Below are 127951 nucleotides of genomic sequence, written 5' to 3' on the forward strand. Positions count from 1 at the left end.
AGATGGATGGATGGATGGATGGATGGATGGATGGATGGATGGATGGATGGATGGATGGATGGATGGATGGATGGATGGATAGATTGATGGATGGATAGATGGATGGATGGATAAATGGATGGATGGATAGATGGATGGATAGATAGATTGATGGATGGATAGATAGATGGATGGATAGATAGATGGATGGATGGATAGATGGATGGATGGATGGATGGATGGATGGATGGATGGATGGATAGATTGATGGATGGATAGATGGATGGATGGATAAATGGATGGATGGATGGATGGATGGATGGATAGATTGATGGATGGATAGATGGATGGATGGATAGATGGATGGATGGATAGATGGATGGATCGATAAATGGATGGATGGATGGATGGATGGATTGATAAATGGATGGATGGATGGATGGATGGATGGATAAATGGATGGATGGATCGATGGACGGAGCCCAATCTACATTACCTCTTGGATCACAACCTATGGAAGAGAACAAATCAGACTTGAATGAGAAATGGATCACTACTATGAATGTCCCAACATTGCATTGTACTCTGTGGAATACCAAACAAATATGAACAAAATGTCATACAACATATATGAAATGTCACATGACAAATATGGAATGTTACACAACAAATATGAAATACCACATATTATATAATATACCAAAGAATGGCACATTACAGAGAGATATCACATTGAACAACTATGGACAAAACATTACACACACACATTAAAGCAGAAAAATTGCCAAAAATGTTATCATGGAACATGTTTTTAACCAGACAGCTTTTATTCAAGTATTCAGAAAGTAAAGACAAAATGCCAGAGTTTTAGGTAGTAGATTAGGCAGTAGGCGGCATTTAGGCTACCTTATACTTCAATAGCATCCTTGGGCCATTCTGGGAATTTTGCACCAAGGGGTACTCATTGACGTTTGTGCTACATATTCACTTCAATATTCATTATTATAGTACATCAATTGCCGATGACACAGTGCATGAACTCTTCAGAGATGAACCTCTTTCCTTTTTGCTTTAGACATCTTTCAACTCCCACTGGACACAAGTGCCTATATCCTAGCATTATACTACATGTGGTGCCATGGTTTGTACAGAGAAGAAAGCTTTTCAAATGTCTAATAGAGGGCGCTCTATGGTACTTCTTGACAGTTTGACCATGGTCCCGACACCAAATGTTGTCTGGCATTGAAGAAACACTGAGCAAAGTAATTTTTGCATGCAGAGTGTTTTGTGTTCTAGCTCAGTGGCTACAGAGACAATTTTAATTTTTCAGACTATTCCACATGGGAGCAGCAAACAACTCTTGCTGTCACTTTATAAAATTCTTCCCATGGATTCAGTCTAACTCAAACATCACAGTTCAAGTGAAGTGTTCCTCTGCTTTCGTCTCGCTAACAGAAGGTAAATGGAAAGTTGGGCAAGAGTACCAATAAAGAGGAAGATAGGCAACACAGTTGGTATATGGAAAGTTAGGCAAGACTCTACATGTAAGAATAAAGAAAGATGGGCAATACAGTGGGTATATGGAAAGTTAGGCAAGACTCTACATGTAAGAATAAAGAGGAAGATAGGCAATACAGTGGGTATATGGAAAGTTAGGCAAGACTCTACATGTAAGAATAAAGAAAGATGGGCAATACAGTGGGTATATGGAAAGTTAGGCAAGACACTACTAATAAAGGAATACGGGCAAGACACTACGAATAAAGGAGGATAGGCAATACAGTAGGAATAAGGGAAGTTAAGCAAGAGCATGAATCTTGGCATTAAATTTACAGACCTTTGGGTAAATTTACAAGCTACATCAAATATGTGTAATGTAATCTCTTGTATTCACAAAATGCTGGAAATTTTAAACTGTGCAAGCTCATCTTGGTATTGTCACATTGACAAAAGTTTTTTACAAACGATTCAACAATTGGTACATTTGTTTCTAATCTCTTTCTTCTTGTACATTCACACTAGGAAATTACTAAATACAGCTACTGTGGAGAAAAGTTTTACATTTGGAAAAATATCACACCAAACGAGCAATGAATCAAATTTTCAAAAGAGTAAACAGTCCTGCTGCAGATACAATTGAAGTTGTTTACAACACACATCTGAAACGGAGGGCCAAAGTAATTAAATTCTTGGTTTTGCTTCCACTCTAAATGGGAAAAGGTACGCGTCTAAGCAGCTGAAAAACACACACAAGAAAATTAACAGAATGTAATTTGATTGCAGCAAATAAAAAATTGTAACAAAATTTTAGTACAGAAAAGCTAAGCGGTCATGTCCTAAAAATTTCCTATTCAAATACACTGTGTGTGTTTTTCATGGAAACCTTAAAAACCTACGCGGGTGGGGACGCAAAACAAAGAATTTAATTACTTTGGCCTGATTTAAAAGTTGAAAAATCCAGAAATCAAGGGCTGACAGGCTCAAAGCTCACATACTGCTACAGTTTTTTGCCATGTTGACTGATCATACATGTACACACCAGTGTTTTAACCTCTCTTAGCCAACATTTCTCTTCATGTCAAAAAGACAATTTCTTGGCAAATAACATTGGCATCTAATGTTAATATTTGTATGAAAAAAAAATAAACAGTTAAAAGAGTTGAGATGCATCAACCATGGTCTGTTGCTTCAGTACAAAGACTGCATATCAAAGCTGTACAGAAACAGTTATACACTGAAGTTGTATGCCACTAGAAATCGCTATGAAGAAAGAAGCAATTACCCCAAATACTGGGTCATTGAAGGGTGTAGGTAGGTACAGCTTAAACTGCATACAGTCTGCTGCTGATACTCCTGGTGAAACCTTCAATGCTGGAATAATGCCCCTGCTTCTTCACACATGTATAAATAAAATCATAATACAGTGAAATGCACATAGAAATTGAGCTAGTAGCATGATTGTTTAGTTTCAGAAAAGACTAGACTGAAAGATCCATCGCTGTAGGATGCTCCCTATGCACCCCTCCTCTGCGTAAGAGGGGGGAGCGTAGAAAGCGCCCTCAATTGATGGATCTTCCAGTCTGAGAAAGCTGCGTCTGTAAATATATCAAAGATATATGATTTGTAAAGAAAGCAGTCTTTGCTTTTGATGAGGAATTCTGATCTGGAAGGGTGCTATCTCATTAAACACAAGACAAAGTGGCGGCAATCTTTGCAACTGGTCAATTCAGCACATTGACCCTACATAATGTACCTACCTTGCTGATATCAGTATTGTCAGAATGGCTTAGGGGGATTTCTAGCAGAAAAGGTATCAGGCTACAGTGTTCAAATTTTCCATCAGAACTTCACTGGCAATGATAAAATATGTTAGTCTACATACAGAGAATGGAAGTTAAAATGTACAATTTATTTATACAGTTGTACCCCTACACAATGCAGCTGTGTATATTCATAGGCAACGTGACCATGGAAAGTTACAGAGGGGTGAGAAAATACTGGCTGATTTCTTGAGATTTGCACACAATGATATTAAATTTGGCAGCATTCACAAGTAACTATGTTGATCTGTGTTGGAACTTTGGGACGGCATGTCCACTTTCTAAGATGTGTGATCTAATACTGTATAAACAATTTTGCACTTTGAAGGGTGGCCATGTTTTGCCTAGATTGCAGAAAGCTGCAATGAAAAGCAAGATAGGGCAAAATCAAACGCCATAATAAAACAGTATAACTTGCTAGAGACATTCAGCATTCACGCAAAAGGCCTGTATCATGTTGTATGACAGCCATATCATATAAACATGCTAATGATCCAGAATTCTCAAGTTGCCAGACACAATCTTGTTTTCAAGAACAGCTCCAGGAGGTATATCGATCCTGTCACCATGGTTAGCGATGATGATTACAGTGCCCTAGAAAGCAAACAAACAAATCATCAACATTATGTTCAGTACCCTATGAAGTCTTAAATCAAAAGTGAACACCACACTATGTGAGAAATGTGGTAGCACTGATTTCACTGTACTTTTTAAATTGGAAGGTCTGTCGCTTGAGGGTACTTCTCCCTTCATTTCTTGCCATGTAAGGGACTATCTTGAGAAACAGATTTTCCTCAAGATTTTATCTGTGTGAGGTATTACTAAAAAAGGTTTAAACATTTGCTAGTATGGACAGGCTGCAACTTTGTTAGACTAGTGTAAACTGTTTTTTTTGACTCACATGAATTGGTTGAAAATTGACAAACTTACTTTGAGAATGACTCCTCTACCAAATGTGACATCACCAGACACTGTCAGATGATCTAATTCCAGCATGTTGGGAGTGCCGTCAAATCTCTTCAGAAAGACTTGAACCTGAAATACAATCAAAATTTACATATCCATTGAGATGTTGGGGATTTCAGGACAAATGGTAGAATGTTTGATACCACAGTCGCTCCCATCACCAGTCTGGTAATGCAGATGGTTTCTCAGTGACAGAGCTCGACATGAGTAAAGAACAATTTAATGCCATAATGAATGAGTGCAAGTTATTTATACGGTATGTCATTTTTACCAGGGTAAAGTCTCGTATTTTCATGTTTCCCACGCTGCTGGTATAAAATATCACAACATTATTAAGAGCATTTGAACAGACTTTCACCCTTTGAGTACTTTGATTTTTCTCAAGAAAATTTTACTGTAACATTTTACCAATTTTTAGGAATTTTTCTGTAATTTTTGTGACAATTTTGGAGCCAATGGACATTACAGTTCATAGGCTACAGTTGTTTATCAAAATTTTGGTAAAAATTTGACTGGGGTATATTCTAAAAAGGTGAAAAAAATTGACTTTGGCACTCAAGGGGTTAAACTTTGAATTTTTTCTAGTTTTGTGTACACTGCACTTACATGTAACAAGTATAAGGGATGACAAAATTACTGCAGTGTAATCACTTTTCAAAGGATATGAAATCTGATGGGAAATGAGAGTATTCAAAGCTTTCTGTTTTAAAGCTGACATTTTTATTCAGCACATTGAAGAATACACCATTACATTTTAAAATTGTAGATCAAGTTCACTGCTCAATGATGAGAAAGAGGGTGACAAATTCCTAGATAAATCCATTATCATATCAAGACCAGTCCATGCACATTGGGGTAATTCATTCCTTACACAATTTGTGTTACAAGACTAGTAATGGAGGAACTGTGATAAAACAAATGCTTTTGTTTATCTGTAGCTATATTTCTACATTTACTGAATTTATCATCGTCCATCTTTTTTTGAGACAACAGACAAGTACTACGTTATGTCAGATATTGCTATTCTGTGAATTGACTGAATCATACCTTATCAAAGTGAGTTCCCAGTTTCACTAGAGGCGTGGTACGGAACTGGCGTTTGGGATTCATCGTTAGTGAGCCAGCCTTCATGGTGTACAAGTTTGACATAACCAGTAAAAGGTCAGAGGACTTTTTGACAGGTAAAAAGCGACTCCTTGGTACATTGATACCTGTAATGAAGAGAAAGTAGCCATTGCATTGCATGAAGATGGATGAAACTTTACTATCTATGAGAGAACAACAGTGAAATAGGGAAAGAGTGTTTGAAATGTTGTATATACCCCATTTAAATCTTTAAATTTCAATTTGAAATTAATTGACATGATACTGATAAATGTCTTTGTACACTGTTGAAGCAATGTGAGCTCAACATCTTTACCGAATTTCATTAAATTTACATCAGTATTTTCTGTCATATCACCACATTATGAAAATTCATTAAAGATGCACGTTAGCAATTAACTGACACAATACTGCCATTTGTCTTTGTGTGCTATTAGGTGTTACCAACATCTGTACAAAGTTTCATCAAATTTTGTGCAGTCTCTCTCGAAATAGAACTTTGTTTCCAAAAATCACTAATTATGCAAATTAGCACTAATTATGCAATCCATACCCAAAACAATACATGTGCATATGTATGCCATAGTGTATTATTCTTGTGTTAAGTTTGAAAGGAATCGGCTCAGAAATGTCTGGAATATCTGTGTGGATGGACAGATGGATGGATGGACAGACTGACGACGGACTGAGCCCAATCTTTAAGTCCCCTGGACTTTATCTGAGGGGACTAATAAATGATTAGGCATGTGTTGTTAATCATTTAAAATCATGTAAGAGATTTTAGGAGGTCACAAGTTGAAAGAGCTTCCAGTATCAGAAAATAGAAACCATACACTCCTGACACTCCTGAAGTGTGCAGTGTTTTTGCGACCAACAACAAACCACAGCTGTCACTGAAGAATGGGATGTTCCATACAAGGTAGTATTGTACATGAGTGCATAGATAGCTGTAGTTGGAAGACAGATCAGCAAGGAGACACAACAAAAGTATCATAAAACTATACATGTATTTTGCAGATATTTGGACTAAGCAAATCAAAAATAGTTCGTGGGCAAGGCTCCTATATAACTTACCATGGGCTCCTTCAAAGTTCTTTATGGCTGCACCAACGGCTGTTTCAAGCTGAATTACACGGAGTCCATTGTCAAGGGTCTGTTGACAAAAAATATTACAACAGTGACAAACTGACTGTGGTGATGCAATGATAAGATTTCATTTGTTTCATGCATTTCAGTCTGTTATATCTGATGTTGGCTGAGAAATAAAAATACCTGTAAGTCAAATATAACAACGTAAGTCTGATAATTTTGTGAATGAAGAATCTGTCATCTTTCCAATTCACACTGTCACTAACCTTGTACCAATCCATCTGGTATTTTTATCAATAACCCTTTGAGTGCTGTTATTTTTACCAAACAATATTTTACATGCAACATTTTACCAACTTTTATCATTTATTCTGTAATATTTTGTATAATTTTGGACCAAATTGACATAACTTTTGGCTGGCTACAATTTTTGATCAAATTTTAAGGAAAATCTGAAAAAATTTACTGGGTTATATTTTATGATGAAAAAAAAATGAATTTGGCATTTAAAGGGTTAAGTGTGCATGTAAGTAGTGTTTGCTTGTACAGTGCCTTTCCTATTAACCAGTAGAAGGTGTAAGACCACAATACTGATGCCAGGTTTTGGCAAGCAATACTCTAAGTGATAATAGTAATGGTAGAAACATTGTAAACACCATCTCATTCTAAAGTATTCAGTTCCCACATATTCTATCAATTTGATGACCAGTGTTAGAAATCAAAAGGCCCCGTCACTTTTAGATACCAATTTTGAAATAAAAATTGAACGGTTGTGTCGACTAAAGCTATATACCGGTACCTATCCTTTCATGAAACGAGTTTGCAGCATCACAACTTTAATTTTTGAGATTTTATGAAAAATACCAGTTTCAGCCAATATTAGGACATCTTTTATTATGTACAGATATGTACACCCACACTGACAGCATCATGGCAACATAACGCTTAACACTGTATAAATGTGATATAGTCTTGTCAGTAATCAAATATTCTACCTGATAAAACTTGTCATTCCCTTATGGTTTACTGAGATCTCTGGCATTGCTGATTTGACCCTGCTTTGAAGTATGTGATGTGAATAAATTGAAAATTGAGCATAGCAGACTATAATTAGATTTTTCAATTTGATTATTTTTCAGTTTTTTTACCTTTCTCGTTCAGACAAAAGTGCCAGTAATATTTACTGGCAGTCTTTTTCACTGCTTTTAGAATAATACATAAATTATTTTCTGCTCATGTATTGAATTCTGACATCTGGGTTTTTGCAGTCTGAATTCTACCTGTTATTTACTATTTGATCTCATTCACTGCTCAATTTTGCCAAACTCTGAAAGCATAATCTGACAGTCTGAGATTGCTTTCAGAACTCAATGCTGTGTTTCTGAATGGTCTTTATTTGAATGCGTCATAGATTTCCCTGTCAAATGACCAATCCTTCATGACTTTTCCATATGTTTTGTAACAAAATTTCATCCCACGGGAAAAAGAGGAACGTGTCTTGACTTTTAGTAAATATCATGTTGATATAAAATACATAAAAAACTAAATTTTATACATTATATTTCCAGGAATATATGTAGCTTGCAATCTAATCTTTAGTTTGATTAGTATGTTGACTTATCATACACCTCAGCCAAAATCTCTGCTATGTTTCTTCAATTTACCACAGTCATGTGGTGTGCATCATTTCAGTGCTTATGCATGCAAAGAGTAAGTTACTGGTTAACAGGTTTTGAAAATATGAACTACCGGTTCAGTTTGAACAACTATTCACCGGTTGAGGTCAAAAGAGTAATCTATATGTGCTCAAGAACACATAAAAGATGATGATACAGTGTTGTCTGAAGCCAAGACAAGTGATAATAGAGGAATTTCAAAACAAAAGTTCCAAAACATGGTAGAAAACGCTTATTGACTGGCCATCTTCAGGTACAAGCATATGTTTGTTCTCAAGAGGACTAGAGAGTCACCCAGAACAATGTTCTCTTGGCCTGTGGCCTTAATGAAGGATGCAAATTGCTAAGCAACTGTTGCTAAGGCCAATTTCCAAATCAATCAAAATGCAAAGTTTTGATGGTTTTCTTTGTATAATAAAGATTTACAGAATCATGCGATTCCATGACGTCCATGACGTCACACATATACAAATTTTCACAGCTCTACTAAATTTAAAACATTTCAGCTCCTACAAATTTGCACCAAATTTTCCAAAATTTCAGAATGTAACACATGAGATATCTGTTTAGAACCCCTAGCATGGATTAGGTTATCTGTTCAAGAACAAACAATTTTTGAACAGGAAAATATCTACTGTGTCATTTTGTGAAATTTTGAAGGGTTTTACGGCGATATCTCATAAACGGTCTGTAATTTTTAGAAACGCAAGCTTATCTATATTCTCACGTAAAACTTTAATAACCCTACCAAAAGTCAGCTAAATCGGTTAAAAATTGAGAGAGTTGAAAGATTTTGAGCATTTTCAAAATACCAGGAGTCGAAAACCCATAGAAAACAACGGAATGGTAAGATTTTGCACGTGCAAAAGTGCGCGTTTGGAACGTTGCCAGCGATAGCAACCAACGCACGCTTTGAATCCTTTGGTATTGCCTTAAAACAGACTGTTTGGGGACATCTCTCAGAGACACATACATATGCTGTTACCCTTATGACTAGTCAATAAGTGTATGTTGTTACCCTGATGGCCGATCAATATGTGTGTTCTAATAACTGGTACTCTAGGGAGTTATTTGAGTAAAGATAAATTATGCGCGCTCCAGAAAAAACAGGTTCACATTCAAAGACATACTTCAACAAGTCCTCACTCTCCCCAAGTAATTCAAGACCAAATTACAATACTGACAGTACTATCGGTATCACTTTTGATGTGGCTTTGCCATGGAGAGGAATAAACTAGAGAACACGTTGGCAGGATTAAAATCCAGATATGAGTAGTGATTGACAGTTCTACAGTTACACCTCTGAGATAGGCACTGTAAACCTTCTCTGTAGCCAAGGAAACCTCTTGAAATGCAAGAAACAATTACTTGTAGTGGTACTCTGAGGCATCTCTAAGTACAGACTGACATTCACAGTCTTGTATGGTTACCTCCACCAACTGAAACTCAAACCATGGTTTGGGTTGGAGATGGCACAACACTCGTACATTGACTGAATCTATCAGTCTGCAAGTAGTAGTGATAGTCATCTTGGCAGCAGAACTAGGAATGGCACTGGCATTGGGAAATACTGACTACATATTTATATATTCAGTTGTTTCGAGCATAAGTGTTAAACAACACCCTTTGATACCACAGCAAGTATTGACACACATACTGCGCACTTGTTGCTGAGCATTAACAGCTGTTCAACATAAATACCTGAATTTGCATTAATCCTCCATTTCATTCTTCTATTAAAGATATCAATATTTCACACATCATAAATTTCTGCAGTCTGTTGCTCTTGATGCCTCAATGATGAGTCTCATAATCAAGCAATTATATCTTTCACAATCTGATCAACATTGTTAACCAGTAACGCATATTAAACTTGTCAAAAACAATACATGTCACAGTCCCTCCAAGTGCATACATTTACCGTATTTTGACATCCTTTACCATTTGACATCCCCAAAATCACACCAAAAAGCTTGATTTTCACAAACTTCTCTTCTATTACAAATGTAAGCATGGTGCACTAGACTGACTTGATCTACCTGGATTATAGTGATCACTTGACACACCCCTATACAAACTACAATACACATATATACATACACCCAGATACCCACTCTCATATACACACCCATATACAGACACACCCAGACACCCGGTACAGACACACCTAGATACCCATATGTAAGACACACCCACACACAGACACTCATACAAACCCTCACACTTATACAGCTGTTGCACAAAACACAAACAATCACCAAGTCTACATCTGTCTCACCTTGTTATTGACGATGATTTCCATGTCCAATAGTTTTTCCTCCACGTTCCTTTTAACAGCTGACAGTTTGATCCATAGATTATTTGTATTGAATACTCTGTAAACATGTCAAAAAATTCGTTTAAAATGTTTTTCCAGCATCTCATGTAAATAAAATAATTGGTTTATGTCTTTTTCATACAATATTGTTGTAATATTTTTCTTGTCATTAAAAGCAATTTATTACCTCATTATAAGATATGGTAATTTTCTATATATGTTGCAATATTTATAAATTTGTATCTGAACACACATGCATGACAGATCTTTGGTGTTTGATGGTTTATACTTTGTGTGGACAAAGGATTCACATCAGTAGGAACTGATCGTAAAAGACAACGTGAAAGCAGACAAGATTAATTTGAAATCTAATGAGCAGCAAAGCTTCGCACTTACTTGAACTTGGTCACGGATTTGAATTCATCCACCTGAAATTTACAAAAACAATCATTATCATAAAAATTAGAATAACTTGTCATTACTCTGACTGACTGATTCATAATAATGCATTAGATTTGATAATGTTAATATGTCACTGGTCTTGGTACGATGTTTTCTTGATGCTTTTTCCCGGAAATGAGAATCTCAAATAATTGAACACTGCATTAACCAAGCAAAATCCTCCCTCTATTTTTCATCAAAATGATGGATAATTTACATCAATTTGGATTGGATGACCTGTCCACTCTTCATAATTTCCTGAAATTTACAATTTATCAAGCAAATTATATAGTAAATTGAACTGTAAAACAACAAAACTTCTTTACCAGGACAAGAATTTACTTTTTATTGTTTGAAGTCTACCAGAATGTTGACCCTACTAGATAACATCATATCATCAATTAAATTGACCATGGAAACAAGTATATTATAGTTGATTGCTCTTGTACCAAGCTTGAAACAGATCAGTTCAAGTTTTTCTATTCACAAATTTGACAAATTTGTATGATTTTAATACTTGGATTTTGAAAGCTGGTAGCACAAGAGAAATTTTAGTGTGATAAAAAATATGCACTAAACCGAATGAAATACGAATGATAACTCACATGCTCTTTGGGAACTTGAGCAATTCTAAAAGCCTTAGTTTGTTTTCATATTGAATGAGTGTACCACCCTGTAGGGGAGATAAATGATGACATCACAGAGTTAGACTGACCACATTGCATATATTGAAAACCATTGTGCACTGAACATACGGTGAGCTATGTTGACACAAATAACCCTTTTAAATTGATTATTTTTAACATATGGCATGTTTTTCGTTGGATCACATGAGAAACAGGCAAATGGTCTACTTGTACTCTTTCAAATAGAAGACAGGGAAATTAAAAGACTAGTGATATGGCAATATTTTGCATAAAGTGGATTATACTGTGAGAAATCTAGACAAAAGATCTACACAATGAAAACACTCTATCATGAATAGGAATATCAATAAAAAGAATCTGCACTGTCTGTGTCCTGTCATTAATTCACTGAATCAAAACACAGCAACAGCTGGACTCATTTGTATATCTACCATACTTGAATATCTGGGATTTAAATAGGATTCCACGTTGTAAATACTCATTTTTACATGAAGATAATAATACATTTGAAAAGAAATTCACAAAAAACATTGAAGCACCTAACCTTAACATCAGCTCTGGTCTTGTCTGTGACTTCCATGACAAACTCACTGCCGGTTGTTCCCTGTTTGGGATTTACTAGGAAATTCAAAATATCTAAAGAGCAGTTGATAAGGAATTTTGAATTCATGCTGTTAACATTAGCAAAAGATTATATGTATTTATAAGTTATGATTTTAATGTTGTCATGTAGATGGACATATATGAAAAGTTCCTGTTTATACTGCGCTTCCATTGTGTAGCTAGCAATCTGTGACTGTGACACTGACAAAAACACTTTACAGCTGACAAAAACTCAGATATTTGAAAGTTTCTATGTCTTGTGTTTATATGTGACACGCCAACAAATATAACCATGACAGCATATATGCAGCATAGAATATTTGACACCATCTGTCACTAGATATCATGATACATTTATCGTTTTAGTATCTATTATCCTGGAAATATTAGGTTATGACATGCCAGCGAAAGTTTTATAAATTTCTTCCAGGTCACTGATTTTAAAATTTTACACAAAACTTGTGTGAGCATGCATAAATTTATCATAAAAATATAATAGCAATTTGCAAGAGAATGTCATCTAGTCTTTTATAAGACTCATGTTTTAGTGTTGAAAAGTGATAAAAAATTCAGTTCACAATACATCACAGTTTTCACTTCATTCACATGGAGTGAGATATAGTATTCTAAAATGCACATCTCCTGAACTCAATTACAAATATTTTTTATTCTTTCTCGCAGTGGTACATTTAAGCAATAACCCCCCTGACAAAAACCGACAGTGCAAATATGGCAAAGTGCCAACAGTACAGAGAGACATTTCTTAAATGAGGATGAAAAAGTCTACACCTGTGTTTGCAAAATACTAATTATTAAATTATCTATTTATTTTATTATTTTATTTATTGACAACACCCAAAATTTCCCTGAAAGATTAATGCCCTCTCCTTTATTGGTTTCCGCATAACCCTCTCTGCTGGTTTTGGGGCCCGTTTTACCACTGCTAAAACACTAAAACAGTATTTTAGCATCGGTGGAATGAGCTCTTGTCCAATCAGAATGGCGCATGGTAGCATGATATAGTATAATTTATTATTACTATCTTTCAAAGTTATCACATGTGATCATCTACTTATATAACTGCAGAACAATCATTAATTTCTGATCATTATTCATAAGATTTGCATCAACTACATAAATTTCCCGAAATCAAAGGATACTTATATCAACAGTGGCTCCTAAATTATCTATGTTTGAGATGAACATAAATTCTTTGCCCTGTCGTATGAAGTGGTCCAATAATCCTGAGTTGTAGAATGATTCATAAATGTCACCATGGCCAGGTGGATACCATCTGTACCAAAAGAGAGAAAAATGATATGGTTTTATTCATCAAAGGTTTTATGAGATGGATACCAACCGCAGGGCAGAGGGACAAATGAAAATTATCAATGTTACCGTGGTATTGTCATTATTGATAACACAATAACATTCACTTGCAGTATTGATGTAGTTTAAAGAGAAAGGACGGTCTAAGATTTGTAAGAGTTTGATAAATAATAAATCATAAGATGTAATGTGCCAGTAATAACAGCTAAAGGTGTTTTAAAATGTTCTTGTTTTGGATGGAAAGGCAAAATTTGACTCAAAGAGACTTACAGATAGACAAATGCTCTAATCCATTTGACCTTTTCATTTGTTGTTTTAAAAAATCAAAAGAGCTATGTTAAATTTTCAATAGTGAAAAAAAGAAAAATTGCACAGAAAGCATATTCTTCAGTCTGATCAATCCTTGGTTGATTGGCAACTTAAAATTTCTACGATACACCGGTATACACTTTTGCAGCATGTGGAATTACTATCATTTGTCATTCGTTATGAAAATCTCAATGCGGTTTATGCCACGTCAATGATGGTTTTGAAATCTCACAATATAAATAAACATGTAAAATTTTGACTATTTTTACAATGATGAGAATCGTTTATCAATGGAGCAAAATATTAACATGGGGCCCGGGGGCACCGACGTCCTTTGTGCCTCCTTACTGTTTATTATTTGCCATAAATGTGAAATCTGGCAAAAAGTCAAATTGTTTGGACATAAATGAAAGTTAATGTGAAAGTGAATCAAGAATAAGAGATGGAACTCAATAGGATCAACAATATCTAAAACAGGAAACGGTGAACTTATATGATACAGAAGGGGAGAAAATTTAGCCACAAACTATTGTAATATAATGGACAATGGCTAATCTAAACCAAATTACTTAAACTGGATTGTTGGCATTGATTACACATGTATTTATTGTCCATCAAATAGAAAATAAATTTGGGCCATTGACTAAAAAACATTTGCTTGTTACACTCACCACACTTGTACTTAGTATTGGAGTGTACACCTATCTACAATACAATGATAAAAAGTTTGGACTCTGAAGGTCAACAGTGCATCTTTAATGTATGAGACTAAATAAGCTTACCCCTCAAGTATGTATAGGCCAAAAACAATATTTAATTTTGAATTACGTAGTGCAGGGAAGGACATAGAATATGGTGAAAAGCGCAAACTAAATATAAAAACTGAATATACAATTATATGGAAATGTTGTTTACAGTCATGAGTATCTAGTGTGTGCCGAGAGACATATTAAAATTGGACAGTATCATCCTGACCAGAGTTTGTCTGAGTGGTTGTTTCCTTCTGATTTTCTGACACGGTGATAGGTACAAAATATTATGTTATTCACCATAGTTAAGCAACATAGCTTGCATTTTGTTCACAGTAGAACTGAGTTTTACATGTAAGATAACTTTCTCATAAACTGTAAATTCTGGCTTGTGGCAGCTCAAACGTCGCAATACTACATTTTTTGATATGATATGGAGTGACTTGCACATATATGCAATATGCAGTGACAGTCGATATTTTCATAGTAAGAGTCTACTACATTCAAGCATAGTGATGTTGACAACTACATGCATGCCAGTGCACGAAGTAGCCAGGAGGAAATTCTAATAGTCTTTTAGTGGAAATAGGCCCTATAGGTATTAAACCACAGTGAAACAAACAACATTAGTTATCGTGACCTTGCTAAAGTGCAATCTCGGATCATGTATGATCTGATGATCATGCCAAATTACCATGTCGGATTATGCCGTGATTCTGAAGTGCGCGTAAATCAGTCAACATAAGCACACATAGACTCTCGCCAGTCGCTTGTACTGCTTGGTCTTGCGTAGCTTTCGGTATTTATACAAGCTCGTGCCTTCGGCACTCGACCTTGCGCCTTCGGCGCTCGATCGCCTACGTTGGATTACTACCGCAAGTGACTCCGGATCCGGTCAAAAGAAGGCACGAGGACTGTCGACAGTCTAAAGCACACACTGTCTTCAATAATGATGCTTCGGCGCTCGATCGCCTACGTTGGATTACTACCGCAAGTGACTCCGGATCCGGTCAAAGAAGGCACGAGGACTGTTGACAGTCTAAAGCACACACTGTCTTCAACAATGATGTCAAAATCAATGCACAACTGTCGAAATTACCCAAAGTAAGCAACAGAAAACTTAAAGTTATCGCTGTGTCGAAAGGACAGTACATCAACATAAAACGACGCTAGTTTGTTATGACATGGAGGTAGAAGGACAGAGCGAATTCTCTCGCTCTCACCCAGCTATTACTAACGGGCCGCCGGTGGGATTGCCTCGCTAAAGCAATGGATTCGCCGGTAACGAAGGAGCGTTTCGTGCCAAAAAAATACATGACAGCAACAAAAATACAATCACCGTGAACTTCATATTTACAAAACATCATCAAATAAATGCTAAAAGCTTCAAACGTCAAAATTCGCACAAGACCGAGAAACAAGACAGCGTCGGTTTGATTTTTCAAAGTCCTTGCCAGGAGCTGGTCCTTGCAAAACAACTAACGCTAACTTGTTATATGCGCATGCGCATAATAAGGGGAGACCCATTTCATTTCGGGGGGGGGGGGGTATGCAGGAAGTGGGTATGGGAACTTTTTTTGTCAGAGAGACAGCATTTTTTAATTTCAACTGTCACACCTGCATCAATTTTTTTATCAAATGGAGTAGCAGTGCAATTTTTCAAATTTAAGCCAGTGTTTCACATATCACAGGATGGTTTTATATATTCATTTTACATTCCAACGAATGAAAACAAAATGGAAAGTCTAGTATATATACAACTTTAAATTATAGAACACTTTTTTGGCAAATCAACAGTGATCAGTACTATACCTGCTTTTCTTTATAACAGTCAATTCCTTGTAAGTTCTCAGGGGAGATGTTATCTTTTGTGGTCAGAGAAACAAGGCTCACACATTGTATTTCATTATATTTGTTGTTCCTCAATTTTTCTTTGACAACTTGTAATCTTTCTAACATATTTATGTTGAGAGAATAATATATTGGTTTTTACACTAGTTTATTGACTCCTGTCTTGTGTTTTCAATTTTCACAATGTACAGAAGTCAAATAGTCCCATCTAGATATTGCCTGTACCATTGAGATATTGCAACAGAAATCCAGAAATATGATTTCTTGGGTCAGAAAAGAAGGAAAACATCGAGTGCACTGAGGTGTAAAGTAGTAAATGCTTATATCATAAGTGCTGGGAAAAAAAAACACATGAGAATTGCTTGTGGTAAAAACATTTGCGCTGCCTATGGCAGCATGCTAGCAAAGAACACATGAGAATGAATTTCCAAAATTTTGCTCGTTTCACCTGCATTATGACAATTCCTTTTTTATTTATTTCTGTCTGTTATGAGTATTTTTTTTCTCAAGCCATTACAGGCTTATTTTTTCTTTTATTTCACCTGGTGACAATTTTTTTTCTCAAAATCCTCCATAACCCCCCCCCCCCCACAAATCAAGTGGTTCTCCCCTAAGTGAGTCCCTGACCTATGCGGGCCAGTGGATTACTTCCTCAGTAGAACTGATATGCCTGCCGGTACCATCATTCTTCAGTCGATCAAAGGCGCCTTTCGTACCAAAAAATACACGACAGCCGCAAAAGTGCATCACTGTCAACGTCATAACTATAGAATATATTGAAATGCACAGTGAAACGTTCACAAAGTAAAAAATGTTCCCACACCGAGAAACAAGATGGCGTCCGATTCGATTCTCAACTCAGATTTTGTCCTAGAGTTGTGCGCATGCGCAGACGGTAGCTTTAACGAAAGCGAGTCAAAATCAAGTAAATATAAAATAAAAATGGATAAAAATATTGTTTAAAAATAATACAAGGCATGTATCACCAAATTTTGAACATTTCTGACGGCATTTCAACTATACGAACACCCATGCCAAATATCACAATAATCAAATCAGTGGTTTTGAGGAAAAATTGAAAATAGTGGTTTTCACAAAAAAGCTAAAAAAGTGACTTTAAAATGATTCAATCAAAAAAAGAAAAAGACCGTTTGAGATACATGCCAAAGTGACCACCAGACCAAATTTCAGAAAAAGTTACTGAAGCGTTTCTGAGATACCTGCGTCCACAGCATACGGCCCACTGTATGCAACAACAGAGGCCGCGTCATCACATTAGTACTTTGGGCCAAAGGCCCAAAGGACTAATAAAAACCTGTCAAATATGAGGTGTTATTTTAAAAGCACAAAGAGGTCAAATAAAAATATTTATGAGATCACAGTAAATTGCTTTCAAGGTTGAAAAAGTGTATTTGATAAAAGAACATGTAAAATGGGACAGCAACAACATATATGCTTAATCAGAGCTTGTGGTTATCACGGTTTAGCAGTTTAACACAGTGGGATATTGTTTGCTGGTTTACTTACGCCTCAAGGTCATTATTATTGACCGACTTTGCTATTGGTAGTAACGATTCCTTGTTTATTCTGGGATATCTGAAACACCAAGATAAAAAATGGTGTGTGTGAGAACACATGTTAAACACAAGAGAAAAATATTTTTCTGGAAAACAGAGAATGTGAAGGTTGCTAAAAAAAGGAACAATGAGGACATGGACCACATCCTGTGGAACTATATATATAATATCATAAAGATTATGACCTCTAGCAGTCAGTACTATTTAATTCCTGTGATAGGAACCTTCATAAGATCAGATTTCACAGAAAACACTGCATGACATCGCCTAATTGGGAATTTCATTTAACTAAAAAGTTAACAACATTGCTTGCAATCTCCCTCCTGAGAAGGTACAAAATCAAAAAGCAACTTGAGTACTTTATCAACTGCATGTACATGAATCATACCAGTAACTGTAAGTGTAATGTTCATCTTCTGTAATTCCTATGATCTCTATTATTAATAAACACCACCAATATGAACCGTTCACTTCAATGATTATACTTTTCAACTTTTTTCAGTCACATGCAGAATTACATACAAGCTATGTTTTCAAAGGCAGGGTCAGCAGGTATGAGTATGAGAGTTTGTGAGTTAATTTATGACACACTATTTATATGGCAGTGGTTTTACGGTCAAAATGCCAGTCAGTGTGACTGTGTTATGAAGGTTCATCTGACATTTCACAAGATATCTGTTTGGTTTATCACTACATGTCAACTACTCTATATTTGCACTTACAGTAGCACGGATGCTTATTGCAGTTCTAAACCCACAGGTAAAGACCTTTTTAATCCTCTTTCTCCCAAGTGGTTTTTATGTCTATGGTTTGTCTATGAAGCTTGGTAGAAAGAGGATTAATTATTTGTAAAATCACCTTTATGACATTTTTGGAGACAGATAGTAATAAAGGCCACATCATGGGTGATGTTGCAATAACGTTTTTTTAAGAAGTGATCAAAGTCCAGGGTGTAACATTCTGTATAATGATATGTGTAACAATTTGCATCACAATATGTGTAACACCTTGTGTCATGATATGTATAACACTATGCATCATGACATGTGTAACAAACTGTGTCACAACAGGTGTAACACCTCGTGTCATGATATGTTGTAACATACTATATCATCAAAGTCATAACATGCTGTGTCACGCCATGTGTACCACATACTGTCATGATATGTAAAACACACTGCCTCATGACATGTGTCACACACTACATCACGACAATCTCCATCTCCTCACTCACTGAAAAGCAAAAATTCAAAACTGAACTAACTTTTGCTTGATTTCCAACTTAATGCACATAACTACTTTATGATATTTCATACCTGCTTTGATTGAAAGTAGATATACGGACGTCAACTGCGCTGTATTTCCTGAGGATTTTCTTGGTGTCCTCATCTGTATTGAAGGAGTTCATTAATACCAGTGGAACATCACAACCATACTCTTTGTTCAGATGCTGCAAGTAACGAAGTTCATAAAAAAATTTGAAAATTTTTTTTTGATAAGTACAATTATCTTGTGGAAATGAAATCACTGAATACTGCAGAACATTATCTTCAACCAGACAAAATCTTCACTGCTGTTACAGCTAGATCACAGGTTTCACGCTCAAACAGGTCTATGGTGTCTCTTCAAGGACACTCATAGTCTTTTTGCTGAGTTTCTTGCATAACAGATCTGATGGAGGCATGAGCAATTGCATGTATCTCTCAATATTTCAAGTTTTACATTCAGGATGGAAAAGGCATGACTGGTATGGGTTGGTATTACAGCTGGTTTCATTTAACATACACTTCTGAGGGATTTTGCAAACGAGTGGAGTTTGCCGATGCTTTTTGTTACATTACTACAGTGGCCAAAACATGAAGTGAAAATGCAATGAGGCATCATGGGTATCTGGACAATTTGAACTCAATGGAAATTCTTCATTTGTAATGAGGTCTATCAAAAAATCCTACACAGGAAAAGCTCATTCTTGTAACATGCCAATGGGGCTAACTGGTGTATGATACCATGGTTTCATTATTAATATGCAAAAGTAAATTATATTGTTTCAAAAGTTTGACAAGACTTTGAAATTACTCTTACAGAAATGGTAAAGTTGCTGCTTTGTCCACAAACTGCAAAGAGAAACAATAATACACAGGGAACAAGTTTGCCAATCTTCAGTCAATAGCAGCCAATGTTATCATGGTGCACATAATGCTATGATTGCAATCAGCTCTATGCTTCCAAATGCTAGCAATTACATTTGTGTAGCAACCAATATTGGCATTCATATTTGGGAAATAACGTTTACATGCTGAATATTAGAATTGACATTGAGTAATAAACATCTGTTTGCTGAATACTGCAGCACTTTAATGTTCAGATACTAACCTCTATTTGCTGAACGGTCAAATCCAAGAAAGTAAGGTCACTACGAACACTGATTACACTCTTAGGGCCTTTGCATCCCATGCTAGTTCCCAAGCCACCATTTAACTTGACCACTACCAGTTTGTCCAACATGCCTGTGATGTTATCGGCATTGTGTTGCTGTAAATCATTGTAATTGATCACCTGGAATTGAGAAGAAAAACTGGTTTACATGGAAAGATGGTGGCCTAGTTTTATTAGAGAGAAATAAAGTTTGGATTGCTTGAAGAGGATAAGTAAGTTAGTATTTTACTATAGTGGCACACTTTCACATTGCTAAATACATATATAAAGCTAAATCCTTTACAATATATAGAAAGTAATTCATGAGAAATTCCAGCAAAGTGTTGGCTTATGATAATTAAGGGACATGTTTACACTACAGCTACCAGTGAGTTGGTACCAGAACTGTAGAATACAACATAAACATACAAACTTTTGTATGCTTGTAAACTTTGTCTTCTATGAGTTTTATTGTCATCAAATTTCACAAGGGTACTTCTCAAACTTCAGATGGAAGATAGGAAGAAGATACTATCATGCATTAATTGTTGCAGTATCTCAGGGCTCGAAATTAGCGGTAGTCCCGCGTCCACAGACTACCAACTTTTCCCTGGGGCTACCAAAGTCCACGACATGGTAGCCCACTCGGACTACCAAAGCTTGGGACATGAAATACTTGGCGTGCAATGTCCGTCACTTTCGGAAGAACTTAATACAGTCAACATGCAGTTTCATTTGTTTGAAGCAATTATCCTTTCATCTGTGAAGAGTTTTTTTCTGGTGACTATTACAATTTTCACAGCTATGTTGTTATTTTCACAAGATGCATCTGGCGTTTGATACTAGAATGTTGGGTTGCTTTTCCGTGTGCAGTCTTTGCATGCCAGTTCACACTATGCTGTTGATCGGCAGCATACCAGACGTACTTGGGTCAAGTTTTGGGGTTTTGATGCTAAAATTTCACAAAACTGTCGCTTCTATATCAACAGATTGTGTGATCAGTTTGATTTGAAATAGTAATATAAAACACTGTGTCAGTTAGCCTTGGCTGAGTTTCTTTGTCTTTTGTCTATGGTTGTCGATCAGTAAAATGTATTACGTTCTGAATAGAGAGACTCGCTGGACTCGGGTGTAACAAGGCATGCCAGTTCATAAAGATCATGAGAATTTTTTTCTGTTTTTTTTTACTCAAGTTACAATATCTTGGATGTGTAAGCCGATTTTGAAAGTGATAGAAAGTGTTAAAATGTACATAAATTAGCTTAAATTAAGCTTTCGTGACACATTACATGGGGTTTCTCGCGTTGAAGCCCCTAGTTTTACAGCTATTTTGTGTTGCTGAACCGGGGCTTACACTCGGACGAGTAAAGTAACCCTAAACTAAAATATTCATGGACTACCAGCCACTGTCACTGGGCTACCAACTTCAGAAAATGGTAGCCCAAGTGGACTACCAGGGTAAAAAGTTAATTTCGAGCCCAGTATCTGTACCTTGGGCTTTTGTTTGAGGTAACATCACAGAGGAATTTTTATGTCATTCTGGAGGGGTGTGAGTCATGTGAGGGGGTTTCAAGTTTTCTGACTTGGTAAGCCGGGTTTGTTTGATAGTTGACTATGGAACCAAAAAAGCAATGATGTAACTCAGGTTCTCTCACTGGCGTCCGCAATTTGTGTTCCTGTTTGATCAGTTATTTGCAATCCAAAAAGATTCCCAAATTTCCCTGTCCTAAAATTGATTATCTACAGGTCCCTAATGAAAGATGTAACAAAAGATGAGAATATATGACCTTGATTGATAATGGAATTGAAATCTGGCAAATGAGAAAAACTTTATTACTTGAACAAAATTTCAACCCTGTTTGAGCCACATTTCTGTGGATGGAACTTGGTACAAAGATTTCTCTTTTTGTAAACAGCAATTGACATTTGATGTTTTTTTTCACTATAATTTTTTTTTATATGCCCATTACAAGTTCTTCCTTTACTTTTACAAGCATGCTGAAACACCTAGCTGGCACAGTGTTTATATATGTGTGGAATGTAATGTTTTGTATACCAGTACATTAGAACTTCAGACCAGTCAAGAATTCATTTGTCAACAATAACAGTTTACACATATACAGGCTGAGTTGACAAGTTCTACTCTGTGTATCTCAACATATTTCTGACAGTTAAACATGAAACTGTAGTTGACATTAAATACAAAAATAGGAGGAAAAATCATCACAAGTTAGAGTTACTGACCCTTTAAGCTTATAAGACAAATCTATACAAATTTTAACCAGAATGAAACAAGTGATTTTATTTAAATAATGAATTTTGAGTGAAATGTCAGTATTTTATTCAGTTGTTGAGTTGGTACATTTAAGGACGCAATGAGGCCAGTTCTCTAAATCTGTACTTTTCTGCTGACTGTTGCATGATCATCAAATCTGTTACACACTGGAATATTTTAATACATCCGGTAATGCATCCCATTCACACCAATGAACAAAAAGCCATCAAAAGCAGGTAGCCAGATGTGACAGTGTGCGGACAAACATACTTTTCTCTGGTTTGAACAATTTCAGGATTAATTATTGACGTATTTGTAAAAACAGGAATTTACGATAATACTGCAGGCTAATTCTGAAAACTGTTTCACTTGCATTTGTGAAAGCCTTTCGTGAGCTTCAAATACTGCTAGAGTAAAGTATAAGATTTTCAAGGACACATTATTTTTGATATTTTTGAATACGCTTTGACAAAAACATACAGTATCTCATATGAAAATACTATGAACAAACAAGTTATCATCATCTTTGTTCATTGCTCCAATTGTTTCTGGTCTTTCCAATATAACAAGAATCAGAACTCTATAATGGACAATTTACAAGGTGAATGTTAATAGTCAATGCTGTTTCCAGTGTCTCTTACACAGTAAGCTAAATGTTTGGTTTACTTATAACATGACAAAATACTTCAAAAACAAACATTTTACAAAGGGCGCTTGAACAACAGTATTATTGTTCTTTTCCTGCAGTATCTATAGAATTGAAAGTAAGGTAATGATTTGATTGTTAAGAAAAATTTGAATATTTGGATTTGCTACAATGCTTCTGTGTGACATTTTAAGAAAAAGTACTTCAGCTGAAATTTAACAAAACAGTCTGAAATATTTAAACAATTGTATTTGTGTATACTTACAGCTCCAGGAGGCAATGGTTCGATGTTTTCCCATTCCACTGAGGGTCCTTTCTCTCGGAGGAAACGATGAAACAAGTTTTTAAAACCTTCAAAATTCTTCTTAGTTTCCTGTTTGATAAAACATTAAAAGGTGAGAAACCACATGAAATTGCCGAGATCTTCCATCAAAAATTTTCATTAATGAAAATTAGTGAAACCTGAGAATTCTGATAGTTTGATACTGAAATTAATTGAAAGCTGTATGATAACAACATTTTCTACAAAATGGTTGGTATGATAACAACATTTTCTACAAAATGGTTGTCAAGTATTGATTTACGAAAGTCAAATTTTGAAGTGTACATCATAGCAAAAATTCACTTGATGAAATCCAATGAATAAATTCAGAGATATCTTAGTTCAACAAAAAATCTAATATATCATGTGGTCTTGATGTTAATCATATTTGCCCTCTTTAAAGTTTCTTTAAAGGGCGTGAAGCTGTGGCAGCATTCATTGTGTAAGTGGACACCAAACAGTCAACATGCGGGTACACGCTCCAGAAAATGCCACATTTTAGTTTTTTCCGGCCGCAAAAACACTTCTAGACTGCTAAGCGGCCAGCGCGAAGCTGCTGCCGATTGAACTCTGTGGTTATATTCAAATTCTAACGTGACTGGAAGACATTTTTTTAGGAAATTTGAACGTTGGTGGTGGGGAATCAATGACCTTTGGCGATTTGAACAGACTGTCAATCAAACGCTTGTGTAAACTCTGTTTGCAGGATTTGCAAATGGTGACAAAAGGTGAAATCAGTTTGTGTAATAAATGTTATTGAAATCAAACATTGTACCGGTCAAGTCTTTGACTGGGAGGAGAACTCCATTAATGCGAGAACCTGAGATTGAAAATTGCGGCTTGAAGATGGTAGGTACATGTACATGTACCTGAACTGAATGACCTAAACTTTTGCTCAAAAATTTCCTCAAGGAAACTTAAAGCTATTCTCTTTCAAAATCAATAATGAAAATCAAGGTCACCATGCAAATTTTGTACAAAGGAAACAAAATTATCTCAAAATTTAAAGATATTTGAAAGTCACATATCTACAGGAAGATACCGTATTAAATTTTCATACAAAAGAAAAGGAAGATGGTGACAAGTTCATTTACATAGTAGGATTCAAAATGGGTCCAAAGCAGCATACATGTACCAGCAAATAATTGTAAAAACACAACAGTCTAAATACAAGATGTCCTGTCATATGCACTAGCACTTCTCTATGGCTATCACAGTTTATATTCAATGTACCATTTTCCTATTCATTGTCATCCATTTGAGCAAAATCATTGCCAACAATTTTCTTTTTAATTTGACAATTACACAAAAGTCCATTACACTAAACAACATACAACACATAATTCTCCTGAATTACCAGTTTTATTTTATAATTGTAAGGGAATGATACATTAGAAAACCCATTGCTGGGTATTTTTTGTTTCTACAATCACCAAGTAACAGTTCACATATGTTTGTAAAGGTACCAGCACATAAAATGCATTTGAATTGAACCATACGTCCACTAAGTAAAGAGACCAATATATTAGAAGTAAGTGCTCAAAAATAATGCAGACTGTGGATGCAAACTGACAAATTTTTAGATCAGAAATAAAAGTACTTGTCTTTGCCAGCCAGCCATTGATCAATTGACTGTGGAAATGGAAGCAGAATGCTCATTCATTTGCTCTAATTAATGATCAGATCGACATTAGAGTCTGTATAAAATACTTGCGATTTTACACATTCATTGTCATCAACAACAAAGACTCAAACACTTCTATGTTTTGTTAGATGTCCAACGATTGATATTTCCATTGAAAGACACACAGATGTCCACATGATTGGTCATTTGAAAGATACACAGATGTCCATTGATTGGTCATTTGAAATATACACAGATGTCCAATGATTGGTCAATTGAAAGATACACAGATGTCAAATAGTTGGTCATTTGAAAGATACACAGAAGTCTGATGATTGGTCCACAAACCTCAGTGACAACCTTTAAAGACAGTCAACTTTTTTATCAGCACTCAACATTATTAGAGAAGTATATGACTAGTACAGTTACACTTGAATTATCATAAACTCCTGTATCATTGCTTGATCTTGATGGAAAGGAAATGACTACATACATGTGAATAAAAGCAGTTTGTTTGTGTTAAATGACAATATTTGTAAAATATGGTACTGCAACGGACGCATCTTCTAATTTTTTTCAAAAGAACAAGGCAATTAAGCAGTAACTCTGCAACTCTGTGATGCATGGACCCTACATGTATGACTGTTGAATGACATTGTGAAAAATGACAATGTATGTGAAATCTTGTATGTAGGCACGGTTCCCCTGGAGGGTAGTGTAGGGAACTCCAGTCTCATAGAAATGTGTTAAAACTTTAACTCTTTTACAGAATACAAAAATCACAGGAATCTAATTTGATGCACATTGACATAATTCTGTGAAGACAATTTTTACAACCTGGTGTATTGTTTATAAATATTGCACTTTAACCTCTAGCATTTACCTGAAATATTTTTTTCAGATGATTGGAATCATTTTGATCAATATGAATACTGAATATCAAACGACAATATTTCAAAATCTGAGATAAAAATTTCTTTCATCTTGACAAGAGTTTGTATCTTGCCGTTCATACATGTTATCATGTTACAGAACCACCTACACATGGGTATATCAAAACCAACCACAGAATCACCTACACATGGGTATATCAAAACCAACCACAGAATAACATATTGTGAAACTATGCATAATTGGCGTGCTTTGACACGGTAGGTAAAATGAGACATGAAATGTGATCACCATCGTGAGAATTTCAGTTGGACTGGTATAGTACAACATATCTAACAAAATAATGGTATGGGCGCTACTTAAAATCAGATTCACATTTTTCATCAAAAAGCTCCCTTTTCCAACCTTCATGGTTACAAATCAGATGCATTTGAACTATTTTTCAGATCTAGTGAGTCTTTCATCACGGTAATTCTTAGAGTAAATATTTCATAAGGTACATTGATAGCTTCACCCAACAATGAATACCATAAGGGTAATAGCATACAATCTTCGCTTCCTGCAGGATAAGTGACTGGGAGAGTGGTTTGAATCACAGTCCGTCCATGCGACTGTGGTTAAATACAAAAGACAACCTTTACATAATCACATTGTTCAGAGGACACTCTACCCTTCAGTATGTTCACTGGTGACTTTTGTTTAGAGGATTTGTTAATTGTAACATTATAATGCGGATAGAAAATACAAAAAAAGACGGTGAATGGTTTACACGTGTTCTTTTTCACTGTGTGTATAAGTCAAGCAAAAATCCTGGCACCATTAACATTGAAAAATGTGTGGATCACACCATGCAGGTCCATGATCATACTGAGAGATACTGGAACTGTGGTGACTATGTCTTAGAAAAAGTTATTAAGACTCAATCCTTTCCCTTAAAGGAGCTGCATTCAAATTCAAAGGACACCAGCAACGTGACTTTTTTTTTCTAATTCTGAGGGTTTTTTATATATGCAGAACCCCTGTACTCAATTATTTTCAATTTTCTTTTCAAAAAGTCGCCAGGAATACTTCTTATAGTACCCTAGTAATTGTTGATAATGTAAACTGTATTGTTTCTTTTCACAGAAAATGAATTATAACATTATAAAGTTTTCTTTGAAATTCCTAGTTCTGCATAAGTCTCTAACTGGACCCTTACATCCAGAATGTACATGCCTTGCAATATCCCCTCAACTCTGTGAGATTTCTTTTGTTTTTGGGTTGCTGACCAACGTATATCTTTATGTGTCAGATTTTACTGATAACGAGTGACTCGTACCATTGCTACAGGCCACCTATGACTAAAAGCAAACAAGTTGAGTATATTGTGTGCAGTAGTACAAAGGTTGTCTCTACACAAGTTATGCAAGATGTCAAGCTCATGGAGATCTAATTTTTGATTGACTCAACTTACCTCAGTTTCATTAGCTTTTGCAGTTTCTTTCAGTTTATCCAACTCAGACTCCATTGCTCGCTCAGCATCACGCTTTGCTAAAGCTTGAAATTCCATGACGCTCTTGTTGGCCCTTAGAGTAGCGTCGGCCTGTGAGTAAGAATTGGAATTTATGTTAGACCAAATGTCCATTTTCCCTGCCGTACGTTTTCCTGTGTTGTTGTGCAGTTGTGTCTATACTACAACTCATTACGGTACGTGAAATTATACTAGTCAGAAAGTGGGAGTGTACCAGCACACAGCTGGAAACTGCCACTCTTATTTCCACTCCGTGTGGTCTTCTGCTACAGGGTCGACCTACAGGTCACACAGATGCATTGTGGGAAACCAATAATTTACATATTGTAATATCAGCTTTATCTTGTGACAAGGTCATTTCCTTGCTATCCAGGACATTATCAGCAAGAGACAAAACCAAAAGTTCCTGATTTTGCTGAAACTTCCATACAAGCTGATCAATTTATACCAATTATTCAACAGTATTTCATCCATGATGATTTATTTTGATTTGAGAGTAACAGTAGGAACGGTTAGTTTGTCCCTTTATAATTTGAATTTCAGAATACGGGTATACAGTAAATACTAAATTATCCTAGCAGATCTAAATTTTGTAATTACCATGCTAGTAAAGTGGAATAAAAAATTATTTGCAGAGATATGATACAGATTGTCAACCTTGCACTAAGGTTTTCCTCAGAGGTCACAGAAAAAACATGTACCTAGAAAATTACATTTCTGAAGTATCCTGACAACTGTCACTTTGACAACTTTTCATCATTTTTTCCCCTCTGAGTAAATAACAAGTACTTTCACATGCACTTTGAAAAACCCAGTATTCAGCTTGTCTGTGCATAATATACCGGTACATGTGTGTCTGGTGTTGTGTGCATTGTAAGATGATATGTGTATTGCATATATCTGCATTTTCATGTTAGATCTTCAGTATCACAAATACTTACAGATGTCAGTTTAAGCTTCTGAATATCTATAAGCATGAAAAGTTAGTGATACGCGTCTGTCATTCATGTTAATCTGACAACTGAACGCTGAATCTGAATACAAGCACGAATAGCCATATGATTACTTTTGGTTCAACTTTAATTTTTCCACTTTGAAACTAATGCCATTTTTGGGGGATGGAAAAAGACTGCATTAATTAAAATGCAGGTGTTTCTGAATGATTGTAAAATATTTCTCAGTACAATATTGTCTGAAAAGAAAAGATTTAAAGATAGTTCCAAAATTTCATGAAACCATAAATTACTTTTCTCAAAATTATGCAGTTTTCATAGTTCAATGTTGATTGTGGAATTTTCGTTGGAAAATAAATCATTGAAATTCACCAACTTATTTGCCTTTAAATATGTACTACCTATGGACGATAAAAAAACAAACCACCGTACAATGACAGGAACAAGCTGGCAATGGTCAATACATACCATCATAAATTAGCAAAACTGCAAACAGGAAACAATCTACTACAAATATGCATAAATTTGTTAAATACTCAGGACATCTGGTGAGTATTTTAATAACAACAGTCGAAATATTGTTTTCTCATTTGCAAATGAGACACCCAAGTTTGTGGAAGAGGAAGTCTTTGACTGAATGAAGTTCAACAACATAGCTCACAATAAAAGTTGTACATGGTCAGTGCAGTATCATAAAAAATACCGGTACGTGTTGGTGTCACGCTAAAGATTGATATAATTATGTTGAGAGTTCTCTCAAAGTATTAAATAATATTAAATGGATAACTTCATTAATTAAATAAACGATGCGTCCCCTTCAAACAACTCCTGATGATACAACAGAACCAAAGGCAAGGGTAAGATCAAAGAAGGCCCCTTATCTTACTGGGCATTAGAGTACACTATGATTGACATCATACAACAGCATCATTTGCATGATTTGTTGCAGTCCTCATCCTTCAAAGACCAAAACACAACTTTTCACCTGTGAAAACAGGAAAACAGTCAGGACTGCGGCTGATCATTTAGTAAAGGTCTTCCAATGCCTCCTAACCTGATGACAAGATGAATACATAAACATGTACATGTATGTAGTTTTTTCAGTCCAGAGCTGGGCCACACTCTTGGCACATCGTCTGTTCATCAATATGCTGAATTACATATATATTATTTACATGTATGTACTTGTGTTTTATTCTTCTTAACATAGCAATTATGCTTTGCTGTCATATCATTAGCATATCATGCAGGCCTGAATGGTGAAACTGACAGAAAACACTTGATTACCATGGTAACCTGGCATTTATAGGAGTGAGCCAGTGTTTCATAATCACGAAAAGTAAAAACCAGACAAACAACTAGATTTGGGGCTGCAAGTCTCATGCCTTAAACTTCAGAAAAAAATTATTCCATCGAACAAGCAGACGGATGACCACATCAGTGTTTTTGCTAGGTCTCTGTCATTGAAATTTGCGACTTGTCAAACTGAATGAATTGTAAAACTGACTGACCATCAAACAAATTCAATGAGGCACAGATGTTCTCTAACAATCAGTAGACTTTCCACTGACAGCTACCTACCCTATTAATGCAATGCCATGGGCTTTACATCACACATCCTATGTGCATCACTGATATTGAGACAATGAGAGTTGTACCTAATTTGACCAGATTGTGTATTTTCATAAATGATGCTAATGTCACTCTATTCAGTCCCTGAAATAACATTGTAAACATCGAACCTCCACCACAACGACATCACTCAACCATACATTGCTATATTTCAGTCTACAAATCAAAACAGCACTGTAAATTTTACAAATTATGGAATTTGACCTACGTTAGTGATTAATTCGAGTAAAGAGATGGAGGTCATCTTTGCCACATGTGTGTGTGTTGTTCCTCCTAGAAACAGTGCTGTCTTCTTCACGCTGCAGCCTTCTTGATGGAAGTGTACTCACGTCAACAATTTTCACATTTTTACTGTATAGTCCAGCGCTAATCTGTTTCAATATGACAAGCTTTAATCCTGTGACACACAGAGCTGGTGTCAGCTGCAGAACTGGCCATCAAATCACTCACCAGTGAAAGACACATATTTTAAACATGGTGGTAAAAGCTCACAGATGAACCAATAGCAGAGGAGGATGCCTGGACCCCTCCCCATTCAAACATGACATACCGGTATACAACTTTTTCTTTCAGGTGAAAGATATGTGATCAGAATGCAAGGTATTTGAAACATGAAGGAGTCTTTGACGTCAAACAGACAGGTGAGCATAATTACTATAATAATACTACGCACTTTTGCCTCATATACAGCTTGTACAGTTAAGCCAAACTCTGGCTGTTCAACAGTTGAACATATACACTGTACAAACAAGAACCCTATCTGCCATATTGTTGTATATTTTTGCAACACTATATTACTTTTCCGGTGGTGATGGTGTCCATTTTCCTTCCATACATGTAAATGCAACTGAGAAACACAATGTTAATTTAATCGTCACTTTACAAGAACTGATGGTGTTATTCCAGTAAATTATTTAATAATTGGAAAATCAAAACATTTTATAGATTATAGGTAATGATAGTCCAGTATCTTTGAGAAAGAACAAAATGTAAATTCAACATTGTAGCTCCTATGCAAAAGCTGGTATGTGAATGTTGTCAAACTTAAAGAATCTTTGAAATAGTACATTAACACTTTAGGCAGCAGCAAACTGAACTAAGGCAAATGACACTTCCCTACTTCGTTTCTTTTCAATGAAATGTTCAGAATACGGTCAGTTTATGGTTGTGTGTGACAGACTAGGTGATTTAGATAACTAGGAACACAGTGACAACACACGTACTGCATAACTGTATTTCAACATGGAAATGAAGAGAACAGTTGCAGTAAGATTGAGCCTTATCCTGCATCTCTATCCTGCCGCCAAGTTCATATTTCACTGTCAGATCATGCTGGTTAAAACTTGTGAAATACAACACGTCCAATATGGTACATTTTAACGAAAAATGAACATTTGAAGGCCCCCTGAATAAATACATACTGCAAACATGATTTTTACAGACTAAAGCTGCTGTAACAGACAAAGCCCAGTAAGTGATTATACATGTGCTTTCAACTAAATACTGCTTTGCTGAATTTGCAGATAGGGAGGTGATGTTGTCTGGCAGAAAGAGGATCATGAAATGGATAGTTTGACATGCTGCCATGTATTCTGCATTAATGGTATATTGTCTCATTTTTGTGTCCGATAGAAAGTATCTTTTGAGTTACCATTGTTGTTTCATTAAACTAAGGACTAGTCAGGGAATGTATTTTAAACCCTATGAAGACCATTGGTCACTCTTTCTTTGTACATCACCATGACTTTGACAGTCTTTTCAGAAATAAAATTGGATGAAAATCTTCTTCACGGATACCAGTATCACATTTTCATTCATACCTTTAAAAACTGCATGGAAGTTCAGAAGAATTTTTCATACTGCTATAACTTACACTTGAGCATACATTCTATGGCTTTAGAGAATTTATATGGAAATTCTCAAGTTACAGAAAATGTGCATGATTACATCATGTATGTATGTGTGTAAGTTTTCCCCTGTGATGACTCCTCCAATTATGTTCAAGAATATCAGGGGAAATCTTACCTTAACATACATTACTTTTTACTACACTTCTGAGATTTTAAAAGGTTTGGAAGGCCAATGACTCTGATATTTACTTGAGGACTCAAGACAAACTAGTAATCATGCACCATTCCACTTTTGGTCATGTTAAATTTATATTAAATTTTTTCATTCATGCACATTGTATCTACTATAATTTCTATCATGAAATTGATAGGTTGTAATAATTATGGATGTTTACATGTCATATTCTGGATAATCATGATAACATTACATTGTATGAAATCAAGACATATACTGCTCCTCTTGAAGCATAATGATAACAGTGGTTTTGCTAAGGGGTGGGGGTTGAGAAGATAGTGGGTGTGGCATCTGGGTAAATTTTACCAGGGTTCTCTGATTACTTTATCAAAGTTTGACCAGGAACATCAATGCAACCATATTAGATGACATCAAAAGTGGTACAGTTTTCCGGAACCATATACCGGTATCTTCCAAACCCCATACTAAAATGTACTGGTCATGCTACACAATTCATGCTTCATCATTGGTTGTCTATATGCTACTTAATGCATGCTACATCATTGGTTGTCTATATGCTACTCAATGCATGCTACATCATTGGTTGTCTATATGCTACTCGATGCATGCTACATCATTGGTTGTCTCGCTTGCCTAGACCGTATACATCGCTTACGGCCTTCATGCCACCGACCCCATTCCGTCTAGCCTCGAGGTCCACTTTTAGGGCGGTAGCATAAAAAACAGCTCATTTGAAAGTGAATGGTCTCCAAGAGAGACGATGATGTCACTGGTGTCCCTTTGAAAGTAAATAAGCCCAAATGTTCCTCTCACCATTGGCCAATGATTAAATGGGTGTTGCTCATAAACTAGCCAGAGAAGATTTTAAAATATCAGAATGAATATCACAACCTAAAGTTACTTTCAGACAATCACTATTTCAGGTTTTCCTGCATACAGTTCAGATGCAACACTAAATGACGCAGGCTCTTTCACAGCCTATTTTTGGCTGAGAAGCCTTTTTTATTGTGAGCCTTCAATGGCAAAGCCATGTGAAGCAAGTTTGAGAGTACACTCAGAATATGCCACCTTGTTTTGCCCTTGCACAGTCCTAGCTGTGCCACAGTCCCTCTTTCACCGTGTCCTAGCTATTGTTGTGGGTGTCAAAATCAAAAGACTTCACAGCCAACAAAGGGGCTGTGAAAGAGTCTAAACTGATTCACACATAAGAACAGTTCTACCATGGTAAATATCATAATTTCCATTCTCTGTTCTGCGTGAAAATGAAATCTTTGGAGATGTCATTGAGATATCATTTAACCATGTTCCACTTCAATTCAGGTGCCCTGTGTATACCTTACTTGACTGAGGTACAATACCTGACTTGACTGAGGTACGCATTACATGTACGACTAATCAGTTGAACTACTATCAGCTTGGTCCTCAATCAAAAGGACAAGAGTATCAAGAGTGTCTTAGGTAAGAGGGATTAATTATGAGGATCAGTTACTTCAGACAAGGGTTAGACAGCACTTATCAAGGTAAATATTGTCACAGAGGAAACAGATAACACATGACCTCAAGTTGTACTGGTTTGTCCCTTTAATCTATGACAAGGTCATGAGGTCAGACCTTATCACTAGGAGACATACCAGGATTGAATCAACATTCAATTGTCTATGGGTGCAGTGGACATGCTAGAGTACAACTTGTGTGTTACACTGGTTCTACTCTGGCTTCCATGCTTTACCATGGATATATAGACAGGTAGATGGAGTATATTCAAGTTATGATGGAAGACAGCCAAGGACAGGGAATCAAACACTCTTGACTGGAAAACTTTTAAATACATTCTTTTGTTATGGAGTTGTTCTCATCAAAGTCCCTCCATCACTGTGCTATCATCATAGTCCATCAGTCACTGTGTTATTGTCACAGTCCTTGCATCATCACGGTGTTCTCGTCACAGTCTGTCTGTCGTTGTGTTCTCACACAGACCTTGTGAAGACTGAAATCACTAATCAATAGCTAAAGCGCTCATCTCAGAATGTGCCTGTCATTGCTGGTATTTGTATATGTCATTTTACAAACTTACATTCAAACATTTTGTTTATCACTTGAGTCACTAAACAAAATTTTGTTCAATATTCCTGTTTCTTCAAGGTCCTGCACATAATATGTACGTGTCCAAGAAGATAAGTCAATTATACAACTCTACAACCACAATGTTACAGTTACTATACTTGAAAAGGACATGCTTCTTATCATCTTACATCAGCAGGTATCACAACTTCTAGATGACAGCCCAGTCATTTTGCTAAGACCATTTCACCTTGAAACTTTAAAGGGTTAACATACCTCTGGATGACACTGAAACGTATACATTCAAAAACTTGAAAGTATTTTTCTCTTACAAACCTTAGGAAAGTTGTTTGCATCTTAAATTTTACAGATTTTTGCTTAAACTTTCGAACAAATACTTTAATCATCCTTTTCAAATCAAGAATAAAAAATTAAAAATCAATGTCTGAAGGGCGAGGGCATATTCTTTACTTTTGACTGACATAAAACCCAGAAGCATGAACCTGTGACATTTGGCAAGATAATCTTAGAATCAAAACTCACAATAATTTTTTAAAACCTTGTATGAATATTAGTTGTTGGTGATAGAACCTTAAAGAAAACTGCCTTGATGACTGCATTTAAAGGGACAAAGTCGCCCATTTTTCATGAATTTTGTTTGATATCAGATAATATTTATATTGTTTGACATGTTGAAAGATACTGAATGAATGGGTGACAATGCGTATATTTGACCCCAGTTTAGACAAATGAAATGAAACCATCGCGAAAATGAATTAATGGTCATGACCACAATTCATTTTTGTGGTGGTTTCATGTATCGTACCTAAAACTGGGGTCAAATATATGCATGGTCACCCATTCATTCAGTATCTTTCAACATGTCAAACAATATAAATAGAATCTCATATCAAACAAAATTCATGAAAAAAATTGGCGACTTTGTCCCTTTAATTATAGGAATACATTTTGCATACTTTGCCATTTTATGAATATGGTTTACATCAGCTGTTAATTATATCATATTCTGCATGTAACACGTTGACCTAAAACATTGATTCATACTCTAATTACAGTGCAGTGACCTGCGACATATATAATTTTGTGTTTGTACTAAAATTTTCAAATACATGATTGAAGTATTTGTGAGTTATATCTATGCAGACTAGCCGAATTTTAGATTTCTGGCAATCAGTGAAGACACCAGTGCACCAGTAATTCTTTCAAATCCATCAGAACAAAACGAAAAACTTTTATAAAATCAAACTGATAAAGAAGAAAGAAAAATATCATAACTCTGTCCTTTATGGCAGTTGTGTATTTTGTCCTTGAAACATTTGTACAGGTTACTTCGTCAAATGATGTACACCTGCTTCGTGAGTACATATATTACAATCTCATGAAAGGTGAAAGACTAAAGGACTTTGTGACCTTTACATCTATGACTCTATCGATGCCATATGAAAGGAAAAAAGGCAACTCACAAATTAAAGATACTGACCGGAAAATGGTTCCAAAGGATATCCCTGCCGTTCATTACTAAATCCGATTGCATTTTGCTTCCCAGTCTGACGCTGATTAGCTCGCTTCAGTGTCTAAGGACGGACTGGGTTGCACACAGCATACCCCGGTACGCTCTGAGTCTCCAGGTGGCAGTTGTAGTGTGTATGCATCCCCAATACCATGTGTGGCATTTATACCATGTAAATTTTTGCCTGGCCTGATTTCGCTATTAAAGTGTGTCGCTATTGTATCTCAATTGAGGACAATGTATACCGTTATCTTGAAAAGATCAGTTATAAGCTACAAATCAATCGGTCGCTATGATACCCAGTTCAATGAGATGACGTATTAAGCAAGGTGAACTTTTAACTATATTAAAGAGATATCGTATCACAAATATGTATTTCATTTGAGAAATTAGTAAACGCGAGACACATTGGCTGACTGAGCGGTAACAAGGTGTTGACGAAACGTGCAGCTGTCTGAACCTACCTATTTTTATTTTACAGGTATTGCAATTCCCAACATTGGAATCCTTACCTCATCTTTGTCAACATTAGAAAGTTTTGCGTCCGCCATCTTCGCACTACTTCAACTCACGTCTTCCCGTGCCTCATGCACGTAGCAGTTTACGTCTTAGACTTTCACGGCAACGAGAAATATGCGACCTTCAATATAAACTTCTTTTTCTTAGTAATTAATAAAATAACACAACGATCGCTGCTTTAAGGAAATATTAGTCCCAGGTACACAAAATATTCACTCTATCAGGGTTCAGGCAGCCAACAGCATCGGTCAGGTCGTCGACAGCGTGACCTCTGATCCACAGCAAACGGCAAAAGGTCAATCAGAGACATATATCGCGCCCTCAACGACATAGCAGTAAGAACTTTCGAGGTCAGAAGATGTGTCATGTAACATGCACAGTGTACTGCAGGCATTTTGTCTAGAAGTTATGAATATGATCAATAAATGTCAAGTATTAAACATTTGTTTACAAGCCTTACCTGTATCGGGTGTGTGCCTATTACTTTACCCTCGCAATCTCTGTATAGCCTTTCAAAGAAAACGGTCCATATCTGTTAATTGCTCTCGCCCAGACCAAATAACGCCTAGGATCTCATAAGCCAAAAGATGGACTATACAAGTTGTTTGGTCTAGTTAATTTAAACGCGAGACACATTGGCTTATAATTTGCATTTCATGTATGTATCAAAACTTTGTTTCTGCAATATTGTGTTTGTCAAGAGATTGACAAAACTCGTGACAAAGTCAAAGAAGACCGAGAATATAAACAAGACAAAGAAAACAAAACTTTAATGCGGAGATTAAATTTAGATTTGGTTGAAAGATACAAAGAATATCTATCGCTTGAGTATTTTTTGACCATGACAAATGATGTTCTTGCGATAACAGATGGGTTTTGTATAGAGGCAGTCTATTTTTTTGTGACATTTTGTAGAATTTACTTTCTTTACACATTCTCCCCTTTGCAATCACCCGTACTCTATAGAACAGAAAATAGATGGGTCTCATGCTTGATCAGGAAAGTATACCATTGTTTTTATCAGGAAATACTGAAAAATTAGTCATCAAGTAATGATAGTCAATATACTTGGTATACAGATATATCGAATTGTACCATGTTTTTACAAAAATCGTATATTTTCAATTGTTTTTCAATCTTTTCTTTGATTTTTGCATCATTTTATAACTGCACTAAATGCTTCAGTATCTTTCCAAAAACTGAGTAGCCCCCAACCTTTTTCCTCTCCACAATTTGAGCAACTCCCCTTTGAGCTTTTTAATTTTTTAGAGTGAAACCCCCTCCCCCTCGACTTATGACCCCCAGGCCATAATTAATGACAACTTCCTTATATTCTATACATTGCAGCATCGATACATGTGGAGCTTGGAAAGTACACATTTGCTTTTCTTAGAGTTCTCAATTCCTCATCGCAATAATTTTTTCATTCTAGGATTTTGGTTACAAACTGAAACATGTAACATTTTTACACAGGTACTCTTCAAGTAATGTCCCTCAGGCATACATGTAGTTTGGAAAATGAGAATACCGGTAGATCAGTGTACCTAAAAGTGTGCAATTTTAAAATGAAATCAAACTGATCCAGCATAACCCTGTTTGAGGAGAGAAAAAGGTTGTAAAGTTCACAAATTCAAGTACTATAAATCTGACATAGTTCTCTTGCGCTATCTTAAATGCATTGTGAATGCTATCTATATTAATACTATGTATGCATGCCTGTATTGTCAGTGCATTATCATCAGCCATTGAGAGAAAGAATCTTAAAGTGTCACAATAAGCAACATTGAAAAATGGAGTGACCGAATCTGGCAAATAAATGTAGCTGTATATTGTGATAAAATAGCACCTAGAGTTTTAGTTTAGTCTTCTAAGGAACTCTTTCATATATAACAGAAACAGACTCAGGTGAACATCATGGTGTTGCCTTCATATGTATTTTATTTCAGTTATTATGGCAAATCTATGATACAGATATCGGCAGGAAGGTAAGATATTACAGTAGATGTATCGGTAGTATACAAGTTTGGATGGTCCTAGAATGGCTGAATTCAAGTAAGTTTACAAGGAGTCCACAAAGATCTCTTCAGGCTGCATGTTGAATTCCCGTGCAAGTAAAAAAATCTGACAAACATTCCACACCAATATTTGTTTCTAAGCCTCATATCCTAATGGTAGTCACTGTAGGGTGACAATTTTCAGTGATCTTGATCTTTTACACACTACATTAATACAACATAATAATGCATGTCGTCTGACTACCACACAGTTTTCACACAATTCATCTTTCCATTTAAAAACTAATCTGTTTTTTTTTACGTCATGATAAGTAGTGTGTTCATGTACCAACACTTGGGGCTGTGAGAGGTCATTTACAAGTTGGCATCAGCACTCAGGAAGGTCATCGCACTATCTCTTTCTTCTACCAGCTCCTTGGCTGTTGCATCCATCTTTTCCCTGGAGAAGGTGTCAATTTCGAGACCAGTAACAACTTCGTATGTGTGGTCTGGTAAAATCTTGCATGGGAAACTGTAAATCAGTCCTTCTGGAACTCCATAGGAATTGCCATCAGATATGACTCCCATTGATACATATTCATCCTAGAAGTAGATTGTACAAGTATGAGGATATATACTGAAGTACGAGCAATCAGATGTAGAACCTTGCATCTTGTGCACAAGTTTGGAAATATAACATCATATAATACATTTATACATGTAGAATATCAGTGCTAAGTGTGCTAAGATGAAGGTAGTTTGTTCATGTATGAAATAATATTTGCAATAAAACTGAACATACTTGTGTTATGTTAATATAAACAGAACAGAACACTTTCCTTCATTAGAACTGATCATTCATTGAACTTAGTTGTGATGAAAGAAAAACTGAACGAAGAATTCTTCATCAATCAAATTCTGCTGCACAGACGCATTTATACATAACAAAGGGAGGACAAATTGATATGAATTGAAAAATCTTTGTTACAAGAATGCATACCGGAGGGGTTCCACACCACAAGTCTTTAACATGGTCAACGATGCCCTTGGCAGCTGACATAGCACTTGACAGTTTACGAGCTGCAATCACAGCAGCCCCACGTTTCTGCACAGTCTGTGAGTAAAACATTGACATAATGTTATCAAATCGATCACCTTGTGTCTATTAGTGCAAGATACGGGGCAGATTAGTATTCATTTACGCAAATTATATTAATGACCATTGCTTCAGCATTGAAATTTTATGCTAATGATTTTTATCAATGTGGAATATTCATGTGCCCCAAATCCTGCATTTTATACCTTGTGTGGGTCATGAGGTTATCAAAGGTCACAACAATCAACTGCCAGTCAGTTGACATGAATATACTGACAACGTATTCAAACAACTCCCATGGAGACGTCATGAAAATTGTGTCTATGACAATCACATTATAGGCCAATCAAAGTTCACACTGTTTTCAGGGTTTTACATGACGCAAGATATTGCGTCTCTGACGCATAAAACCTCGACCCGTACACTAAAAAAATAAATATTGCGTCCCATGGGACGCAGAAAATAAATGCACACATGCACATCCATACAGTCACTGGCCGTCCCTCCATGAAATGGAATGTCCACACATTTGCAAAGATCATTGGTCTGTTCAAAATGAAACTTCCTTATTTGTAAAATCGCGGTACTATGACGCATGATAGATTTCGGCTGCTGTTTCAAATTACCAATCGAATACCTTGTAACATACATCACCAACGGTCAATGCTTATCACATGTATCATGAACGCGTTCTGATATTGGGACTGCTTTCGCTGTGAAAACCGCCCTTTGATTGGACAATTGTCCATAACAAAGAATCAGGCATGTTTTAATCATGGCGGTTGCAAAACAACCATGTCAGTCCGATCTCAGGAAATTCTTTGGCGGTAGTGCTGGTACCAGCAGAGGCCGGCTTCATAATTCAGATACGGTATCGGAGAAAGCAGCGACGCCAGGCGATTCGGATAAAACTGATGGAACCCTATCGAATTTGCCAAAAAGGGCCGTACATTCCAAAAAAGTTGGCTAGACAAGTTTAAATGGTTGCGTTATTTCCAAGATGGAAATGTAATGACGTGCGACGTATGTATGAAAGCTAATTCAAAGAACCCTTTTACAGATGGATGTTCTAATTTTCAGAACTCTACCCTTACTCGTCACCAAGATTCAAGAAATCATGTTCAGAGTATCCAGATTCTGTCATTGAAGTCTAACTTTGCCTCTGCTTGTAAAGCCGCAGATGACTTGAAGTCCCGAGGTCAGAGCGATAGTATGAAGTCGTATGTCGCCCAGTTGCATACCGTTTACCTCATAGCAAAATGCGATCTCCGGTGCGACGTGTTTACAGATTTAATGCATGTCCAAAACCTGAATGGTTTGAATATTGACTGCTATAAACGACCTCAAATAGTCATGGAATTTGAGGAGTGCATCGAACGCGTAATTTCAAAGTCTCTGATGGATAGCATCAGTGCAAGTGACTACATTGGTATAATGTTTGACGAGACATACGATATCACAATTCACAAGAAACACGCCATCTACGTAAGGTACATCGAAAATGGCGAAGCGATGGTTTCGTTTCTAGGTAATAATATCACAGACTGTACCGCTGTTGGAGGTGAAACTGCACTGATTGACTATTTGATTAGAAAGGGAATCTGCGATGAAAATATCCATAAAGTATACGGACTTGGCACTGACGGCGCCGCTGTCATGACGGGTCGTTTGAATGGACTGGGCGCTAAGTTGAAAGGCCGTAACCCGAATGCAAGTACATTGTGTTGCTCTTAGACTCAACCTCACTGCATCTCAAGCCGGCAAAGAAATAGAGTACTGCAAGGAGTACCATAACATGATTCATTCTTTGTACAAGTACTTCAGCGACTCTTCAGTCAGATATGACAAACTGAGAGAGATACAATGTATACTAAATGGTAAAGCAAAACAAATCACAGAACCAACATCGGTACGTTGGTTGTCAGTAGAATCTGCTGTAAAGATGATATTCACTGCTTTTCAGCCCATTTATCTTGCACTACAGAGTGATAAAAAGGGTGGTAAGGCTGACAGGCTCTTGAAATTTAAGTCAAACTCCCTGTTTGTGTTGTTCTCTGCACTGCTAATTGATGTTCTAACAGTTATTGGAATAATCGCAATCATACCAATCCATGGTCCAATAACACTAGGTCAGAATTTGTAAGACAATAGTTGTAAACATAGACACAAAACAGCACAGAACATACAGTAAATAGTACACAAATATTGAGTCTGACTTTTCAGAAAGACTCAGTAAACTTGTCTCATATCAGGAAAAGTGTGATTCTACCAAGGAAACTTTAAATACAATTACAATTCATCTGTCCCATGTGAAAGGTGGTTTCTCAGTGCAGAATGCCATTAAACAGAGGGCAAGGAACAGGCTGAACCCTCTACGACTTAACAGGTTGATGTTTATCAAACTAGTTGGTCCTGTAATTGACGACTTTGATTTCATGCAGGCAGCCAGGTTATTTGATGAAGGAGCTGTAGGCAGATTGTAAAGAGTTTGTAAAATGACCATTTCAGTGGTACATGTCAGTGACAAGGTGTTTTCAGCATACTAAAGTCACCAAACTTTGAAAAAACTCTGTTCAAAAATATCTTACGTCATGTAAAACACTGTGATATAATGCATATTTTATGATATACCACATTAAAATACTTCATGTTGCTGTCATGAAAACCAGTAATAAAAAGTGAACTGTATCATTACCTTTGTGTAGTGTTTTAAGGGAATTAAGGCGGTTACAAAATTGTCTTTTGATACCCCCCTCCCTTATATCTGAGGACTCCCAGATTTGTAGATGGGACCCCCTTGTTCAAACATCTTGCATCCCAGGGACTCCCAGAAAATAAAATCACTGTAAAACCCTGCTGTTTTACTAGCAAAGGTCAAATCACAGACATTGAAATTATTGACACAAAATTAAAGCCCCAGTATTTGTAACTTTTAACCTTTTTTTATGTTCGAAATTACATATTATTCTCTTACATCCATCGTGAAATGTTGTTCAGTAAAGAAATAAGCCAAATTTGTGCTCCTGTAGTGACATACAAACGCTAGATATTGCCGATCGAGTTGGATTGCCGCGCGGGTTTGTTGACAACTTGTAGGCTGTACACGTGATCGAGAACGCCGATACTGATGACATCATCGAGCCTGCAACATTCCTGGGGCCTTGCCATGCCACGCCACACTGCCTAGGCAATCGCCCATGATCGCCGGCTGAATGACCTGCGAATGGTTTTATTTTGTTCTTCTCCGTTCAAATACGTACTGGTACTGTGTTTCAGAGGATACAGAACTTTGGCAGAGGAGGCTGACATTCTATTCTGGTACCGTGTGCGTTATACACGGATCATTCAAACTGCAGTCGGCAGTGCACCGATGCGCACCCTGCAGTTGGTCACTCAGAACTCCGGGTACCGATGTAAAATCAATACGACACTATATACACTTGGCTCACTTCTGTAGGCAAATAGCTATCAAAATTGAGTAACTTGAAGTAATAAATCTCAGCTGATTGTCGCTTTAGCGTCAAGGTAATTCCGAAATCGAAGCAACATAGTTTGGCAATGTGTGGTAGGCTGTCGAATGCAGTGAACGCGATGGCCTTTGGCAGCAAGTAAGGGAACCGTAAGTATTATGACCTGGGGGTCATTCAAAAATTGAAAGTTATAAGGGGGTGCTCAAAATGTTTTTTCTTTGTCTTACTCTGTCCTCAATGATATAATGATTAGTTTATTATATATATTTTACTCTGATACATATTAAATAAAAAGAAAATAAATATAACAGTACAAATAAATATCAACTAGATGAAGCAAGGCAAAAAGTACAAGTAGCTGCTACTACTAGCAATACCTATTATGAAAGAGAAGATAGTGACGATGAGAATGATATCGTTGTTCATGTACGCAATGGCACCAGCGACATTAAAGATGAGGATCAACAGTGGTGATGATGATGTCACACAGTAGTTTTCTGCAGTCGTTACCAGGGTTGGAAGGAGAGGCTGGGTCATGGAGAAATGTTCTCGACAGATATCACTATAAGTGCAAAGGATCTAGGACAAAACTGAACTGTTGTGAATTCATCATTTATATTATCATATTAGAAATGTATATTTTATTTGACTTGAGTTCAACAACCACTTGGACATTTAACCATACCATACTGACATGCTACCCATCCAAATTTAACAATACTATATGGTCGGGGACTGGTTATTAGGTGAGCTTTTATATTGTTACATGCGCTCAGGTAAGCCAAACTTTCTGTTAGAGAGGGGGTTACTCAAAGTCATCATGGTTGGCTGGGGTGTGACTCAAAATTTCGGAGTTTCAAATGTAATTCCTCCGACCCCCAGATCGTAAATAATGACGGCTCCCTAAACAACTGTGAACGCCTGAGTCAGAACGATCGGGACCAGTATACGCACTGCTGTATCTCAGCGAAAATTTAGAAAAAACAATGGAGCTTCTGCTAAGAAATTTACAGACTCTTGGCTCTTGATGCATCAGTTACTGAACTTCTATACTGGTAAAAAGGCATTCTGAATACAGCGGTAAATTTCCTCCCAAACGAGAAAGAATAACACGCGGGCATTCTGCAATGGACGCTGTCAATTTTACCTTGCTGCAGGCCCCACACCAATCTCGGCCCGACCCCGCTGCACTTGTACAGTCTACTACCTCCATGTAGTACAGCCTTACAGGACTAGTAGCCGGCCATACACACAAAAAACAACGTCGCAGTGTAAATCCGAGGTCAGAACCGTTGATCATAAATTTTCAGAACCAGTGATGTTTAAAAGTTTTGTATTGATCTCTTCATTTAGGTTTATGTGAATGACTTTCTCATCGAGCTGCGTCTATAATTGTCCCGGGCATTGTCCATGCAAATTTGGGGCCTGCTTTAGCTCCCTCCGATCGTCTGTAGACTACAGCCAAACTCACAGTCCTGAGCAAATTGTACAGTTGTGAAAGTCAGATATGTATCATGAATTTTATACAAAAATATATAAACAACAGAATCAAACCAAGAGGTTAGTTAGGGTGCGCAGGGGACGACTTTGCAGTGAGGCCGGGATCTCTCTTGTGTTCGAACTTCTAAGCTTACAATGCCTGCAGAGCTCCATCGCATCGCAGCTAGCCGATACTTGTTGTACTACTGTAGTCCTTGTGAGGATTAGATACCCGTTACGTTCGATATTATTTTGAAATACTTTTAAATTTAACAAGTAAGACTTTTGTACTGCATTCAAATATAATTTTTCCTTTCTGAGCGTTTTCAATTACGCCGTACGGCAACGATATGTGAAGTTGATAGGCTGTGTTGCCTGCAGCGTAGCCTGGCCGTACACAAAACTTCGTTTGAGTAGACGGAGCAGAATCAGTCCCGTCATTTATTTTCAACGAAATTTTCATTATACTCCATAATGGAAGAAACGACTAGTTCAATGATTACAATGGTGAAGTGTTGAATTTTTATTCATATATGTTTTTCTCTCTCAAGTCATTCAGCAAACTTGATCTCCGTACCATCGGTCACAACGTGCAGTGCCTTGCATTGCATGAAGCTTACAATCGACTGCCTCAGTCGTTAGTTTAGCTGTTCAAGACGTTTGTTTGCACGGCTCATTATAGTCGGAACAATCTGTAAAAACTTACATATTTATATCTTTCCGGTATTTCACCCAACTTTCGCGCGTTTTTAGCTGAGTCTCCAGTTTCGATGGACCAGACCTTTTCGAAGAGCGTATGGTTTCTACGGACGCCACAGTATAACTTGCGTAGATGTGGTTGAGCATGCGCGGTGGTGTGATTACGTTTCGTTTCGTGTGTCAACAAAGCTGACTTCTGGTCCGGACAAGAAGTCATTTTTCACTCCTTTTACTGTTAATCGTGAGGCGGGCTGGGCATGCAAACCATGCGAGTCAGTATTAATTATGGTCTACTTTCACATACTGAGGATGTCATTTTAATCAAAAATATGAAAAAAATTGTTAAAAGTTACAATACTGGGGCTTTAAACTGAATGGCTTGTGGTAAAGCAATAAAGATTCACTAATTTGTACTTTTTGTGGTAATGGAAAACCTGCACAGAAAAACAATGCATCACAGATTCATTATAAACAATAAAATACCCTTTATTATTACATATGTACCACAGTTTACTTGCATCGAAGCGCGCGCATACTACCGGTATTTGCACTGCAGTGCAATACCAAAAACATTATGCCATTCCTTTATGTTAATGAGTATTTACCAATTATGACCCGGAACTATTTATGTTTGTAAACACAAAAAATGTCGTCTACAAGATTTCGTTTCACTTTGGTTCGATGCTCGTTATAGTAAAATGCACGACATTACCGATTAAAAACTACGACAAAGAAAATTGCATGTACTTATTATAGTTTGAGGATGATTTTTATTATCCGCAAGAGCAGTTTGTTTGTCAGTGAAGCCAAAACATTGACAACGGGCGACGTCCGTTTCTTACTGAAATCCAGTCATGACATGCGACATGCGAGCTGCGACTTCAAAACTGCGACCTGCGTCCTGCATAGGGTTAGTGTAAGGGTTAGGGTTAGGGTTAGGGGTAGGGTTAGGGAAGTCGGACCCCAACCAGAAGACAAGTTTTGAGCCTTGCCTCTCCCCAAAGCCGCCGGCCAGGGCAATGTTGGGCCGCCGGGAGCCGACGCATCTCTGCGGCTGAGCGCCCACTGCAACCGTACCCCGAAGTCGGACCCCCGACGAGAAGACAGGTTTTCAGGCTTGCCTCTCCCCAACGCCGCCGGCCAGGGCAACGTGTAGCTAGGGTTAGGTCGCAGATCACAGTTTAAAGACGCAGGCCGGGGACGCAGGTCGCATGTCGCAGGTCGTGACCGGTACCTGCGTCCCCGGCCTGCGTCTGTGATCTGCGACCTAACCCTAGCTACACGTTGCCCTTGCCGGTGGCGTCGGGGAGAGGCAAGGCTCAAAACTTGTCTTCTGGTTGGGGGTCCGACTTCCCTAACCCTAACTAACCCTAACCCTAAACCTACCCCTACCCCTAACCCTACCCCTACCCCTAACCCCTAACCCTAACACTAACCCTACGCAGGTCGCAGTTTGACAAACACGCAGGACGCAGGTCGAAGTTTGAAGTCGCAGGTCGAATGTCGCATGTCATGACTGGATTTCCATAGTTTCTAAAAGTTTTCTCACCGGACATTCCCTGTTTACAATAAAAAGTCACTTTTACATGCAGTTTATTCTGTGCTTGTGTGTCCTACACGCTATTGATAACAGAGACTGAGTGAGCGCTTGTGTGCCACGGTTAACACTGAAATTTGATCGTTCGACAAGTTACGTTTGCCGTATCTTACTCTTAAATTTCCCGCAAAAATCATTGAACTGTTATTTGTATCGATCATTTAGAGGAATTTCAAGCTCAAAATGTGAAATAATCAAAAGCGTTCAACGTTCAAAGTTCTCTTCGTTTGGCTATCTATGGCTACGTATGTGTGAGCGATCGCAAGCAGAGTTCAAGCCCTCCGACATTCCTCTTACATCATCCTTGATAAACAAGTAAACAATAGTTTAACCAATCAAAATGGAGGGTGTGGCGGCGTTGACCGATGAAAAGTGAAATCTGATTCGATGCCTCATTACAGTGATGTCAATATTATATAACTCTGCAGGGTCGCCCTGAAGCTTTGACAGATAAGTAGTACGCATGACTAATCGTCGATTCTCTAGATAAATGATGCAAATAACAGACAGGACATATATAATAATAACAGAACCCCATGGCCTGTGAGTGCAAGTGCGCTGTACTAGCGGTATTTGCACTCGTGCTGCAGTGTATTAGGCTGTCCTTTCACGAGCGAACTCCCGCCGAAAACACCGCAGCACTCATGCAAATACCGCTAGTACGGCGCGCTTGCACTCACAGGCCATGGGGTTCTGTCATAATATTGTTTTCTACATTTATAAGATATATATTTGGCTTTGCTAGTATGCAAGGATATATTTGGACATAAACATCCATTTTGCACTGATCAATATTCTCTGCTAACTTATGTCAACCATTTAAAAAATCAATCGCCAACATGAATTTCATCCTGTTCGAAAGTGGATCCTGCAAAAACCTAAACATTGTTGATTTGGCATTTGAAATGGCTGGAAATAGTGCTCATTCAAACACATCTACTGTAAAAACCCTATCAATTTGACCAGAAAAAAATAATTACGATTTTAAATAGAATTATCAGAATGAACAAAGCAACCAAAATATGTTCAGTGGTCGAATTATTTAATAGGGATTTAAACTTTTTTCACAGTTCACAGGTGATATACTTACCATCTCGTTATGAGAAAAAAATTGGGTGGTCGAATTAAAAGAGTGGTTGAATTAATAGGGTTTTTATGGTACATAGCAACCTTAAAACAAAAGCATTACATACTGTGATGAAGTCTCCTTTCAGCCAGGCATCATCTTTTACAGCTTCATAGATTGGGACATGTTTACCATCTATAGAAACGTCACCATGGCGTACATCAGGAAATTGGGTAGATGAGTGATTACCCCATATGATAACATTACGGACTGCATTGCTGGGAACGCCAACACGAGCAGCAACCTGGATTTGTTTTTAAGAACATTCTCAATTAAATTAAACATTGATTAATTTATGTTAAAAATGTAGACATACTAATAAACTGGTAAAAGTATTCCTTGAATGATAACTTCTACAATCATGATAGGAATACTGTCATTGCAATGAAAGATTCACTGGGGCATTTCTTTCAAAATTTTTTTTGGAGAGAAGATCAGGTTATAACTAGAAAGCATTTGCAAGCAAAAGCGAAGTTCCAGAGACCAGAGCAGCGGAAGAAACAAGAGAATGTGTGACGAAGATAGGTGCAGAATGAGTAATATGCAAGCACGTACCTATAGTTAGGGCTGATAGCAGTAACAACAGAATACAAATAAAAGCAAGGCAGTCCGGGGAATTACAGTACACAGATTACAAATGCCTACATGTACGGTAAAAATGCAACAGATACATACGGGGGCAACAACGCACGGAAACGCATATCAGACGAGAGGAGACATCGGACCTAGGCCGTTGAATGTGAAAAACCGAGGCCGCATGCATTTTCATTTGATTAAAAGCACTGACTAAAACAATTTTCATTGCTATGTCGCTGTTTTCACAAGATACTGACCGTTTGATCTTGGAAAGTTGAGTTGCTTTTACGTGCAGCCAACGCATGCGGGTGTGGTGACAGACAGTTCACTATGCTATGCCTAGCTCTGCATGGCAGGGCTGTGTGTTACCGGCGTTAAAAGGCCTTCCACTACAGCCGCGCAGACTGATATAGAAAAAACCGCTGGTGGCTCCTCAGAAATACAGCGGGCAGTTTCTCCGCCGAAAACAGCCGATTTTGAATCCAAAACTTGCATTGATCTTCGTTTTCGAGCACATCCACCTCGCCTAGGTACATGATGTGCCTAACCGCGCTTGTAAACTTACGCAAAGCCTACTTTTCTCTCTCTATGCGAGGGAAGCGTTCGTATCCGCCGCCATTGTTAATCTCATTCAACCCATGAGCACTCGGGCGAAAACCAGCGGTCTAAACCATATGGAAGGCGTATGACATAACAGTATAGCGCCACGTACGGCGAGTATTTAGAGAAAAATAAAAATCAAAAAGCAACAAAAAACAAAGCGAAAGAAAGCTAGAATTATTAATAGCTGAACGCAATATGATAGTTGTGCAATGCAAAATAAAAAATAAATAAATAAACAAACAAGAAATGCCCGTAAAACCCATCCGAGCTGAGCGATGATGTCATAAGCGTGTCGCAATGCATTCTGGGTAATTAAGGTAAAATTTGTGTATAGCATGTTCTATGGTAGTAATACCGGAAATAGAGAAAGAAAGAAAGAAAGAAAGAAAGAAAGAAGGAAAGTGAGCAAAAACTAACAGTTCCAGAGCTGGTCTCTGGAACTAATTGTGGGAAATGTGAGAACTGATGTAAATGATAAGTAAAGCGATGTCATTTTTAATGAAAGTACAGAGGATCGTGTTTCTACGAGATAATAAAAACACTACAGCATGGTAGGCACATGGAAATTAGCACCTCTCATCACCCAAAGCAAAGCAGATGACGATGACCAGCATTAATTTCTGAACATATACCTTCCATTGTTATATGGCTTACACTTGTAACTAGGACGCCAAATTGGCCAAACAGCTAGTTTTCATGCAACGTAACAACAACAATTTATTCTGAATTTCAGTGCAAGTGTGGAACGCTATCCGGGATGCGTATCTGATATACTGTGCAAGACATTCTGGCTATTGTCCAATGGGTCTTTTGAAACTCTTCAAAATATGTGAATGTGCTGAAGCAACCATAGAACACACTAGGCTTGGGGCACTCAGAATCAGTAAATTTTGTTGTGTGAGCATTCCATTGGGTTATATCAGTACATACAAAATTCTATTGTTCTCGATGGCAGATGTATAATAATTGTCATTTATGTGTTAATACCTGTGCTTGAGCTCTGTTCTGATCAAGTCTTGTCATTGCTGTGAAGTTCTCCTTTGGAATTGATGGTGCACACTTGTGTGCAATCAATGCATTTGTGTTTGCTGGATTGCCAACGACAAGAACCTGGAATCAAGTAATGAGAAAATGAAAGATAACAAAGTCAAATCAAACTTAACTGAAGGTGAAAAATCTAGGATGATAGACTGTGGACATGACAAATATCACCATTTATTTAAAAAAGTGGGAAAGTATTTCAAATGTGAAAAGTTTTTGTCAGTTTGACAGGAAAATACTGCGTCTTGCCAGATATCAATAAATGAAAGGAACTGCATTGCAAAGAGCTGAATCACATATCTTGTTCCATGTTTGTGTAAAAATTTTAGATTCAATTGAAGATCTTTAAAAGTGGGACAATTTCTGAACACAATTTCTGTAATTTGAAGAAATTTCAACCACTCACCTTAACAGTCTTTTTAGCAAACTGATCCAAAGCTTTACCCTGACTTTCAAAGATTTTTGCATTGGCTTTTAGGAGGTCTTTTCTTTCCATGCCTTCTCTGCGAGGCATGGCTCCAACAAGTATAGCAAAATCAATGTCCTTGAAGGCTACTTGAGGATCAGCTGTTGGTACAATCTCATTAACCAATGGTAGGGCACAGTCCATCATTTCCATGACGACGCCATCAAGAACACCGAGCATTGGTTGGATATCAAGTAAGAACAATGTTACTGGCTGCAATTGAAGAGGAAAAAAATTTAAAACAACCATCTCCATAATAATGTAACTCTATCACTGCAAATATACGGTGATTAAAGCTGTTTCGACTTTTCAAGATTTTTCAATGCTAAGATATTTTATAGCAAATTTCTTCCATGAATCATATTGTATATACCACATTCGATACAATATTTGTAGAAGCAGTTACTTTTTCAATGAACACTTTCCATCAGATCCTCTATGCTTAATAAAGGGAAGAAAGATCTCTACAAGCTTCCCGCCCACCTTTTGTATATGTATGGTGTTTTTGATTTATGATAATACTCCACCATCATATCCTGAACTCTTTCAGGGTCAGATTTGATCTGCTCCCTTCTACAGGATCTCCAACCATCATCTTTTATTTATAAGTTTAAGGTTCCTTGAACGTACAAAAAATAATAATAAAAAGAACACACCTGATTAGGACCAAATACTTCACCTCTTCCTAATGAGTAGAGGAGGGAATAAGCAATCTGTCCTGCAGCACCAGTGACACACACTCTCAGTGGTTCAGCCTGGAAGTCAAAGGAAAAAAGAATTAATGCAACTTGCAAATCACCAATTTTACAAACTCAAAAATTTTTAGAATTTTGTTCATAGCAAAGAGGCAAAATTAATATTGATATTATGTAAGTATCCAAAAGGAAGAAAAATATTACATTTAGCTGTAACAGATGTGCCATCTTTCAATATGATCTACATGTATAAATATAAATGAAGTGTGTAAAGAGATTAATGATGGTATGCCAATGAGCAAGCAAACACGCTGTCTATGATTTCAGCCGTGAAAGACCAGGGTTTTCAACTGGGGCAAATTATCAGTAAAAATGCACAAGGCTACATTCACAAACACCTTTGGAGGGAATGGGAATCCAAAAAAAATTTCTGAGTTTTCCAAATGCCTTCCCTAACAAAGTCAAAGCATATTTAAATGCCCTCTTCTGACTTGCTATGATTTTGAAACCCCCTTAAAATAACAACTGGCCTGAGTTTGGAATGGACAGATTTTTGGGGTGTTTGCTTCTCTTCCAGGTAAGGAGGGTGGTGTTTTGATATATTTTCTCATACAGTAAAACCTTATCTTGTAGAACAGAAAAGCACTGATCACACATAAAGGTTTGGAAATAGGATGACTTCCACCTGTCAGGAACACTGAACATAATTAACATAACTGTATATGCAAGGGACATTAACTGCACCCTTTGGCTGATTTTTCAGTAAATTTTGTTCTATGTATTAACTGCAGTTTCTTGTTATGCTTCCCATGTGCAGCATGCTAGAATAACAAATAATCTGTTTGGCAAAATACTCTGTATATGTGTAAAGACTGTAGTTGTTATTGATGACAAATGAATTCTAGTCCAGAGCTGAATTCAATTTTAATTAATGTTTCCATAGACACATGGAACAAATTTACGCATGAGCAGTTCTATGTGATCTGGGCTGATGCCTATGGGTGTCAGAAAGTACCTGTATGTTTGTGTATGTATTCTTAACAATAAATACACAACAGAGAATATTTTTTCCATACAATTTATGTTTTGTGACTTTATTTCTCATATCAATCAGGGAGTTTCATTTCAAGTCCCCTTTAAGTCCCCTCCCCCAACATACCTTTTATATTTTCAAATCCCCCTCCAGAGGTGTTTGTGAATGCAGTCTAAAATTAGAAGAGTGTGCAAGCATGTTAAAACATCACTACAATTGTGGTAAGTTATTTCACAAGGCATGGGGTCAGTCTGCATTTGTACACAAAATACAGAGATTACATTTCTATGACTTCGAGCATAGGAGGGTCTATGCTTTGTGGGTGCAATTCACGTGACTAAGGTCTCTACCATTGCACTTCAACTTACAGTTCATTGACCCTCAGTCATTAGCATATAACTGGCTGAGCCATGGTCGTCAAGTTGTCAGCACCGACTTTCGAGAAACCCGAAGGCCAGCTGTGCACTTGAAATCTTTTTTTCTTGGCATATGATATCTCAAGAGCCAAATTCATCATCTCATTTCCGCTGTATCCTCTTTTACCGTTAATTTAGACGGTAACCAGCAAAATTCACAAAGCGTATGATATGCATAAGCAAGATTGCCGGTAGTGATATGGTGATGCCCTACATGACACAGAGCATGGTGGTTATGGAGAGAGCACGCACACACGATCACGAAAGGTCATACCTATTCAGCAAACGGCCGCCGCGTCTACACTCGCACGAAAACAGAAAATTCTAGCACAATCCGTTTTTCACGGGCGTTATAGAAAATGAAAGAACCTTACCATTTTGGTACTTTTTGAAAGGTGATCTGGTCCCTTGAACTTCACGTGTTTCGTAGGGCTTCCCCGATACTTCTGTCGTCTGCCTAAGGATGACCTTAAAAAAGTACGGCGACGCACAAGCCTGACAACTATATCATCTAATTAAATAGTGGTCCGCATATCAGTCTCACCATATTTTTCACTAATGTTACACGACTTCAACATATTTAAAAATACTATTGGTATTACGAGTTATTATTTTATTGCTTTCGTTATGTTTATTGGGCGTAGATATATTTTTGTCGGTTGGAACTACCTTAACAGGAACGCGGATATATTAAAGAAAAGTGCGGTAATGCGGGGGAAGTCATGTATGTAACACGTGAATACTAATTGATTCACGGCTCTGTTACGAGGTGATCAGTGCTGTACTCCGGGCCAGGTCGCAAAATAATTGTCTTGTAAAGTCAAGATGGAGGAAACAGATATCGACGGTAGGAATGAAGAGGTAGGAACATTTTTTAAATACAGCGATCGATGATAAACCCTGTCGAAGTTTGATGCATTGTCGACAACCGAGTCAGTGCTAGTATTGAGTTATATAAAATTGCCCTGGCGCTAGCGCTAGGCAGGTTTTTTGATAGTGTACGCAGAGGGCGCAGTCCTCTTCTGATTTCTGTACAGTAAATTTCTGATTCAACACTTTGAGGTGATGTTGAGGAAGCAATGAATGGTAAGTCAGTGTTTGTTATGTACATCTAAGTAAAACTTCATGAAAATGGGATACTTCAGTGCTTCAGTAGTTTCTCTAGAAAGCTGGATATAAAAAGGAATAATCAAGTCAGTGTGTGTGGAAGGGGGTCATGCAATAATAATAATAATAATAATCTTTATTACCCTTAATCATAATAATATTACAATTCAATGATGAATGTACATCTGAGTTGTGCTGTGATAAAGGGTAAATGGAAACGGAAAATAGCAAATGCTAGTCTAGTCCGTTCCCAAAGCCATTTGATGTTAAAGCAAGGAAACGAAGAAGAAAAAAGAAACTGAAGTATATCGAGGGTAGTGTACATGAAAGTAGTGGGATTGCAAAGTAACCTAATTGTAACAAAGTAACTAAGTGAATAAAAGAACAACTACATAAATAAATATATAACTAAATAGATACATTACGAGTAAGTAGAAATGCGTAAAAAAGAAAACGATAAGAGAGAAAAAAAAAACGTATATAAATATATATATATTTAAATATGATATACATATATGTAAAGTTGAATATAACTCTTCATCACTTAAAAAAAACCCAAAAAACAATCGTCATGCAAAATTTCAAAGGTCAACCATGAAGCTATTAAATCAAATGATATTGACTATGCATGAAATGAAGTCTAGAATCTAACTAGCGGAGATTATAGGGTTGCATCTATTTGTTTTATTTGTACACATGATGTCAAATTGAAAAACAGCCCTTTACTGTAAAGCTCTATCAGCTGTAAACATGTCACATGTTTTTCATAATTGTCTAGAATATAGTTTCTTGTGCTGCTCCCTATAACTAATCAAAATGCTTAGTCTTGTACTTGTGAAGTTGTCAATGCACACTGTATATTATTACCGCTAGTCAGGACTGAACTTTATTTGTCAAAAGAAAAACATTGCATGTTGTGTACAGTGTGTTGGTCGGCAAGGCTGATTCTAGTATGATACTTTGTGTATCAGCAAACATGTGGGAGAAGAATAAAGACAAACCTGTGTGAAAGATGAAACAATAATGAAAATATTCTCAAAAGTTGCCACTATTTATGGTTTCCTAACCAATGCATAGTGCACTGCAGTATTAAATACTCCATTGGCTTGCAAGAATAAAGATATGCTGTATTAAAGGGGAACTTCACCAAAGCTGATTTTTACCAATGTGCCAGCTTTGGGATCACTTATTCTGCAAAAGCCATTTTCGCCATTTATAACTCATGTGATTTTTTACAAAAAAGGGATAAAAATAGTGGCAGAAGTTGCAGTTTAGGGCTTCATCAACTTCATGTATTTTGAATCAGGGGGAAAGTGCCAAACTTGGCGCTTTCATCACATGATATGGCAGGGACCATCTTCCGATGGGTATTGCATTGTCTTTCACCTTCACATCAGGCTGTGCATACTATTGTTTACGTCAAGCAAATATGCCAGCCTGGTGAATTCCCCTTTAATCTTGCCATTTTCTAGAAACCTAAGCAAAGACTCTAACCTAACCAAACCATATGACTTTAAAAAAAGCATCAACATTTTGACTTCCAGACATGATTGCTCGTTTTTAGCTTTGTTAAAAACCAACTTTTGTCCTTCATGATTTGAACATCATTTGCAACATCTTAAAAATCTAAACAAAAAGTGATATCAATATACAAGTATTGCATCATCTCATAATACTTTGAAGTCTGAAATTTATCCATCATAAAATAATGTGAGCAGCTATCATAAAATAATGTGAGCTGCATATGAAGTCAAAGAATAACATATATTACCAGGCAATTTTATCTCTGCTAAACAGGTTAATTTGGGCTCCAGTTTTTTCCAGCATTTTTCTTGTCAACATGTTTTTTAGGAAAACTGAAATACTTATGAATATGTATGGCTCTGATCTTACTAACCGACTTTCCTGCCTTAAACTGAAATTATGAACACAAAAATGTCTTGCAAACTTGTATGAATATATTTCTAGCATACATTTTACAGCAGGAGACAAAAATGGCACTTCCAGTCCCAGTGTGAGACAAACTGACGAGATCTTTTGCATCATCAGAGATTGAATATTTCATATTTTTACAAGGCTTGACAGTTCTAAACATTAATACATTATTCCCTGTACATTTTTCGATTTCTTAGTACAGATTTATAATATTCCTCGTTTAATATCCTTTTCCATACTTATATGACCATGCATCTACTAAATGTGTGTAACCAAATGTATGAGTAAATCAAGTGAGATAATTTGCCAATAACCAGACAATTTTCTAAATCTACTAAGTTTGATAAAATCATTGTACTTCTTTCTTCACAGGCTTTCTTTTTGTTTAGGACGCCATGTACTCGTACAGCCTTTCTGACTGGCATTGGAGGTGGTTTCACACTGGGACTTGCTCATTTTATGTTTTCTAGTAAGTGCACAAACTCACAAATTCACTCCGTTTCCTTCAACTAAAAGATTATTTTGGTAGTACTTCTCAGGCCAAAGGATTACTTCATGATACTCACACAATATTTTTTGTAAAATTGAGTATGCTTTCTTCAAAGGTAAACATGGATCTTACAGTATTCAGTATTACTGCAGTAGACTTTTTAAATGACACAGAGTCTGAAATTTTCATCAAATCACCCAGTCTTAACCTATAATGCCCTTTACATTTTAGAATAACCGATAGCTTATGATTGAATATATATACCTGAACACTTTATGGGTGTTTCAATATTAGTTTCTCTACACACCTGTGACTGAAGATTTTATGGTTTGGAGTGGGTAATACTGTGCCCCTATTTCCTTGAGCAAGAAAACCTAAAATCCATGTTATTCCTCATAGATACATATATCAAGTTTCATTAACCCATCCTATGTCTATCAACAGGAAAGGGAAAACTTTCTTTCATATCAAGTATATTTTTTGGAAATATCATAAATGTGCAGTATTTAAATTTTTTCCTTTCACAATAAAAGCAGGTGGACCTGATGTTGTCCAGTCCAACACATGAAGTTCTTCTTTGACATCAAAGAATGAAATGAAACGATCGCATTTTGCGATCGTTTCATTTATCGTGTCTAAAACTGGGGTCGAATATATGCATGGTCACCAATTCATTCATTCAGTATCTTTCAACATGTCAAACAATATAAGTAGTATCTCATATCAAACAAAATTCATGAAAAATGGCCAACTTTGTTCCTTTAATCAATATTTTCCTTACTTTCTATTCAGGTCGTGTCAAGAGGTCAACAGATCTTGCAGTATATTCGTTTGCAGCCATTACACTTGGAACATGGTAAGAGAATAGGCTTTTTATGGTAACGTGTTTACACTGCAAAGGCATTCAGTGGGCTTGTGACTTAATAATCTTAATAATGGACTTTGACACAATGTCACTGTGTAGTGTACAGACAGACAAAATGGATAGATTGGACTTAACAATGAATCACTTCTCATCCTGAACATTTCTCTCAAAAACCTGACATCCATCATCCACTAATTTTGACAGTTGCAAACAACAAAAACGACAAACAGGACAACAGAGATGGATACACAAAATACAGAGTTCCATCAGTTGTACTGTTCATTGCTATTGATAAGCTGAGAAGTATTACACTTTATTTAATACCGTCTTTTGATTCTTCAGGATGTACTGCCGGTATGATAGAGCCAAGAAAAGACTTGCCCAAAAACGAGTCAAAGATGCAGTAAGACAGGAAATTCGACTTGAAAAAGTACATCAAACAATGTCATCCTCCCCAGAAACAACAGATGCCAAGCTGGATTCAACATGACACTGAGAATTGCAGGGACTGTGTGAAGGACTTGTAAATTTGAGTGATAAAATAATTGAAAACGCGGTACAGAAACTGAATTTCAGACTTTCAAAGACATTATAAGGAGACTCTGAAATGTGGATGTACATGCTGGTCATCACATTTATCAATCTTTTTTCAACCCTCAGCAAAATTTAATGTTTTAGTGTACTGTGTGCTGTCATTAATTTTCGATAACCCTCTGATATTTTCTTCCTCTGCTGAAACACAGTCTGTATCTTATTCATTTGTGAAGTTTCTTGGATTTGTTTTTGGCCCAAACCATCATCAGCATTACCACAATAGAAAAATGTCTTACCAGGTAAAATACTAAAACTGTAAGCACAGCATATTTATCTTCGTTTTATAGACAATAGATTTGCAAGTTAACTGAGGTGGTGTTTGTACCTTTAACTGAAGAGTGTCTTGCTAAATGCTACCATTGTCAGAGTGGGAATGCCTGACATGTTCACAATGTGTGACTTCAACCAGCAGTCTCCAATATAAGTAATTGTCCAGAAACCAAGCCAAGTGTCAGATCACTAGACTGAAAGATCCATCGCTCGAGGATGCTCTCTACGCTTCTGGAGGTGCGTTAAGAGCGCCCTCGAGAGACTGATATCTCAGTCTATCAGATTACATGCTGCAATAGAACTTATTATCTGAAAACTAAGCCAAGTATCAGACAGAGATGTACAGATAGACTGATATTACCTTAAAAGTTGTTTATTTTGCCTTATTTTTGAAATAATAAAAATAAATACAGCATTGTACATAATGTGATACGGGCAGTAGTATTTACCAATACAACACAAATGATTGACAGAGTCGTCTTTCTAGTATTCCATCTTTTTCTAGTAATCCATCAATTTACATGGTTTCACGGCTTGATAAACTGCATACGTAATTGCCATAGCAGCTGGTATGGATATCTTCAGAAGAGTTCATAGGTTTGCGTGAAAGTTTCTGTGAACTATGTGCTACCTATGTGCTTCTGCATCATCACCTGGACAGTTGGCAAGGAGATCATTGCAATCTGAAAGAAATGGCACATGGAAACTTGAAAATTCAACTGACATACACTAGAAAGCCTCTACTTCAAAGTTAAAAGCCCTGACAACCTGGAGAATTTGTACAATTTTCTACAATACTCAAATTTTTATGGCGTTATGATAATGAATTATGAAGACAAAATGAATGTATACAGGTCATGTGCGATTCTGAAATAACTGAGCTCACAAAGACTGTTATGAGTTCACTCATCCAACAAACCCTGTCAATTTCTTTTTCCTAAACAAATTAATTGGTGCATGCGACATATTTGCAGAGTTTGTCTGCAGGAAACCTTACCATTGTATGCAGTACCACACCAAATACAATAGTAGTGCGTCTTTCTTAAGTAGGTGGTTAGTTCTTGTAACTTTTCTGATACCTAAGTAACAAATAAACAAAGAAGCGTGAAACTAAGCAAAAATGTTTTATTATTTTCTGAGGGAAAAGTGAAGTCTTTCACATAAGTCTTCAAATGAGTAGAATGACTCTTTTGTCATTGTACAAGATGGATATAATCTTTCAAAGAGGTGTGCACTTTCTGAGGAATCAAGTGCAAGGTACATGATACACACAGCCTTTTTCTAAGGGTACAACAAGGCAATCCCATCTATTCAACTTCATTGAGAATATTATGGTATCTTACTGTCAAGTCACTTCCTGGCTCCTCTTCCTCCTCCTCTGCATCTTCTCCTTCCTCCTCACTTTCATCACTTTTGGGGGTTTTGTAAATTGGCCAGAACCATGCTACATCTGGCTGTTCTACATCCTGGAAGACGGAACCACACCACAGGAAGAAAACATTAAAGGAATACTGATGATACCAATGTCATTGCAATATTTACTTAAAAAGTGATCAAAATCATAGTATACCCGATTAACACTGCGCCTGACAAAATAGTATCTTTTATCAGGTTACATACTAATGAGATTAACTACAAGTTTGCTAGTGAAATAAAAGTCCAAATATGTGATGTGAGTACTCTATTTGTGTGTTGTTCATTGTGGTTATAGGACACGCTCAAGCGCGAGTAGATGATAACTCCAAAGAAGATTTATATATGAATACGTGCTAGCTAAGCCAATCATAGACCTCACATAATGAACGTCATGGCTACCGATTACTAAGATTCATTATGACATATTAATGTACTTTGTGATACTTATTTGCTAAATTAAAGGAACTTATGCAATAATAACAGAACCCCATGACCTCGCGCAGCATTTAAGTTGTGATGCAGCATATCTTGCAGTTCTTTTCATGAGTGATTTAAAATATCTTTAGTTTCCCTCAAAATGCTTCTCAAGGTCATGAGATTCTGTCATAACATTACGACTTGACTGAAGTCTTCAAATCATATTGCACATGCAGTTAAAGACAGTGTTCCGATGAATGTGAAATGGTATTGACATTCGACTGAAGAGGTGTGCTTGAGAACATTTTGTAACAGTGACTACCCAAAATAGCATTAAAGAAAACTCTCTTCTAATTGATTTATTCATTACCAGCTAGATTTATTCTTGTAATGTAATGTACCTATTTAGTGCCTTGAACTGAAAATAACTCAACAAACTGAGAACAATCATGAAAGTAATAAAAAGAAGATAAACAAAACTAAGCATTTAGAGTACATGACGGTAACTTAAAAGTTAAATGTATTTTATCAATGGTCACTCTTGTGTACTTCATTTGAATAGTGTCTACGGCTATTAATATGAATATTATCCATGAGCAGTCAGGTGCATTGGCAAAGACACCATGACTGGAGATAAACTGTGGACTGAAAGTACTATTATTATGGTTATCAGGTATGTAAATAAGTATGAATATTAAGATCAGACAAACCATATATTTTGAGAGGACTTAGCAAGCAGCTTGGGGTAGAGCTTGACTTCTCTGGTCAAAAGTGTGAAAGAAACATGACTGAACCTGTCTTCCTGTACATACTACAGTACATGTAGCACAATTATGTAAATTACTGAGGACCTACATATCAGGCTCATTGACACTGAGCAATTAGTGTTTGTTCCATCGTATCATTTATACAGTGCCCAAATATGCACTCAAATTTCATAATCTGCAGAGTTTATGCAGTCGTTACTGCTGGGCCTTTAAGGTAGCGGTAAAGGCTATTTTTGCACCAATTCTTTTCTCAGAGTTAATGTAAAGTTTCAAGTGTTAGAATCAAGATATTTAGTTCAAATTTTCAGGATAACTCCCTTAGTTAATACTTTCTCCAAAGAATATAAAAATTGTATATTTGTAGCCATGATTTTGAAATATGACACCAATCAATATTAAAATTTAATTTTTCATATTTTTTTACATTAATAATAATTGGATTGTATTAATATTACCAAATTAGTTATAAATATGTTGACACTATTAATTGTAAGATTTGTACGGCAGGATTTGTAGATAAAATTTGTTTTTATGATTTTACATGGGTTTACATATCAAAAAATTATTAAAAAATTCTTTCAAATTTCAAAATGTGATTTTTCAAAAAGTACTTCAAATACAGGAAAATTGTGCCGTACAAATCTTATCTGTAACCTTGTTAATAGGCTGTAAAAATTCCATGTCCATATCTCATTTCAAAGGTTGGATTAAATTGGTATAAAATTATGTACGAAAACTGTGATTCTGTCAAAAATGTTGAAAACAAGCCATATTTGCACCCCTCTTTTGAAGTCACAGAGCAGTCTTTTTGGTTAATCTCACTTTTGACACCTCTTTGACACTCAAAGAATCTAAAAATGCATTTACAATAGCAGTCACGCATTCTGAATGCAAGCACTGCCTTGTCAAACTTTCCTGAAAAACAGTAAAAAATGACTTTCCCTTTTCAAACATTTTTTAAAAGCTAGGGGACCTCTACCATAGTTAATACACTAAGGACTCCCCAACTTCCTCTTATTTGGTCAGTTTTTCAGAAGTTTCAACGGGCTATAACTCTGCAATGCCTATGACCCCAAATGTCTAGTTTTTTTTATTCCACAGAGAATGTTGACTACTTTTATGTTTTAATAGTTTTATTGAAGTTTGTAACTGACGCTCTAGCCTTTACCGCCACCTTAAAGGCATGGTTCAGGCGTCAGATTGTCTTGCCAGGAAATTTACTTACTAGATTACAATTTCAATGGAAAACAAAAGGCTGTGACACCTTCATAATCCTCTTATGGACTAGAACAAACTCGATCCCTGGGATCGATTCCGCTACCTTTAAGGTAAAACAGATTCCAGGCTAAGCATACAGTTGCTTTAGTGCATCTTTTATTTACTGACTCAGTCTGGGAAATGAAAATCTACTAACCTTTGCTCTGTCTAGCTGTTCACATGCTTTTCTACTTTTGTGCAAGTCTTTCTCTGTTTCTCTGTCTGCAAATTTCTCACTCATCCTCTGAAGAAAGTCACCTCTGTCTAGTTCTTCTCTCTTCATTCTCTTCCTCATTAATTCTTGCTGTAATCTCTCACTGACAGCCTGTTGTCTCTTAACAGCAGTTTCTCGACCAAGTCCACCTCTGCCTTTTTAAAATGAAAACCAAAGCCATCATTGTTGCTTTTGATAAATCGTAACTGTAGCACAGAGTCATGACAATTTCACGTGCCCATCCAGGATTACACTGACATACAGTATGAATAGCTAACAGTAAAGTTCTTGTGAGAAAAGAACACCACCACACCCATACTACACATATGTACAAAATTGTCATTTTTCATGCAGCAATGGCCATTGAAACAAAACACTGTCTGATAAAAAGCAGATGTTGCATTTCAGATGCTGATGAATTTTCATGAGATAATGGGCACATTAAGTTTGTTTTATACCAAGAGAAAGGGATTTTACCACTGTGCACCAACGACAGGGGGGATATCAATGTAATGAATAACAAGTTATTTTGACGAGTGTATTTTCCCACACTTACTATTTTTCATGCCAGCACAATGGAAGAAACGACTAGTTCGATGACTACAACAGTGAAGTAGTGAATTTTTATTTATATATGTTTTCTCTCTCAAGTCATTCAGCTAACTTGATCTCCATATTGTTGGTGACAACGTGTAATTGTAATGTAGATGCAGTGCATGAATTTACAATCGACTGCCTGCATCGTTCAGCTGTTCAGGACGTTTGTTTGCACAGCTCATTACAGTCGGAACAATCTGTAAACACATATATTTATATCTTTCGGGTATTTCGCCAAACCTTTGCAGATTTCTAGCTGAGTCTCCAGTTTGGATTGACCAGACCGTTTTGAAGAGCGTTGGTTTCTATGGACGCCACGGTAAAACTTGTGTAGATGCGGTTGAGCATGCGCAGTGGTGTGATTACGTTTCGTTTCATGTGTCAACAATGCCTGACTTCTGGTCCGGACAAGAAGTCATTTTTCACTCCTTTTACTGTTAATCGAGAGGCAGGCTGGGCATTCGGACCTTGCGATTCAGTATCAATTATGGTATACTTTCACATACTAAGGATGTCATTTTAATTAAAAATATGAAAAAAATAGTTAAAAGTTAGCTTTACTGGGGCTTTAACCAACCTTAAAAAAGTATCAGACTCAGAATTTGCTATAAAACTGGCATGCTTGAATGAAAACAGTGACGTAAGTACGTTCATTACCTGTTTTGATTTCCAATGGGACTGGCTCTGACCTCCCACTTTCTATAGAAAATTAAAAGGTTAGAGAAATGTGTATCAAAACCTGAAGAATGATGAACTGACCTATGAACACAGCAAGATTTGCAAGGGCAGTATCACTACATAGATCATGGTCCTTGTACACTGTAATTACGGTACCATTTGAGTTTTAAATGCCTCTAGACAGTAAGTTGACACTAATAAATGGTAATATTATGACTAAGCTTCCTACTCTGAGAAAATCGTTTCGCAAGGAGAGTTTGGAGAAATTACCCTGCTAGAAAATGTCATACCTTCCTTTCCTAGACCCATTCCTTTCTTGTAACCCATCTTCTGTAGCAGAGCAAATCCTTTGTTGTTGGAGCTCAGTTCTTTATTCAATCCTTCCTCCAAGTGCTCTTTCTCTTTCACTTTCAGAGGCTTTGTCTTGCTTTTCAGATTTTTCTCTTTTATTGCATTTTCCTTCTTGTACTGTTTTGCTATTTTATCAGGAACCAAACCGGGTCGTACTGATTCACTGTTGAAATGAAACATTAATCATATCATATTGTTTGAGACTGAACACAACCATCTTCTGTTTTGTGACCGCATTCAAGTACAGTGTAGCAAGTGCAATTTAATTATACTTGCTATGTTCGCCTCTTTGGCAACTAGCCTTCAGCAACAGGAAACTTAGCCACACAGGGAATAGAGCACAGTTACTGTGTTATTCTCCTAGCTTTTCACTTTGCCTATGTTGTTTTTGGTTGAGGATGTACACTTGTTCACTTAAGTCAACAGTTAATACTGCTGTTGATATTGTTGTTTATCATTACAGTATGTCCAACTGGCCCTATTTACACAGTGTTTTTTGTTAAGGCCGGTACACTGGCAAATGTTACCGGGGTTCCCCAGTCATTTTACCGGGGTTCCCCTTGGTATATCAATGCAATCAGATTAGGGGACAGCAGCAATGGTACCGGGGTTCCAAATCATTTACCGATATTCCCAAACCTTAGCAAAACACTGTTACAGTGTTGTCACTTTTCCATTATCTAATACCACCATGGTTGTAAAACAATATTTTTACCTCCATGATACAACAGACATGGGCAAGGTTGAATTTTCTCATGTAACAATGTAAAATAATGAATGATAAACGATAAATATAGCCAGAAATTTCTTTAGTAGTGTACATGATGAGAAAATATAGTCTGTGAGTTGTTCATTAAAGAATTCTTGTTTTGTTAGAAGAAATATGTTTGTGTTGGTGTGTGCCATATGGCAGATTGATTTTGTTAAGAATGTTATTTTTTGGATTTCATATTTTGGACTAACAATAAGTGCAATTCATATTCTGTACTGTTGGTGTTACATTGATTGCAGTACCTGTCAGTACAGTGGGTTTTGGAATAATAGGTCATGCTTTTTCTTTTGTTAGGTCATGATACTTAAAATACAAAATTTTGTAATTATCTTTGTCACTAATAGCGCTGTTCCTGGTTACAGGTTTTTAGTAAATATAGCTACATGCGCATGACACCAGACGCCGCTGCTTGAAATGTAGACAACTTTGTCAGTGTTGCACCCATTACTGTTGTTGGGAGCTAGTACGCTGTGGTGTTCACATTTTTCGTTCAGTGTTCAATGCAATATCTGTATTTTCTTTTTCTTGCATGCATACTGTCTGAAAATGTAAATCTGCGGACAAATAGTAATTTTTGCATATTAATGATGGAAATATCAATGACATCTCTACAAACACCCTGGAAATGGAATTTTCCTGATTTTGGGATACACTCTTAATATTTTCAGATATCATTAATTATGCTTTTTATTCACGACTTCCTTTGCTTCAGTAATGTAGTGTTTTCAAAGACAAAATTCCTGCTAGTATTGTTTACAATATTTTGAAACAGTTGAACCAGGAAGCACAGTTTATTGTTTGACTCTCAGTGTAGTTTACTCTGGCGGTGTGCACGTCCACGACTGAACCATTACACCCGAGGTTTTGTATTTTTCAAAATGTGTCCAAACCACTATCCGTCAATCGACGTGAGAATGTAAACACATTGAATTCCAACGACTGACAATTCTAACAAAGTTGCTAATAATGACAGATAGCATATGACCAATGAATGGTACTATGCACTACACTTCACGCATTTGATCACTGCTTCGTGAACCATCTCTCTTCGCCGCCTAAATACGGCTTACAGCGACACTCCTTACATGAACCAGAAGGGAAAACTTAGCGCCAGCAATCTTACCACTTGAGGAGGAAGGAATCGGACATATAATCCTCTTCGTCAGACGACATTATCGGACAGGAGCGGAGACTGAAAACAACGACGACAGACGTCAGACGACGCTCTCACGTAAGGCTGAACTTATTTTCGGGTTCATGTTCGTAGTCGTATTCGAGTCACTAACGCGAACGCGACATTTCTAGCTCGAAATTTGGGGAGTCGATACTCCCAAATGCGAAAGTAAGCATTTTAAATTTTAAAATATTGTATAAATTCATGAATAATTTTATACTGAAAAAGTTCTAATCGGGAACCAACAAATAACAAGATTATTTGCCCATTACATTGTGAATAAGTTTATTACAAATATTGCTGACAGACATAGAACATACTGGGTTGCACAGAACAATATATTTTGCTCAAAATTATTTCTTTTCCAAGATTCATTCACTTTCCATCAATATGTTAACTCAATATTAACATATTGGTTGGATCCACCTTCTAGCCTGACAAACAGTCGTGAGTGGGTTGAGTCAGAAGTGTAAGTTTATGCAAATCACCAAATTTCCTGGCTTCCTTTGTCTCCGATTGCCAACATTTCAAAAACAATTGAACTCTACTCTGGCTGGGTCAAATTTCGTGAAATTTTCACATGACATTCTTTCAATGTTACATAAAAAAATACTTTTGTTTGGAAACTAAAATTCTCACATTTGGAATAAAATCACTTTAATTTTACTTGTATTGATTTTAATCATTTTTTTGATTGTGTAAAGTCTTTTAAGCTCTGTCATATAAGAATGACAATAGATAATTCAAAACAAAATTGACTTTTTGTCCTACTTAATACTCTATTTCAAACAAGATAATAAATTATATCAAGTAGTATTGACTTATACTTAAATTACTTTTTACCATTAATACCAAAATTGAGGTTTTCTGCCCAAAATACATACCCCTTCATTCTTCAAGTATACTATTGCTACCATACAGAACATTATATTCTCTGCTTTTTGAAAATATATTGTATGAGGGGTTTTCATGTCATCTTTGATAAGAAATGTTACTTTGAAAAAAAGTACATTGATTAAAGTGCAGCACTACTTATGTGAAACTGAAATGAGAATTAAACAATTGTATTCTGATGGAACTTCAATTCAATTCTTGAAATTTATCGAATACTGAAGGCCTACTGTAAATGTCATTCATCTTTCAGTTGAGCAAAAATAAGAAATGAGATAGCAATAATGCAGGTGGAAAATTCTCTTCTCAGGAGTACAACAACTTGTACGTCGCTGTATCCAATCCTACAACAACAATACAAAGATGCATGAACTTGAGATACAATTGTTCAGTTTAGTATCACCGATAGTCTAGTGATATCATAATCATACTGCAGGAGGGTGACAACATTCACACTACAAATATTTACTTTCAAAAAACTTGCATTCTTTATTAATAACAATACTGAAGTTATCTTTGAGAATCATAGATGACATCAAAAGAGGGAAGTAGTATCTAAATTTCATATTACTTCTGTGAAAAAGCATCCCATGATTTTTGCTTTTGAAAATAACTGATGACTTGCAAACACATTCAGGGAAAGGTGATGTCTTCTTTACTTTGTGTCATCACAAACACACTAACACTACACATAAACTACCATTATGTACATGAAATATGAAAATATTTATGCTGATAGCTGTTCAGCACCAGAGTGACTAAGATGGATCTCATCAATTTGGGAAGGGGGGGGTGTATTTGCTTTGCTTGATGTATATAACACAAGAATAACATCATAGCATCACTGATGTTCAAGCAGAAAACTGATGTTCCTACAAAAACATGCTGCTTTTACTATATCTTCCATTTAGAGGTCAAAACTGTGTCATTGTAATGGTGTTGAAAGTATGCAAACTAAATAGATCCCTGATTCCATTTTCTGAATCAGCTAGACACTGAGTGCAGTTGTTCAAATCACACACAGTGATTAAATATTCTATTGAGCTTCATACTTAGGTAAGTCATCACAAGTTCATATAACATTTCTGTGATGTTTTGTCTTTGAACCATGGAGACAAAACAACATACCAGTACCATGATGTGTACCTGTATGTCTTCATATCTCCTAACAAGAGACAGCCTTGGTATCGATCACAACAATTACTTCTCTCCTCCATGGATGCTGAGAATTTTGATGAAAATATTTTAAGGATGATGTAGAATATAAAGCAATGGTACAATGATGGCTTGGCGAATGGTCATGTGTGAAATTTGACAGTAAACAAATAAATACACTGAGCAAAACAGAATTCCCTGCATCTATATGTCATGATTGGATGCCCTTCATGTATATTACATCTCTTCCATTGCAAGCTGGCACCACGCATTCATTTCCTGAAACAAAAATTTATGAAAATATTGTAAGACTTTTATCAAATGTTCATTTCAGACATGTAAATATAGACTGATCATCAGATGCAAATTTTGTAAGTTTTCAGCTGACAAACAATAATTTTGCAGCACACGACAACGGTCGGAATATGATAATTTTAGGTTTCAAAAGTTCCACATTTATTTGTTCTCAGTACATTTTCTCAGATATGTCCCCATTCTGTCGGGAGCCAAAAACTTCGCTGTCTGCCACTCTCTTGTGGGCAAAAATTTCAACGTATTGCTATTCCATTTCGCTAAGTACTGTGAAAGACTACATGTCTTCTGTTTGCATAGACTATGATAGATTCCGTCTTTCTAGTTTACACTTTTAAAACAGTTTCCTATACCAACTTTCAAATATTCATAATTTCTGAAATTATAATTTTTGGTAGCCTATCAGACAGATTTTAAAATACTTCAATGTTAGTGAAATGCTTTGTCCTGCATTTCTGAAGTCATTCCACAGGTCATTGTCTTTCATATCTTTTACACAGGTCCTAACACCTTTTTAATACATTTCAAGGCGAGCTTCTACTCTCACATACTGATCATTAAATTCCTGATCATATGTCATAAAATATCATGATGAAAAAGTAATGATCATGATCAAACAACTGATTTTCATCGTTTTTTTATGAAAAGTTACTCTTTACAAATAATGATAAATCATTATGTGTAGTACCAGTTATGAGAAGTACCCAAATGCAACTAGGACTAGGCGAAGTTATGATACGCATGTGTATATGATGCAATAAAAATATACTTATATGCAATATTTACAAACAGAAATGAAATATAAGCAGGCTGTAATTATTCTGACAAGTTTCTTCATACCTTGCTCATAAATGCCCTCCTAGTTTTACTTAACACTAACATTGGTCAACAAATTAGAAAATTAAAAGCATTATGTTAAATTATATCATGCCACTATATTGATAGCGCAAATACAGTGATCTAATTGGTCGAGGCGCGAAAAGAACCGTGGTATATTTGCAATATACCACAGCTGGTATACACGCGTGCTTTCAGCTTGAGGAAAAATCCGTTTTTGACGTTCCACGCTAGAATTTCAATATACTGTTATGATATAATAGCAGTAAATCACATCCACCGACGGTATACCACTTGATTTTGACCAGTTCACGACATATACAGGTATGCACTTGCTATTGCTTGTGCCTTTACCGGTATGTCGTGAACTGGTCAAAATCTCGTGTTATACCATCGCTGGGTGTGCTTTATTACTTAATCATACTATAGCTTTGTCAATACCAGTGAGTTTTGTGACATCATACCCTCAGATTATTACTGATAATGTATCCCACTATTCAGCTTTGTGGCCCTAGATGTTTTCTCGTCTACAAATTCACTGGCATCTCCAAAACTATAAAATAATAGCAATAATTACCCCCTTCAGGCCCTTAAAGGACTCAACGAATTTTAAACTCCATAATGTACTCGGCTCCACCTTGTACATTATGTTGTGCAAAGTTTGTTTTCATCCATTATGGGCCGGGAGGGGGTTACATTTTTGCTTCAAGAATTGAAAGCAGTACACACTTACATTAATTTCCTTCATGATTACCCCCTTCCGCCCTTAAAGGACTCAAGGAATTTTAAACTCCATAATGTACTCGGCTCCACCTTGTACATTATGTTGTGCAAAGTTTGTTTTCATCCATTATGGGCCAGGAGGGGGTACATTTTTGCTTCAATGATTGAAAGCAGTACGCACTTACATTAATTCCTTCATGTCGCTAATACACTGTTCATTTCAGCATTCATCAAATCAATGGATTCTTTGCTTTCAAGCTGTAATAAATAACAGTATTGAAAAGCCAGTAACAGGTGAAGTCACTGAGTGATACATTTTCTTTGCAAATACATTAAAAACCAAAACATGATGACTACTCAGCAAATACTTTGTGTACCAAGTTATGTATCAATCTGTTGAAGATCGTTTTGAAAATAATAATATATAATAAGACGAGACTTCATTAGGAATTTATTTGAATGATACATTTTGTTACTAACCATAGAGTAATCTTGGCAGATATTTAGTGCCAAGCCATAGAAAAAACAAATAAAAAGTGACTCATCATCAGCACAATAGGCTCGTCAACCTTTCACTTATATTTCAAGCATATCAAAGTTTTACTTGTCAAACTTGACCATTGGATAAAAATGGCAACCTGTCTATTATGAACAGTATCTGAGATTTACTGCGAAATACCATAACTCTAAAATTACATATGAAAATAGAAGAGATTTTCTGAGCTGTGTCATGGTTGAGTTTGCAAAACTTCCATTGGTGACATAATTAGACATTCTTGCATTACTTACTTTGGCTGCCTCTTTTTTCACTTCAAGTTCAGCTTCTTCCTCCTGACTATAAAGTTTAGCAAGACTAACTGCAACAACAAAGATACAACAATACTGATTAAAAGACAATTAAACTGCAACAACAAAAGATACAACAATACTGATTAAAGGACTGACTGATACAACAAATTATACTGATTAGAAAACTAACTGCTACAACAAAAGATACAACATCACTCATAACAATACATTTCATTGTGTGATAAACGATAGGTGATTGCCCTAAACACGCAGTTAAATAAACTTATTTTCTAGTCCTGGTATATGTATTACTACTGGACTTGGCCTTTAAAATATAGTTGAATAACAATAAGGTATCTACATAAATAAGTTTACACTGCACGGCAAGTTTGCTATTGCAGTTTGTTAAAAGGAAGTATAAATCTGACTACTCAAAGGAGAAACCTAAATGTGGCATTCTAAGATTTGTATACCATACTGCCAACTATTGTCATCTTAATAGGAATATGTTTTGATAAGGACATATTGGTTATGGTATTACATACCTGGATCAACATGAAGAGACTGTAACACATTTCTGTAAATATCTCTGAAAATTAAAAATTTAAAAAGAGTGACATTATAGATATGCATGATGGGATGCAAACAGAACCTTGTCCAATAAACAATATTTTACATCAGCAATGCATTTTATCTTTGAATACATGATACTTTCAGATACATGAAATTGAAACTGACAGTGTACTCTTTATTTCTCACAATTACTGTCATGAATTGTGTTTGAGATATTTTAGACAATTTCTGTATGGTATACCAATGATGGCACATCAGTATTCCAATTTTTTACCAGTACTTTTTATCACGTGTAAGTACCTAGCATTGTTTGCAAAACGCATCAGAATGACTGTATTGCACTTATGTGATGAAAAAATAAGTCTTCTTAGAAAGTACTGAGAAATATACATTACATTTGCTCCACCAGTTCTTGTTTCACCTTCTCTTGAGATTCAACTGTAGATTCAACAAAATTAATGTTTAGTGATGATTGTTCCACATTATTGGACATGGAATTCACATTAAAATGTTACAAGAGGAAAGACAATCAGTTTCCCTCTAAAATGAAGAGCACAGTTGTTTCAAAATAGTACATCAACCTTTTTGCCTCCTTCAAAATGTTGAGACCTAGCATGAATATACCGGTAATACAGAAATCGTTCCACCGTTATGCTATGTTCATGCTACATACACGACAAAAGTGGTTAGATGACAACATGACCTTTGACATTTCAAAATATGACAGTTTGTAAACATGACTGTGATTGGTATATAATGTATAGCTGAAACCCATTCTATCAGTCTATTATTTTACAAATTGCAGATTTGCTAAACATGACTTGACAATGCTACATCATGCGCTGTCTCCACCACAGAAGATGATAGGATACATAGGAACTGCAGCAACAAGTATAGAGGCATTACTGATTCCTCTGTGCTGACTGTCTTACCCCAATTAAATGGTTTATTTTTAGAGTGTTGAACCAGAAATGAGTATCCTGTGCAACATAGTTTATCACTTTCTTTCTTCTTTTTTCATTTTATTGTATGTGTCAATAATTAGTATTAATTGCTGTGCTTAATTAACATGGAATATACGTTTGAACAATGTTGTTCTTCAATGAATCTTGTACAGTCTGAGTACAAACAAACATAACTCAAAAATTGACCGTGGAGTATCACAATGCCTTTTAGCAAGTATGTTTTCTGTATTATAGGAAATGGCAGTTGAACTTTCAACATATTTGCCAAAGTGTATGTACTAATATTGTGATTGTTTGCAGCATGTGCCCTTGTATGCAGATTGTAGAATATATCCATGGAGAATTTGGTCATCCCCTCACATCCTTAAATTTGGTGTGGCTTGACCCAGTGACGTGCGCTGTTGACAATTGCCCCATCCATCACAATTGTGGAGGTAAACTGCAGTATACTTGGTTTATAGAGGAATCCAGAATGTTTTACTCCATCTTTATTATACTCACTTGATTTCAGTGCAGCTGAAAATGTTCTCAAATATATTAAGAAATTATTCAAAAGACCCATGCATAGGAATATTTTTGATGACAATATGAAAATTTGACTCTTCAAAATAATGATGGAAATTACTGCAGATGATAGGCAAAGTTTGGTTATTCTGACATCCAATTTCTCTTGGATAAAATTGAACTGTTCTTTTTCGGGGAACTCATTTCTCTTTACCAAACAGAGGCAATCATCTATAGGTGTTGCATTCTTCACAATTTCAAGTAATGTAGAACTGTAAGCTGTATATTTTGAGCAAGCATGCAAGCCTCATTTGTATCTGTTAATTGTTTTATTACTAAAATGAGGACATAAAAACTGTTATTTACTTTGAGTGAAGTGATTGTAAAAATGTTATGCCTTGATGAGTATTTTGTATCTCCCAAGGATAAATGTCACACACCAGAGTCCAAGCTTACCCTGTTCAACTGTATCCCCCTCCCTCTCCCCCTCCCCCTCCCCCACTGCATTCTGATACATCTGAAGGCACAAGGATGGAATGCAGAGCGATCTCGCAGTAAAGAACAACACCAGTTGTGTGGTATCCAGCCAAGCGTGTCACTTGTGTTCCAAAATCATGGTGGAAAACACACTGAGTTACAGGTATCTGATGTGGGATGAGAGATTCACTGGTATCAACTTCAAACTGTCATTGGCCATGACTTTGCTGATTTATTTTTTACCTACCTGAACTTTCCAATTCTAATATCCTATCCTTCATGTCTTTACAGTTTTCTTTGTCTTTGTCCTTGAGAAAAAAACCCAAAATATAATGATGTTATCACACATTAAGCCCCAATAGCTGTATCTTTTAGCATTATTTTTGTGATTTTACTTTCAAAGTAAAACAAGTTCGTGGGAATGTACTCTTCGCAGAGTGTTTATACAGTAGAATAAACTGTCCACTGGGACTACATGTGCGCCCTCGTGCAAATAAAGCAAAACACTATACGTCATGATATGCATTTGAATCTTCACAGAAACAACAGAGTAGTCCAATATAATGCATGGTGCTGAATGTTTTCCACTGGGACATCATATGCTTTGTTTTCTTGTTGATATTACCAGTTTTGAAATATGGTGGGAAATCAAAATGACGGTTAAATTTACATTTACTTGTCCAATTTTTCAGTAGTACAAGACTATATCTTTTAAATTTGTAGAATTTAAAGAAAAGCAGAGAAAATAGAAAGCATTTTTCAGGTCAACAAATTTCCAAGAGTTACGGCTACAGGTGCTTTAACACTAAAAATTTGCAAACATCCACAAACAGTTACATTTAGCTTGAATTGAGTACACGTACGTTTTCATTTATGTTTTCCTTTTTTTTTTTTGTAAAATGCAACTTCTTGTTCCACTCCTAAAATAATGTTTCAATGTCTTGTACTTATCCGAACCCATATGAGACTGAGAGTGAATGCAATGTCAAATGTTATTGATGACAACATATTGGATATTTATACATTTGTCAACAACGATTTTACGTATCGTACACAATGCATCCTATTTACAAGGCTAACACTTGTATTTTAACAAATTTTTACAGTTAATTGAAAAAGTCCCTTGTTTCTAAAACTAAAATAATGAAAATATCATCATAAAATTGAAACCATTGTCTCTTATAATTTATACGAAAACAACATGTGGTGATTATTTTTCACATAAAGAATTGACCAGTCATTGGACGGCTATACTCTTGGCTTAGACTAGACTACCATATGAGATGATCATCTGTACTAACCATAACTCACTTTTTATGGTAGGCATGACTGAAGATTATTCGACACAAAGAATTGTTTTTGAATTGTTAGTAACCCAGGGATAGGGTTGGGTTTAGGGGTTAGTATTATTTATAGGCCCCTAAGAATATATCCTTTGTTCGCAACCAAAGTTGTGTGTTCATTGAAATAAAATATGTTGTTTTTGGCCTATAGCATACTTCTCATGTGTGATGTGGTATGTAGATACAGAAATATGAAAATATCAATGATTGACATTTCAAGTAAATGTGCTATACCTCTTGTAAGTGCAATTTTTTATTCTCCTGCTTCAAGCATGAGAGTTCTTCATTGCAGCGTTGAAGTTCTTCTGTGAGATTACTAATTTCTTTCTTCATTTCCATTGGTGTCAGCCTATAATCAATGCATGACAGTGGAGGACGATAATAAATAAGAATACACTTCCTGTAACAATTACACCATAATATTGAGCAATATTATGCTTCACACACATAATTGCTGATGATGGTACTGTGTTATATGCATGTATGTGAATATTAAAATGTCCATAATTATGGCACAAAAGTGAGTTATATAATGGTTTTATGTTTCTCAGTGACCTAAGTTCTCTAACATTATTTTGTGTGGCAAAGACTGGAGCATTCTATTTCTATGAACATCTATCACTTTCTAGGCACCTCCTGACAGCCTCCATTAACATCTTGGATGTATATCAAAATGTTCTTGTAATATTGACGATTTTACATATGGAAAATGTTTATTGTTATAACCATGAAGGCAGAAAAGTTACCTCCAATAGACCATGTGTATACACTTTATTGATTTCTGCGATGACACCATATTTTGCTTTGTAATTGTTGTGTTGTTTTCTCTCCCGTGATTGACATTTTTGGGATTGCAGTTTCCGACGCAGTTGGATGGAGAGATCCCTTTGAGATAGGATGTTTGACTGTTGTGCACTCGATAGCCTGTGTGTAGTAGCCGAAGATCAAAACCTGTTTTAGTTCTAAGTCTGGGTACTATTGCAATGTTTTGTTTAAATTCACAGTGTGCCGAGCGCCTGTGGTGTAGAACTTACCGTGGCTTTGCAGCTATTAGCGAACCCTTTGCCGTAAATCGGGGCTTTGGTCCTGTCTTCGGATGTACTCCATTGAATGTGGTGTCTGCTGATTCTTTGAAGCGGTGTAACGTTTTTACATTGCTTTTAGTCTTTGGAAAGTTTGGCCTTGGGTTTTTGGACTGTTCTGCCGCAGGACGTGTACCTCTACTTGAGCCAACGGAACTGCCAGTTGTAGAATCCGACGTAGACGGCAATCTGTGAAGTTTACTCTTACTGCTGGTGTTATGTGGGAATCTTGGTACACGGGTGGTAACAGTCGGAAGCTTGCTACCCTCCGAATACATCACGCTTCACAATTTATAACTGTACAAATCAGAGTACACAACACTGCAACAAGCCGATCAAACAACACATACAGAACTTCAAATTTGAATTCTCCGCCTTTCATATATCTGTCGTTGAGGGCGCAGACAACGAAAGGGGATTGAGGATGTGCGAAACCCGGCACCGGGGTGCAAAACCATTTCAGTGGAATACTTATGGGTCTGACCTTATTGAAACATTTAACGCTTGCTTTAATTCAGGGGAATTGAAACAGCCAGAAACTTGGTTTAGTTTCTTGGCTCTATAAAAAGGGAGATAAGGCAGACTTAAACAATTGGAGACCAATGAGATTCTTGCGAAAGTAATTGCTAATAGGGTGCGGAAGGTAATTGGCAAAATATGCAGCCCAGATCAGTGTGGATACATCCCGGGGCGGGATATAGGTGATAGTATTGTCTTTACTAGAGATATTATTGAATATGCAAATGTAACTGATAAAGCTGTTATTGTCATAAGTCTTGACCAAACAAAAGCTTTTGACAGGTTAAACAGAGATTTCCTTTTTTAAGTCCTTGACAAATTCAACTTTGGCATTGACTTTATCAAGTGGACAAAAATTCTTTATAACAACACTACATGCAAAATATTAATTAAGTGCAATGGCTTTCTTTCTCGCAGTATTCAACTTCATAAGGGCGCCCCTTGTATATTATGGCAGCAGAAGTGCCGAAAATATTCGTAAAGATGACAGCATATCAGGATTCATACTACCAGACAAACATACAAGGGGAAAAAATTAAGAGTTATGCAGATGATACGACTGTACACTTGAGAAATGTAGAAAGCATTACACAGTCGTTGAAAATGTTTATCAAATTTACGAAAAAGCAACAGGTGCAAAGCTGAACAAGAAGAAATCCGAAGGTTTATGGGCTGGGAGTTTTAAAAACCGTACTGATTCAGTGGAAGAGATTGATTTTTCAAACAAGGTTTTACAGATCTTGGGAGTTGGTTTGGAAACAGTAGCACATCTAGAGAAAACGGGAAAACAGTGATGGAAAATTTACGAACTGCCTTAAGGTCGGAATACTAGAAATCTGTCCTTTAAAGGCAGGGCAATAGAAGCTAATATGCTGGCTGCATCAAAATTATGGTACCTGGCATCATTTGATCACGTACCTAAGGAAATTATTAATGAAGCAAATAGTAAATTATTGAATTTTATTTGGAGAGGCAAACGAGAAGTTATAAAAAGGGGCATTTTCATTCAAAGATATGGTGACTGTGGCAAAAAAGTTGTCGACATGAAGAAAAAATTAATGCACTCCAATTAAGTGGCTTATGAAATTCTTTGAGAAAAATCCACCCCTAGGCTAAATGGGCCAGCTTATCAAAGTATTTCATAGCGAATTTTGACAATAAAATGAATAGTGATTATCACTATCTCCATCTCAATTTCAAAGTCAACAACAACCGTACCCCAATGGTGTATGGGAATATGTTAAATACCTGGAAGTCACTTAGGGACTGGTCAGTTTCTTCGGCCTGGGGGGGCCGGTGGATTATTTTTTGCCGACGTCAAAAAGTGGCTGACCCCCCCTATTCCAAATTTTGAAAACAGGGTGACCCCCCTATTCCAAATTTCTAAAACAGGGTGACCCCCCCCCCCGGGCGCGACAAAGGTAAACAAAAGATGGACATAAATTATATATATATATATATATATATATATATATATATATATATATATATATATATATATATATTATATTTTACATTTTACATATATTTATATTTTAGATAGTCATTCTATGTTTTAGTGAAATTGTTGACATGTCAGTTGTAAGATAGGAATTTCAAAGTGTCAATCTTAAAGTTTAAATACAGTACATTTTGAATGAGCTGTATTTTGAATGAGCTGTGAATGTATTTCACACTTTCTCTTTAACCAGATGTCCTGAACTGTTGTACAGAATGGATGTCAATCATATAGAATTACAAGAGTGAATTTACCAACATCAAACAGAATCTTCTTAGTGAAGTTCTGTGGTATAATGACAATATTAAAAATGAAGAAAATGTCCTCTTTTATGAAAAATGGTCAAAAAGTAGAATTTTAAGGCTTAAGGACATCTGGAATGATAACAAATGACTGGCTTGAACAATGGGAAATAATTGCAAAAATTAGAGGAGGTACAAATAGACATGTGCAAGAGGAAATTAAGACATAGTATGAAACACTCCTCAATGCTATTCCAGATTCCCGGAAATAAATCATCACTTCAAACATCCAAAATGAAGAAAACTATGATATTTTAGAATCATACCTTAAAAAGAATGCAACAGAGTATCATAATGAGTAGAAACAGTGACAGTACCCTATAATTCACGGAAGGTGACATAGTACATGATAAACTCAGAAACTACATGTCGATCAAACCACATATCTTAATTTATTGCGTATTTTATGTTGATAAAGCATTCAGTTAGTATACAATTCATTTATATATTGAAAAAATTAAATGTTTTACTGTGTGTCTCAGCATTGAACGTCATTTCATTAAATTATGTATTTGAGAAAGTTCGTTTTTGTCATAGATTCCATTGTGGTGGAAAAATAATATTATTATACATTTTGCCTTTTAGGGATGATAAATGTGACAGTGTTGTTATGGTTTTTGTTGGGAGTCAAGGAGTTACGTACTGATCTGGACAATCTAGCAGGGTACATGAGGATTTGAAAGGTCTTTACTTAGTAAATTGCTGTATTTTTGTAAATTTTACAAATACATGTATTGATATTTAACTTTTCTAAGTGAAGGGGTTACTCAAATTCATCATGGTTGGGGGTAGGGGGTGTTATTCGAAATTTCTCTGAGTTTCCGATGAAATTCCTCCAACCCCAGGCACTAAATAATGACGGTTTCCCTAAGTTGTTTTCTGCACTTAAATTTGCATAAACTGCCATGAATCCTGGTGGTATCACTGTCAGGGGAAATGGGTATCCATCCGTGTTCCTAAAATCACGAGGAATGGAGTGTTTTTTATTCCCTATCACGGGTCCGTGAAATCGAAAAAAGGGGTACTTTTCAAAAACCTGGCCCTTAAAGAAAGGTTTGAAATATCCCAGGAATAATCAGACACTCAGACTTCACCAAAAGTTTCATTGCGTTCCTATATGCTTTGATCTGGTTTAAAACTGTGATTCGAATATACTGAATTTTATATGAGTTTGATACCCTTATTCGAAAGTTAACAGTTTCTTTCAGACTCTGATGTGTTAATGTATGTGAAAACAATATCATAATTCAGCATTGACCTGACTCTAATATTACGTCTCCCTCTCCTGGATTTTGCAAGTAAGGGAGTAGTTTTTGGTCGTATTTTCTCCCATATTTCTCAAAATAAGATGGTCTTTTTTGTTGAAAAATCCCAGATTAGGGGTAAGCTTATCTTGAAATTTTGTGGAACGAGCATGGATGCCCGTGCTCTCTGAGAGTGTCACCACCGGGCCATGAATTACCAAACATACATGTATATATCGTATTATCAAATAGCTCACACCATTCCTGGAGGAGGTAACAATATAACGCTGAAGCTATGCGAGGCAGTACCGTCCCGGCATTTTTCGTCATATTTTTCAGTAATTGATGACAACAAGAAGTCGCGTAAGGATGGGAATATACAGACAAAGAGCAGAAAGCGAACCAACCAACCAAACAAACTACAGAATTCATCAAAAATCGTCAATAAGCAGAAGACATGACACGTTTTGATGTTAATACAGTAGACATAGTGACACATAAAAAAGTACACGATTTATTTGGATATAATACCACATTTTACAATATTCTGGTAGTTGATCATACTGTGTCCCGACACAACATATCAGTGAATGACATTTATGCCATCGTACATTGTATGTAAGTGACTAAGTCATTTTTGAAGCCATATTTTTCAAAAAAGTACAAATCGAAGGGGAAGAGTCAGCAGCATTTTTAAAGAATAAATTTGGAGGGGCACACTTTAAAAATAGGTCGGCGAGAGAAATATTTTACTTAGGGAGTGTCGAGAATTTACTTCCAGGGGGCATAACAGTGGACATAACAAAACAAGTATTCATGTTTAATAATTATCTTTTCTTCAGAAATTTACAACATGACTAGTTTATATAGCCTTCCAAAAAGTGTGTCACTTGCAGTCCCTGCAAAACATGCTTTTTATGGACACTTAATTGTAACTCTGAAATGTTTTGTTATATCCTTGTTCCTGCAAAGTGTGATAAACTTGTCAGACTGTATGTGTCATAGCGTGTAAGCATGCATGCATTATATATTGGGGGAACATGGAAAAAAACAGGAAATATGAGGGGAACCATAAATTTTTCCATAATTTACTAGGAGGACCAGAGAAAAAATCATCAGGAAACTAGAAAATTCTCCGACCTCCCCCTGGAACTATATTCTGAACAGTCCCTTAGAGGACGGACCGGCTCGGAACGCCCTCCCTTCATAACGACTGAAAGCTCCCTTGGTCTGTTAAACTTCGAGAGCGCTAGCGCGAACGCAATGATCTTTTGACCCGCAGGTGATAACGACATCGACAGGCGTGTCTACTACACTCGATCATAAACTTTTGATGTAACAGATTGTACTGAATATCACGTTGTTCTTGTAAGTGATCAGAGTGTTTTATTGTAGTTCTTAATTTGTAGTCTAGTCCTTCGTCTCCCGGCTTCGTCTTCGCCAGAGTATTTTTGCCATCGGAGATTTTTTACCTTCGCCGCGCGCCCATTACTCCGGAGTATAGCTATATGGGCGAAGGCACAGTCACCTGTGGTCGACGTCTATTCCACTCTGCGTCTATATGCGCCCCATAGACGACGTGTGTACATATGTGTACATTCTACTTCTCAGGCACATGTAAACACGTCTATGGGGCGCATATATAGATGCAAAGCGGGATAAACCACAGGTGACTGTGGCGAAGGCCAAACAATCTCTGAAGGCAAAAATACTCAGGCGAGGGACTTAGACGTAGTATTAAAATTTGCCGAGTGCAGCCACCTGTGCAGTATAATTCTACTATTGTGACAGACGTGCAACGTACAATATGATGTTGATCTAGCCATGGATGTAAAAAATAGAGTCCTTTTTACGTCCATGGCATGGCGCAGCTAATGTAGATCATGGAGGTAGAAGGAGTCTCTCCTTCTACCTCCTTGAGTACAGTAGCTCGAGGTTTTGCCTGGGTATTTGGGTCGGACGGCAAAACCAGACCCAAATACCCAGCCAAAACCTCGAGCTACTACTGTAGCTAATGTAGATCCTGACCTGAGCGTTGACCAATGCGTCCATATATGCACATAATGCAGGCAGCACAAGGTCACTTTCATGCATACTATGTGTCTGGCACAGCTATATTGTACTGGTCTATGTGTCACAATAGACTGTGCTCATTGACCATGGAGCATGAGACCACTGTGTGTTACTAGTAAATCCCGAATAGCTGCGAATGTGTAGTATTAATCGTCGATCTCAAAATATCCTTCAGTTTTCCAAGAGTTTTTTTTGAAGAAGACCAGAATCAACTTTGTTACATATTACCGGTAGACTATGTTTGATTATGTGAAGAAGTGATTGGTTTTTGGTGGACGTTTATGCTTATTTGCATAGTTATTTGTTCAGAAATAAGATATTCACAGAATGAAGGCCCTTAGATCTCAGGAATCTTGTTTTTTACATACCTTGAGCAAAGAAATCTGAGATTTTAGGTCACACAGCAGTTTCCATGGCAATGACATTGCTCATTGGCATAGTTAATGAACTTTCATAACTTGGGATATGTATCTTGATTGACTGCCCAAAGTTGATGAAACTATCAATGGAATATGATACAATGATATAACAGCAATCAAGTCATGAATTCACCATTTTCCCATCAGTTGATTAGCAATTGCACATTTAATTACGTACCTTTCCCACTTAGGATATAAAACTAAAAGAGATTCCTGCACCACATCCAGCTGTTGTACAGCTCTCATTTGATCTTTAGTGACAAAGACTTGTGACAGTCAATAAATTTGATTTGCATTTTATTTGTGATTGTCAACAAGATGTGATGCAGTCACCATCATGATCAGACAAGGTGTCACTTCATATTGCATCGGCGTTGATGTTGGAGGAACCAATACTGACGCAGCAGTGGTCCAAGGTGATGTTGTTGTTGGTTTTCCAAGACATGTACAACAGAAGACATTACCAGTGGTGTTATTGGTGCTATTCACAGTGCCTTACAAGATGCTAAAGTAAAAGGTAGCTTATTATATTGAAATTTTAAAATTAATCTCTTTACTTGGATTTATAATGACTTATAAATGTGACACACCTACTCAACATAAATGCATGGGCTTCAGTCAAAGGGTAGTTTTGGTATAAATGATGCTTGGTATATTCCCTGAAATATTCTCATTAATATTAGAACATGATATGACAACTAGGCATTGTATTTATTCATAAAATATTATTATAAATTAAAAAATGAGACACTTTGATAAATGCCAACCTGAACTATATTTAGCCTCCTTAATATCTCTGTATATTATTTCAAACAAAATCATCCATATTTGTAAATTGCCCTTTCTAATCTCCTCTCATTACTACCAATTTGCAAAGATGGAGGATTATTATCCTGTCTTGTGTTTTGTTCATAAAGTTCATCTTAAAGTCCATAGCATTCAGGAATGGATCTCAATCATTACTTTCAAAGTGTACATATTTCAACTCTATTAAAGTTCCTTACTTATATACATAATTGGATTTTAAACGCTATTTGTGTTAGTGTCTGATAAAATTATGCAATGGCCAAAGTATGGTAATAATAGTAACAATAATAGTACATTATAATAATAATAATGATGATACTTGTAAATAAAAAGGATTTGCATCGAATTTTATAGTTATCGTCATACACTTCAAAGGAAACTGACATTTCAAGTGAAAATCCTGAAAAATGGAAATAAAATTAAAATCATGCACTCTTGCATAATTTTGTTCAAGTCTTTAAAATGCTGTATAATTATATCAGTAAGCAAATATTCAAAGTTCAATTCTCTGAGATTATAATAAGAGAGTGACAAAGATATTCCTTTATGTCTGCCGATGGCAGGTAAAGTTTCGGTTGGGTAGGTGAAACTTTACGGTTATGCCTGTCTGGACCAATGGACTGGTTGAAATTATTTTTGAAATTTAGTTGGCTGAGATATGAGGAGAGGATCACCACACATATATTACAAGAGACATAATTATTTTACCATTATTCTGTTCTGACAGATTACAGGTAACTGATTGTAATACAAACACTAATAGTAATTAATATGTAGTCTAACTGCACTTGTTTATCTATACTTTGTCGCTGTCAGTAAGAAATCTCAGCAGGGTGGCGTTAAATGGTACTGTCTTCAGGAAGTCCATGCCAAGTTGATTTCTTATATTTATGTTTGGCAAGGAGACTTCTCATATCTAAACCAAGCACCCCGTGGTTTATTAGCTCTTTATCAGTAAAATAAAGGTGCCGCTTCTATACTTTAAGGTTTTCCAGTACTTGTTGCTATTGTAGTTTCTGTTTGTATTACAATCAGTTATCTATGCACTGGCTTTGCCGCGGTTGTAACTTTTCAAAAGTACTGTGTCTGGTTGGATGATTTGTCATATTTTCCATTAATTCCGATACTGTCAATAATTATTGACTATCCGTCATTGCCTGTGCTCATTATTATGCACTCTTTGTACAGAAGCTGCTTTTAAAATCCTTGCCACCTTATTTTCACAATGAACAGTAAGTGTCAAGATATTGGACAATGATGCCTGCAGACCTTACAATAGTGGTTACACTGAGACATGTATCAATGATGTCAGAGTTTCATAGAATAACTCTTTTAGAATATTGTTGGGTATTAGACACCGATTGAGTATTTCAGAAACCTTTGTCAGTCACTGCATTATGAAGTTTCAAAGTAAACAATGAATGCCCGTTCTAATTTCTGCGTTCGTTTGATGGAAAGCGAAAATCCTCTTGTCGTAGCAGCTTTATCCTTTGATATAATTCAACACAGCAACTTTTGGCGCAAGATTTTCTCAGACTGTTTTTAAACTTTCTATACTTGTGTTCCAAGTGAAGAGTATGGCTAGCTTTTTTTAAATTTTCTTGTTGAGTAAGTTTTGTGTTTTTTTCCCTATGGTTTTATTAGCACATTCTCGAATAAATAAAATATAAATAAAATTATATTATCTGTACTGATGATACAGAAATTACTACATAAGAGATTTAGAGAAAACTTTCAGCATTTAAAATTTTGAAAAACTCTTCAGCTCATTATCTAAATGTCTTCACCCAATGTCAGGTTATGAAGGTCAAGTGTCACAAGTCAACATTGGTACCACACATTTCATCAATGCTGTGATCCAAAGGAAAACCTGGCTAAAGTATCTGTAATAAGACTTTGTGGTCCTGCCTCTACTGCTGTACCACCATTTTGTGATTTTCCAGAAGATTTGACTGAGGTAATGACTCACAAAATTCATGGATGAGAATGTATTTACATTATCTTCCAACAGAGCCTTAAATATTTGTTCTAAACTTTTTATCGTGTATGTGGCAATTAACAGACAGGAAATAGATTGTTCATTTTGTACAGGTATTGCATGAAAGCAATTGGGAAATATGGTGCCATTAATTTAAAAAAGCATTATTTGACTCAAGGTGCAATGCATTGGTACTATTCAAAAAAAATAAATTGCAACTTAAGACTTGAAACATATAGAAGTGTATACAGTATATATTATATTTAGATGTCATCCATACATGAGTTTGTGGATCCTGTGTTCTCCTATTTGGCATATTTGAAATAAGTCTTCCAATCGGGGCATTCAGTTTAAGGCTGAGTAAACTTTCATACTTTTGTTTATTTGTTTATTTGTTTATTTATTTATTTATATACATATTTATTTATTTATTAAAGGGACATTAGCTGTAACTTTTGACAAATTTTCACTACTCTCTTTCAATGTATCAACTTCAGAATTTTACTATAATCCGATCATCATGACCAATGCCCAGTGTCCTGCTTGCCAACACAGCCTGTATATGTGAAATGACCATTGTTATTGTTGATAAATGTACTCTAGTCAGGACCTGAATACAAAATTTAAACAATAACAATGCAGATTATACTCATATAGGGTATATTTATGAGCTAAATATTAGGAATTTCTCCATGGTTCAGGGATTCAAACCAGAAACTGCAGATGATACACAGAACAAACAAAATAAAAAAATGTCCAAAGTTACAGCTAATGGATCTTTAAGAAAACAACTTCCTTTAAAAGGCATTATGAACAAAAAATAAACACAAAATGAACCATGACTGACAATTAGAGACATCAAGTACAACTTGGCAATTGTCATGGTCCGATAAACATCAAGAGTAAACATTAAATATTACTCTTCTGATGTCTGCATAGCTTGTCAGTGCAAGGTGTTACTTAGGCAAAGGCCAAATAAATCTCGGTGAAAGGCTATCAACTATGTAATGATTAACTTTTTTCATGACAGACAATTTGTGGTTCTTATCATTTCCTCAATGGTGGATATGAGTATGATGGTAAAGAGATAACAGCATTTGATGGAGATGAATTGAGACAATGTGTCAATCAAATCAAAGATGATGGCATCACACAGCTGGTTGTTTGTGGCATCTTTTCTCCAGTCAACCCAAATCAAGAATTACAGGTACAGTTTTCAATATCAACATGTCAGTAACATGGTAACATTCAAAATGTATGACTTTGAGAATACTCAGAAAAATATATACATCAGTCATAAATCACAAGAAATTAAAAAGATATTATCAGTTAATGATTCATTGGAAAGCTTCAATTGATTATATCAGATTTATCTAACAGGAAATACGTTTACTTGAAAAAAATTTCAATGGAGAACAAAAACTCAAGAAAGTGTTAACAAGCGCATCACACATCCTCTAATGTAGGAACCAGGGCTTGGGTAGGGTGCCTTTCAATGACCTACCAAAATCTACTCAACATAAGTTTTCTACTCTGATAATACAATATTTTATGTTCTCTTCCCTGACAGGCAGCAGAGATCCTTCAGAAAGAATATCCAGAGCTGAGTTTCACCTTGTCCCATAAATTGGGTCAATTAGGCATATTGGAGAGAGAGAATGCAGCCATTTTGAATGAAAGCTTAAAACCACTTTGTCTGCAGACTGTAACAGCATTTAAGGCAGCTTTAAGAAATCTTGAATTAAACTGCCCATTTTTCTTGACTCAGAATGATGGTACAATCATCAGGTAGGAACACATTTTATCTTTTTCTGAAAAACTATAACATGTTTGTGATGTTACTCCTTTTGGTCAATATTTGTGAAACCATTCACATAATGAATTAGGAATTATTAGTTTTTATAATAAAACTATCCATTGCAAACATTATTACTTCCATAGTATATCTAAATGTATCATGAGTTTTCATGTGGTCTAGCTAATTTCTGCAAGGATTGAAAAATGATACGAATGCCATGATAGATGTCTATAGGTATTAAAAATGCACAGTGGGGATATTGGGTGAGATGCATAGCGTCAGGGATAAATACTGACACTTACAATCTCCACTTTAACTCATAATATTATATAGGGCTCAGCCCTTGGTGTCGCGCCAGGGGTTAAGATTGGCAATGTTATTTGTATTGATTCATGATAAACTGTAATTGTTACTTCATAAACGTTTATATGAAAACTATGCCCAGTTTCCCTCTGATGAAAGCAGTTCACGTACTTACACGACGTCAAACCCTGCAGCAGGCAGGTATAGATTTTCTGTAGCGTGTAAAAATTTTGGACAAAAATTGGCAATTTTTACAATGATAACAGCCTATGGCGTTAAACAAGGGACGTATTATGCAATAATTATCATTGCAATGGTAACCGCACTACCCACCTTCCACTTGAAAGCTGAAAACTATAGCGTTCCGTCTAAAAACTTGCAATTTTTGAATCTAATTATTGACACAGGGGGCGCTCTTCTATAATTCAATCCCAGCATTCTTTGCGTATGCCCCGTTCATATGCACGACAGTTTTCTCCGTTTATCTATATCAACGATACTTTGTATCAGCGACAAGGTGTATAATAACATTTACTGGCTAATAAAAGAGGTATATTTTATAAAAGGCATGTTATATCATAGTAATTTGTTTCGTATTTGTTTATTTACGAGTACTCAAAAAAAAAAACATGGCGGCGCCCATCATGAGAAAGAAGGGTACACTTCCGGTTACTCGCATAGTATATTATGAATAAGCGCATGCGTAGTCAGTAAGCCGCTGGCGCGACTATCAAAACTCCAGAGTATACTTTTATTACTCTGATTAAACTCCACTGTTTAAGAAGTAGATCTACACAGTATGTTCATGTCAACTAGCTATTACCCACAGGGATAACCTGTATATGCATATAGTTTTAATACTGATGATATGAGTTTTAACTCTTCAGTGCTGATCAAGTTGTGGAGCTTCCTGTCCGTACATTCTCGTCTGGTCCAACCAATAGTATGAGAGGAGCTGCATTTTTATCGGGAGTTAGGGATGCCATTGTTATTGATATTGGTGGAACCAGTTCAGAATTTGGATTTCTCAAGGGTGGTTTCCCTAGGCAAGCTTCAGCTCATGTTAAGGTATGTCACAGACAGTCAAACTCCAAGGGGGGTACTTGTTCAGAGAAGTGGTAGGGGTGTGCGGCCACAGGTATAAAACCCAGGGCCCATTTTAGACCTAAAATCTCGTTATTTTAGGACCCCATTGTAGACCTTTATGACCATTGATCCAGGTCAAAAGTCATAGCCTCAAATTTTTTAAACGGAAAAAGCAAGTATTTGCCTTGGCAAACCTAGCCTACCACTGTACCATGTTTAGAGCTATGTTGTTGCTGGCCAAGCCATGATTCAAAAAAACAACAGGAAATACAAAAAAATTTTGGTTAAAAAAATGTCTTTCATCCTCACCAAATTTTGGTCCAGCTTCTGCAAATTATCAGTTATCTGCAGTTACAGTCTGACTTATGTTTTTTTTTGAAATTCCAATTCACAACAAACCTCGCTGTTTGTCTGTAAAGCAATTCTACTTCATGTGGCCGTCTGTCATGATCAATACCAGGAGCGGTAGAGCCACTTTGTTTGGGTATTTTTTATTGGGCAAAAATCTGCCATATAAAGAGTTCTAACCAATCAGTGACAATGTTTCAGTTGGACAAAATCTGCCATATATAGAGTTCTGACTAATCAGTGACAATGTTTAAAACAAAGTTGATATTTACTTTGGCTTAAGCCAGGGTCTCTTTAATGGTTCCCCTGCCACAGAAAAAGATATCGATGCATGCTTATTGAGTGCAGAACCCTGCTAGCGAGACGGCAACAGACGGTTGAAATTTGTTCTTGTGTGGCACTCAAAAATCAACAGAGGAATTGGTAACCCCATTTTAGACCAAGTTGCTGAAATACCCACCCCATTGGGCGGCATGTATACATATTGGCAAGTAATGGAAGTGAACCCCAGGGGGTCAAACTCAGTCTGTTTTTAGGAATGGACCATTACATCTTTTGAACGGGTGGTCAGAATCATGGTCGACTGGCACAATGTGGTGTATGTAATCTTGAGCATGTTGAGTGTAATCGGCTACAGTGATGTCTGTAGCAATTGGAATGCAAGGCGCCACCAGTGGCAGAAATGGGAACAGTGAGAATCGTACGCATGGAGCAAAATAGACGAATAGTAATACTTTTGACTGTAGACATCAACACCTGAACAGTAAGCGTTAAATTTAATGTGCTGATCTTTCTCCCTTACCACCACCCTTACCACCACTGGCAGTGCTGTGCATTCCAATCGCTACAGACACCACCGTACCTGATACTATACTCAGGATTTACACCACATTGCGCCAGCCGACCGTGGTCAGAAAGATGACATGCAATGTTTTTCACATTCCAAACTTTGACAATTTTTCCAGCATGGCATTCAATTCTTTTAGTGTTCAGTTATGTGAATATTTTATTGCAAGGCTTATAGCCTGGCCACAAATTTTTCCTTTGATTTTTAGCTTTGCTGTCAACGACGCAAAGCTTATCTAATAGATAGAAATGTGGCAGCGTTCATTGTCCCTCGTCCGGTGTCTGAATGGAAAGTGGGATTCCTTTAATATTTGAAGTACAAGTCACCAGGGATGACATTAATCAGACTTGTTCAAATTTTAATGAAATATGAAAATTTGTATTTTTTAGGCTAATTTTTGCAATTTTTGGGCAAAATCTTCTTCTTAATGGCTGGTCAGACAGCTTTAATATCTGGAGTACAAGTCTCTAGGGATGACCTTATTTAGATTTGTTCAAATTGTAATAAAATTTGCAAGTTTGTATTTTTAAAGCAATTTTTGTCATTTTTGGTCAAATAATATTGAAAAATTTACTTCAATACTGCAGGTCAGACAGCTTCGATATTTTGGCCATCCTGAAATGAGCTACCAAAGATTTTCACCTTCAGAAGTTCTTCATCAACACGTGTCACAAATATTTATTGTCTACATAACATAGCAAAGCTGTATTGCCATTAGGTCACTTTTTATCATCCTTCCCCAAAATACTTACTCCTCAGTACCTTTAAAATTATCTGAGCACTGGGATAGGTATATGTAGCAGTTGAGGTTCTTGTTTGACAGCTGCTGGTTCTGTACAGAGGATACATTTCCCATTTGTAATTATATCAAGTCTTCATTGACACAGACTATAAGGCCAAGAAAAATAAAGTTTGTTTCTCATCCTCTGGTGCATCAATTCAGACTCGCCGCATCAATCTTTTTTCCTGCTCATGAGGAAATAAAATGAAGAAAAATGCAAAAATATGTGACGATAGCACATAACACAGAGCTGTATAAAACAGAACTGCAAACAAAATAACTGACACTAACATTCCATTCAGAACTGTAAACATGTGTCACTGTTATGTTAAGCTGTCAAAACTGTGCATTGCTGAACTACCGTAAAAGTCAAACCGCAGAATTGTTGCTACAGTGTATACAAAAGTACTAAAGCAACACTGCTGTGCATTTATCTCTGCGTGCATTCCTATGCTGTTTTCATGTTTCTTGCACATTCTTGTTGGTTGAAAAATAAAAAAAATTGAGAAGAAAAGACCTGTGTCACCGCATCATTTTTGCAATGTGTCTAGGATGAGAAACAAACTTTTTATTTTTCTTGGCCATTGGTGTATTTTCCTGTATAATTTATCTCAAACACTCCAATAAGAAAAGATTTGCCAATAAAAACATCTGCATATTCTATTTATTCATTGAAATTTAGATAGGAGGTGTTCGGACAAACTTTCAGATGCCAGATATTTTGAGCATCGGCCTTGGAGGAGGGTCACATGTAACAAATGTCAAGGGTGTGGGAACAGAACAAAAGGTGAGTAAGAGAGTGATCTAACACTGGCTTTTTATGATGATGAAACTGGCAAAATTTGTTTTTGACGATAGTTCAAATAAATTTTCCCAAACTCTAAGAAATGGCTCATCATATTGCTTTGAAATTTGATCAAAATAATGATGACATGGTGTTATGATTAATTTTTCTATTTCCTGAGCAATTGTGTACATATCAAATCATAGTGGTGTTAGATTTTGGCTAGTATTTTAATGGACAAGCAATTACACTGGATATGGCAGGATTTTAAGTCACACATATGCAAACTATCAACTTTGATGTGATAAGATCAGAGTAACTATTAATGCTGATCAAATAGGGGCACAGTATCACTGCAGGGTTTAGCGTCGACATAAACAGTACTTCGCTAAACAAACTCAGGAAAACTGCTGATACAGCACTTTGTCTAAGTTTCTTGTCAACAGGACTTTATCTCAAGACCTAACAAGATGATAGCATGACTACCTTTTGAACACATTTTTACGTACTGAGTTTTTGTGAAAGTTTCAAGAAAATTACAATATTAAAGTAACATTACTATGCTTATTTATATACATGTAAACTAATTACATATTAATGTTTGAACTCATATTTTGAAGTTTAATTTTTGGTCTGATACAGGTAAATCAAATTTCTTGACCTTAACATTTTACAGATTGAACAAACTTACTCATATGGCACAGTTCAGCTTCTCAACATTCAGTAATTGTACTATGAGAACCGAGCTTGCTGCAACGGTACCACAATTTCAGTGAACAAATACACTTGCCTTTAACCCGGCTTTGAAAGCGGTTAGACAACTACTTAAGTTTTTGCAATTTTGACTTCAGCGGTAAGCATAGAGCTGGAGTTTAATAAGCAGCCACATATGCACACAGTCTATTACATGACAGCATACCATGCATGGAAACTCAGTAAAAACAGTGAATACTTGATATTGATGCATACAATTTGCCTACCAGAATAATATAAATTTTTATATGCATGCTTTTAAGTGAACATTTGTTTGTTTACCAGTATACTGTCCCTGCAGGAGCTGTGATTGTAAGTGTTCATATTAATTTTTGCTTTTTTCATCAGGTTGTCATTGGGCCAATAAGCTGTGGTTACAAACTCACATCACAGAGCATGGTTTTTGGAGAAGCCACCGGTAAGAAAGTCTTGACAGCCACAGATATTGCTGTAGCAGCTGGGTTGGTAGGTCTTGGTGACCCCACAGAGTTCATCACCTTGACAAAAAAGTAGTGAGTCAAGCAGTGGATACAATACATAGTATGGTTGAAACAGCAATAGACCAAATCAAAGTGAGTATTTACACATAATGAGAATCAATCAAGACTTATTTTTGATAAATACTAGTTTTCGTGTACAGTAAATTACCAAAAACTACTAAATTTATGACTTAGGACGTTGTGTCGAAGAATTTCGGTTTTCTAGCATTATTGGAACATAAATAAGTTACTTCTCTAAATCAGAAATAATGGTAAAATTTATATTTTATCTATTTTTTTCTGACTAAGTGAACTTGTATCATTCATTCTTTGTACTGATGAAATGTTGTTGTATTATCAGTAGCCTTTCTGATGAATAAAAAAGAAACAAATATAGCCATTGATCGACTAAAATGCATATTCTAGGTTTCCTTGAACAGTTCTGTCAGCTGTAAACCAATCTACATTCAGTGATGATATGTTTTTGATAAAGTCATCAAGAATTCCAGATTAGCATCCCAACAGCTGTGTTGTGAACTGTGATGGACCAATGCCACTCTGTGAAAATTTTGTCTCAAACCGACACATTAAATTTTATTAGAAACATCACCAACTTCATAGTTCATCATAATATTATAAACTTGCCTATAAAACATGTGCATATCAATATTCTGATGTAATCGTGTCATTAGGAAATGATGCATCTTTTTGTAAAAGTTATGAGATGATTTGTTTTCTGATAAGATATGATAGCCTGAAAATAAAGTGGTATATTCTGAAAAATCAACCATGATTTCTTTTCTGAGTAGGATAGCCTGGAAAATCAACCATGATTTCTTTTCTGATGTAACTCTTTCTGATAAGTCAAGCAGTGGATGATGATTACATCATTCTGATGTAATCGTGTCATCAGGAAATGATGCACCTTTTTGTAAAAGTTATGAGATGATTTGTTTGCTGATAAGATAAGGCCAAAAAAAAGAAATGTTTCTGGTCAGGCCTTTCTTTAACCCTTTCACCACCATGGTTTGTCCCAAATCCATTGTTTTCTATGGTAAAGTTGGACCTGTGTACAGGGAACTGGGGGTGAAAGGGTTAAAAAATGGTGCACGACACGTATTTTTTTTAGCTCATATTTGGTATGTATATAAACACCAAAAAGAGCTTTTATGGTGAGTCGGTGGTGTTTGTTTGTCTGTGTGTATGTATGAATGTATATGCGGATGTATGTTTATTTATTTTTTTCCCTCAAATGAGGGAGGAGGGTCAATTTTATAGTTTTATCAATATAGTCACATATATACTGTTCGTGCAGTCACTGATCATGTGCCCAAAGAATTTTCTCTTTCTCTTTAGCCATTTTGGTTTGGTGTCATAGCAACTAGTGTCCCAGTGACCCTTAAACTTGATTTATACTAGCTGAAGCAGTACGTAGTTTGCCGGGGCTGCCGGCCACAAAACAGGAAAAAAAATGAGTGACACGCTGTTGTTCAAGTGATGCGCGCGCTGACCAGAAACATTTCTTTTTTGGCCTAAGATAGCCTGAAAATAAAGTGGTATATTCTGAAAAATCAACCATGATTTCTTTTCTGAGTAGGATATCCTGGAAAATCAACCGTGATTTCTTTTCTGAGTAGGATATCCTGGAAAATCAACCATGATTTCTTTTCTGAGTAGGAATCCTGGAAAATCAACCGTGATTTCTTTTCTGAGTAGGATATCCTGGAAAATCAATTGTGATTTCTTTTCTGAGTAGAATATCCTGGAAAATCAACCGTAATTTCTTTTCTGAGAAGAATATCCTGGAAAATCAACCATGATTCCTTTTCTGAGTAGATATGCCGAAAAATCAACCATGACTTGTTTTCTGAGTAGGATATCCTGGAAAAACAACCATAATTCATTTTCTAAGTAGGATAGCCTTTTATCTTCTTATGACTCTACAGATTGTACAGGTTTTTATGGTCTATGTGTACCTAGATACTCTGCTAGACATAGACCTCTATTACACATCCCTTATTGTAGAGTTGATGTTACAAAAAATGGCCTGATTGGACGTACGTCACGACTTTTAATGATCTGATTGATAAGGTTTGCGATGTTGATGTTTTTGAAGAATCTCATTCAACTTTTAAAAGACATGTTAATTTGTTTTTGTCATTGTCTGATTTTTAGGGTACTTTTTTGTTTGTTTGAATTTTAGTGCATTTTATCCTTTTTATTTTATTTTCTTGTCTGTAAGTGGCTACCTGATGGCGCTGTTGATGAGCAAATAAAAAAAAAAAAAAAAAAATCAACCATGAACCATAGTCTCGTTTCTAAGTTGTTATGCTGTAAAATCAACAGTGATTTCTTATCTGAGGAGGATGTGCTAGAAAATCAACCATGATTACTTTTCTTAGTAGGGGTACCTGCAAAATCAACGATTATTTCTTTGTGAGTAGGTAGGAAAGCCTGAACCATGATTTCTTTTCTGATTAGGATAGCCTGGAAAATCAACCTGTGATTCTTGTTGGTGGTGGCAGTATCCTGATACAAGAAGGAAAGCAGCTGAAGGGTGCATCCACAGTGATAAAACCACCTCACTTTGATGTAAGTAACCATCGAACAACAGTCCGGGACCATGATCTAACTGAATTAAACCTTTGAACACCAAAGTCCACTTTTATCACCTTCAGAAAATATGCTCACGTCAATTTGTTTTTTGAAAAGCCAGAGAGAAAGTGATCACAGATGTCAAAGTGAAAGCTATACAATCTGCTGTTAAGATTTTTGAAAATTTTGATAACAAACTGTGGCAAATGAAATGTGATGTCCATTTGGTCCAAAATTATCAAAGAAATACAGAAAAATTCATAAAAATTGGTAAAAATATTCACTAAAATTTCGGTGGGAACATTTATTGCACTCAAAGGGTTAAGACAGAGTAATTTGTGACAAACTTGGTCAGATACACAGCATAGCAAAGTTTTTTCAATTTCATCTGTTGTTCATCTGTAATTATGAGTTAAATTATTGTGGCTTAATACAAGACAAGTATTTTCAAATCACTCATTAATCAGGATTATCATCCAACGTTCGTAACTCACACATTACCAGTGTGATTGACAAAATGAGGCCCATTGTTTTCAGTGCTTTGCTTCTGTTTGCGTCAAGATCTTGATTAAGCTGCAATACATGCTTCAAAATATCTTGTAACAATGAATAATTGGTACTTATCATTTAGTACTTTCAAACATAATCTATCTACATTGTATGACTAACATGGTGAATGAGGGAAACACATTAGGTACTTTAAATAAAATTCTTTGTTTATCATCCTCGTGCTGGTAAGTTTTCAGATGAAATGAAGAAAACAAACACAGTGTTAACACTATTACAAATAAAATATTTTTTCCCAAACGAAATCAAATAAAAAATGAGCTTATATTAATACACTTGTGTTTTTTGTCTGTGTTTGTTCTTTTCCCCGGCTGGCTGGTAGCTTTTCAAAAATCCAAGGACGGCAATCAAAGAAAGCCTTATCTAATATATATTTGATATGTCATGTAAAACTTTTATTATTTTGAGCAGGGGATGAAAATACTTTTCAATATAATTATGATTTTCAAATTGTTTTTCAAATTGATTCCATTACATCTCAATGGTTTATTAACTCATGCATTGAGAATATTCAGAACAGCTGAATTTTCACATTTAAGCAAAGCATTGGCTAAGGCCAAAAAAAGATCATTTCTGGTCACTCTTGCATCATTTCAGAACCTTTGCATCATGGCTGTTTTTAGGTTACATACTCATCAGTACAGCTATCCTTGATATCCCAGTTTGCATGTCCAAAAATGCTTAAAAGGAAATGAAAGTATTATGCAGCCAGTGATAAAAGACAATAACTGTTGCATCAATAGTGCCAAACCAGCTTTGTTAGAATAAAAAAAAAGAAAAACAAAAGAAAACCATCACTTTTGACTAGGAACAATTTTTGGCCTAATATATGATGTACTGAACACTCAGGTTGCGAATGCCGTTGGTGCAGCACTCAGCCAAGTCAGTGGTCAAGCGGACATCGTTGTCAGAATGGATGAAGTAGTCAGTGAGATTGTTGGACACAGTGCAACAGAAGAGGAACTGAAAGTAGGAAGAGAAAAAGCCAGAGAGAAAGTGATCACGGATGTCAAAATGAAAGCAATACAATCTGCTGTTAAGGCAGGTGCTGATGAGGAGACAGTTGAGGTACAAACATCAATTTTATTTATTGTTATTTTGTTGTCATGGTTATTATTTCTATATGCTTGAGACTCGGAGATGAATTTAGTTTTTTAAACTTGTAATAATAATAATAATAATAATAATAATATTTATTTCTTAAAAAAAATAAAATGACATGTCAAGGTGCTATAACAGCACTGATGCATTTATTTAATAACAACAGCACAATTAAAAATTACATTAAAATCTTTTTAGCGAGACATGTTTTACACAAGATTTGAAAGTATTAAAATTAATGCTACGCTGGATTTCTGGTTGAAGCCATAGATTTGATAGCTATGTGGCACAAATGGGAAAAGATCTGCAACCATGAAATGACATATTGCCCATTGGCTTGTGTAAACCGAGTGCACCTTCAGAAGTGGATTGAAGGGTTCGATCAGAAGTATGAAATTTAAAATTTTAAGTCACTTTGCTATGGAATAATGGTACTCCACTATCAATTATCGACAAGGAATATGTCGGCAGCTCATGGAAATGTATACTGTACTCATACCAGCATGGAACGTATTTACCAAGTGCTTACTGTAATTTCTCAAAATGAATTATTACTTGTTATAGTGAAATATAATTATATATACCATTCTTATATGTTTCACCTGCAAAATTTACCAAGAGACACGGTGCTGTTTACTTTAATGAAGATGTACACAAAATCTATGACATTATTATATTTCTCAAACAATTTTTATCACAACTGGAAGTTGTGATATAGAGGTGGTTTCAACCGGTGTTTGATGTCGTCCATTTCCGTAAACGACAAAAAGTCAAAAACTGCTGAACAGACTGCGTTGATATTTGATACCGATACATAGACTGGTTCCAAGGTTCCAATTCGGAAAAATGGAGCCAAACGGAGTGCCGGTTAGATAGTTTTGGGAAATTTCTAACCCCCCTTTTTATCTAATTGATTTTAGGGGTCTTTCATATATGTAGTTTTGGAATGTACACCAATCCTGCATTGTGGACTGTTTTATGAGTTGTTGAACAGAAATGAGGTTTTGATGAATGTTAGAAATATGCAGGATGGCTGATTCGAAGTATAAGAGATTTCTATGGTCTTTTGGGCATCAAAAGCATTAAAAAAAACATATTTCATAGTTTAGATCCTCACTTTTGAGATGACCCTAGGCATTTGTTAAGTAAACATCCTTGAGTCAATATACAGACTTTGACATTCCAGAGATTAAGTATCCACAACCTCACATGTTACAGTCTTTCACTACAATGGTATGGCCCAAACCCATTGTTATCAATGGAGAGTGTGGACCTGTCTACAGGAAATTGGGGTGAACAGGTTAGACAATGACGTTACAAGTTGTAGGTTAGTTATCAAGGTAGCACCAGCATAGAGTCCTGAGCATCTGTCCATGTGTTCTCACAGCAAATTACAGGGAAAAAATTATTTGAGAAGTTTCTCTCCTTTAAACAGAAGTATGTTACAATTTAAACCTGTCATGGATGGATTGCTCTGAAATGATCTGAAACACAGTTATTGCCCATTAGCAACAAATCTACAGCAAGATTTATGTAAAGTTCATGAACTTACACAAGGTATTAGACAAAAGATGACCATGACTTTGCTACTTTTCAACATTTATTTCATTCAGATTTCCTCAGCTTAGTGTATAATTTTGTAATCTTAATTACTGTCAACTTAGCTTTACTAACTTACTCTAACCTCATTATTCTTACACTACTGTTATACCTTATAACCACAAAATTTCAAGAGATGCATATATGATTGTCACTTAACAAACAATTTACAAATATGTCTTCTGCTTTTTCTCCATATACATATACATGTCTCTTTTCTCATAAAAATGAGCTTAAAATCACAATGTGAAAAATAGTCTTTCAGCTATATGTTGCTCATTGACTTCGTGGTCTGTCTAATTCACAGTGAGTGTGGTTGTTGATAAATGCCAATAATACTAGGCGGTCATTATGTCCAAGCGCCATTGGCGGTATTTTTTAACATAATGACCATAGGTCATTATCACATCTGGAAGTTGTGATATAGGGTTAGCTTCAACCAGTGGTGGACAGTGTCCATTTTCCGTAAACGACAAAAAGTCAAAATCCGCTGAACAGACTGCATTGATATTTGGTAGAGATATTCAGACTAATTCCAAGGTTCCGATTCCGAAAAATGGAGCCAAACGGAGCAGCGGTTAGATAGTTTTGGGAAATTTCTAACCCCCCTTAACTAATTGATTTTAGGGGTCTTTCATATATGTAGTTTGGAATGTACACAAATCCTGCATTGTGGACTATTTAATGAGTTGTGGAACAGAAATGAGGTTTTGATGAATGTTACAAATATGCAGGATGGCTGATTCAAAGTATCAGAGATTTTCATGCGCTTTTGGTAATAAAATTGATAAAAAACAACATATTTAATGTTTTAGATTTCTCACATTGTTATGACCCTTAACATTACAGACTTGATGACATAACTAGCTGCTGGACCTGTTTACTGGCGCATTGATTTAAAGACAAAGATTGTTTTATTTTGTAATAAGGACGTGTGATTTCGTAAAACATAGTCTATTAGCCTGGAAATGTGATTTTTGCGAATATTGCTTACCCCACTGACAAACAGTGTGGTTTGAAAATGGCTGGAATTCGCTACTTCGGGACTTTGTTTTCTGTGTGCATTTACTGACAAACTCCAAACCCGCAGCACCTACCAATTCAGTATTTCATGTACAGGTGTACCCAGAGATAGAGTAGTTTCACAATGTGCCAGTTGTGATCAAGTGCCATTGGCGCCATTTTTATAATTTCAATCGGAAATTGTCAACATCATATGCTTTACAATATTTTTATAGCATTTATTCTCAGCCACTTTTACTAGAACCATCCATACATTTATGGCTTTCAAACTGTATATACATGGTCAATATTAATGTTATAATATCCATCACTCCAAGAATGTGAGAGACAAGAACCTGCAGATTAATGTAGATAATTTTTACTATGTTTTCATACATTTTTGCTTACATATGGTACATATATATATACTATTAGCAGAGTTTGTTTTGTGTGTTCTGTTGTTGTCTGTATGTCTGTCTGTATGTCTGTCTGTAGATATCTCTGTCTGTCTGTATATGTGTATGTGTATGTATGTATGTATGCATGTGCATGCATGTATGTATTATATCTGTCTGTTGGTAGATCTATCTTTCTGTCTGTCTGTCTGTCTGTATGTTTGTATGTATGTATGTATGTATGTATGTATGTACATGTATTTATGTATGTCCATCCGTCCGTCTGTCCGGCTGTCTATTAAAAACTCAAAAACAACAACATTTACCACTTTTAATATATGGTGTAAATGTGCACTGGTGGGTGGGTGGTGGGATGGGGATGGAAATGTAAATTTGTTCAAGTGATCATGCTCAAGTCCAAAATATGCATTTTAAATAGAAAAAGGCGAAATCCTTCAAATTGCTAAAATTCTGTAACACAGGGCAGATTTAGTTGACACTTTTTATGCTTAGAAACTTTCCTTTTATGGTAAAAAAATCTCTGAATTGCTCGTCTAGTTGCTTTGAAACTTGATATGCATGATCCTAGGGTTGACCTCTGTCAGATTTGTTCAAAATGTGGTGAAATTTAAGTACTTCTATTTTGGGAGCAATTTTTAGCTTACATTTGGTATACCAATGTGAGGTTATCGTATAAGCTGAATCAGTTCAATTGCATCTGATTTGCATGTCTGTATGTATGTATGTATGTACGTATGTATGTATGTCTGTCCACGTCAAAAACACCTAAACCGCAGCACGTACTGTCTTAGTATTTGGTGTACAGGTACACCTAGGGGTGGAGATGTGAATTTGTTCAAATGAACTTGTCAGTGTCAAAAATGTGCAAATGAGGGGAAAAAAGGAAAAACCCTGCAAATTGCTAAAACTCTGTAACCGTTGGTTAGATTGGGTTGAAACTTGGTGTGCAGGTTCCTTTAGGTATTCTAAATCAGGTGTTTAAAATTTTGGATGAAATTTGCATGTTTCTATTTTTGGGGTAATTTTTTCAGTTTTTAGTCAAAAAATGTTTTTCTCTGAAACCACTCATCTGATTGCTTTGAAAGTTGGTATACATGTTCCTCAGGATGACCTCAGTCAAGATTATACAAGTTGAATTGAAATTTTCATATTTGTAATTTTGGGGCAATTTTCCGGATTTTTGGTCAAATTTTTTTTTTTCAAAAAGTACTAATCTGATAGCTTTGATATTTGAGATACAGGTTCCTAAGAATGATCAAAATCAGTTTTATGAATATCGTGAAGATATCTCGAATTTTGTATTTTTGCTGAATTTTTTGGTTATTTTTCTCATTTTTAGTAAAATTTCTTCTTCTCTGAAACCGCTAGCCCAATTGCTCTCAAATTCGGATTGAATGTTTGCAAGGGTGTTACCCTTCTAATTGTTAAAATTATGACAAAATTGGAAATATTATTGTTTTGGGGCAATTTTTGTCCTTTCTGGTCAAAAAATCTTAAAAAATATTTTCTTTTTAAAGCCCCTCGACAGACAGCGTTTATATTTGGTGTACAGATGTCCAGGGATGACAATAGTTAGATATGTGGAAATTGTCCTGAAATATACATATTTGTATTTTTAAGACAATTTTGTCATTTTTGGTCAAGAAAACTTGTTCTCAAAATTACTTGTCTGATAGCTTTGTAATTTGGTACAAAAGTCCTGAGGGATGTTATTAGATAAATTTTCTGCTCAAAGTTTTGGGAAACCCCAAATTTTTTATATTTTAGGTAATTTTCTCAGTTTGTGACCTTAAATGACCTACACCAACCCAGGATGTTGTGAGACAGTTTTGAAGGCTGTGAACATAATTTTGTCATATTTAATATATCAATTTGTAGTAAAATTTGATCCAGAAAACAAACCTGAGGTAAATTTTTTCATTGCGAATCAATTTTTGCAACTTTTGCATGTAAGACACACAAAACTGATGAGAAATTTGGATCCAGGATAATTCCAGATGTCGTAATCCCCCCACAGTGGAAGGCATTTCACTAAGGTAACCAAGGTTGTAAATACATTTCCTGCTAGCTGGTCTTGTATAACAATGGTCAACCAGGGGATGGAACATTTGATATTCAGGAGGGGGTAGGGGCTAGAAGATTGATGACGTAGCATTACTTTTTACCAGATCCCTTGTACATTTTTTCCCACTCTTTATTATTTCCCCACTCTCCCACCTTTTCTTTTTGTCAAGCTTCTCTGGCTAATTTTTTTGTTGACATTTGCTTATGTATGCAGGATCTGCTTGTCCCATTGCTATAGAAGTTGATATGCATGTTCCTAAAGATGACCTCCAGTACCTAAGTTGTAGACCTATTTGCTTTTGTCATTCTTGTTTTGCTGGTTTAAATATTTCTTGAATTTACCAATTCAAACCGAATGTGAGCACAATGTCCTTGACGGTGTTTTTTTCTATTCTGGTGAAAAAAAATTATCTTCTTTGAAACTACTTGTCAGGTGTTTTTAACTTAGTAACCATGTTCCTGAGGGTGAATTCAGTTGAGTTTGATCAAAGTATGCGTAAATTTGTCTGTTTGTACTCTTTGGGCATTTTATCTGTTTTGTCAAAAAATCTTTTGTGAAACTAACTGTCTGATATGGCTTATGAAATTTGATTTGAAGTTCCTAGGTATGATCTAAAATCAATTTTGTTGAAATTATGACAAAACCTTCAATATTGTATTTTTAGAATAACTTTTGCTGTTTTTGGTCCAAAAAATGCCAAATATCTCAGTCTTGAATTCCTTGGTCCTATTGCCAAATGTGAAACTGCTGCACATTTCACCATTGTATTTGGTATGTAGATGCATACTCAACTATAAATAGGAAAGTTTTTTCAAATAATACGTTATCTGCAGTATCCTACAATATGCTTATGAGCTTCAAAAGTGTAAACTTGATGAAAATCCCAATAATTTCCTGTCAGATTGACTGGAAAAGTTGTATTCAAGTACTTTAGGTAAAACTTATATGTGTTGGTCACTTTTAGCTGATATCTGGAATTGTCAACAGAGCTGCTGAATGGCACACATTGTTTTACAAAAAGTGTAGAATGCAAGAAGCCGTATGTTTAGTCTACAAGAAGTTGTGGGGTACAAATCTTGTAACGGACCAGCATTTCATCATTGACAAGTATGCAGAATGACATATATATGATAACAAATAATCTAACTGCTGATATAGCTCCACTCTGTTACATAGCGAATAACTTTGTGACACGTCATGTCAAATTACTATTTGTCATATGGCAAAAATTGTACCAAAAACTACAAAATTGCAAATTTCAGCATTATTTCAATCCATCATAAATAAGATAACCTCTAGGAACCTGTATACCAAATATCAAAGCTATCAGACGAGCAGTTTTTGAGAAACAAATATTTTTTATAAAAATGTCAAAAATTGCCCCCAAATACAAAATTGTAGATGTAATAATAATTTAAATATTAAATCACAGTTAATCCGTAGGAACCTGTATACCAAATATCGAAGCTATCAGACAAGTACTCTTTAAGAAACAAATTTTTCGAGAAGCAAATTCTTTGACAAAAAAATTTGCCCAAAAACTACAAAATTGTAGATTTCATCATAATTTGAATATATCACATTTTGATCATCCATATGAAGCTGTATTTTAAATATCAAAGCTGTCAAAAAGCAGTGTTTTGGGAAATAAATTTTTGACCAAAATGACAAAATACACATTTGCATAGTTCTGAACAATTTGAATAAATCTGAAATGGGTCATCCCTTGGGACCTATACCCTGAATATCAAAGCTGACCTGCAGTTTTGAAGAAGATTTTTAAAGATTTTTCTACCAGAAATCACGAAAATTGCTTTAAAAATACAAATTTGTATATTTCAACATAATTTGAACAAACCTTACTGAGGTGACCCAAAGTGAACTGCATATCAAATTTCACAGCAGTTTCAGAGGAGAAGGCAATTGTTGATGGAACGACAATGGAAAATCAGCCTATTTGATAAGCTTCACGTCGCTGACAGTGGAGCTAATAAAAAACATAAAAATATCATCTCTACAAATAGCAAACTTGGCTATTAATCCAACAAGACTAGGCTATGAATCACCAAATCGTACATCAGTGTGGATGTAGATTATACATGTTTGTCAATTGTGTTTCCTAATGCTGTAATTGGTTTGAAATAGATTTTGCAGGGTGTTTGTTATTTTCTATGTTTATAATGTATTTTTATGGGATTGTTTATGTATTCATCAAACACAGTCATTTACACTAATCCCTGGTTTGATGCTCTTACATGTGGTCAGCAGGATGCCACAGACTCCTTAGTAGGTGTACATGATATACAGCTGTCATGTCAAAATCACAAAAGCCTTGGAATGGTAATTTGTGTCACTTATAATTTTGATGTACTGGGCTGCATGATGTTGTACCGGGTGTGTGTGTGTCCATTGCAACAGTTGCTGACCGTATACTTTGCCTTGGTATATTTGATTGGCAGTGTATCAAAATGTGTTCAAATGCACTTGATATTATGAATATTACAAGTTGAGGCCCATAGAAGCTATTAACCTGTTCACCCCCAATTCCCTGTAAACAGGTCCACACTCACCATTGATAACAATGGGATTGGGCCAAACCATAGTGGTGAAAGGGTTAAATATTGTACGACACTCTCTTTGGCCTGGCACATCTAACCAAATGTTAGAAAAGTGTCATTGATGCCATTTTTGATCTTTGGTACTTGTAATTTTCATATTTCTGAAAAAGACTGAACTTTGGTATATTCATGACTCTGCATATTACATGCACTTTACCAGTGTGAAGTTTAATGTGCTTGATTATATCTTAATTAATTGACTGTGGTCAAGATGGGAGCATAATGTCATTGGCACACTTGTTTTCTGCTGGATTAGAACATTCTCAGCACAGCATGCATGTCTGCTATTGTATGCCTAGTTGATTAAATTGAGAGATCTAGGACTATTTTATGGAGTAGTGACTATAGAAGTAGATTACAAGTTTAAGAATTGCTCTGCTTTGCATTTTTCACAAAGGGTGTTTAAGTGGTGTTTCTTCTAGTTTAGTGTTTTTGTCTGAGTTTCTTCTTTTAGCTCCCATAGCCATATGTATATATGGCAATGGAAGCTATTCTTATAGGCTAGGGAAATGTCTGTATGTATGTATGTCTGTATGTCTGATGTCTGTGTCTCTGTATGTCTGTATGTCTGTATGTCTGTATGTCTGTCCGTCAACATCAAAAACTCCAAAACCGCTGCACATTTCATCTTGATATTTGGTGTGTACATGGATGATGGGCTGTAGATGAGATTTTGTTCAAATGAAGTTGTCATAGCCAAAAATATGCAAATTAGTGCCAAAAAAGGCGTTTTGGTAAAAAATCTTCTTCTTCATAACCGCTGGTCAGACAGCTTTGATATTTGGTATACAGATCCCTAGGGATAACCCAACTTGGATTTGTTCAAATTGTGATGAAATATGCAAATCTGTATTTTTAAGGAATTTTTTGTCATTTTTGGTCAAAAATTTATTTCATCAAAACCGCTCGTCTGACAGCTTTGATATTTGGTATACAGGTTCCTACAGATAAACTTAACATGATATATAGAATATATGATGAAATCTGCAATTTTGTATTTTTGGTGCAATTTTTGCCGTTTTTGGTCAAAAAATGTGTTTCTCAAAAACTACTTGTCTGATGCCTTTGATATTTGGTGTACAGGTTCCTAGGGGTTCTCTTAGTGTGATATAGTGAAATTTGATGAAATCTTCAATTTTTGTATTTTTGAGTCAATTTTTGCCGTTTTTGGTCAAAATATTTGTTTCTCAAAAGTTAGTCATGTGATAGCTTTGATATTTGGTATACATTTTTATACATAATTATGATGAAATCATCAATTTTGTATTTTTGCAGCTAATTTTGCCATTTTAGGTCAGGCCATCCTGCAATGAGCTATCAAAGATCTCAACCTTCTTCATCAACACATGTCACGAAAAGTTGCTCTCTACATAACACAGCAGAGCTCTGTCGACTATTGGGTCGCTTGTTTTTTCAAAACCGCTGGTCAGACAGCTTTAATATTTGGCTAACAGGTCCCTAGGATGACCTTAGTGAGATGATTTCATACAGTCAGGAAATACTTAATTTTGTATCCATGTCTATAGTAGCTTCAGGGACATTGGCCTTATGTTCAAGATAATGCGGTGATTCAGTAAGCATTTGAAATGGTAAACTGTATTTGGTGTTGAAATGCGGTAAAAAATAATGAGAAAACATACCGGTAGCTGAGGTGATTTCAGCAGGTTTGGTTTCCAACAAATATATTCAAAGTTTTTTTCAATGTTAAAGAGTCCTGGCAGATTTTGAAAAAAATCCAAACAAATGTCAATAAAAAAATCAGCCACAGAAGGTTTGTCAAAAAGAAAAGGTGGGATAGTGGGAAAAAAGAATGTACAATGCATCGGATAAAAAGATAATGTTCCTCATCAATCTTCCAGACAACCCCCTTTTATCAAATGGTACACCCTGATGTATTTTTGTGTGCAATTAACCATGCAGTGTATTTTAGTTTAAGATGTCAATCAAGTTAGGTAAGGATTTGAAAGAATAGTCAAGTTCACCACAGTTAAATTTCTTAACTTTATCTCTTGTGTCATCATCCTTGTGTAATTAGTTAAGTTTGTATGTTGCTCCAGATGTGGATGTACCAGCTGTTCTGGAAGAAAACAATGTTTACTTTTCCCTGTAGGGTTTCTGAGTTGATGATTATATGTTGAAATCTCTCCATGTATCTGGTGCATGGGCAAAATGTAAATACTGGTTGCATGTTATGTATTTCAGTCTATGTCAAATATTGTAAATGAAAAATCATGAACAGTTTGCTGTGTGCTTGTAAAAGATAACATGTCAATACATATTAAAACTGCCTTGCAGTTTGATTGTCTTAAAATTATCACAGAAGTAGAAAACGAAAAGAAACTAATCAAATTGCTGTAACATATTCACCCTCAGTGTCTGTAGGCCTATACTTAACTATTTTATCATTACATTCAGCTTTTTGTTATATCTTTATCACTCTTCATGGGCCAAGGCACACTTGGGGTCAATGTCATCACTGTGCCAGTCTGTGAATGTCAGTCTGTCTGTATGTGTATGTCCATGTTTCATACAATTGTTGGTTTGATTTGATAACTGTATGGGAGCGAACAGTGATTATTGTCACTATTTTTTATTTTCTGTGTTTATTGTTTCTTTAATTTTTTGTCTAAACATTGTTTGTTTGTTGTCTTATTCAATCAACACACTTTAGGTAACAGAGTTAGACGAGATTGTTGTTACATATCTGACTGGAAATGCAATCAGATACAAAGCCAAGGCTATTGGTTCGCTGCAGTCATTAGACATTCCTTCTGAAGAATCAGTGCACACATCTGCTGGAGATGAGAATTCAACAGCTTCAGGCAGAATCAGTGAATCAGATGTAAAACCTCAATCAGGTAAGCTGCTGTGACTCTTTGCTTCTGTAAGTGGCTTGGCAAAGCTAATGTTGTTTACCTAGTACACAGCCACTCTGTTATTGAATAAATAAATGAACAAGACTGAACAATAAACAAATGACAATTAAGCTAAATTGTTCACTCTGAATAATTTACAGACAGCATAAACCAATGGTCCTGTTTCTTTGAGGGCAATGGATGCCAAACTGATTGTTTTCATAGCAATGACCATGCCTTATGTTCTTCAGATGTATCATTATTATTTGTTATTGTCAAAGATCTGTTTGTAAAATTACAGTAGGTTTTCAGACAATTTTTGTTGCAAAGCTGGCCTCCTAGGGTGACATTTTAGCTACTATAGACTATAGTCTATAGAAGCTACTGGGATGGGTATCCATCCGGTATCCGTCATCAGTCTGTAAGTATGTATGTATGTATGTATGTATGAATGTATGAATGTATGCATGTCCGTTTGTGAGGATGTCTGTCCACTCAAATATTTTAAGAACTGCAGTTACTTTAGAGACTTGATATTTATTGTGTTGATTGATGCAACATATGATTATGGCAAAGTATCTTCTTCTCATTTTTGATATTTTTGAAAATATGCAAATTAGCTCAAAACAATTCTGTTGATGAATGTCTGTGAATGTACTGGGTCGATCTGTAAGTATGAGCCATACTGAAACAATTCTTCTGCCATAAGAATATTGCCAAAGGACCTCTGCACTCACTATATTATGTTATATATACTCTTAGTCCTCTGTGCCATCCCAGTATTCATGCTACCGCTTGCCAGAGGGCAGTTACAAAGAACTTCACCTTCCCCTCAAAATTTTAAGGTCAAGGTCAAAAATATGTAAAATCAGTATATCAGCTAAGGAAACATGTTTTGTGATGATTTCGTAAAATTGACTGAAGTTACCAGTTGACTGCACCTGCCTTTTAAGTCCCTGCCAGACAAAGTTTGGATCATTTTGACTTCAATTCAGTTCAATCTAATCAAATCACAAAAATTACAAGTGGGAGCTGTGTCATTTACAATGATTGTTCGTTATGGGTATACTGGTGTATCCTGTAATTTTCAAAAAGTGCAAAACCTTCATTTACTTTGACCCAAAGGAAATGTTGATGATTCTGGACAAGATGACGGCACTTGTGCAGCATCTGGAAGAAAAATAGAAGACATACCAGGATTAGAGGAACCCTTTATTGATAAGAATACAGGAGAATGGATTGTGTCTGAATTTGACCTGGATTGTATCGCTATCGGAGCTGGAATTCTGGCTGTGGTGGGTGGAGGCATCCATACATTGGAAAATTAAAAACTAAACGGATTTTGAAAGCTGGAAAGAAGATAAAAGTCATTGCACCAGAAAGGTATTACTTTAATGCACTACTACTTGTATGTTTTCAGACTTGTCACCTTAGAAGCCGCCAAAAATGTTTCTTTGCATGAGCAAGGGTTTCAACGATGAACTTTCTAGCAGTACTGCTATTGTATGTGTACATGTACATTGTACTTGAATATATCTATCTATTGTCATGGAAGGTCCAGCTCCACTATCATGGACTGTGTATTTTTTTCAATTCATCTCTCCCTCTCTCTCTCTCTTGCTAAAAGTTAAAGAGGACTCATCATGCAGTGATTGACTTCTCAAAGTATTACAACTGTATAATAATATTTCAAGTCACGAACAATGTTAAAATTCACTTTGCTATCATTTGAACATGTGAGTTATATATAGATTTGGAGGCAAAAGTATATTTACCATTTCTAGTGATTGTTATTACATGTTACATGCTGCATTGACATATGATGAGAAATCATCTCCACATACAATTTGAACTTAAGAGTCTTCTACTAGACACAGAAATGCTCAATAAATCAAGACCACCACAGGTTTTTTTGTTTTATTCTTTTGATAAAACTCAACATACACTGACTATTTGAAAAAGCAGTGCCCACTTAAATAGTCTGTGGCCTTGTTTTAAATTATGATAATTAGTTTTGGTGTTTTCTTTCCAGAATTGGTAAAGATGGACTGGTAGGAATTGTGGCCTACATGGGAGCACCACTCATTTTGATTGAAAAATTATGCAACGAAGCAGAAATGTTAGGAGCATTAATGGTTTACAAGATGTTATCAATAACTTCAAGAGTGACAGAGACCTTGGCGGTAAGAATTAATCGTAAAAAGACTTCCTCGGAGTCCCCCAAGAAGTACAATTATTTTAGACCTAGTTTTGATATAAGGTAACATCAATATGACTGTCAAGCCACAAAATACTGTGACTTAAATGTTTTCATGAAGTTGTGAAGCATTAAATCAATGTTACTTAAAACTCCATTGTGCTTGTTTTTTCTACTTCAGACTGGATAGAAATAAAAGACGGTGATGGTGTAAAATTCATTGATGACTACATTCCCAGAGAGAGTGAAGGTCTAGAGCAAGTTGAAAAGCACAAAAGGAAGATAACAGGAATTCTCTGTGCTGAGATTGGAGGTATGAACAGCATGGAGCCCCTGTACATTGCAGCTCTGCAAAACTTGCCAGTGATTGATGCCGATTGCATGGGCAGAGCTTTTCCAGAGTTTCAGGCAAGTCAATTAATGTTAGGTTCTTCACCATCAAATTCTAACTATAACCAGCAATTTAAAATATTATTTGTTGAGTCCATCAGTCACTGTTTAATTCCTTGCCATCAAATTCTCTTCAAAACCAGTGAGTAGTTTAAAATGTTATTTGTCGAGTCCATCAATTGCTTTGGGGTTCTTACCATCAAATTCTCTCTGTAACCGGTAGTTTAAACTAATATTTATCAAGGCCATCAATCACTGTGAAGTTCCTCACCATCAAATTTTCTGTAATACCAGTGAGTAGTTTAACCTATTTATCAAATCCATCAATCACTTTGAGGTTATCTACCATCTATTCTTTCTGTAACCACTATTTTCAACTATTATTTATCAATGCTATCAAGCACTGTTAGGTTCTCTACCATCAAATTCTCTCTATAACTACTATTCATCATAGGTTCTTACATAAATTTCTCTTTCTATAACTGGTAGTTTAAACTATCCTGGAGTCTATCAATCACTGCTAGGTTCTTGGCCATCGAATTCTTCTCACTTTACTGGTATTTCAAGTCGTAGTCTTTTCAAGACTTAGCAATATGCTGAACTTCACATTATTGATGTTCTGAGTCCTGAGACTAAATAAGGAAATGTAACATTCATCTCCTATTTTTCCAAAATGGATTTCAAAGACACTTATCATTAAGAAACAAGCGCTGGAAACCAAATTCTGTGTGGCTTGTTCAAAGAAAAACATGAATCATTTTTCAGTCATTCTTAAAAAAGTTAACGCCTCATTTCAGTAATATACTAAAAAGATTTGATTAAGGTTGTGAATTATTTGTGTGTTTGGGTTTTTGTTTTACATTCATTCGTCTCATTTTGCAAACCACCAGATGATGGCACCATGCATCTATGGCAAGGAAACAACCCCATGCTGCATAGTGGATGAGAAGGGCAGGAGAGCGGTTGTCTTGCAAGCTGACTCACCAAAGAAAATTGAAAACCAACTGCGTCACTTTTGTATTGAAATGGGGTATGCTTGGATTTCCATAGATAATATGCAGTTATTATGGTCACCTAACTGGCATACGACTGGTATTGAACAAAGTAATGAGAAATTGTTCTTGCTGCATGAAAATTATTCCTTCAATTACAATCATGTTCCTTTAATACAGAATAATTCTTGAATAATAAAGTAATAGAAGTAGAAAGATTACAAGTTTTACTCCCCGCGAATATTATTATGAGAAATCTGATGATGATTTTAGGGACAAATTCACTCTTATTTTGCCCTTTTTTTATGAACAATTTTGTTTCATATGAAAAATAGTTTGTATTGTTAGACATCTTGAAACATGTTGAAATACTGGTCAGCTGGGCACAACTCCAACTCTGCAGCCAGACAAAACTAAACATTCAATGAAACATTTTATGTTCTGTACCAAAATTCAAGCTCTGTTCACAACTGTCACCATGCATGGCTGTACATACACAGTTAAAAAAGTTTAGATCTCATGCAAGCTTTTGTAATGAGATTTTAATTGGCAGTGCCACTCATGTAGATATGGATAGCAGCTTTTCCTTACATTGTAGAAATGTTTATTTGTCATAGGAAAGCACGTTGCAAAAGCAAAAATCCATTTTGTCAATAGGTCACAAACAAAATCATCTGTTTGCATTCTGCAAAGGCGTGATTTTTGACACTTTTTAAGGTATGCATCGTTGACATTTTGTACCCATAGTGGCTTCATGACAAAGTTATTTTGATACCCCGAAAAAGATAAAAAAAGAGCAATATTGTCCAGTTAGTCTTGCTTTTACTTTGTCAATGGCAAAATTTTACGTACAATATCTCCCCTTAAGTTCAGTTTTTTACATAACTTGACACACAGTTGCAAAGGTGGATTATCATGTTCTCCTATGAGCAAAGAAGATGTGATGTCAACAACTGTGTTGTATTCACTGAGTAGGACCTGCAGACTTGGCAAAGTTGTATTGGCTGCAAGAAAAGAAAAGAAAGATCCTATTGAAGCTGTTCTGCAACAAGAAAATGGAAAACTGCTTATCAACGGAAAGGTATGAATGATGATGATTAGATTAACTTACTGCTTTAAATTTGTAGTCTATTTAGCAAATAAAGTATAGCCACAACTTACCATATTTTCTAGTGCTAAGTACCAATGCTCAGACAGCAACATTTTCCCATTTTATGACCAAACTATTCTGAAGATGATGTCAAAACTTGATATTCATCATGACAAAAGGGTGTTAACACCATGTTAAAGATCACATTTAGGAATTAATGCAGAAGTGTTCAAGGGCGTGAAAACCATGTTCACACAGAAAAATTTTATGTCAAATTGATGTTTATTTATGATGATTTTGTGCAATAAGAAGTTGCATGTTTGTCTGAGGACAACTCTTAGCAAGTACATAACAACGTCATACTTAAAAAAATTATGTGTTAAGGACCCTTTGCCTTTATATCGTGAAATACAATATCACTATTTTCAACAACTGATTTGTAATCTACAAGATCAGTTGTCATTTGAGTATAAGCTTGTTTTCTTTTCATAGCTATAAATTGAAAACATGATGACCAGCAAGCATAAAACTGTCTTTTAACCCTTTGAACCTGGCTTGGACAAAAATGTCTGCATGATGTCATAGGTCACCAGGGGGTCAGAGTGGAAAGGGTTAATAAGTGTTATTACAGTGGGGCTAAAATATTCTTTATTGATGACATAACATTTCAATTTACACATTGTCAGTCAAATACAAACACTCCAACTTCTGACAATGAGCCTATTAGTGGCACAACACAGCATTAAAGGTAAACTGTCACCTGTTCCAATTTGGCCACAGTTACCATGGAAAGAAAAAATCTAACAAATCACAGATTTTAAGTGGGTGGCCACTTGTTAAAAACAGCGCCCTCACATGGGCATTTTGAATACCAAGGAACGCCCTTTTGACCATATACGGGCATATTTAGATTACAGGCGACTGTATACCTTTAAATAATGTCAGCCACTTACACCATGATATCAACCATCAAAATAAATTTTCATGAGCATATATCTCAAATTAGTCATGGTAGAAGACATATTATTGTCACATACATTACACGTATGATCCTACAATAAACTATTGCTCTGACAGTTTAATCACACTTACTTCAAATGTATTGACAGGTATCAGACATTGCCCGGACAACCAGTGGAGGATTTGATAAAGGCAAAGTAACCGTGGAAGGGTTTGGAGAATTTCAGGGCAGCACTCTCACTGTAGAATTCAAGAATGAATTTTTGGTTGCCTGGCTAAAGATGAGCAATGACAAGACTCAAAAAGTAAGAAGGCAAAATGGCTAAGATAATACACGTAAAAATGTTATTAGCATATGAACACCAGCTGCTTAATGTTTTCAATAAATGTATACGTATATGCAATTTGTTTGGATAAACATTGAGTATGCAAATTAACTGATAATGAGCCATATGAGTAGAGAATATTCATCAGGCCACTCTCTTTTCCCCTTTGCTGCAGATCGCCTATAATTTATGATTGCATTAAAATCGAATGAGAGTTAGAAGTCATTATGATTTTATATTTTCTATCTCACAGAGATATCGCACTACCGTATACAGACTTAAATTCCATTTTCCTGAGAAAGCTTTAAAACTCATCCAAATTGTATTATGAAATTAGTTTAAGAATTTCCCTCCATATTGAATTTCAAGGTGGCTGCCTGTGTACCAGACCTGATATCTTGTATGGATTCAGAGTCTGGAGAGCCTATAACAACTGATGAAGTCAAATACGGCCTTCGTGTTGCCGTGGTCGTATTGGCATCACCTCCACTACTGCGAACACCGAGGGCGCTGCAGTATGTTGGTCCCAAAGCATTTGGTTACCCAGAAGAAGAGGTGAAGTTTAACCCTGTCTCAGAGTACACCTTCCATGATGCCATACCACCAAAGTAAATTCTGTCAAGTCATTTCTGATTCCATAAGTATGTAAATGATATCAGTCCAATTTCTTTGTATTCAGATTCTGCAAATGTCACCAAAAATGATCACCATTCAGTTTCTCCATATCCTCAATCAATATGGTAACACATTATGATTCAGCTGACATTATTGAGAAGACACTTTTGAATATCTCTTTGGTGTGTGGTGTTGTGGTATGCTCGTAACTTGTAAACAAGCAGATATTTTTCATCAGAAAGAACTCTTTCTTTGAACTGCTATTATGTTTTTATACATTATAGACACAAAGATTCTTGAATATGTACAAATGCTCAAAGGAGCAGGCTATTTTAACAGTTTTATCAAAGGGTATTTATTTACTGTATAATACTTTTAGTGTGAGAAAATGCTTATGTCAAGAAATGATACATGAACTTGAATCAGGAATTGAATAACTGCTGCCATCTGGTAATTCTGATTTGTATTGATGGAACTCACTAGGAATTTCATAGAAATTATAGTGTAAGTCTCTGGAATAAAAGAAGATGTCCTTCACAATACTAGAGGTGTATCAAGTTAATACGAACATCACAATCCTAATTCAGGTGAAGAATCACTGACTTACAACCAGGATGTGTGTAACTCTCTTAAGACTATCAATGGAAACAATATATTCCAAAGTAAAAGTACTGATTATTTTACATGTACATGATGGTATATAGCTGTGAATTAACATACAAATTATTATTATCATAAGACTTTATTTAAACTCGATAGACTGTTGAGCCAAAGGCTCTTCTCACACAATGTCGAGATGCAAGAAAAATACAATATGTACACTGAAAAATATATCTGAGAACAGGGAAAAACATTAAGACAGCAAGTAACAGACGACAAAATAAGGCTCTTCTCACACAATGTCGAGATGCAAGAAAAATACAATATGTACACTGAAAAATTTATCTGAGAACAGGGAAAAACATTAAGACAGCAAGTAACAGACGACAAAATATAAAAAAGGCCAAAATACAGCCAAAACCCCCTCCCCTCTTTAAATGTGGAAGTTACGCTTGCTGTGCGCGTGTTTTAATTATCCACGGCCACTAAGTCACTTGAGTGAGATTTACTTTTTACACATTGGTTAAGATCTGCACCAGAAAAGCAATATTATCAAAATAAAAAGTGAAAAAATTTGTTTACATATTGTGACTTTGATGTTAAAATCACTATTTATAATGACACATATTTCTGGAGTTAGCGAGGACTTACAATATCTGTATTTTACTTATTATAGCATCTCTAAACAAAATCAAGGATCACATGTTGCTGCCTTGAAATCTTTAATTTCAAACCAATGAAACTACAAGAACAGAAGTGAGTGAATGAATGAATGAATGAATGTTTACAAATAAATAAATATTAAATAAATACATAAATACCTAAATTTCTTAACACCAAAAATTTATGTTTCTTTTCAGTGAGTAAATTGCTCAGGTAAAAGATCAAGATTTGCACACCAGTAATGATCATAAGACAACTTTAATTAATAATTTTCATAAATTGATTCTTAACAAACTGTGTCACATGATCATCAGGTGATGCTGTGACGCAGGAAACTAAACATTGAAACAATAATTTGCTTTATCAGGGCTTGAAATTAACTTTTTTCCCTGGTAGTCCCATTGGGCTACCATTTTCTAAAGTTGGTAGCCCAGTGACAAGGTCTGGTAGCCCATGCATGAATGAAGAGTTTTTTGTAAAGGATATATCTAGACAATGAAAGATTTATTTTGCATGATTCTATCCAGGAAGTGAATTTTCTAGTCATTTGACATCAATACCTGCAGATCATAGCCTTAGGAGAATGGTATAGCATGTGTAGTGGACAACGGTGACGCCTCAAAGTTAGACGACCTATTCACACATACGCAGAGCTTATATGCAAATTTTGATGTTCGCCATGACAACGACTTTTCACTCAGCAAGTGTAAACATAACATGGCTAAAATAGATTGGCTATGAATTTCAGGATGGCAACTTGGTACAGTCATGTTCCTAATACTTTCGTGGCAATTTTGGCTATATTTCTCCACCATAGTACACTATCATGGGATGATCTCGTACACTTCGGAAAGCGTAATTTGTCGATGGCCCGACAGCCTTTTTCTTTGCATGTTTGAATAATTTTGTGTTAAATTGTGATTGATACATTGTGATTAAATAACTATGAAAATAAATTTTCATTGGCTATCATTTCCCGAGCCTGTCATCCAAGTACATCAGTTAACATAATGACACTTTATTGAAAGTTTGTCGCAACAAATTCGACTGCTCTGTCGCCTTTTAATTTTCATAACTGGGTTGACTGTATGAGCGTCGGTCGTCTCACAGCGACCAACATCATGTCGCTCACTAAGTAATTTCATGTCCCAGGCTTTGGTAGTCCGTGTGGGCTACCATTTCATGGGTTTTGGTAGCCCCAGAGAAAAGTTGGTAGTCTGTGGATGTGGGACTACCGCTAATTTCGAGCCCTGTTTATGCAAAATGTAATTATTTCACACAAAACATTATTTTCATCAATATCCTCCGAAGAGATACCAAAGGCTGTATATATATATATATATATATATATATATATATATATATATATATATATATATATATATATATATATATATATATATATACAACATGTTGAATTTTTAAAAATTGCAAACACTACACTCTAGTAGTACTTCTGCACAAACTTTAAAAATAAACTTATCAAGATGATGTCTCTACCTCAGGACTGTCTAAAAGTTTGAATATGTACCTAGATTTTTATCACTTTGTCTTGTGGTGTAAGACCACTCAAGAATACACTCAAAGTGTGTAATTGAACTTAAAATGTAAATCTGTAAGCACCACAGAAATCATTGATATTGTACTACATGCACTCTATTGCTTGATTCTTGTTAATATTGTATACACGTGTTGAAAGGTTTCAGTCTATCGCTCTTCAATGGGTTTGAAGCCACTGTTACATTGTGTTCTGTAATAGCCATCTTCATTGATTATCACTCACAGTGGTGTACGTACACTACTACCATCTTCATTGATTATCACTCACAGTGGTGTACCTTCATTGATTATCACTCACAGTGGTGTACCTACACTACTATTGCCATGTGCATATTTAGCTCTTGATGTTTTCTTTTTGTGTTTTCTGAAAGACAAAGTGTTCAAAATATAAAAATGTTTTCAAACTCCTCCGCACTTTTATACCAAATCTGAGTTTTGTAGCACATCAAGAAAAAACCACAATTTTCATATGAAAATGCATGTAGTTATATCTCGTTGAATTCAATTGGTTCAATATACCCCGGTACATGTACTTCAGCTTTAGAAATAGTGTTGTATTTGCAAATGTTAAGTTTTGACAGACTAGTGTTTCTTAGGGAAAACATGTCACTTTGATTTGAATGAGTGAATAGTCAGAAATATTTTTCAACTGGGTTTTGAATGGTTCACAATGAAAGCTAAACTGAGCATCATTTCTGTGAGTTCTTTTAAAGGGACAAATTCGGCCATTTTTCATTAATTTTGTTTGATGCGAGATACTACTTATATTGTTTGACATGTCAAAAGATACTGAATGAATGGATGACCATGTATATATTTGACCTTGGTTTTAGACACGATAAACAAAACCATCGCGAAAATGAATTAATGGTCATGACCATTAATTCATTTTCACAATGGTTTCATTGATCGTGTCTAAAACCGGGGTCGAATATATACATGGCCACCCATTCATTATCTTTCAATATGTCAAACAATATAAGTACGGTAGTATTTTGGATCAAACAAAATGCATGAAAAACGGCCAACTTTGTCCCTTTAAAATGGTTTGTGATACATCCATCTACCACAATTGCTTGCACACTATAGGATGCATGTAGTGATTTATTTCTTTGCAGAGCAAATGTATACATATACCTGTTACGCATGATCATGAGGGAAACCATCATCAAAATCACAAACAATGCCAATAAAACCACAATTAGACAAATTATTAGCACATTTTGACCACCACCTGTAATCAAAACAAACCAATACATATTAAAGAGCAACATTTGTGGAAAATGAATCAACAGTATCTTTAATTCAGTCAGAACTGACATTGGCTCCCTTTGTCATATCAGTTAACCTTTGAACTGATACTGTCCATCAGTGTTCCTACTAAGGCTTATTTGCACACTATTTGTCTGACTACCATCTCAGTGGAATTTCATGTTTTGGGCAAATTTACTTTCAGTCATTGCGATAGGTATTAGTTTTGATAAACATCAAAAGTCAAAGCGAAATGTGCAAACTCAGTGCCGATTTTACTTCTACGTTATGAGTTGCAGCACTTGTTGGCGGCGCAGTTGCTACCAACACAGGGTAGATGTACACATTCAGGGTATGTGACTACGTGGTTGGATTTATGTAACTTGATAAATGAGCATTATACAGAGGACGCAACATTGCTGCCTATGTGGTCAACGTATCCTTCAGGTACCAAAGCCTACTGTAAGTTGCGCATCCACCCAAAACCTTAGGGTAACACTGTTGTCCATAATAAGAAAGATTGGAAAGATCAATTAATCAAGTAAATGAAAAAAAAAATATTTAATAGGCCGTAGAAATGCATCCTATGCAATGCTCATCTCTGGGTCAGCTGCATTATGAATGTAATAATTGCATTAATGGCAGAACTGTTAGTACTGCAGCTCACCCAGGGATCCCCATTCTCGCGACCCAGAGCATGATTTCCATGCTGCGGACCTATGTATAATTCAGGGGTAGCGCCAAGCTGTTGCCGTAAAGGTGGGCATGGTTTACGACAATGGGGATCCATCCCAGTCATGAAAGTTAGTGAAACAGAAAAAATTCTTGGAAAGCAGATTTTGGGGACACAAAGAAAGCTCTATTGGGACACTCAAACTGTTAGTAAAAGGATTTTGTTTGGTCAGATTTCTTTTACCATATTCAATTAATCTAGTTTGAATTCCACTCTGATAGGACCATGATCACTACATGTTCCCAAATGGCAGAAGTACTGATAATGTAATATATATTGATGTGTTTCAAATTCAAAACTTCAATGTTGAGTTTGAAATCAGGGCTAGATAGTCAAGTACTCAGTAATATGCTTTCTGTTTATATTCAATACAGTGTCATGAATGCCGTCACTGAAATGCATGAATGTTAATGAGTTTCTGAGTTCCCTTGACTGAATTTAGACATCTCAAACATATCACAGCAACATATTCAACTTTACAATTTCTGTCAAATTGTACGATTTGTTCTGCATGACTCATTAAATTCAGAGAATTCTACACAAAACTGCAGCTATGCAGTAAATAAATTGTTTCACTTTACATAGACCTCATATTTCCATTTAATACATTTCAATTAATTATTCTATGCTGAAACACTGGAGAATATCACAAAGTTGAATGTTGAACACTTAAGACTGTTGCAATATGGGCACCAATAAAGAACATAAACATCTGGGTATACCAACTGAAAATATTCCTGAGGGCCTTCCAGCTACATACTCTGTCCCAAATTCTTCTTTTATGTTATGTTATGTTATATTTATGTATTAAAGTGTCATGTGTGGACTTAAACAGCTTGGTTGCCACACCCAGCCCCAAGGGCTTACAAGACATTAAAACAGTAAATAGGGTACATAGATATGAATAGCTCGAAATGTATTTTAAGTATAAGAAGCTTCTTGTCTCATTGAAAATGCATGATAGACATGACAATACATGACTCCCTAGTTTACTTTTAATCAATGTAAATGGTGTTTGTCTCCACCAATGTTCTCTCCTGCTGCAAATGTACACATGCTGAAGTACATGTATATACAGGGAACATACTACATTGATAATGCACAGATATCATTAACAATGCCACACACATTCTGTCTCAAACAGCAGTAATTAGAGTACAGACAATGTAACGAATATAGGCATAATACTGACCTGACTCTGATACAATTTCCGGACCAGGTGGCTTTGGAAGTGTAAACAGAGGCAGGACTTTACATGCTCTACAATGTAGGATTGACGTCACACCACTACCGTAGCACATTGTATCACCTGCCATGGCAGTATGTCAAGAATCTGGATGTAGTGAATTGAAGAAAATATTAAATTTTGAAAATGGTTGGGTTTAAACTTTGAGTCTGATTATAATGCAACATAATTAACAAAACAGTGCATATCTGAAATTAAATTTGCAAAATTCCTAGATTTCATATATTTTTGATCATAATGCATAATTTCCTACTCCACTTAATTATGCTTTCCATAATTATACTAACATGTCTTTTACAAGAATACAGAAACTGGACGGGCAATTTTGAAAATATTAGAGATGCATATGGCTGAACAGCAAAGAGAATAAAAACGTTAAAGATTGAAGTAAATCATCCTGCTATGAAGATTAAAGAAGTCAAAATTTGTTGTATAACCTTCATTCTGATATTTAGTGCCAATTGGTTTATACATTGTGTCAGTTTTACTGCCATGAATTAAGGTTCTGGCATGGGCTTGTCTCTTGATGCAAATCTCTGTTTATCTTCACAATATTAATAGTGAAACTGGTGGGATTGATGGATATAATAACAATAATAATAACTTTATTATGCTATCAGTTGTTATTACAGTATGGTCAAATAATAACATTAATATCAATAATTCAAAAATAATCATAACTAATAAAATACAGGGCAGGGCAGGAGGGAAAATGATAATTGACAAGAACGACAACATAAATTTGACAATATTGACCTAAATTACATTACATTGCAAATTACCAGATGTCTAAATATACACTGCTGAATCTATAAATGAGGTTTAAATATAGTATTTTTTAGGAATTCCCAAAGGGCCAGACTGCAATTGATGATAGCTTTTGAAGTCGTTTCTTTATTATTATCTCTTTGCAGTTTTCAGTTTCAAGCAATCTTTTTCTCGCTTGACTATGACATTTGCAATTGAAAATAACAAACATCTCATCTTCAACAGCATTAACATGGCATTCTTGCAAAATCTATGTGTCTTTGGTTTTGTTCCCTACCAAGTTAATTTCAATGCTATGATCACTCAGCCTAAATTTTGAAATCATTCTTCTTACAGTACATTTACCAATGATTTTGACGATGAGATACAGCTGGATATTGATACACTACCTAATTAGGTTTGTCAGTTTGCTCGCGAATTTACCCTTTTAGTGGTCAACTTTTACAACTTTGCGCCAACATCAGACAGACTAAAACAGCAGGTGACGCAGCAAGATGTCTGTAAACTAATTTACTATGTAGTATGTTTATATCTTTACTGCAGCTATCAGTTTCAATGGTTGACTGGTTGCCAAGTTTTACCACAGGGAATTCAGTAATCTTGTTGTTGTTGTTGTTGTTGTTGTTGTTGATGGTGATGATGATGATGACGATAATAAAAAATATTAAAAAACAATGTGTCATTCCTTGCTGTTGTTTGTCGATGTTGTAGATAATTGTAAAAGAAAACTGTAATCGTGACCAAAAAACGACGTAGGTCGCCCAACGTCACTCCCGTCCTATTATACAACCAAGGGTGGAATCGAGATGCCCCTGATCAAGGCTCATCAGCCACCTTCAAGGCCCAGAAAAACAACCCTATTCACGAGCGATCGATTGAAATGTGCTATCATAGGCACTGAAATTTATCTCACTGACCTAATTTGGGTTCACTTGAACTACCGACCTGCAAACGAGTGGAAAAAACGGCGATTTCCAAGTCGTACCCGGTCAAAATCGATCACATTTGAACTTCCCGGTCGATGGTGATGGGTCGGTCATCACTGGGCATTTAAATTGACCAATTGGGGGCCCTGTAAAGGCTGCTTCGGCCAGCCGATTGTTTATGTTTCAATGCTCCCTGCTCGTACGCGTACGTGTAACGTTCAAAAGTACGCGAAAAAAGAAGAAAAACCTTCATAGTCATGCAGATAAACAGATACTTACCAACTCTTTGTCAGGAAATCTGCCATTTTACGTCAGGATATACTGTCGATAGTTAGAGCGTACACTTCCGGGTATTTTAATTTCCCCGTTACAAGGATACAAGCGTAGTCGGCTCGTACTTGAGCGAGTGTACATTGTCGTTGTGAATGAGTATTCCAGGTGATAGTTTACAGTAAATGACAGGTTGATTTGTCATTGGTATCCATATAAGTATTATTTAACAAGAATGGAAATTGAATGAAGTTGAGATGGCGAAGTTTAAACTGTAGTGAAATTTTGCGTTGGGACAAGCCTCCTCATGTATCAGAAATAAGAGCTGGCTGAAGCAGCCTTTACAGGGCCCCAAATTGGCCAATTTAAATGCCCAGTGATGACCGACCCATCACCACCATCGACCGGGAAGTTCAAATGTGATCGATTTTGACCGGGTACGACTTGGAAATCGCCGTTTTTTCCACTCGTTTGCAGGTCGGTAGTTCAAGTGAAGCCCAAATTAGGTCAGTGAGATAAATTTCAGTGCCTATGATAGCACATTTCAATCGATCGCTCGTGAATGGGGTGTTTTTTCTGGGCCTTGAAGGTGGCTGATGAGCCTTGATCAGGGGCATCTCGATTCCACCCTTGGTTGTATAATAGGACGGGAGTGACGTTGGGCGACCTACGTCGTTTTTTGGTCACGATTACAGTTTTCTTTTACAATTATCTACAACATCGACAAACAACAGCAAGGAATGACACATTGTTTTTTAATATTTTTTATTATCGTCATCATCATCATCACCATCAACAACAACAACAATAACAACAACAACAACAACAACAACAACAACAACAAGATTACTCCATTCCCTGTGGTTTTACAAGCAGTTCAAATTCACGGAGAGGTGGTAAAAGAACTACGTTTACTGCAAATTTAGACTCAGAGGACAGTGTTCTTTGTAGTTGAATATCAATAAAGTTCATGACTTCAAATATATAGAGTGATGTGTAAAATGAACAAACTTTACTTTGGTTATCAACAAATGACACCACATTTCTCAATGAGCTGACATCGGGCCTACTTCAGTACGAAGTGAACTTAGGGGTTTCAGGCTATTTCGTGAACGTCATTTGTTTTCTATATTGACAAGATTGTAGCGACAAGCGATAAAAACATTGCAACATTGTAAGAGTGTTTATCATTTCCAGTTGATCCGACGTTTTTATTGAACACAAAAAAATAATAGACAGTGTTCTTTGTAGTTGAATATCGATAAAGTTATGACTTCAAACAAAATCTCAAACTAACAACACAAATCGATCTGAAAGAATCAGAACATTTGAGTAGCGATAGCAATGTCTGGAAGTCAGGGCTTTGAGTCAGCAACTTTCTAGTCTAATAAACTCAGACAACGAGATGTTCTGGTATTGCCAGCCATGGTGGGGCTTTGTATACATACACTGACGCGTAATTAGCAGCTATCAGTTTCACTGGCGTAATGATCTGTACATTTGTACAAACAGACGTTGAACCAGACAAAAAACGCATCACATCACACATCACTCTATTAATTTTTGAAGTCATGAACTTCATTGATATTTAACTACAAAGAACACTGTCCTCTGAGTCTAAATTGCAGTAACGTTGTTCTTTTACCACCTCTCCGTGAATTTGAACTGCTTGTAAAACTTGGCAACCATGAGTCTCTGTGTGTGTCACCATTGAAACTGATAGCTGCTGTAAAGATATAAACATACTACATAGTAAATTAGTTTACAGACATCATGCTGCGTCACCTGCTGTTTTAGTCTGTCTGATGTTGGCTCAAAGTTGTAAAAGTTGACCACTAAAAGGGTAAATTCGCGAGCAAACTGACAAACCTAATTAGGTGTAAGTGTATCAATATCCAGCTGTATCTCATCGTCAAAATCATTGGTAAATGTACTGTAAATTAAAATCTTGTATTTCTGTTAGATAACTTTCTAAACCAAAATTTTTCTTCAAAGTTTTTACATTTTTAACTTATTTCCTTCTGCACTTAATATCTCATGCGATTTAATATATTTGTTTTAACATCTCTTGCCCACTGTGTGTTGTTTCTACTTTGTTTTTTTAGAGCACACTGTAAAATGTGAGTTTCTGGCAACTTATTTAATCTATACAAATACTTAATCAGGGCAATTTCTGCTTTCATCTTGATAGGGTGTCCTCCCCATTCACCTTGTATTCAAATAATTGGTGTAAATGTGCTGACTCCCAAAATGAAACGATAAAATTTGTTACAAAATTGTTCTATGCAATTATTAATGTTCATCATTTCAAATTGCCTAAATTTCAGCGCAATAAGCTTGGAGTAACAAGTTGATCAAATAGCTTAAGGCAAAGTGGTATGGGGATCATTTTGTGGTTGAGAATGGTACATCGCAGTGTAAATAATACTTCAGATGCCTTAATTTTTAGCATGACATTTATCAGTTTTGAATTTTCCATTTGGTGTAAAGATTATTCCTAAATAACAAACTCCCTGACTGCTGTTATAATTTCACTACTAATTCAGGAAATGGCAGGGTTTATGGATCCGCAGTAAGCAAAGTGTATGACCAGTAGAAATGGTTGCAGAGAGTATAGATGGCAAGGGAGTTGATGGCACCTTTTTTCTGCCACCAACACTCACATTCACATCATTTGCATAACAATAGGGTGATATGCATATGCACGACGGCAAAGGTCAAAGTTCAGTTGCAATGATGGCAGTCCCCGAGCGGCAGCCACGTCAAATTAGGTTTAATAAATCTTGAAATACGGTCTATATAAGTATCATACACATTTATTACGCTAAGTATATTTAAGACATGTTTTATAGTTATGACTGAACCAAATCTGTACGGACAGACATTGCGGTGACATGAGGCACACTGTTGGCCATGGCATGGTGCCCCAAAATCACAATAGACAGGAACGTCCGACATCCTTCACGTATTTTCAGATGTATTTTCAGATATAGCAATCGCAGGCCATGGGTAAAGTGAGTCGAAGTTCTCGAACGAACGCATTGCATTAATCGCGCTGGTGCCCGGGCCCCCACTGCCAGATGTTGACAACTATCGCGACGCCCTGCATTGCATCAAACGGAATGAAGGCAAACTGAGAGCACTTACCATCTACAATCGGGAGTATCCAAATGACGGATCAATTGATGTGAATTATGGTTACGAAAAGTGTTCATCTACGCCACCATCCATATATATGACCCGGTTTCCATGATACCGGACAAGTTTTTCTTGTTGACTGCTTTTTAGTTTTTACGCCTGGGTTTTTACTTTCGTCATTCAGTGAGAAACGCTATTTCGGTTATCAACGAAAATTGCTCGAACTGACAGGTCCTACATCACGAGAATCGTGGTTAAACGCTGTGGTCTATACGTAGGTGGAGGGACTATATATACTAGGAACATGTGACCTTCAACGCCGCTATTGATTTTGGGGAAAGTGTTTGTGCCTTGCCACTCGAGAGGGCGTCGTCTATGATCTTAAAAGCTCTTGATCAGTGGTTGCCATTACAAGCAACAGGTGGTTTTCCGTTTGAGAGACGCGTCTATTCGCGAGGCGGAGAGACAATCGAGCCATTTCCAAAAGCCTGCCAAATAATGCTCTGTTGGACCGGTATTATTGCCTATTCGCCTATTTACGTACGTGATGATGCCACACTAGAGAGATTTCGCGTACGTCTTTCTTCTTTTGCAGCCAACGGAGCTAAGCTTATTCATTGAAAAAGCTATTCCGGGAGCAATTTTTGAGGGCAGGGGAAATTTTAATTTTGCTTGGGCAGGTGACATATTTGTAGATGGCAGGGGAGCACATTTTAAGGTATTTTTTATTTGTTTGTTTGTTTTGTTTTTGTTTTTGTTTTTGTCGGGCAGGGTAGATATCGGTTGATTGTCCTGGGGACAGGGCTTGGCGAAAAACGAAGAGAGGAGGGAAGCTACTTTTAAAACGGGGACAGGGTAAGTTGAGCCAGGGTATTTTCGGTAGAAGGCCACTGCAGTATGTGTCTGCATTGGAGTGTTAATTTTCAGGGGAAATTTTTTCACAGGGCAGGGGAAAATCGACAGTTTTTTTCATCTCAGTGTAGGGTAGCTTCATGTCTGCAGGGGAAATGGAATGACAAATATTGAGGGGAATTTTTTCCAGGGCAGGGGAAATCGGCAAGTTTTTTTTCGCCACAGGGCAGGGGAGCTTCAAAAATTGACAGTGGGGAGGGGAAACAGGCAAAAATAAGTGGGAAGTGGGTAAAAATGAAGTTTTAGTGCGGGAGGGTAAGGGACTGGTCTGTTTCTTCGGCCTGGGGGGCCGGCGGATTCATGGGGGTCACCCTGTTTTTGACTTCGGCGATAGGGGGTCACCATGTTTTTGAAATGCCCAATAGGGGGGTCAGTGTTTTTGAATTTCGACATGGCTCATACTTGCGAAAAATACATTGTGCCAGCCACAAATTTCATCATTCAGTTGTATTTTTCGGCGCGCCCTTCGGGCGCGTAACTTTCATAATAATAAGACATATTTTTCAGAGCCCCGTCCTAGTGCAAAACTTTAATATATCAGATATACCGGTATAGTATGTATCTGAGATACCTTTCTGTTTAAAATTTTTCGGCGCGCCCTTCGGGTGCATTTCTTTAAAATGTCAAACAACATTTTTCAGCATGCCCTTCAGCTGCATGACTTTCATATATCAGACATATATATCAGAGATATCTGGATGTTGAATATTTTTCCGTGCGTCCTTCGGGCGCAGTAAATTAATGTATCAGAGATAAATGTCAGATATATGTTGATATCTGTAAATTGAAAGTCTGGTTTGCAAAGTGTACTAATCATTATGAAATCTGCAGTTCATATGAAAAGCATGACAGGTTCCTGATACTTTTCTGTTTCCTCTATGAGAATTCAGTATAAGAAAGCAACGTGTACTAATATTTCACAATCACATTTTTCTTACAACAGTTCTGGACATCTGATTATGCATAAAAAGAGTGGAGTACATTCACAGCTCATTCAAAATACTGTATTCAAACTTTAGAATTTATATTAAACCTTTTGTTTTACCTTTATCGCGCGCAGGGGGGTCACTCTGTTTTTGAAAGTTGGAATAGGGGAGGTCACCCTGTTTCGAAAGTTGGAATGGGGGGGGGGGTTCAGCCACTTTTTGACGTCGGCAAAAAATAATCCACCCCCCAGGCCGAAGAAACTGCCAGTCCCTAAATCTAAAAATTTCCAGTGGGAAGGCACATTATGAACAGCTAATTAATTACCCTCATGACTTAAAATTAATCAGTTCACATTACTTGTCATGCACAATATATCTTGTTATAGTAAAAACCCCTTTAAAAGTGCATTGTTCGTTGGCTGCACCTGTTTCTTTATACCTCCATGGTCTGGCATTTGACAGCGCGCAGTGCCGTACACGTACGTACCTGTGCTCACGTGTGGATTTTTTTGTTTAGTTGTACGTTCGCAATGATTTTGCCACGTTTTCCTCAGAAACACGCGAAATTCGTTTAATGTTCGCGAAACATTATTTTTTACTTGAAAACTATTTTTGACCTCGTTCTTCCCTCGAATTAAATTGGCCGAATTTCTTTCTTCTTGTACTGGTGCAAACTCTACTAAATATTCATCAAAGATGTTTGTTATTAGATGAGCAACCTTGAAAAATACCATTGCAGTACATTGGTACTTTTCGAGGTTGCTTATCTAAATTCACGAAAACATCAAGAAAATATAAGATATACTATACGTAATTATGAATACGTGGCCACTTTTACGTGGCCACTTTAGTGTTGATCAAGCCTGTCTGGTGCAAGCAGAAATTCTGTCTGCAGAAGGGTGATAAAACGGTTACTTTACCCTGTATCAGTGGTGATAATGATCCTACTATCGGTACCCCATGGACACGCGATTAGCCTGAAATTACGGAGTGATTATAAAATACACTGTATACAAATAATGTTGACCACAGCATTTGCCCTATCAGTATTTAGTTTCAGGTAAAACTCATGTGTTTCAAATGCAGTCAGTGTTAAAGAACATCACACATTTTGTGCCGATTTCAATATTGCAGTGAATGAATACCAACGATACTATAGCGTGTATCGTAAGTGTCGTGTTCAGACTTTGTTCAGACGCGGGAATTGAAAAAATGCCACTGAGAAAATGTTAGCAATTAAATTACAGACATCGTCCGTCTTGACTGCAAAACTTTCGAAATAAACATTCACTTGCACTAAGCCATGTTTCTTTCCTACAAACCGTGAATAAACTAGCCTAGAATCCTATTCCGTCCGCTTGCCTCCGTACCTCCGACGTACGGAGGCAAGCGGATGGAATAGGATTCTAGGCTATGAATAAACGTACTCCAATTTCACTAGTAAAGTACAGTCGGGGTAGCATTTTACATGTACATGTATTCACATGTGTGTAACCATATGAACGACACTTTTCTCATCCCGGTTGAAGGGAACCTGTCCTGATACATGTATATCTCTTCCAAACTTTTCTGGCTCCCTCCACGCTTATCTTAAAACGGTCGCTTGCTTGTTTTTTTTGTAGCTCCTCGTGGTACCTCGCTGGATGCCAAATTGCCACCACAATGTCTTATATTTTGAACAATCAAGCTGCCGTATGATATTCGCGACCGTTCTTATTGATGTTCATTGTCGGAGTGCAGACTTACAGCGTGTCTACAGTGCAGTGTTGTGATCGATTTGAATTAGGCAGGCGAGACATTTTAGTAGAAAGTTATCTCAATCCTAACAGTGGGGTGCCGTTAGTGAACCTTACATTTATTACACCGACCACCACTTTGTTTCGTTTATACAACAGAATTTCTGCAAGTGTTTTTCAGAGACACTTATCGTTGTAAGAAACAAGCGCAATTCTGTGTGGCTTGTTCAAAGAAAAACATGATTCTTAAAAATACCTTGGTGCCTCATTTCAGTAATATACTAAAAAGATTTGATTAAGGTTGTAAATGTTTGTTTGTTGGTTTTGTGTTTTACATTCATTTGTCTTATTTTGCAAAACACCAGATGATGGCACCATGCATCCATGGCAAGGAAACAACTCCATGCTGCATAGTGGATGAGAAGGGCAGGAGAGCAGTTGTCTTGCAAGCTGACTCACCAAAGAAAATTGAAAACCAATTGCGTAAATTTGTTATTGAAATGGGGTATGCTTGGATTTTCACAGACAATTTGTGGTTATTATGGTCCCCGGCTGGCTTACGACTGGTACAATCAAAGTGTTGCCAC

General features: G+C 36.2%; 7 protein-coding genes and 1 long non-coding RNA gene across 8 annotated transcripts; 3 read left to right on the forward strand and 5 right to left on the reverse strand.

The window, feature by feature from the left end:
- Nucleotides 1-785: 785 nt before the first annotated feature.
- On the reverse strand, nucleotides 786-36655 carry LOC139148917 (UTP--glucose-1-phosphate uridylyltransferase-like). The gene is given in 16 exon segments (XM_070720371.1): nucleotides 786-3893; nucleotides 4230-4334; nucleotides 5313-5476; nucleotides 6444-6522; nucleotides 10413-10509; nucleotides 10848-10879; nucleotides 11498-11520; nucleotides 11523-11565; nucleotides 12084-12175; nucleotides 13303-13436; nucleotides 17908-17976; nucleotides 19274-19407; nucleotides 20331-20513; nucleotides 23559-23666; nucleotides 27584-27712; nucleotides 36376-36655. Coding segments are annotated over 16 exon segments (1539 nt in total). The 5' UTR covers nucleotides 36415-36655; the 3' UTR covers nucleotides 786-3785.
- Nucleotides 36656-38302: 1647 nt separating this feature from the next.
- Nucleotides 38303-53155, reverse strand: LOC139148918 (malate dehydrogenase, cytoplasmic-like). Its single transcript, XM_070720372.1, has 7 exons — nucleotides 53048-53155; nucleotides 51186-51284; nucleotides 50470-50742; nucleotides 50010-50132; nucleotides 47911-48087; nucleotides 39377-39490; nucleotides 38303-38979 (listed from the first exon to the last, which is right to left on the reverse strand). Exons 1-7 carry the CDS (start codon nucleotides 53048-53050, stop codon nucleotides 38752-38754), a joined length of 1017 nt encoding a protein of 338 aa, XP_070576473.1. The 5' UTR covers nucleotides 53051-53155; the 3' UTR covers nucleotides 38303-38751.
- A 264-nt stretch (nucleotides 53156-53419) lies between these two features.
- Nucleotides 53420-57745, forward strand: LOC139148920 (cytochrome c oxidase assembly protein COX20, mitochondrial-like). Its single transcript, XM_070720374.1, has 4 exons — nucleotides 53420-53534; nucleotides 56088-56184; nucleotides 56998-57061; nucleotides 57413-57745. Exons 1-4 carry the CDS (start codon nucleotides 53499-53501, stop codon nucleotides 57558-57560), a joined length of 345 nt encoding a protein of 114 aa, XP_070576475.1. The 5' UTR covers nucleotides 53420-53498; the 3' UTR covers nucleotides 57561-57745.
- A 546-nt stretch (nucleotides 57746-58291) lies between these two features.
- Nucleotides 58292-65667, reverse strand: LOC139148919 (G patch domain-containing protein 11-like). Its single transcript, XM_070720373.1, has 7 exons — nucleotides 65527-65667; nucleotides 63571-63794; nucleotides 63260-63301; nucleotides 61949-62160; nucleotides 59278-59400; nucleotides 58932-59013; nucleotides 58292-58617 (listed from the first exon to the last, which is right to left on the reverse strand). Exons 1-7 carry the CDS (start codon nucleotides 65574-65576, stop codon nucleotides 58562-58564), a joined length of 789 nt encoding a protein of 262 aa, XP_070576474.1. The 5' UTR covers nucleotides 65577-65667; the 3' UTR covers nucleotides 58292-58561.
- A 4023-nt stretch (nucleotides 65668-69690) lies between these two features.
- LOC139148921 (hyaluronan mediated motility receptor-like) lies at nucleotides 69691-75602 on the reverse strand. The gene is made up of 7 exons (XM_070720375.1): nucleotides 75181-75602; nucleotides 74381-74495; nucleotides 73051-73111; nucleotides 71253-71295; nucleotides 70830-70873; nucleotides 70285-70352; nucleotides 69691-69753 (listed from the first exon to the last, which is right to left on the reverse strand). Exons 1-7 carry the CDS (start codon nucleotides 75504-75506, stop codon nucleotides 69691-69693), a joined length of 720 nt encoding a protein of 239 aa, XP_070576476.1. The 5' UTR covers nucleotides 75507-75602.
- A 6018-nt stretch (nucleotides 75603-81620) lies between these two features.
- LOC139150558 (putative D-/L-hydantoinase subunit A) lies at nucleotides 81621-93839 on the forward strand. Its single transcript, XM_070722994.1, has 8 exons — nucleotides 81621-81793; nucleotides 83897-84047; nucleotides 85099-85275; nucleotides 85639-85856; nucleotides 87057-87237; nucleotides 89914-90018; nucleotides 91117-91340; nucleotides 93729-93839. Exons 1-7 carry the CDS (start codon nucleotides 81621-81623, stop codon nucleotides 91279-91281), a joined length of 1170 nt encoding a protein of 389 aa, XP_070579095.1. The 3' UTR covers nucleotides 91282-91340; nucleotides 93729-93839.
- Nucleotides 93840-107312: 13473 nt separating this feature from the next.
- Nucleotides 107313-113015, forward strand: LOC139148929 (S-methyl thiohydantoin desulfurase-like). The gene is made up of 7 exons (XM_070720385.1): nucleotides 107313-107448; nucleotides 108098-108248; nucleotides 108444-108670; nucleotides 109543-109682; nucleotides 110542-110725; nucleotides 111844-111999; nucleotides 112390-113015. The coding sequence occupies exons 2-7, from the start codon at nucleotides 108167-108169 to the stop codon at nucleotides 112630-112632; spliced, it is 1032 nt and encodes a 343-aa protein (XP_070576486.1). The 5' UTR covers nucleotides 107313-107448; nucleotides 108098-108166; the 3' UTR covers nucleotides 112633-113015.
- Nucleotides 113016-113652: 637 nt separating this feature from the next.
- Nucleotides 113653-124118, reverse strand: LOC139148930 (uncharacterized). The gene is made up of 4 exons (XR_011556037.1): nucleotides 123800-124118; nucleotides 118635-118775; nucleotides 116596-116692; nucleotides 113653-115822 (listed from the first exon to the last, which is right to left on the reverse strand). It is a non-coding gene; the product is annotated as an uncharacterized lncRNA (long non-coding RNA).
- Between the last annotated feature and the right edge of the window lie 3833 nt (nucleotides 124119-127951).

This window comes from Ptychodera flava, chromosome 14, assembly GCF_041260155.1.
Source record: "Ptychodera flava strain L36383 chromosome 14, AS_Pfla_20210202, whole genome shotgun sequence".
Taxonomy (NCBI): Eukaryota; Metazoa; Hemichordata; class Enteropneusta; family Ptychoderidae; genus Ptychodera; species Ptychodera flava.

Bases quoted from the DNA above. Each gene is read 5' to 3' on its own strand.
- LOC139150558 (XM_070722994.1), top strand. From the start codon at position 81,621: ATGATCAGACAAGGTGTCACTTCATATTGCATCGGCGTTGATGTTGGA. The intron at 85,276-85,638 runs GTACAGTTTTCA...CTTCCCTGACAG, and splicing joins ACCCAAATCAAGAATTACAG to GCAGCAGAGATCCTTCAGAA. The intron at 87,238-89,913 runs GTATGTCACAGA...ATTGAAATTTAG, and splicing joins AAGCTTCAGCTCATGTTAAG to ATAGGAGGTGTTCGGACAAA.
- LOC139148920 (XM_070720374.1), top strand. From the start codon at position 53,499: ATGGAGGAAACAGATATCGACGGTAGGAATGAAGAG. The intron at 53,535-56,087 runs GTAGGAACATTT...CTTTCTTCACAG, and splicing joins TCGACGGTAGGAATGAAGAG to GCTTTCTTTTTGTTTAGGAC. The intron at 56,185-56,997 runs GTAAGTGCACAA...CTTTCTATTCAG, and splicing joins TGCTCATTTTATGTTTTCTA to GTCGTGTCAAGAGGTCAACA.
- LOC139148918 (XM_070720372.1), bottom strand. The intron at 50,743-51,185 runs GTGTGTTCTTTT...CTTCAATTGCAG, and splicing joins AAGTATTTGGTCCTAATCAG to CCAGTAACATTGTTCTTACT. The intron at 39,491-47,910 runs GTATGTAATGCT...TTTTACTCACAG, and splicing joins TGAAAGGAGACTTCATCACA to ACTGTGCAGAAACGTGGGGC.
- LOC139148919 (XM_070720373.1), bottom strand. From the start codon at position 65,576: ATGTCGTCTGACGAAGAGGATTATATGTCCGATTCCTTCCTCCTCAAG. The intron at 63,302-63,570 runs GTATGACATTTT...AATTTTCTATAG, and splicing joins AATGGGTCTAGGAAAGGAAG to AAAGTGGGAGGTCAGAGCCA. The intron at 59,014-59,277 runs GTAAGATACCAT...TTTGTTACTTAG, and splicing joins AGCCAGGAAGTGACTTGACA to GTATCAGAAAAGTTACAAGA.
- LOC139148929 (XM_070720385.1), top strand. From the start codon at position 108,167: ATGCAACGAAGCAGAAATGTTAGGAGCATTAATGGTTTACAAGATGTT. The intron at 109,683-110,541 runs GTATGCTTGGAT...CTTGACACACAG, and splicing joins CACTTTTGTATTGAAATGGG to TTGCAAAGGTGGATTATCAT. The intron at 110,726-111,843 runs GTATGAATGATG...ATGTATTGACAG, and splicing joins AACTGCTTATCAACGGAAAG to GTATCAGACATTGCCCGGAC.
- LOC139148921 (XM_070720375.1), bottom strand. From the start codon at position 75,506: ATGTATTCGGAGGGTAGCAAGCTTCCGACTGTTACCACCCGTGTACCA. The intron at 70,874-71,252 runs GTAATGTATATT...TTTAATTTTCAG, and splicing joins CAAGAACTGGTGGAGCAAAT to AGATATTTACAGAAATGTGT. The intron at 69,754-70,284 runs GTAAGTAATGCA...TATTTATTACAG, and splicing joins TGAAAAAAGAGGCAGCCAAA to CTTGAAAGCAAAGAATCCAT.